At 43.3% G+C, this 144,179-nt stretch overlaps 1 pseudogene; it reads right to left on the reverse strand.

Annotated features, from left to right (window-relative positions):
* Positions 1–5,266: 5,266 nt before the first annotated feature.
* LOC126459034 (5S ribosomal RNA) lies at positions 5,267–5,383 on the reverse strand (annotated as a pseudogene).
* Between the last annotated feature and the right edge of the window lie 138,796 nt (positions 5,384–144,179).

The raw sequence follows: 144,179 nt of genomic DNA on the forward strand, positions 1-144,179 counted from the left end.
TTAACATCTGAGGTCATCAGTCCCCTAGAACGTAGAACTACTTAAACCTAACTAACCTAAGGACATCACACACATCCATGCCCGAGGCAGGATTCGAACCTGCGACCGTAGCAGTCGCGCGGTTCCGGACTGACGCGCCTAGAGCATCTCGGCCACCGCGGCCGGCCAAATGCACGAGGATCTGCAGCGGATAGGCACTTGGTGCAGGGTGTGGCAACTGACCCTTAACATAGACAAATGTAATGTATTGCGAATACACAGGAATAAGGATCCTTTATTGTATGATTATATGATAGCGGAACAAACACTGGTAGCAGTTACTACTGTAAAATATCTGGGAGTATGCATGCGAAACGATTTGAAGTGGAATCATCATATAAAATTAATTGTTGGTAAGGCGGGTGCCAAGTTGAGATTCATTGGGAGAGTCCTTAGAAAATGTAGTCCATCAACAAAGGAGGTGGCTTACAAAACACTTTTTCGACCTATACTTGAGTATTGCTCATCAGTGTGGGATCCGTACCAGATCGGGTTGACGGAGGAGATAGAGAAGATCCAAAGAAGAGCGGCGCGTTTGGTCATAGGGTTATTTGGTAACCGTGATACCGTTACGAAGATGTTTAGCAAACTCAAGTGGCAGACTCTGCAAGAGAGGCGCTCTGCATCGCGGTGTAGCTTGCTGTCCAGATTTCGAGAGGGTGCGTTTCTGGATGAGGTATCGAATACATTGCTTCCCCCTAATTATACCTCCCGAGGAGATCACGAACGTAGAATTAGAGAGACTCGAGCGCGCACGGAGGCTTCCTGGCAGTCGTTCTTCCCGCGAACCATACGCGACTGGAACGGGAAAGGGAGGTAATGAGAGTGGCACGTAAAGTGCCCTCCGCCACACTCCGTGGGTGGCTTGCGGAGTATAAATGTAGATGTAGAAGATCTCCTGTGATGTTTCCTCGGCCAAGTGTAGAAATGCAATCAAGGAGATCTATTGATATTTCGTCAGTGGGAGCGATGGATGGGAGTTACGACATCTTACAATTCCGGTGCAGATGGAAGTGTTTTGGAGCACACCGTTCAGAGTCAGTGTTGAACTGGGGGCTCTGAAGCAGACGACTTCTACAGTTCGTTACATTGGCCCAACTGTAAAGCCAATCACTCGGGGTCATCGAGGCTGGACCACAAACCCATGAAAAGTGTCGCTTGTTTAGAAAAATCATGTTTCTCGTTAACACCATGCCGATGGTCATGTGAAGACACATCATCCAGGCGGAAGACTGTTCGATACATGTGCCGTGCCAGGGCTGCAGGCTGTTCGGAGCGGAGTTACGCTAGGGAGGACTCTTACGTGGGCTTCCATGAGACCTGCGGTAATAGCTGAAGGTATCATGACAGCTAAGGACTACACGAACATTACTGCAGTTTCTCGTATCCTTAAGGGGTAATGTCTTACGCGATGAGGATGGCATCTTCCAGCAGGATAATTGCCCATGTCACAAGGTCAGAATCGCGCTACAGTGATTTGAGTAGCATGACAGGTAACTCACGCTGGCGCCTTGGCCACCGAATTCGCTCGATATGAAACCAAAAGAAAGAATCCGGAGTGTTATCGGGGGTCAACTCCGCACCGACAAACCAGCAGGCCATATTGTGGAGGAACTGCATGGTCTGGGCATTGACATATGTTACCACATACCTCCGTAAACCTACTACGGAGTTGTCGAATTCATGTCACGCAGGAGCGCTACTGTATTGCGTTCCAAAGGTGGACCAATACGCTATGGAAAAAGTGGTCATAACGTTACGAAGGGTACTGTGGCTACACTCATTTCAAAGCTACACTTCGGCTGGAGCACGTGGGGGAGGCCGTACTGGACTTCGTCAAGCTCGTGTTTGGTGTGTATTATGTTACAACCACTTTATAACTTGTTCCTATAAATGAATGCTTCTCCAAAACAGTAGCACATCGAGGGTCTCTCGACAAGGTACATTTTATTGATATTAAATGTCAGATAGAGGATTAGCGGCAGTTAAAAGTTTCAGGAGACGCATGAAGTTGGAAAAATTTACGAATTATGCCTTGTCACTGTGGTGCAGTCTGTAACGACTTCGGTAAGTGATGGAGAGTTGAAATCACGAATACAATAATTCTTGTTATCGTCATGTCATCAACGAAAATTCTGTTATTCATCTTAACGTTTCTGAGAGTTCCTGGAACTTGTCATTGTCAATGACTTGCAAACTAAGTGTGAAACACAGAAATGCGAGCGATTATGCACAACGAACTATCACTCAGAACAAAAAACAAATTAAACGTGACTTAAACTCACTGTCAGCCGCCTGTAAAGTACAAAAAGAATTTACAAGCTAGTTATTTTAGGAGACTTAGTTTCAAAACAAAAACGTCTTCACGTAAGGCACATATGCAGACGAAATGTATTCTGGTACTGGTACAGGCATATTCCTGTTGTTGCTTTTCTTATGGCTTCGTTTACTTTCAAGAGCAAATGCAGACTATTATTTTCCTAGCAGTGAATTGTAATACTCGTATTTTGTACAAATCAGATCACACTACACACAACCAGCACATTTATTTAGCATTAGGGGAGCTTCTTAAGTACTTTTCGTGCTACATACCGCGGTGCAAATGATGAGAATCAAGTGGGTAGGTTCTCACTTTCACAGAAAGAAAACATAGAAATAGTCTCCAAATTTGCCATGAATGAACGAGCTTAACATATAAAGAGCTGCTGCTTTAATGCGTTTGCTAGAATGGCTGCCACAGTTACGACGATACCTTGACAACAGAGACAAAATTGGTTCAAATGGCTTTTAGCACTATGGGACTTAACATATGAGGTCATCAGTCCAATGCACTTAGGACAACTTAAACCTAACTAACCTAAGGACATCATACACATCCACACCCGAGGCAGGATTCGAACTTGCGACCGCAGCAGCAGCGCGGTGCCGAACTCAAGCGCCTAGAACCGCTCGGCCACAACGACCGGCACAACAGAGACATCCACCGAGGTATAAGGTCTTGCTGCACGAAACTCTTTGTTCCTAACGATGCGTCCAGAACTGCGGTGGACATCTTCAGAGGAGTGGCTCCTCCACCGGCAATACTCAGCTGACAAAACGTCAGGAACAGAAGAGTTTCATGGATCACGACCTTACACCCCGAAACGTTTACCAGCAGTAGTGCCATCCGGTCGTGAGAGTCTTCGTTCTATCACCAGAGATATCTATGGATTCCTTTGAAAGAACTAAAGTATATCTTTGAAGGGCCTGCAGCGACAGTACCTCTCGTGAAGTACATGTGAAGAAAGGCTCTTGTCCCGCGTGGCCGCTTTTTGGCGGCAACAGTACCACGTAGCCAAGAACAAGATCGTTGATGTTGTGCCGAAACAAATAACGCTAAACGGTACTATAATGACTTCTTAGATTTACTTCTGGAGGAGGCAGAGTTGATGCTACAACGCATACAAAACATTAGAACACTTAACTGTAACTCGAACAAGATGAAATACGTAACTTCGAGACAGTCCATTGCCAAGGGAATGTCATGTACCGGGTGATCAAAAAGTCAGTATAAATTTGAAAACTTAATAAACCAGGAATAATGTAGAAAGAGAGGAAAACTGACACACATGCTTGGAATGACATGGGGTTTTATTAGAACAAAATAAAAATAAAAAGTTCACAATATGTCCGACAGATGGCGCTGGACAGCAAAACTGCTACCGTGACGGGTGAGAGGTACGCCGATATGTTACAGAATCGCATCATCTCCAGCCTGGCTGATAAACACCTGCTGGAACGTACCATGTTTATGCAGGATGGCGCTCCAACCCATATTGCTAGACGCGTGAAAGATCTCTTGTACGCGTCGTTTGGTGATGATCGTGTGCCCAGCCGCCACTTCCGTCATGCTTGGCCTCCCAGGTCCGCAGACCTCAGTCCGTGCGATTATTGGCTTTGGGGTTACCTGAAGTCGCAAGTGTATCGTGATCGACCGACATCTCTAGGGATGCTGAAAGACAACATCCGACGCCAATGCCTCACCATAATTCTGGACATGCTTTACAGTGCTGTTCACAACATTATTCCTCGACTACAGCTATTATTGAGGAATGATGGTGGATATATTGTGCATTTCCTGTAAAGAACATCATCTTTGCTTTGTCTTACTTTGTTATGATAATTATTGCTTTTCTGGTCAGATGAAGCGTATATCTGTTATTGTTACTGAACACGGACGTGTCACATGATACAGTGCAAAACAACAGTCTCTTCTCTCTAAGTATAACTGACTGTAAACTTAACTGAGTAGTCTGCCTAATACAGCTCTCGCGCTGTTGGCTGTAGAACCCCGGCGATGATTGCAGACTGGGGCTGAGCGGTCTACCGTAAGGGAGCCTGCTCCATCGGTGGCGTGGGGAACTATTGAGGCTGTGTCTGTCTGTACCAACGTCTCTCATTTGTCGTTGGTTCTGGAGGCGAATGTGCTTACCTGTGGTACCGTCGCAACGTACCAACTTTTTTAATATTTCTTCTCCAGGTCAGATTAAATCACTAAAAAGGTTTACTGACGATAATGACGAGAGCAGCAATTATTATAAGGAAAGACGAAACGTTCTGACGAATGAAATTAAGTGAATGAAGGTTTAACTTTAAAACAGGCATAGCTGGTTTCGTCGTTACTCATTAATATGATGGTACTAGACCGTCTGTCGGTAATAGAGCTCTGAATCATCAGTACTGGCGTGCATAAAAATGTGTACCAAGTTGTAATCGGACTTGGTAAATCATGAAAAGATAACGAAGGCAGATTCTATGACATCACACAAATTTAAATACTGGCTGCTACAATGGCAGCCGACCACCTTGTCAAGACGTCCATATCGTCTCGTCTCAGATTAATGCTGAAACGGATGCTGTAATTCATTTCAAATAAGAACATTTCAGAGTTTAAGTGATATATTCACATAAAATACGCAGACATTAAAAATGCTGCACCTCCTATCAAAGAGTGCGTCTACATTGGAAGCTAAGACAGATGAAGAACGCACTCCGTCGTCACACCACGAGTGGCCTATCGGGACCATCCGACCGCCATGTCATCCTCAGTGGACGATGCGGATAGGAGGTGCGTGGGGTCAGTACATCGCTCTCCCGGTCGTTATGACGGTATTCTTGACCGAAGCCGCTAATATTCGGTCGAGTAGCTCTTCAATTGGCATCACGAGGCTGAGTGCACCCCGAAAAATGGCAACAGCACATGGCGACTGGATGGTCACCCATCCAAGTGCCAACCACGCCCGACAGCGCTTAACTTCGATGATCTCACGGGAACCGGTGTATCCACTGCGGCGAGGCCGTTGCCTACAGAAGAAAAATGAGGAGACGAAATCCCTTGCCAAATAAACTAGGATCATTTGTTTGAACAGATATCAGTTCACATTTTATGAGTCACGGATAACTTTTACACAATTTTGATACTACTTCGTGTTGTTGAACCCGAGGCTTGGTCGGTTATCCAATTGATTTAGAATAAGCGGCATCACACCTTGCCTTATGACGTTCTTCTGACGACGCCACAGCTGGTACCGGGGAACATAGCTGTGCCATTCGACACAGCACGAAAGCAGGTGTTTACGGACTGAATTTTTTAGCGAGTGGTGAGCAACATTGATGGCATTGTTTAAGCATAGAAAAGGTCTAAGATTTCATTCTGAACAGAAATTGTGTCAATATGTTCGGCGTCTCTTAATTGTCAAATGTATTCATCTAGTAAGACTATCGACATGCATCTGAATAAACTAAAGTACTTTGAAACAGAGATCGATATATACATGGTGACCGTAATTAAAGCTACAGTTTCAAAACGCCCGAGAAACAGAACCATGCTCAGAATAACGTCAAATTTGAACAGCGTATTGCTGACAGAGGGGAAAACGTCGTGGACCAAAAAACAAAAAAACGTAAGCAACCAAAACTCTACCACTAGATGGCACTGTAAGCGTCTTAACGTAAATTGGGTCAACCACAACTGACAGATGAATGGCAGTACGAAGGGTAAGGTCTGAGTTCACATTACACCATTCGTACTGTTCATTGTGCGCACAAGTTCGCCACATCGCGGAGTAGCCGTGCGGTTTGGGGCGCCTTGTCACGGTTCGCGCGGCTCGCCCCGTCGGAGGTTAGAGTCCTCCTTCGGGCATGGGTGTGTGTTTGTTGTCCTTAGCTTAAGTTAGTTTAAGTTAGTTTAATTAGTGTGTAAGCCTAGAGACTGATGACCTCAGCTGTTTGGTCCCATAGTCCTTACCACAAATTTTCCACAAGTTCGCCAGTCAACATCTGTGCCACTGTTAGCTAGGTAAGCCCATCCACGACGGCAAGGTCTTACCACATAGGATGGTAAAAATCAGTTTTTAATTGCCCGATACCAAAAACTGCACAAGAAGCAAAATAGCACCTCTTTTTAATTGTCTTGGGGCCAAACATTGGATAAAAAGCAAAATGACACCGGTTTCTAATTTTCGTGAGACTGGTGCAAGACATGTTCAATATGGTGCCCACCGTTTCCTGACACAAGTTTAAATTGAGAAATAATGTGTTAAAGAGGTCGCAGTGTCTCGGGGAACGCCTTCAGAATGTGCTGCGCAGTGCGTGGCTTCAGTTCAGCCATTTTCGTAATTGGAGTTCTCGATACCACGTTTTTCAGATAACCCCACAGACAAAAGTCACTTGGGTTACGATAAGGTGATCTGTACGGTCAGTCTGTAGGGAAATGACGGCTGATAATCGTAGAATTTCGCTGGCTGTGCAAAGTACGGAGGAGCGTCATCTTGCATAAAAAATATCCTACCCACAATTTCACCCTGTTGCCGTTTTGGAAGGGCGCTGGGGCCCAAAAAACTGTCATAGCATTTACCAGTGACAGTACAGGTAACAGGATCCATAGGACGCATCTCCTCTAAAAAATACGGCTCTGCGATAAGTTATGCCGATGCAACACATACTCACTTTTGCCGAACGAAATAGTACCAGTTGATGTGCGAGCTGATTTTTCGTTGCTCACATTCTCCAATTCTGCTTACTGACATGATCTAGGAAATGGAAATGGGTTTCATCTGTCCACAGAATGTCCCATGCAAGCAACCGAAAGTTTGTCAGGTAGGTAGGAAGCAGCGCCTAAATATGAGAGATTCTGTACGGACACCAGTGCAGGACGTTTTGTAACATTTTATACACTGCGCTTGCAGCCTTTTCCAGCGTTCGGCCGATTCCTCGTGCATTGCACGTTTTCATGGCACTATTCGATCCCTCTTGCAATGCTGTGGCCACGTCTTCCACAGACGTCAGATCAACGGCTTTCCTCCGTCTGCCATGCTGCACTTTAAAAGAATCTGCCTTTTTTTAATTTTCTGAAAACCCTTAGCAGACACCCGACCAGTACCGTTTTTCATACCCTTAACTGTCCGGAGTATCTGGAGGGCTACTGGCGCACGGTCACCGTTCTTGTAAAAGAGCTCTACCAGTATCGCGCAATGCTTCACGGAGGCAGTGATTGTGGTCGTGTCGGACGCAGACTGAGTAACAGCCGTGTACCGCACGTCTGTTGGTGACCACATTCTAATGCTTACAGTGCCATCTATTGGTCAAAGTTTGGTTAATTTCTTTTGTTTTTCGTGACGTTTCCCCCTGCGTTAGTAATATGCTATTCAAATCTGATGTCATTCTGAGCAGTGGTTCTCTTTCGACAGCGTTTTGAAACTGGAACTTTCATTATGGTTACTGTGGATATTGATTGCCCAGATATACAATCTGTCAGTACTCTGAAAGACGTTCTGGAGTGGGTCAACCAAGAAGCAGCCCCTGTATGCCACTAAAGGACAGTTCCTATGTTTATGTGTGGGATAAAGAAACTATGTCGTAGATACGTTTACTGAAACACGAATTGAGAATGCCGCACATCCCGAAGACGATAACATTTGAGCTCAGCATGGGCAGGTTTTTCGTTCTGCAGCGTGACTTAGCATATACACTCCTGGAAATGGAAAAAAGAACACATTGACACCGGTGTGTCAGACCCACCATACTTGCTCTAGACACTGCGAGAGGGCTGTACAAACAATGATCACACGCACGGCACAGCGGACACACCAGGAACCGCGGTGTTGGCCGTCGAATGGCGCTAGCTGCGCAGCATTTGTGCACCGCCGCCGTCAGTGTCAGCCAGTTTGCCGTGGCATACGGAGCTCCATCGCAGTCTTTAACACTGGTACCATGCCGCGACAGCGTGGACGTGAACCGTATGTGCAGTTGACGGACTTTGAGTGAGGGCGTATAATGTGCATGCGGGAGGCCGGGTGGACGAACCGCCGAATTGCTCAACACGTAAGGCGTGAAGTCTCCACAGTACATCGATGTTGTCGCCAGTGGTTGGCGGAAGGTGCACGTGCCCGTCGACCTGGGACCGGACCGCAGCGACGCACGGATGCACGCCAAGACCGTAGGATCCTACGCAGTGCCGTAGGGGACCGCACCGCCACTTCCCAGCAAATTAGGGACACTGTTGCTCCTGGGGTATCGGCGAGGATCATTCGCAACCGTCTCCATGAAGCTGGGCTACGGTCCCGCACACCGTTAGGCCGTCTTCCGCTCACGCCCCAACATCGTGCAGCCCGCCTCCAGTGGTGTCGCGACAGGCGTGAATGGAGGGACGAATGGAGACGTATCATCTTCAGCGATGAGAGTCGCTTCTGCCTTGGTGCCAATGATGGTCGTATGCGTGTTTGGCGCCGTGCAGGTGAGCGCCACAATCAGGACTGCATACGACCGAGGCACACAGGGCCAACACCCGGCATCATGGTGTGGGGAGCGATCTACTACACTGGCCGTACTCCACTGGTGATCGTCGAGGGGACACTGAATAGTGCACGGTACATCCAAACCGTCATCGAACTCATCGTTCTACCATTCCTAGACCGGCAAGGGAACTTGCTGTTCCAACAGGACAATGCACGTCCGCATGTATCCCGTGCCACCCAACGTGCTCTAGAAGGTGTAAGTCACCTACCCTGGCCAGCAAGATCTCCGGATCTGTCCCCCATTGAGCATGTTTGGGACTGGATGAAGCGTCGTCTCACGCGGTCTGCACGTCCAGCACGAACGCTGGTCCAACTGAGGCGCCAGGTGGAAATGGCATGGCAAGCCGTTCCACAGGACTACATCCAGGATCTCTACGATCGTCTCCATGGGAGAATAGCAGCCTGCATTGCTGCGAAAGGTGGATATACACTGTACTAGTGCCGACATTGTGCATGCTCTGTTGCCTGTGTCTATGTGCCTGTGGTTCTGTCAGTGTGATCATGTGATGTATCTGACCCCAGGAATGTGTCAATAAAGTTTCCCCTTCCTGGGACAATGAATTCACGGTGTTCTTATTTCAATTTCCAGGAGTGTATTTACAAAACTGACCCTATTATACAGGGTGATCCGTTGACCGTGACAGGGTCAAATATCTCACGAAATAAGCGTCAAACGAAAAAACAACAAATGTCGAAACTTGTCTAGCTTGAAGGGGAAAACCAGATGGCGCAATGGTTGGCCCGCTAGATGACGCTGCTATAGGTCAAAGGGATATCAACTGCGTTTTTTTAAATAGGAACCCCTATTTTTTATTACATATTCGTGTAGTACGTAAAGAAATATGAATGTTTTAGCTGGTCAACTTTTTTCGCTCTGTGATAGATGGCGCTGTAATAGTCACAAACATATGGCTCATAATTTTAGACGAACAGTTAGTAACAGGTAGGTTTTTAAATTAAAATACAGAACGTAGGCACGTTTGAACATTTTATTTCGGTTGTTCCAATGTGATACATGTACCTTTGCGAACTTATGATTTCTGAGAATGCATGCTGTTACAGCGTGATTACCAGTAAATACCACATTAATGCAATAAATGCTCAAAATGATGTCCGTCAGCCTCAATGCATTTGGCAATACGTGTAACGATATTCCTCTCAACAGCGCGTAGTTCGCCTTCCGTAGTGTTCACACATGCATTTACAATGCACTGACGCATGTTGTCAGGCGTTGTAGTTGGATCACAATAGCAAATATCCTTCAACTTTCCCCACGGAAAGAAATCCGAGGACGTCAGATCCGGTAGACGTGCGGGCCATGGTATGGTGCTTCGACGACCAATCCACCTGTCATGAAATATGCTATTCAATACCGCTTCAACTCACGCGAGCTATGTGCCGGACATCCATCATGTTGGAAGTACATCGCCATTCCGTCATGCAGTGAAACATCTTGTAGTAACATCGGTAGAAAAGTACGTAGGAAATCAGCATACATTGCACTATTTAGATTGCCATCGATAAATTGGGGCCAATTATCCATCCTCCCATAATGCCGCACCATACATTAACCCGCCAAGATCGGTGATGTTCCACTTGTCGCAGCCATCGTGGATTTTCCGTTGCCCAATAGTGCATATTGTGCCGGTTTACGTTACCGCTGTTGGTGAATGACGCTTCGTCGCTAAATAGAACGCGTCCAAAAAATCTGTCATCGTCCTGTAATTTCTCTCGTGCCCAGTGGCAGAACTGTACACGACGTTCAAAGTCGTCGCCAAGCAATTTCTGGTGCACAGAAATATGGTAAGGGTGCAATCGATGTTGATGTAGGATTCGCAACACCAACATTTTTGAGATTCCCGATTCTCCCGCAGTTTGTCTGCTACTGATGTTTGTGACTATTACAGCGCCATCTATCACAAAGCGAAAAAAAAGTGGTCCAACTAAAACATTCATATTTCTTTACGTACTACACGAATATGTAATAAAAAATAGGGGTTCCTATCCAAAAAAAAAAAAAAGAAAAGAAAAACGCAGTTGGTATCCGTTTGACCTCATGGCAGCGCCATCTAGCGGGCCAACCATAGCGCCATCTGGTTTCCCTCTTCAAGCTAGACGAGTTTCCTTCTTTGTAGTTTTTTCGTTTGACGCTTATTTCGTGAGATATTTGACCCTGTCTGTAGTGTTAGCAGTTAGCCAACACTACGCACACTACTTGGTTGAGGATGCCGATATGCACGCGTCAACGCACGCAGGCTGGCGTGAGGTCTGAAACAGGATACGTAATGAATGCTATAAAGAAAAGTACGTAGCTGCTGGTATACTTAACTTTAATCCATCCTTGTTGTACATCGCTCTTGACGATACAAGTGAGACTCTGTAGATACATGCAATGTAATGCTAATGGTGCCTTGCTAGGTCGTAGCCATTGACTTAGCTGAAGGCTATTCTAACTATCTGCTCGGCCAAGGAGCGAGGCTTCGTCAGTGTGCATCGCTAGCAAAGTCGTCCGTACAACTGGGGCGAATGCTAGTCCGTCTCTCGAGACCTGCCGTGTGGTGGCGCTCCGTCTGCGATCACTAACAGTGGCGACACGCGGGTCCGACATGTACTAATGGACCGCGGCCGATTTAAAGCTACCACCTAGCAAGTGTGGTGGCTGGCGGTGACACCACACTGTCACCATCAGTGGACCACCCTGTATAACAACTCGCATGCACCTCACTTAAACAGCTAAAAATCCAGATTGGCATTAATCACAAAATGTTTATCTTTCACTACCTCAGAAGTGGATGAGATGGGAACATTAGTCTGAAAACTGTAATTTTCGAATAAACTTCTGATTTATTGAATATTTACTATGAAAGTCCTTCACGAGCCATCTGATTTGCTGCTCGATTCCTGAATTGGCAATTTTTGTTAGAAAGCGACACAGAATTATAATGAATCTGTTTGGTGATGAAAAACGACTTACGAATTCCCAATTGGTAATCAAAATGCTGGTTATCTATTCGGGTGGAGGGAGGAGCGATACGTGCTTTTCGTGGTCAGTTCGTAACATATAGCTCGCCCTCCGTTACATAATAGCGTAGCGACTCTCAAAAGCGTTCCTAGTATTACCCATGCTTTTCTGCGGCTGAGTGGCAGCGGAATCACCAGACCATAGCTTTCAAACGGCCCCTTCCTACTCAGTGCTGTGTGCCCGCAGAAACTCACAATAAGAGGTACTTCATACGTAAAACTACTCACAGCCGATTAACTCACAATAACGTGCGCAGCATTACGTGGCGAGACCACTTACGTCTGACCACTATAGACTGGCCGCCTCCGTACAACAGCCTCTCCTTTTCCCTTTCAGATTCTACGTGCTCACCTGGCACGGTCGCTCCCTACCCTTTTATTAGCCGAGCTACCCACCCCATACACCTTTTGAAATGTTGCTAGTTATGAGAGATAGTTTCCTTTCCTTTTCTTCCTTCTTTTCTTGTGTTTATTTTACTCTGTACACGTATCTTGGATGGTCTAGAATATCATTTTTTGCTTTCTTCTGTAATTTGAAATGAGACTATGTGTTGCTTTACTTACATTGCTACACGAATCTCCTTTTAGCTGAGTATGCAGAAGTTTCAATACTGGTTTCATTTCTTTTGTGGTGCTTTTGTGAAATGCCCTGTTTGGAACCAAATGTAATATGCAGCGCTGTTCTGTGAACTGTGATGAAAGAGCATATGTATAGTTGCAGTCCGACAGTTGAGACAGACAAAGGGATGCAGTGTCGTGGCGTACGTGCGGTCTATGTTGTATAATCGTGCTGGACAGTATCACACCAAAATTCATGACCGCGTTCCTATTTTCCAGTCATAGCTTAAGCTAACTCCAACTTGGACGTTATGGGATGAAATGTTAGACTATATGAGTGTTGTGAGTTTCGTAGAGTACTGTAAACAGTGGTGACAATACCTGCAGCCGGCCGGTGTGGCCGAGCGGTTCTAGGCGCTTCAGTCTGGAACCGCGCGACCGCTACGGTCGCAGGTTCGAATCCTGCCTCGGGCATGGATGTGTGTGGTGTCCTTAGGTTAGTTAGGTTTAAGTAGTTCTCAGTTCTAGGGGACTGATGACCTCAGATGTTAAGTCCCATAGTGCTCAGAGCCGTTTGAACAATACCTGCGCGAATGGACTTTGATTGTCGTTGTGAGAATTGTACTGTTTGCAGCTAACCGAACTGCACTAACTAATGTACTTTGAATTTATCATCTCGTGTGCAGTTTGACGAGCTGCCCCACGCTCGCTATAACATTAAGTGTCTGGCTGGAGATTTGCAAATTGACAGTGAAGTGTGTCACTGTTTTCGCCAGAACTGTAAATTCGCGATCGTGATTGCTAAAAGTGTACAGAATCTAATGTCACGAAAAGCGGGTTGAATTGAATGCTATACTTTTTCAAAATCATGTACGGAATGTAAGAAACAGAAACGTTGGCTTATGGAACTTTGTAATCAATCACATACAAAATTGGGTCCACACGACAACGATTACGTCAAACCAATCTGATACCACATAAACGCAAAGGAGGATAATATTACTCCAGTGTGGAGCCTATGCTAATCAAGAGGATGTATACATTATAATGAATTCTACTCTGTAAATGATGAAAGTCTATATGAATGCAGCTTGCCGCTAACTTGGTGTAATGTTTTGTCTGTACAGAAGTGTATCTGTCGCCTTTATCGCTCTTTCCCTCTCACACATAAATCGGTACAATAAAGTTAGGGCTTCGTGTTTTCTAGTTAGGCTGATCCGTGAAAAGACAGAGAAACAATTATGCTAATGGAGGATTCTCTCTCTCTCTCTCTCTGTCCTTTATCTGTGTGCAGTTTAAATATATTATTTACGTGAAATCAGCCTAGTAGAATCTCTGGTGGAGCCCTTCGTCTTAATATTCAGCGGCTGGCTTGCTAGAAAAGATCTTTACATTTGTTATTATTATTAAGCGATGCATTCAGCTGGGAAAATCGATCGTTTGAACAATTCGTTCAGTTTACGACAGATCTAAAATTTCAGATGTGGACGAAGCCTTTTTGGACGATTTCAAAAAACTCAGAGATTGCATGCTCTCTTCGTCACAGCTGAAACTTCCCAATTAATTACAGGGCCCAGACAATCATCAATGGTTCAGACAGAGAACTCGTTCGTCATTCACTCTAGAATAAAATGGTCACAAACCTTATTTCTGAGGAAAATTGTATATTGAATCCATTTCCGTACATGTTCCGTTTTCTGTTGGTTCCAAGTCTCATGTAATTTTCTTTTACAGGTTTTTCTTTCTCTTTATCTATCACGCTAGCGGCACAAACTTTCCTAGCTCGCTTTAGCGCGAAGAAGAGTAAATAAATCTCCTTTAGCAATCCGACAATCTTCCAACCGATACTTCCGAAGCTGTTCCTTTCTCCCACTATAATAACCATGGAGCATACATATCTGTACCTCTGTTGTTCCAAAGAATAAACGTACTAGAAAAATACCTTGGCGTCGACGAGCTGTCGGCGCATATATTACTAGAAAATCTGATCAGATGCTTTTCAAACGTAAATACATGTGGATGATTTGGTTGACCATTATTAATTATTGCGTGGTAGAGGATTTTTTTCCGTGGGGAGATTACAATGCCCCTCGCAGCGAGCAAAGTTTGTGAGCTCAATTTTGATTCACCGAACACACTTCGCGAGCTATCTATTAGCGTGGATAACCCGGAAGTGAGATTGTCAGTCCTCCGACTGAAAAAGAATATTATATTTGAGACAGACGAAGAAAAGAAATGGTGAAGACAGAAGAAATGAAGAGACCGGTACCGCTGCTGTATTGCTTTTACGTGCATCTAGGTGTTATATTTGCTGTGCACAACCAAGGAAGATGATCTTTCATGAACTGATGTCAGGGTCTACCCATTCGGGAACTTTCTTAAGCAGGGAAACCTTGGAAAACCTCTTAAGCCTAGACCCCCAGCCTACGGTACATAGAAGATAGGAAAGCCTATAGAAGAACAAAAATAATTTTGAAATTCATCTCTAAAGGAAAAACAGGGATCAATTTGTATCACGATTTGGAGAAGAGTGGTTTGTGCCTCTAGCAAAACAAAACGTTTTACAGTGAATAACGTGAATTCTCGTTTTACAATCTTGTTCCTAGTACAATATCTTGCGGTGGTAAACTCCCCCGGGTCTTGCATGTCCCCGACGTCCACATTTGTAGTCGGTCTTCTACGCGGCCCCCTTTGGAGTTGATCTTCTACGCGGCCCACAATGGGAGGAGTAGAAGGGACAGGGATACTCGAATTCACATGCAACATTCATTCCAAAAGAATTAGCAATGACCAAAAGGGAAACTCTTCCTGTAAGAGAACTGATTAGGTTACACCGTCCAAGATTCTCCTTTTTGAAAGCAAAATCCTTATGGCTTCATGGATCCTTTTTGTTACGACGTACTTCAAGGAATTCAACCATTACTTAATGATGTTGCCAAAAGCATCATCCGATTTACTCTCGTTTGAATACACCTTTTGACTTTGCCTCCCCACTTGTGCTTATAAGTCCAAAAGTTCTAACACATTTTCTATCACTGATTTGTTCTTCGTAATTTAAAGGATTCGTGTAACTTACTATAGATTTTGGATTCAAATCATCGAATAATGGAAAGTGTAGTTCATTTTATACCAAGACATCATCCATATTTCCTTGATAAGTCATATAATTTAGCTATACTCAAAACTTTTTATTCTAAGTACATATATTTTTACGCTTGAGTGCTGAAATGTAAAATTTATTAGCATTGAGGAATGCGGATTCACTTCTTTCATTTACTCTCTGATTCATACGGCGTTCATCCATGCTCATATATGGAAATGGATTTTTCACACAAAATTCCCAAACGAACACGAACCATTAAATTACTACTGAATCTATGAATATTGCTTTCTTTAATCATTCGTTAATAAATTAAAAACTCTTAACTTCTAATTATAACACCTATTCCTTTAAAAGTTCAACATGAATCAGTTTATCCTCGCGTTTGGTGCGAGTCTCTTACAAAGCATATCTGTGTCGTCTATATCGATTTTAATTCTCGCGCCGACGTCAACTGTTTTGCGCGGGGAATTATCTTTGCGGCGTTAACCGTCACTCACGATTCACTACCACAACACATCCCTTCACACGTTTACACATGTAAGCGTTCACATGAGATTATATATAAATATTCACTCGGAACCTCTTTTGATTATTCCGTGGCATTTGCGGGAAACATTTCATTCTTCTTGAAGGTCAATTAGATCCTTAATCATTCTTGATGACATTAGCAATGCTAAAGTTCTATGTTCACCCAAACCACAGGTGAAGCCTATCTCCACTATCTTCTTTACAACACTCGATAATAATAGTTAGTCACTATTTCTATACTCTATGTCACTGCTTAACTATTTCAATTTAAAGGTTTCTATCACTACACACACAGTTTATTGTTATGTTTTTTACGAGCGTTCATTTTGCTTTTGGCACGACCAACAATGGGGAGCAGTATGGGCTTGTGGAGGGTTCGATCAAACCCCATTTCAACATACGATCTATTTCTTTTTGAACTTGAGCCTTTAACCTCCAGGGAACAGGATAGAAAGTTCTACAATACGTTTCGTGCGGCTTAACGTAGAGATGGCATATGTATCCCTTAATCACTCCTGGCCTTTCGTCAAACACGTTTTCATACGCTAATAATAATTCTTTGAGCTGCTTCTTCTGATCTTCAGTAATGCAGTCGGATTCATTTAACTTCTCATACACTAATTGACCGAAATCTCCTTTGACTTGGAACTCATTATTTACGTGCTGTTTAGAATTTTGTGCAGTCCTAATTACTTGCACACTGATCCCACTATTATATTTTCTGGTAAGGCTTTCCTTTTTCAACAAGTCCAACTCAATTTCTTGTTTATTTACATTTAAGCAAATTTTTCCTGTTTTAAAATCTATTCTGCATCCGTATTGACGTAGGCTGTCGACTCCGATAATGCAGTCTACCACCAAATTTTTCACAACAAGGAATGTGCTTAATATTGCTACATTTCCGACTTCTACACTAAGTAGTGACTGCACTTTTACATTAGCCGATCTAGCCCCAACGGCGCCTATTATTCTGCAATTTTGAACTGGAAAAATTGGTACTCGTCTTATATTTCTGATCTTGTTGAATAGAGCCTCCGAAATAACATTTGTGGTTGCAGCTGTGTCTAAAACCGCCACTATCGGTACAGTCTCTAAAATGACTTGCACTTCGGCTACTGCCACCTGTTCCTTATCCTCATCTTGGGGTTCTAAGTCCTCGGTCAATTCATCTGCCAGTAATCGTCCATCATTATACGTTAGCATTGGTACACATATCCTGTTGCCCCTCAACCAATTGTTGACCGCTCCTCCGGGGCACGAGTGGGTCCTTACAAGTTTGTTGGATTTTGATTCGCCTGGTGGTTGACATCGTCCGTCACTTCGGTAATTACCGGTTGATTCGTAGATGTCCATCCCCACTGATGTTGGTTATTTGAGTTTATTCCCCCCGGTTGATTCCACTTTCTATTATCGTTATTGTTCCAGGCTTGCGGTCTGAAATTCCTTTCGTTCCCCCATACGGGATTGTATCTTTTCCCATTCCTGTTGTTCCTTGGATAGCCCCTCGCAAGACTATTGCCGGTGTTATTGTTGAAATTTTGAGGGGTTTCTCCACTGTTTATCGATCTCTGTGCGTTCCCTTGCCTACCATTTGGCGGAGGTTCTATCTCCCTATATTGGAATCTGTTGTTACGGGCTTTCTGGTTGCTCTCTTCTATAATGTCTATATGATCTAACGTCGTGAGGAACGACTCCAGGTCTTTATCGTTCCCGTAAATTAATTGATTCCGGATGTTAGTTGGTAATCTTGCCTTAAGTATGTTTATTATGTCTGGCAAAGGCATAGGTCTGTCCCAATATCTAGTTTTATTTATATATTTTTCAAAATACTTCCTAAGGCTTCCTTTTGAAAAAGAGAATGGCTCTGGGTAGAGCACCTCCTGCCTTAGGCGTTCCTGTACCCCTTCTGACCAGAACTTTGCTAAAAACGCTTTCTCAAAATCGTCATATGTCAAGCATACAGAAGTCATGTCCGAGGCCCAGATCGCCCCCGAACTTTGTATATACCCCGTAACGAAACTGATCTTCTGCCACTCCGACCAATTTCTGGGTAGCACTCCTCTAAAACTTCGAATAAAAACAATCGTATGAACCCCCCTTTTGTCAGTGTTAAAAATCTGAAATTGCCGATGCTTTATCATTTTTTCTTCAGCATGGCAAAGACTTTCGTAATCTCCGTCAGATAAAACTTCACGCGAACAACTAGCTCGTGGCAATTTAATATTCGAGTTACTCACACAAGTCGGTATTGTGTGCGAATGTGCAGTAACTGGCTCTATCGTCGCTGCCGACTTCTGCTGCTGACCTGTATTCATTTGTTCTGAGCCTTGTTGTGAAACGCGTATCGACTCTGCTATCGTTTGTTTCCAATGCTCAAAATCAGCCCCTAACTGCTGTCGCACTTCCTCAAGTCCTTTCGCAATCAAATTCTCTTCCTGTTTGCCACATAGACTCTGGAATGCTGCTTTAACATTTTGCTCAACGTTTTCACACATTAGCCTTTTGTTTTCTAATGTGATTTCGGATAATTTACCCGTTAATACATTAATCTGGTGATCTATAACGTCTTGACGTTCTGTCAGATGTTCCACACTTTCCTTTAGGTTCGTCTGCGTACGTGCCAATTCAGGAAGTTGCGCAATTGCACATGACATGGCATCTTGCTTTTGTACTAACTGCGGAACCATTTCCATCTGTTCGCGTACGGTATCTATCTTAATCGCCACATACTCCTTCATTCCTACACGTACGCGGTGAGTAGATTCCTCACATTGAGCCTTCACCAATTCTATTTGTGCAGTTACTTTTCGTTCCGTCTCTTCGGCCTGATCTTTAAGTTCCTTTGTCTTCGCCTCTATCCGCTGCTCTAATTCGGAAAAACTGTCGTGTAACTGCTGCTTAATCTCAGCTTTCAGATTTTGCTGCCCCTCATTAACTGAGGCGAACTTCGCGTTAATGTCAATTTTTAGATTTTCTTGCCCCTCAGTAACTGAGGCTAATTTCGTATTCATATTATTCATGGTCTCAGTTAACATCTGCATCTGCCTCATGATAATGACCAATGGATCTAATCCATGTTGCGTACTTGCTGTTACATCTCCAGCCGTGTCTACAGGGCGTTCTATCGCGCTATCTGTAGCGATCGGTTGCCCTAGTTAAAACCATATAAATGTTCTACAGTCAATATGTATATATCTCCCTTCACACAAAAATACTTCTGTGGCTACTTTCTTATAGTACTTATACAGGTAAATGCAGCTAGGGCAAGTCAATCAAACTACGTCTGGCATGAACACAATTAGTAAATGTTCAAATCTACGTCTACTTCCTCAATAGTAGCAAGCTTTAATAAAAAATTATTGATCTGGCCTGATTTACTACGCCCAGCGTGCTGGTTTCATTTGTAGATGGACTTAATTTGGCTGCGAGTATTTCTTCTCTTTTCCAAGTTAAGTTGTCTCGTCGTAGTTCACATGAAACAGAGAACAAAATTATTTTAACAACGTCCAAAAACGTGTCCTGTCACGTATTGGCCATTATAATGAATTCTACTCTGTAAATGATAAAAGTCTATATGAATGCAGCTTGCCACTAACTTGGTGTAATGTTTTGTCTGTACAGAAGTGTATCTGTCGCCTTTATCGCTCTTTCACCCTCACACATAAATCGGTACAATAAGGTCAGGGCATCGTGTTTTCTTATTAGGCTGATCCGTGAAAAGACAGAGAAACAATTATGCTAATGGAGGATTCTCTCACTCTCTCTCTCTCTCTCTCTCTCTCTCTCTCTCTCTCTCTCTCTGTCCTTTATCTGTGTACAGTTTAAATATATTATTTACGTGAAATCAGCCTAGTAGAATCTCTGGTGGAGCCCTTCGTCTTAATATTCAGCGGCTGGCTTGCTAGAAAAGATCTTTACATTTGTTATTATTATTAAGCGATGCATTCAGCTGGGAAAATCGATCGTTTGAACAATTCGTTCAGTTTACGACAGATCTAAAATTTCAGATGTGGACGAAGCCTTTTTGGACGATTTCAAAAAACTCAGAGATTGCATGCTCTCTTCGTCACAGCTGAAACTTCCCGATTAATTACAGGGCCCAGACAATCATCAATGGTTCAGACAGAGAACTCGTTCGTCATTCACTCTAGAATAAAATGGTCACAAACCTTATTTCTGAGGAAAATTGTATATTGAATCCATTTCCGTACATGTTCCGTTTTCTGTTGGTTCCAAGTCTCATGTAATTTTCTTTTACAGGTTTTTCTTTCTCTTTATCTATCACGCTAGCGGCACAAACTTTCCTAGCTCGCTTTAGCGCGAAGAAGAGTAAATAAATCTCCTTTAGCAATCCGACAATCTTCCAACCGATACTTCCGAAGCTGTTCCTTTCTCCCACTATAATAACCATGGAGCATACATATCTGTACCTCTGTTGTTCCAAAGAATAAACGTACTAGAAAAATACCCTGGCGTCGACGAGCTGTCGGCGCATATATTACTAGAAAATCTGATCAGATGCTTTTCAAACGTAAATACATGTGGATGATTTGGTTGACCATTATTAATTATTGCGTGGTAGAGGGTAATTTTCCGTGGGGAGATTACAACATGACAGTTTCATGAGTAATGGAGACACGATAATTACGCCGCTGACGTCACGACGCATCGTCTGCAAAAAGATAAGACCAAAAATGCATTTTTTTGCCGATGACATATCACAGAGAGGTCCAATACCTTTCAACATCTCAGCATTCACATGAGAATGGCTATAAAGCCGAAATCATCACTGTGTACAATAAAATGAACAATTAACAGTCGAACGGTGGAAATTTAAATAAAAAACTGAAGTGCTCTTTCCCTGTACGGTCTCAGAGAATTTCGTGTAGTTTCGAATGTAATTTCTATTTCTTCTGAGACAAACTTTTCTTCAACCCTGCTTTCTAAGAAATAAATGTAATTCCCATGAGGTGTATTTCACTCTTTGTTGACATTGTGCAACTACCATAAACAGTAGTTATGGCTACTTTCGACCTCTATGTTTTTCCTTTATCTTATATCAGCTGTAATTGCAAGCGTTCTTGCGAATTCGTTTGGGACGATGTATTTTCATACATGTGTGTAGTGTTATTATAGGACGCATTTACGTGTTCGTTGTGGTATGTGTTATCACGCGTAAGTTGTGGGGTCCGCCATTAACCCTCACACCCAAACCTCCAAATGTCAAACAGTCAGATCGATACCAAACTTTGTATACCGACTGAGTATCAACCAAAACTCCGATATAGTTTGGGCTTTGTGCTGTCGTCCAGGGGAACATGCGTAAACGGTAAGTTATATGCAACACCTGAACCGCGAACCACACGAGAACCGTAACTGTGTGCCTCTGTGGGCCGGCCGCTGTGGCCGAGCGGTTCTAGGCGCTTCAGTCCGGAACCGCTTTGCTGCTGCGGTCGCAGGTTCGAATCCTGCATCGGGCATGGATGTGTGTGTTGTTCATAGGTTTAAGTAGTTCTTAGTCTAGGGGACTGATGATCTCAGATGTTAAGTCTCATAGTGCTTAGAGTCATTTGAACCTATGTTTGCCAGCGTAGTTGAACGCTTAGAGCGGGAGTTTATTTTGCTTTTACAGCTATAATCAAACAAAACTGTAGTTAGCATGATGAGATTTCCACTCTGCAGCGGAGTGTGCGCTGATATGAAACTTCCTGGCAGATTTAAACTGTGTGCCGGACCGAGACTCGAACTCGGGACCTTTGCCTTTCGCGGGCAAGTGCTCTACCAACTGAGCTACCGAAGCACGACTCACGCCCGGTACTCACAGCTCTACTTCTGCCAGTACCTCGTCTCCTACCTTCCAAAGTTTACAGAAGCTCTCCTGCGAACCTTGCAGAACTAGCACTCCTGAAAGAAAGAATATTACGGAGACATGGCTTAGCCACAGCCTGCGGGATGCTTCCAGAATGAGATTTTCAATCTGCTAAGCCATGTCCCCACAACATCCTTTCTTTCAGGAGTGCTAGTTCTGCAAGGTTCGCAGCAGAGCTACTGTAAAGTTTCAGAAGGTAGGAGACGAGGTACTGACAGAAGTAAATCTGTGAGGGCGGGGCGTGAGTCGTGCTTGGGTAGCTTACTTGGTAGAGCACTTGCCCCCGAAAGGCGAAGTTCCCGAGTTCGAGTCTCGGTCCGGCACACAGTTGTAATCTGCAAGGAAGTTTCAAAACTGCAGTTGTTTTCTTAACTATTTACGAAGTTATACACGGAAGTTTTTGTGTTATATGTTCTTTTCGTGTGTGTTGCCGATCTCTAACGTTGTTTATTTCGTTACGTTTTTTTAAGTAAATCGGGCTTCTTTTGAGTTGAAATAATCGAAATTCACGGTCAAAATCACACAAAGTCGATCTCTGAGAACCTTTTCCACCACGTCAGGTACTTTCCACGTAGCAAAGAAAAATGTAGAAATCGATCAACACGCGACGGGAAAATAAAAGTGAAGAGCTGTCCCGTAACCGGTGGGAAAAGTAAGTGATAAAATGAAGGGTGGGTGAATCAAGAGACACCTTTCAATCGCCGCCTCGTAAAAGGCGCTGTTTCTTGCGCTGTGCTGAAGACGTCGAGGCTGAACCAGAGAAGGACGGCGGCCGGTGACAATGGGGAACTCGGCAGCGGCTGTGACGACACGGCGGCCTCGGGGAGGACGTGAGCGGCAATTAAAGAGCCGGCAGGCGGCGGCGCGCGGCCAATACCGGCAGGCCGTCCGTCATGAGGCGTGGCAGCCGGCGAGGGCCGGCCGCCGCCTGCAGCAGCTAACAGCGGACCCCACTCTCCCACCCGCTCTCCGTCGTGATCCAGGAATTCTACTGCCTGCTGACCGCTCTCCTATCTGCGCCAATGCATCACTCCATTCTCACGTTTACGCCTCACTCTTTCTCCGCGCAGCAGATTTTGCAGTGCACCGTGACCCGGAAACGTATAGACTGCGGTTGAGCTTTTACGGTCGTCATTGTTCCTATCTGTAACCGTTTTTCAGCACTTAGCGGCTGCGCTAATAGCCAGCCCGGTGCTAGGAAGCAGTCGCCATCTAAATGTATTACGGTTAAGGCGCGTCTCGTCTCTTGCCTTCAAGTACTGGGTACCACTCACATACTTGCTGCACTTGTTTAGCGGCCCCGTGAAGACTGCCAGTACAGTATTTAGGATATGCGGAACCCCAGGCTGAACCTGTCGTGAAGGCTCTAGCTGCGGAAATTTTGTGATAAATAGTCCGACGGAATTAAAGAGCAATTTTTTAGTAAAAGCCCGTAACGCATAGTTATATGGACAGTGGAATGAGTACACAGTATGTATTGAGAGTAAATCGAAGAAAGACAGAGCAGAAATGAGAACAGCGAGAAACTTAACATCAGGACTGATGGCAAGAAGTAGACTAAGTTAAGGAATTCTGCCACCTAGGCAGCATAATAACCAATGACGGACGGAGAAGGAGAACATCAAAAGCAGACTAGCGTTGGCAAAAAGGGTATTCCTGGCCAAGGGAATTCTACTAGTATCAAACATAGGCATTAATTTGTGGAAGAAATTTCTGAGAATGTACATTCGGAGCGCAGCATTGTATGTTAGTGAAACATGGACTGTGGGGAAACTGGAACAGAAGAGATTCGAAGCACTTGGGATGTGGTGCTACAAGCCAATGTTGAACATTCGATGCACTGATAAGGTAAGGAATGAGGAGAGGAAAGGAATATGTGGAGAACACTGACAAGGAGAGGGAACAGGACGATAGGACATCTGTTAAGACATCACGGGGAGACTTCCGTGGTACTAGAATGAGCTGTAGAGAGCAAAACCAGTAGAGGAAGACAGAGATTGGAACAAATCTAGCAGATAGTTAAGAACATACGTTGCAGGTGCTACTCTGATGTGAGGAGGTCGGCACACGAGAGAAATTCGTAGCGGGCCGCATCAAACCAGTTAGAAGACTGATGACTCAAAAACAATCATAGTTAAAGGTTAATTTTTACTTACAATAAAACTCTCGTCTTGGCCACAAGCAATTACTATACACAGTGATTCCGTAACGATATTAAAAACTTTTAGGGGTGAAAAGAATGGGTAAATGTATCAAATTGAGTTAAAGGGCCCCGATCCGGAATAAATTGAGTCTGTAATTATTATCGAAAATTGTTCTGATGCCTGTGACAATAGAATACATTTGCCTGTTCTTCCGTTTATGAGGTTGTAGGCTAGGCAAATTTCAAACACGGCAGTATGGACCAAAACTAGAAAAAATGTAAACATGGACTCTAAAATGCACACCTTGACAGCTATTGTAAGTAGGCTGTTTAGGTTTTTATGTTGGTAACGTCACGAAGCGCTCTGTATCAAAATCACTGACTGTGCTGTGTGCAGTCTGTGGCTGGTTGGCATTGATGGAATATTTTCTATTGTAGTGTTGGGCAGTTGGATGTGAACAGCGCGTAGCGTTGCGCAGTTGAAGGTGAGCCGCCAGCAGTGGTGGATGTGTGGAGAGAGATGGCAGAATTTTAAGAGCGGACGATCTGGACGTGTGTCCGCCAGAAAGAGTAAATTTGTAATGGTGAATATCATGAACTGATATATAAATTATGACTTTTGAGCACTATTAAGGTAAATACATTGTTTGTTCCTTATCAAAATCTTTCATTTGGTTGGTATGCCTATCTGTAGTTAGTGCCTTCAGTAGTTTGAATCTTTTATTTAGCTGGCAATAGTGGCGCTCGCTGTATTGCAGTAGTTCGAGTAACGAAGATTTTTGTGCGGTAAGCGATTTGTGAAAGGTATAGGTTAATGTTAGTCAGCGCCATTCTTTTGTAGGGATTATTGAAAGTCAGATTGCGTTGCGCGAAAAATATTGTGTGTCAGTTTCGTGTTGATCAGAATAGGTAAAGAGCGAAATGTCTGAGTACGTTCAGTTCTGCTCAGCTGTTTGAAAATCAAATAATGTAAGAGGTTTATCAGCACCGTAATTCATAAATTTACGTTTCACTATGATCACTTGTTCACGGTGTTTGCTGTTAATAACGGCCGGCCGGGGTGGCCGAGCGGTTCTAGGCACTACAGTCTGGAACCGCCCGACCACTACGGTCGTAGGTTCGAATCCTGCCTCGGGCATGGATGTGTGTGATGTCCATAGCTTAGTTAGGTTTAAGTAGTTCTAAGTTCTAGGGGACTGATGACCTTATAAGTTAAGTCCCATTGTGCTCAGAGCCATTTGAACCATTTTGTTAATAACGTTGCAGAGTGGGCAAGTTCCAGTTGTGGTAGTATCCTTCAAAACAAGAAAAAAAATTTATAGCAAACATGGACCCTGAAATACATACCTTAAGAGTGAAGAGCATTTGTCAAATTCGCTATTATGGAACACATTTCTTCGAATGAAAAAGTGCCCACAGCTCTTAAAGTACACATTTTAGACCCCATATATTCTGGACATTTTTTTTCTTGTTTTCGTCCATAGTGTCTCTTCGAAAACATGGAAAGCGAAGACCTTGCAGTACAAGAGATGTGTTTCACGTATCGAAGATAAACAAGTGATTATAGCTCTTAAGGTAAACATTTTAGAGCACATGTTTACTAGACACAGTTTTGGTCCATACCACCACCCCTTAGGGTCGCCTGCTCTACAATCTTAGCAACACAGTACCGGTACATGTATTCCACTGTCACAATTATCAGAAAGACTTTCGCTTATAACTTTCAACGAGGTCTTTTCTGGACCAGGGTTCCTTACCTCAAACTGATACACTGACACATCTCGATCATCCCTGGAAGTTTGTAACATCTTCACGAAATCACCCTGTATTTGTTTGATCCTCATAAACTCCAACATTAAGCCGTTTTCAAAGGAAGATAGCTATGTTTGTTTGGCGTATCATGTCAGAGGTAATCAAATCACAATTTGCATTTTGGTTTCTTTCGATTAACGTTGATGTGATACTGTATAAGAGTAGGATAATGTTGCTTTGAAAATAACTTAATCTTGAAACACTATAAATACGCTTTATGATCGTCATGTCTCATGAAGCTTTTGTGTATAACGTTAATTATTTAATTACGAGCGCTGTTCAATAAAGAATGATCATAATTTTTTTGACGACATACCTTTACTCATCCTCAAAATTTTGATGGCCCTTCTCAAAGTAGTCTCCCATGAATGAGATGCACTTGTCCCAGCGTTTCTCCAGTCTTCAAATACATGCTGGAAACCATTTTTTGAGAGGTCCTCCAAAACCGCCTCCGCAGCCTTCACCACTGCTTCTGATGATTACCAATGCCTCCCACGGAGGGGTTTCTTCATGTTAGGGTATAGAAAAAAAGTCACACGGGGCTAAATCCGGACTATAGGGAGAGTAAGGGATGCACTTCACGTTGATTGTTGCAAGATATTCAGCAACAACATTGGCAATATGCGACCGCGGATTATCGTGGTGAACCATCCAGCCCGCTTCACGGAAATGTGGTCCTTTACGCCTGATATGTACTTGCAATGTTTTCAGGACATCCCTGAAGTGTTGTCCAGTTACTGATGTGTGTGCAGATGCAACTAGCTGTTAAACTATTCCATGAATATCAAAGAATGAGATGACCACAACTTTCCCAGCAGAAGCAACCCCTTTTGGTTTTTTGGTGGTTGGTGATGAAGGAGATTTCCACATTGAGCTTTGCTGTTTGCTCTCAGGATCAAAATGATGTAGCCGAGCTTCATCAGCAGTGGTTACGTTTGAAAGAAACGCCGGATCTTACTCTAACATCAACTTTAAGTGCATTCTGATCTGCACGCGAATGTCCTTTTGTTCGAAAATTTCTTGGAACCCATCGCGCAGAAACACGGGACATGTGTAATTTTTCTGTCACAAAAGTGTGGGTGGCACCCAATGAAATGTTCAGTATTCCGGAAAGTTATCTTAAGGTAATTCGTGTCTATCCACTCTTACAATGACAGCAGCAGTGTTGGTGTTTTCTTCCGTGAGAGCAGTAACTGGAGCACCGGGTCCATCTTCCATTGAAATTGATTGCGTCCCCTCTTTAAACATTTTCAACCCCTTTCTAGCTGTGCTGTATTGAAGAAGAGACTTTCCGTAGGCCTCCTGTAACATTGTATAGGCCTTAGCTGAAGATTTGTTGAGACCTAAGCAGAATTTCAAAGCTGCATATTGTTCCTCGCATGTTACCTCCATTACTGCGGTAGGCGATACTAAACATGTCTGATCTTGCCTCCCTCTCACAGGCTGGATCCAGGAGTCCCAACAATGAAACTACTACAGCGTGTTTATTGTAAAGTCGTGCTCAAAAGCATCCGAAAGACCTGAATTGCATTTCGCCTGATTCGCATATAACCCTCATATCGCAGCTGTCCAGCAGGTCCTCTAATCGCTCATCGGTACAGTCGTTTGACTATTGAAAATGGTTCCAACAAATCACCACTAGAAAACACTACTCTGTATCGCAATAACTCAAGATGTAAAGTAATACCACGACACTACAAATATCAGGAAACACCTTATCACAGATACGACAGTCCTTAAGGCTTGTAAGCTCACATTTATTACAATAAATGACATACCTGAAATGTTACCACTCTCATTATTACGTCAGAGAAGTAATGCACGTGGTAAGTTCGTCGTATTAATGATTTCCTCTTCAAAGTAACATACCGTACTTATTATTTAACACAAAGTGTCATTAAAAATTAAAGTTTTTCGCGAGCTGCTAGTTCAGAATATGTATGAACTTCAAATGACACGACGAACCGTCTCGTTCTGCATATGGATTCAAACCCAGGTCATGCAGACCAAGCAAAGATTTCGTGACTGACGGAAACTAACAGTCATTCCTGACTAGGCGTACAGAGAGTGATATACGGCGATTTTAGACAGTATCAGTTAGGAAACATCAACTTTAAATTACATAACGTAAACATATTTAGCGGAAGCGAATTCCTACCCAGCATCTATTATTCCTGTTCACGAACTACGAGAGTTGTTAAATATTGATTCTTCACAAGTAACTTACTTGAGATGTCGTGATTTAAAGCCTTGTGTGATACAGCGACTCGAACCGAGAACAGAATCGGATTGTTATCGAGCTCAATCAACTGTGACAAATCGGATTTCCTCGCAGTAGCAGGACTCCAACCCGGCACCTATCGCTGTTACATTCTAGAGAAAACGAACGTTAAATGTGGGTTTGTTACACCAGAAGCGACATGTGAGCATGTTTGAACTAGAAATAATATGACGAAGAGTTCAGTCCTGACTGGTAATCGAACCCTACACATATAGTTGCTGACTACACACAAAGAGACGTCAGCTACCGAATTTCTCTCCACCAACAGCTCGGAATAACATCCTTGAACTTACAGTGATCTCGCAAATAGTTCTGTGTCTCTCTGGGAGTCAAAAACGTCAGATATCGTAATGCACGTAGTAAGTTCGTCGTATTCATGATTTCCTCTTCAAAGTAACATACCGTACTTAATATTTAACTCAAAGCGTCATTAAAAATTTAAGTTTTTCACGAGCTGCTAGTTGAGAATATGTATGAACTTCAAATGACACGACGAACCGTCTCGTTCTGCATATGGATTCAAACCCAGGTCATGCAGACCAAGCAAAGATTTCGTGACTGACGGAAACTAACAGTCATTCCTGACTAGGCGTACAGAGAGTGATATACCTCGATTTTAGACAGTATCAGTTAGGAAACATCAACTTTAAATTACATAACGTAAACATCTTTAACGGGGCCGGCCGAAGTGGCCGTGCGGTTAAAGGCGCTGCAGTCTGGAACCGCAAGACCGCTACGGTCGCAGGTTCGAATCCTGCCTCGGGCATGGATGTTTGTGATGTCCTTAGGTTAGTTAGATTTAACTAGTTCTAAGTTCTAGGGGACTAATGACCTCAGCAGTTGAGTCCCATAGTGCTCAGAGCCATTTGAACCATCTTTAACGGAAGCGAATTCCTACCCAGCATCTATTATTCCTGTTAACGAACTACGAGAGTTGTTGAATATTGATTCTTCACAAGTAACTTACTTGAGATGTCGTGAGTTAAAGCCTTGTGTGAGACAGGGACTCGAACCCAGAACAGAATCGGATTGTTATCGAAGCACAATCAACTGTGACATATCGGATTTTCTCGCAGTAGCAAGATGTTTTAACTGAAATGACGAGACGAAACATTAATTTTTTCCTTCCCAGGACTCCAACCCGGCACCTATCGCTGTTACATTGTAGAGGAAACGAACGTTAAATGTGGGTTTCTTACACCAGAAGCGACATGTGAGCATGATTGAACTAGAAATAATATGACGAAGAGTTCAGTGCTGACTGGCAATCGAACCCCACACATATCGTTGCTGACTACACACAAAGAGACGTCAGCTACCGAATTTTTCTCCACCAACAGCTCGGAATAACATCCTTGAACTTACAGTGATCTCGCAAATAGTTCTGTGTCTCACGGGGAGTCAAAAACGTCAGATATCGTTAGTGCTGACTGTGGTGTCACCGCCAGACACCACACTTGCTGGGTGGTAGCCTTTAAATCGACCGCGGTCCGTTAGTATACGTAGGACCCGCGTGTCGCCACTATCAGTGATTGCAGACCGAACGCCGCCACACGGCAGGTCTAGAGAGACTTACTAGCACTCGCCCCAGTTGTACAGCCGACTTTGCTAGCGATGATTCACTGACAAATTACGCTCTCATTTGCCGAGACGATAGTTAGCGTAGCCTTCAGCTACGTCATTTGCTACGACCTAGGAAGGCGCCATTATCATTTGCTATTTATCTTGTGATGCTTGTACCGTCAGACCGATGTTTACCAATTATGGATTAAAGTTAAGTATTCCAGAAGCTACGTACTTTTTTTACTAGACTCAACTCGTTTAACTGTTCCAGACCTCACGCCAGCCTGCGTGAGCTATAACGCGTGCCTTTCGGCTTCCTCCTAGTGGCTTGGCTGTCTTGCCAAGTCACAACATTGACGACGAATGAAAATACACTCCTGGAAATGGAAAAAAGAACACATTGACACCGGTGTGTCAGACCCACCATACTTGCTCCGGACACTGCGAGAGGGCTGTACAAGCAATGATCACACGCACGGCACAGCGGACACACCAGGAACCGCGGTGTTGGCCGTCGAATGGCGCTAGCTGCGCAGCATTTGTGCACCGCCGCCGTCAGTGTCAGCCAGTTTGCCGTGGCATACGGAGCTCCGTCGCAGTCTTTAACACTGGTAGCAAGCCGCGACAGCGTGGACGTGAACCGTATGTGCAGTTAACGGACTTTGAGCGAGGGCGTATAGTGGGCATGCGGGAGGCCGGGTGGACGTACCGCCGAATTGCTCAACACGTGGGGGGTGAGGTCTCCACAGTACATCGATGTTGTCGCCAGTGGTCGGCGGAAGGCGCACGTGCCCGTCGACCTGGGACCGGACCGCAGCGACGCACGGATGCACGCCAAGACCGTAGGATCCTACGCAGTGCCGTAGGGGACCGCACCGCCACTTCCCAGCAAATTAGGGACACTGTTGCTCCTGGGGTATCGGCGAGGACCATTCGCAACCGTCTCCATGAAGCTGGGCTACGGTCCCGCACACCGTTAGGCCGTCTTCCGCTCACGCCCCAACATCGTGCAGCCCGCCTCCAGTGGTGTCGCGACAAGCGTGAATGGAGGGACGAATGGAGACGTGTCGTCTTCAGCGATGAGAGTCGCTTCTGCCTTGGTGCCAATGATGTTCGTATGCGTGTTGGGCGTCGTGCAGGTGAGCGCCACAATCAGGACTGCATACGACCGAGGCACACAGGGCCAACACCCGGCATCATGGTGTGGGGAGCGATCTCCTACACTGGCCGTACACCACTGGTGATCGTCGAGGGGACACTGAATAGTGCACGGTACATCCAAACCGTCATCGAACCCATCGTTCTACCATTCCTAGACCGGCAAGGGAACTTGCTGTTCCAACAGGACAATGCACGTCCGCATGTATCCCGTGCAAGATCTCCGGATCTGTCCCCCACTGAGCATGTTTGGGACTGGATGAAGCGTCGTCTCACGCGATCTGCACGTCCAGCACGAACGCTGGTCCAACTGAGGCGCCAGGTGGAAATGGCATGGCAAGCCGTTCCACAGGACTACATCCAGCATCTCTACGATCGTCTCCATGGGAGAATAGCAGCCTGCATTGCTGCGAAAGGTGGATATACACTGTACTAGTGCCGACATTGTGCATGCTCTGTTGCCTGTGTCTATGTGCCTGTGGTTCTGTCAGTGTGATCATGTGATGTATCTGACCCCAGGAATGTGTCAATAAAGTTTCCCCTTCCTGGGACAATGAATTCACGGTGTTCTTATTTCAATTTCCAGGAGTGTACATTAAAAATCAAAATTATTATCCACCAGCATAAAGGTGTTCTCATGCTAGAGCTTGATAATACATAATGAAAACCTTACTGCCGGGCCGGGATTCGAACCCATTCACGCGCAATATGTGGAGATTTTGAGGAATCTGCAGTTATGAACAAACAACACATTGAGGTCGAGCTGTATTTTCACGAAGGGTTCAAATTCCGCGTTGAGGCGGTCTGAGTTGCATTCCCAGTTCAGAACCAATTTTATCGACATACAGAAGCGCAAATAAAAGATGGAATAAGTCTCCTGTGACCCTACATAGCGTTTGTTTCATCACTAGAAATAAATAACTAGTATAAGAAAGGTTACTGATGATAGAGTTTCTACATGTCACCACTCATGACTTTATTGTGGTTCAACCTAATGTCTACTTGCTAGAGAAGGAATATCATGTTTAATGTGAATTTCAGACCACAATGCCGTTATACCTTCTTCACTTGGCGTAGCCAGAAGAGAATAGAATCTGTCTCTCCCTATCAAAAATCATCGGCAGAAGTTGGAATCGAACCCTGAAAATGAGTATATGAATCTATCAGCAATCCAACAGACCACCAAATCCTCGTCGGTGTGGCTCATTTTTCTATTATAACGCGGTTGCGCCACACTGGATGAGAATACTGACACACAGGCTCCCTGTAGTGGTTTGCAGAATGTACAGTACATTCATTTACTTGTATGACCGAATCGCCATGAGCTAGCTGCCTCGGCTACCAAGTGCATACATTCGTCTCTATTTTGTGATCACCGAAATAAAATCACGTAACTGCCACCTACACAAAACTGCCAACAGTGTAGGATGCAGAAATTTAAATGGGAAGTGTTTCTTTCCATTTGAGCTACTCTGTTGCGCTATCTGTTTGTTGAAAACGTCGTGCAGTGCAAACGAAAAGTTGTAACTGTCTCTCAGAAGTCTACATCCGGCCATATCCATTATCTCACAACACTGTGGAATGCGGAAGTTCTGGAGGACTGGTTGTTCACTTCTGGAGCTGCTGCAGCGATGGTTCGGCTGGTAGTGTAACGGTAAGTGTAGTGCACTGTAGACAAGACATCCTGAGTTCAAATATATTCAGTGCTACATTTTTTAAAACGCAATTCTGCTGTCTGCTGAAGTTATCAATCTAATGGAACTTTGAACATAATTCCCTTCAGTTCTCAACCCAAAATAGTCGCATGTGGGATAAGGGCCAACTACTGCGACATTTTGTTCTTTTCAGGTCTAATAGACTGTCAGGTAGCAGATGCAGCTCGAAACTTTTGTATTATGTATGGGGAGAGCGCATCGTGCCAAAATACCTCAGAAAAATATTTTCTACATTGGCTGTCGTGTGGTAGTGGCATTTTCTCCTTCTTTAAACCTTGTGTGACAGCTGTAACTCAGAACAAGTTTTCTACATGCATGTAATAAATAAACTGCATGTTCATTGTCATACTGTTATAGATAACATCAGATAATTTGCATATATCGATGGTGATTAATTTCTCTCTCATGTTTACTATTGTTTAAACAACACTAAAAGAAACCCTACGAAATATGTACACTGTATTACAGGAAATGAAATAAAACTACCCTCGATAACCTAACGACGAACGTCTGTTTTAATAAAGCTGAGTGTCTGTACACAAGCGTGCCTCTATCGAACCGAATTAGGAAAATACTATTCGCTTAGATTTCGATTGGGTCTGTGTTTAATTTATATGCTGTGTCATACTCAAGAGGTATGCAAATGTAGCATTTCATAAGTATAGTTATGTATTCCCAGAAACCCAAAATTTGCTTGTCAGCAAAGGAAAGAGGCATTACCTATTGTGCAGCATTGTAAGTTTTTCACCATTGCACTATGAGCCGAAAGAATTTTCTTGCGTTTTCCTTATCCATGTTTGATCTGATTACCTGTAGCTCTTTCACAGACGGGATAAAAACGTCACAGTCAGCGAGATTGGAACCGCGAACCAGAACAGACGCTTTTCTGCAGGTCAGCATGTGATGACAGAGCTAGCGAAGAAGTATGTGTCTAGCATTCCTATTACGAGGCCAATAGGGACTAGAACTCCTAAACCGCTATTTAAAGCACAAGATTAGTTGCGATTTCCACGTGCAACGACTTTCCTCGGCTGAAAACGGTAAATTTACAAACTTTTGTTATACCTCAAGCGACAATAACCCAGATTATTCAATGGAAATGACAGGAAAAGTCAAGTGAACTTGGAGGCTAATTCCGTGCACACCAGGAAGTAACTCGTCGATCACAGAGTTGCCACACATACCTTGCCTTGTTGCCAAATCTCAGTTACAGTACCAGCAGGAAGAAGACGAACCGATGTGTTCCTGCAGAGATCTGGGAAGTGACCATAGCTGGCATCTCAAAGACGCGGCTGGCACGGCCTGGAATACGTAATGCGTCTGATTCGCATTTCTGTAACTAGGTTTAGGGACTGGAGCGTAGTTACTAATAATCCTCAGAACTGACTGTAAACTAAGCATCATTAATCAGTAAATCCCATAGTTGTTTTTATATTTCTTTCGTAAGTGTACTCAAAACTAAGAAACTCATTCATGGAAGTTTTCGTGCATGGCCGATAGTCGAGCACAACAAACAAATAAAAATAAAAATCAATGTTTGTGTGTGTGTGTGTGTTTGTGTGTGAGTGTGAGAGAGACAGAGACAGAGAGAGAGAGACAGAGAGAGAGAGAGTGGGGGGGGGGGGAGAGAGAGAGAGAGAGAGGGAGAGAGAGAGATAAATACAAAAAAGAATGAGAGAGAGAGTAAATAATTGTTAATTGTTGTAAAGAAATTGCATCATGTTATGTAAAGGAATCTTTCATTAAAATTGACACGTTCCACATCATTACGAAATGTCGTAATTATGATCTATGGAACAAATATTATTCGAATCTAATCTAATCTAATCATATTGCTGACTAGCCATTAAGAGTCATGATTTCCGAAGTGTTCGTCAGTATCAGTAACCAAATCTAAACTTGAAAATAAGAGACCACATTCTTTTTAATAAACCGAGACTCCTATCAAGACCCTTTCGTCTCTTTTAACTAACTACGAAAGATGTCTGATATACCTCCATTCAGAAGTAAAAAAGTGTGCATGCATTTAGAGATGAAGCGCACGATGTGAAGTTCTGTGACGGAGATAGGAACGAAACACGTAATCGGATTGTTAACTAAGTAAAATCAAATGTTATGTAATGGTTTCTCTTACCAGCTGCTAGGTGTTTGAATCTAATATAAGGATAGAAATTTTTGTGCCTTATCGATAATCGAACCGCACACCTACCGTCCTTCTTTATCATCCACGTATGTAGCTTAAGTATCAATTGGTTACTCACCAACAGTAAGAGGTGTGCGTGTCTGACCAGAAATAACGACACCTATTGCGAATGTTGGTTCCACATGAACAGACATTAAAAATGCATGTTAATTTTCACTAGCTGGCCGGTGTGCACGTGGTAGGGCTTGAAATGAAATTATGAATATTTCTCTACTGAATCAGTATTCTGACCCACAAACTTACCTCTGGAGGACACCTAGAGAAGAATGCAGTCTTGGGAAAAGGAACGAATTGACTGAAATATACTGTCCCGAGAGATTCAGATCCTCAGGAGAGGAGATACAAATTCAAATCACAGTCCAGCACCAAATTTTTCAACATCTGTATTTCAATCAAGTACAAATAAAATAAGAGCCCTGTTCCTTTAAATGGCTACCGGTTCATCAAGTAAAAGATTTTCCTAATGTCAGTAAGTTTACTGGCGACAGTATTTCTGTTTACCATGACTTCCGCCTATGTTATTTCCTAACGTGAACCGGGTAATGAAGGAACGTGATGTTTAATGCGGATTCTGAATTATAACGTCTTTCTCTTGAGGTTACCAGAGGTAAAGTAAATCTGTTTGTGCCTCTTAAAAGTAAATGCCTGAACCCACGCAGTGCACCTGTGACAGTTCGTTGCACCAGACCATTGTGGCCACATTTCCCAGCCCCAGGAGTGTGCTGTAACGGATCATATGCTTAGCTTTCAAAATTAGTCACGGTGGAAAAAATGCGAGTCTATTAAATGGTTAAGTAGAAGCAAGCTTCTGACGCGGAGATTATGCTATTCTCATTTCTGCAAGATATAAAGACTCTTCGAGGCATCATAGCCTCGATGTGAAGCCATTTTGAAATTTTCACTAATTCAGAAAATTTCTTAGTTCGAGAAAATCCACTGTGAAGTGTAAAGTTATCGGATAATTCGATTATTATCATAATTATTACTATCATTTTCTTCATACCACTATTAAGACTCACGTGCTTGAACATCATTTAATGGCTTTTGGTCATTATAGAAGTAGCTGCCAAAGAACAGGTTCTTTCCCTGTCTATGGAATTCTTTTCATGTTAATATCAAACATCAGCAATTACTAGTAGATTACATTTAAACTCAAGTAACTGATGAAGACGTCACTTGATAACAAAAACTCGCTGTCTTTCTTCATTTACTTGCGCCAAGAAATGGCTGTCGAATACTGCCAAACCAAATGCCAAGGGATCTTAACTGACTTGATATACGTCACTGTCAGTTCTTCTATAAGATTTGATAGACGTGACCTTTTTCACGTTTTGTATGACAGAAAATGTTTTAGAAATCAATTGTTTTCTTTTGCAATAAACAGAAAGATTTTCATTCTAAGCTATCAAAGTTCAAAATTTTCGCAATATTAGTTCAAATTTAATATTCGCTGCTGTAATGTGGGGAAGTATTTCACAGTTGAAAAACCCCTTTCTGACCCGTTGCCCTTACATTTTGTCGCTGTCCAGAGTGACAGTTTAAGTAACCTAATGTAGCGAAGACTGTTTGCCAGTGCTCTTTCTCGCCGGAAAATACTCAATTAACCCATTGGGCTCCATAAGTACACTGTAACAGTAATTTCTGTGTGTATGCAATGTAAATGGATTGTAGAATTTAGTGGTTCTCTCTCTTCCACTTCTGTATACAATATGCCTGATCTAAACGGATCCTTTATCATTACAGGCCCTGGGCAGTGGTACATCATACTGACAACAGTAATGTGCTTATACCGACAGCCTCACTGTTCGTTTTAGTTGATTTTGTAATCATTTAAATAAAACAACATTACCTTCCAGTGTACGTTTTTTCTCAAAGGGTTCAAATGGCTCTGAGCACTATGGGACTTAACTACTGTGGTCATCAGTCCCCTAGAACTTAGAACTACTTTAACCTAACTAACCTAAGGACATCACACACATCCATGCCCGAGGCAGGATTCGAACCTGCGACCATAGCAGTCGCGCGGTACCGGACTGCGCGCCTAGAACCGTTAGACCACCGCGGCTGGCCGTTTTTTCTCATTAGAAGCATAATAGTAATGAATATTGAGGCATCAAAGAGAGACCATTTATGTTGTTTAATTTTTCTCCTTTTCTGTTTACGCCAACTTGAAGGCATTACATTCAGTTCAGTTCTCTTTACTTTGGTGCAGGGACGCGCAAGTGCCAACGCAGGCACAAACAAGAGAGCCTTAATTTTAATGCCAAGCAGAAGCTGCAGTGTTTGGCTACATGGTGTCAAAGTGGTAGTACGTAGGTCCTGGCTTCGATTCCTGGTCACTCCCACGAATTTTATCTCCCATTTTGCGCTTATTTCCCCTCGAGCAGTGTTTGTTGATGTGAAAAATGCCAAGTTGCAATGTGGTCCGAAAGCCACGTTAAACTGTAGGTTCCCCTATTAACTGTCTAGGCAAGTCAACTCAAATGTCGGAGGAAAGCAACGTCATACCACCTCCAACAGGACCGTGCAAATTAAAGCACTGTGGTGTTCAAACCGATCTTCTAACTGATGACTGCTTTACTTTACTATGGTTTCCAAAGTTAATGATCTTCAGGTTATTAACATTTTTGTGTTTTCGTGCTGTAGCTTTGATACCAGTAAACGTAAGTAACCGGCCGAGCACTGTCACCGTTCGAGTTGCCAAGGTGGTAGACGACGATGCTGTCGACCCCAGTTGCAATCTTGGTGATGGCTATGTTTCAGTCGAATACCTCTTTGTGTCTTTCTGCGTATTTCAAGATATACTTTTATACACTTGGCATGCATCCACATTGATATCTGATAGAGCTGTATTTAGCAACATGAATCAGATATGTTTTCCGAGCAATATATCAGACAATACGTCAGTTCAGCGAGATTTCGTTTGTGTGTTGCGCATGGTGCAAGAAATATTTGTGTTTTGCTAGCTTCTGTGACAGGTTTCAACCCACTGAATGCGCACAAGCTCAGGAATGGACTTCCAAAAATTGTAGTTACGCAATAATGCACTTAAAAGGTGTATTTTTGCATTATATAACCCAATGAAAATAACTGTAAATAGATTATATACCTACTTACTCATTACTCCCGTTTTTTGGTGCTTTCCTCAAAAAGTTAAAAGAAAAATAAAAAGAAAAAGAAAAAGAAAAAGAGAGAAAGAGAGACAGAGAGAGAAAACAAAAATGTATTTCAAATATTAGTTCGCTGACGTCATGTTCGCCTCGTGATGTAAATCAAGGACAGTTGATAGGTAATATCTCGTTGTACTAGCGGTATGTACGGCTACAGGGTTCTTTCTTTTCCCTGTGCAAACAATCAGAACAGAATTCAGTAACAATGTGGTAAGAACACCTATGCAGTGCGCCAATTAAACACTCAGCCTTTCTTGGTTATTTTGTTAATCGTTAACAATTGTCTGTAATGCAGCAAACAACCTTGATTACTGATTTGTTAGTAGAATCTTTGTTATTGTTATTCGTCACTTCACAACAACTTTCTTATCACTCATTGTTGCTGATGCACGTAACGAATAGATCAGGATGAATGGAATGTGGGATGTTTCGTCACGGAGAATATACACATTTATCTCGGCGTCTTGTGTTCAGGGTAATATGAAAATCTCAGTATGAGAAGACAACAATGGGATGCCGGTGATGCAGGCAATAATACCCAACTATTTCTGTCGACCTAACACCATGACGACAGACAAATTGGCGTCTCAATGTATTTTGATTATACTTCGTTAGCCTTCTTGCGACCTCGTTCTAATACCTGGTGGGAGCAGGCATAACGTTTTGCTTTTTGAACACCGAGCAATAACACACAAAGATAGTAGATGGAAGGATACAAAGAAACAATCAGACTGATGTGTGTGGATCCAGTTCATCATTAGAAGACTAAACAAGAGGGAAACGTTACGAAAGCAATGAATACGATGGTTAGTATAAATTATTTGTACAGATCTGAAGATGAAAAAGCGCAGATCTGCACAGTGACAGCATCAGCACTTTAGTTTCTGTCTCAATGGGCATAATTTTTAGTTTCTTCTCTTTTGAATTTTCAAATGTATTGATTATTACTTGGCACAGAATAATTAGTTAACTGTGTTTCTTATAGCTTCCATTCCCACCAACATTTTTCTACATTCTCGTGCAATTCATGAAATTCTACTTCTATGATCACAAGACTGCACATAGATGCAATCGATTTCGAGGTGCAAAGTGTTCGTTATCTTACTTTTCGTGGCAGGTGGGTAAAGTTGATTGCCAAAGCCTTTTTATTGTACTGAAATAATCTTTTATCACAAAGTAACAGGGGAATTGTTTTATTCGTATATATTTTGTGGAAACTGTAATCGTGATGCCGCCCGACCGCTACGGTCGCAGGTTCAAATCCTGCCTCGGGCATGGATGTGTGTGATGTCCTTAGGTTAGTTAGGTTTAAGTAGTTCTAAGTTCAAGGGGACTGATGACCTCAGAAGTTGAGTCCCATAGTGCTCAGAACCGTTGTTTTTTTTTCTTTTTTTTTTTTGTAATAGTGATGGGAGTTTATACACCTGAATGTTTGACGCAACTGGTAGGAGAAAACGCTGCATATTAACCAAACCCTCCGCCTCCTATCCGTATCCTCCTATGACACGAGCACGGGATTGTTCTCGCATACCACTACAGAGCTGTCCCTAGCACAACTGGGAATTGGCAACATCGTCAAAAAAATTTGTCAACACTATGACAGTGCAGTCACTTCCACGTATGGTACTGAATTGACTCGCTAAATTCACTTCATATTCCCTTTCCATTTGCTCATGCTACATAGCCCCTAGACACTGAGACAGAAAATTCAATTTTTTCGCTAAAGAAATGCTATTCTTCTCGTAAGTGACAACTTCTATTATCGTTCACGATGCGTTATGAGGCTGAGCAACCAATGCCATGATGAGAGTGGCGTGCTGGCAGCAGTGTGTCCGTAGCCCCGTGCCCCCACCCGTATCAAGTGTCGCAACGGCTCAATGAGTCATCAGTTCTAATCGGGGCAGGGATCAGGGTGTGCGAGCTTTTTTTTTCTGATTTATATTATTGAGCTGCGAATTTCCAGAAAAAATTCTGTAACGAAATCGGAAGAAAACCTTTACACATCAAGTCCTCTTGGTAGCTCGACACAGCAAGTTGTGTTAATGGTCACATATGTCAGCTTTCTGACTGCCAAGCTGCTTCACAATACAAGTGTCTCTAAAGCAATTCAGATCGACTATCAACGATACGAATTTCAATATTGTTCTTCACTTAAGACTCACATGTCAGGGTGATAAGTATGAAGGAAATTAACCTCTTGATTACTATAGGGCATCTATGCTAAATTTCCACAGTAGCAATTAGGAACTCTCTGCAGACATCTACATCTACATCTATACTCCGCGAGCCACCTTACGGTGTGTGGCGGAGGGTACTTATTGTACCACTATCTGATCCCCCCTTCCCTGTTCCATTCACGAATTGTGCGTGGAAAGAACGACTGCTTGTAAGTCTCCGTATTTGCTCTAATTTCTCGGATCTTTTCGTTGTGATCATTACGCGAGATATATGTGGGCGGTAGTAATATGTTGCCCATCTCTTCCCGGAATGTGCTCTCTCGTAATTTCGATAATAAACCTCTCCGTATTGCGTAACGCCTTTCTTGAAGTGTCCGCCACTGGAGCTTGTTCAGCATCTCCGTAACGCTCTCGCGCTGACTAAATGTCCCCATGACGAATCGCGCTGCTTTTCGCTGGATCATGTCTATCTCTTCTATTAATCCAACCTGGTAAGGGTCCCATACTGATGAGCAATACTCAAGAATCGGACGAACAAGCGTTTTGTAAGCTACTTCTTTCGTCGATGAGTCACATTTTCTTAGAATTCTTCCTATGAATCTCAACCTGGCGCCTGCTTTTCCCACTATTTGTTTTATGTGATCATTCCACTTCAGATCGCTCCGGATAGTAACTCCTAAGTATTTTACGGTCGTTACCGCTTCCAATGATTTACCACCTATGGCATAATCGTACTGGAATGGATTTCTGCCCCTATGTATGCGCATTATATTACATTTATCTACGTTTAGGGAAAGCTGCCAGCTGTCGCACCATGCATTAATCCTCTGCAGGTCCTCCTGGAGTACGTACGAGTCTTCTGATGTTGCTACTTTCTTGTAGACAACCGTGTCATCTGCAAATAGCCTCACGGAGCTACCGATGTTGTCAACTAAGTCATTTATGTATATTGTAAACAATAAAGGTCCTATCACGCTTCCCTGCGGTACTCCCGAAATTATCTCTACATCTGCAGATTTTGAACCGTTAAGAATGACATGTTGTGTTCTTTCTTCTAGGAAATCCTGAATCCAATCACAAACCTGGTCCGATATTCCGTAAGCTCGTATTTTTTTCACTAAACGTAAGTGCGGAACCGTATCAAATGCCTTCCTGAAGTCCAGGAATACGGCATCAATCTGCTCGCCAGTGTCTACGGCACTGTGAATTTCTTGGGCAAATAGGGCGAGCTGAGTTTCACATGATCTCTGTTTGCGGAATCCATGTTGGTTATGATGAAGGAGATTTGTATTATCTAAGAACGTCATAATACGAGAACACAAAACATGTTCCATTATTCTACAACAGATTGACGTAAGCGAAATAGGCCTATAATTATTCGCATCTGATTTATGACCCTTCTTGAAAATGGGAACGACCTGCGCTTTCTTCCAGTCGCTAGGTACTTTACGTTCTTCCAGCGATCTACGATAAATTGCTGATAGAAAGGGGGCAAGTTCTTTAGCATAATCACTGTAGAATCTTAAGGGTATCTCGTCTGGTCCGGATGCTTTTCCGCTACTAAGTGATAGCAGTTGTTTTTCAATTCCGATATCGTTTATTTCAATATTTTCCATTTTGGCGTCCGTGCGACGGCTGAAGTCAGGGACCGTGTTACGATTTTCCGCAGTGAAACAGTTTCGGAACACTGAATTCAGTATTTCTGCCTTTCTTCGGTCGTCCTCTGTTTCGGTTCCATCGTGGTCAACGAGTGACTGAATAGGGGATTTAGATCCGCTTACCGATTTTACATATGACCAAAACTTTTTAGGGTTCTTGTTTAGATTGTTTGCCAATGTTTTATGTTCGAATTCGTTGAATGCTTCTCTCATTGCTCTCTTTACGCTCTTTTTCGCTTCGTTCAGCTTTTCCTTATCAGCTATGATTCGACTACTCTTAAACCTATGATGAAGCTTTCTTTGTTTCCGTAGTACCTTTCGTACATGATTGTTATACCACGGTGGATCTTTCCCCTCGCTTTGGACCTTAGTCGGTACGAACTTATCTAAGGCGTACTGGACGATGTTTCTGAATTTTTTCCATTTTTGTTCCACATCCTCTTCCTCAGAAATGAACGTTTGATGGTGGTCACTCAGATATTCTGCGATTTGTGCCCTATCACTCTTGTTAAGCAAATATATTTTCCTTCCTTTCTTGGCATTTCTTATTACACTTGTAGTCATTGACGCAACCACTGACTTATGATCACTGATACCCTCTTCTACATTCACGGAGTCGAAAAGTTCCGGTCTATTTGTTGCTATGAGGTCTAAAACGTTAGCTTCACGAGTTGGTTCTCTAACTATCTGCTCGAAGTAATTCTCGGACAAGGCAGTCAGGATAATGTCAAAAGAGTCTCTGTTCCTGGCTCCAGTTCTGATTGTGTGACTATCCCATTCTATACCTGGTAGATTGAAGTCTCCCCCTATTACAATAGTATGATCACGAAACTTCTTCACGACGTTCTGCAGGTTCTCTCTGAGGCGCTCAACTACTACGGTTGCTGATGCAGGTGGTCTATAGAAGCATCCGACTATCATATCTGACCCACCTTTGATACTTAACTTAACCCAGATTATTTCACATTCGCATTCGCTAATAACTTCACTGGATATTATTGAATTCTTTACTGCTATAAATACTCCTCCACCATTGGCGTTTATCCTATCCTTGCGGTATATATTCCATTCTGTGTCTAGGATTTCGTTACTGTTCACTTCCGGTTTTAACCAACTTTCCGTTCCTAATACTATATGCGCACTATTTCCTTCAATAAGAGATACTAATTCAGGAACCTTGCCCTGGATACTCCTGCAGTTTACCAATATTACGTTAACTTTTCCTGTTTTTGGTCTCTGAGGACGGACATTCTTTATCAACGATGATAATGTCCTCTCTGGTAAGCCGTCAGGTATTTTATCGTTTCGCCCAAGGGGGGGTCCCTCTAACCTAAAAAAACCCCGTGTGCACGCCACACGTACTCTGCTACCCTAGTAGCTGCTTCCGGTGTGTAGTGCACGCCTGACCTGGTAACAGTAGCTCTAGCAACTTACTTTTTCTCTGGGTAGCTTGAAATATGGTAAATTTTATTTCCTTAAATCCAATTGAATATTTTAAATATCATTTTTTAACAGCATTAACTTCTCCATTAATTAATGTATGGACCTCAAAACAAGCAGTTTGCCTGAATAGCTACAGAGCAGGTTCTGAAAGTTATTGACACAATGTTTTGCATCCATTTACCATAAGGAATCAAAGAAAGAAACCAAACACATTACCTTACATTTACTCTCTGTGCCTTGACTAACACATATGAAGCCATGACAAAAATAAATTATTTGAAGAATCTTCTGTGAAAGGAAAAAGAACAGGAAGTGATGCTTTAATTATAGCACACTCGATCAGGAACAATTAAATTAATTCTGTGCCACATTGATGTATTGAATACTAGCGTAATAAAATACTCATCAAATAGAAGCGGTTTTGTGCCTCCATTGCTATAGAGTGTGAAACACAAATCGTAGACAGATTTTAGGGCTCACCACTCAACAGCATTAAAGCATGCTACACCGTCGAGAGTGAACAGTGAAGCAAACATTGTCGGCAGAAGGCGGGGCAGCGCAGTGCCTCAGCCCCTGCCGGTAGGCAGCAAACGGGTCCAGAGAACTCCGACGGATGCGGTGTTCAGAGGCAGATGGCCGGCCAAGAAATCTCTCGCTATAATAGTGTTGAGCCTAACTGTTACTACCAATGTGACAGAAAGCGAAATATATTGTAGATTCGCATGAATTTTACTAATAGCGTCAGCACCGAGAGGAAAGGGGCGACAAAAGTTTTGTCGACCTTTGCTTTCTGTTGCCATATGTATTAGCTAGTCTCGTGTTTTACCTCCAGACTACGGTCATAGTCAAGACTGATGTGATCAGAGTGCAGACAGCACTTCCTCCGGGAAGTGCCGTAGTCTACAATGTTGCCATATCAAGCATATTGCCAGACATAGAATTCTGAGGGGAGCACGGCTGTATTGCCCACCTTACATGAACGACTCGTTGGTCAATTTTTTTGTCTAAGACTGTATCTAAAACACATATTGCACGATGAAGACACAGAAAAATTAAAAAAAAAAAAACAAAATTAGTTTACCAGAGCAACGTTATCTACAGCGTTCGACGTATTCATAGTATTGTATACGTGTGTCTAAATGCCTTCCAATGCCCACTCAAGGAAGACAAGGATATACAGTCTAACTTCAATATTATAAATATGCCAGAGTTTGTGAATGAACTCAGACTTAGATTGATAATGATTTTGAATATTTAGCAGTCCTATATCCATTGGTGATAAACTCCTTTTCAACCAATTATTCTCACAGTTACAGGAACACTACTTGTGATACCTCGGCCAAAATACTTACGATGTGCTATCAGACGAAAAGATCAACCTGACACAAATTGTTTGTTTTACAACCTTCGTACCTGGATAAAGAGCTTTTCATATTTGAGATATCTGTGAACGTTGTTCTGCACAAGAAGATTTAAGAAGAAACTAAATTCCTTCAGCTACGACAATATTTAAGGAAATCTTCTTAATGGCACTAAATCGTGGTTTATGAATCGTTTACCAGCCGTACTCTGCCGCATTTCGCTGGTTGCAAGGCAGAAAGCTTACTGACAAATTTCACAGAAGGAAAACGGAGACGAAATGTCTCCCAGTCAAAAGTCATGTTGTTTTATTTAAATGATTACAAAATCAGGTAAAAAGAACAGTGAGGTTGTCAGTAAAAGCACATTACTGTTGTCAGTATGATGTTGCACCGCCCATGGCCTGTAATAATAAAGGACCCGTTCAGATCAGGCATATTGTATACAGAAGTGGAAGACAGAGAACCACTAAATTCTACAATCCGTATGCATTGCATGCACACAGCAATTACTGTTACAGTGTACTTATGGAGCTCAATGGGTTAGTTGCGTATTTTCCGGTGAGAAAGAGCACTGGCAAACAGTCTTCGCTACCTTAGGTTACTTAAACTGGTGTCACTCTGAGCTAGAATTTATGGTCAGCGACTAAATGTAGCCGGCCGAAGTTGCCATGCGGTTCTAGGCGCTGCAGTCTGGAACTGCGAGACCGCTACGGTTGCAGGTTCGAATCCTGCCTCGGGCATGGATGTGTGTGGTGTTCTTAGGTTAGTTAGGTTTAACTAGTTATAAGTTCTAGGGGACTAATGATCACAGAAGTTGAGTCCCATAGTGCTCAGAGCCATTTAAACCATTTGACTAAATGTGAGGTCAATGGGTCGGACGCGGGTTTTGCAACTGTAAAACACTTTCCCACATTATAGAATCGAATGTTAAATTTGAACTAATATTGCGAAAATTTTTAACTTGGATAGCTTAGAATGAAAATCTTTCTGATTATTGCAAAGGAAAACAATGATTTTCTAAAACATTCTCTGTCATACAAAACTTGGAACAGGTCACGTCGACCAGATCATATTGATGAACCGACACCGACGTATATCGGAAGGCAGTTAAGATCCCTTAGCTTTTGGTTTGGCAGTATTCGACAGCCATTTCTTGGCGCAACTAAATGAAGAAAGACAGCGTGTTTTTGTTATCAAGTGACGTCTTCATCAGTTACTTGAGTTTAAATGTAATCTACTAGTAATTGCTGATGTTTGATATTAACATGAAAAGAATTCCATAGACAGGGAAAGAACCTGTTCTTTGGAAGCTACTTCTATAATGACCAAAAGCCATTAAATGATGTTCAAGCACATAAGTCCTAGTAGGAGTATGAAGAAAATGATAGTAATATTGACGATAATAATCGAACTGTCCGATAACTTCACACTTCACAGTGGATTTTCTCGAACTAAGAAATTTTCTGAATTAGTGAAAATTTCAAAATGGCTTCACATCGAGGCTATGATGCCTAGAAGAGTCTTTACATCATGCAGAAATGAGAATAGCATAATCTCCGCGTCAGAAGCTTGCTTCTACTTAACCATTTAATAGACTCGCATTTTTTCCACCGTGACTAATTTTGAAAGCTAAGCATATGATCCGTTACAGCACACTCCTGGGGCTGTGAAATGTGGCCACAATGGTCTGGTGCAACGAACTGTCACAGGTGCAATGAGTGGGTTCAGGCATTTACTTTTAAGAGGCACAAACAGATTTACTTTACCTCTGGTAACCTCAAGAGAAAGACATTATAATTCAGAATCCGCATTAAACATCACGTTCCTTCATTACCAACTGGGCAGAGCCGGTTTACGTTGCGAAATGACGTAGGCGGAAGTCATGGTAAACAGAAATACTGTCTCCAGCAAACTTGCTTACACTAGAATTTTTTTTTTTTTTTTTTTTTTTGTGAACAGATAGCCATTTAAAGGAAGTGGGCTCTTATTTTATTTGTACTTGATTGAACTACGGATGTTGAAAAATTTGGTGCTGGACTATGATTTGAATTCGTATCTCCTCCCTTGAGGAACTGAATCTCTCAGGACAGTATAGTTCAGTCATTTCGTTCTTCTTCGCAAGACTGCAATCTTCTCTAGGTCTCCTCCAAAGGTAAGTATGCGGGTCCCAATACTGATCCAGTACAGAAATATTCATAATTTCAATTCAAGCCCTACCACGTGCACACCGGCCAGCTAGTGAAAATTAACATGCATTTGTAATGTCTGTTCATGTGGAGCCAACATTCGCAATAGGTGTCGTTATTTCTGGTCAAACACGCATACCTCTTACTGTTGGTGAGTAACCAATTGATACTTAAGCTATATTCGTGGATGATAAAGAAGGACGGTAGGTCTGTGGTTCGATTATCGCCCAGGCACAAAAATTTCTATCCTTACATTAGATTCAAACACCTAGTAGCTGGTAAGAAAACCCAATACATAACATTTGATTTTACTTAGTTAACAATCCGATTAAGTGTTTCGTTCCTATCTCCGTCACAGAACTTCACATCGTTCGCTTCATCTTTAAATGCATGCACACTTTGTTACTTCTGAATGGGGGTATATCAGACATCTTTCGTGGTTAGTTAACAGAGAGGAAAGGGTCTCGATAGGAGTCTCCGTTTATTACAGAAAATGTGATCTCTTATTTTCAAGTTTAGATTTGGTTACTGATATTGACGAACATTTTGGAAATCATGACTCTTCATGGCTAGTCAGCAATATGATTAGATTACATTAGATTCGAATGATATTTGTTCCATAGTTCATGAATACGACATTTCGTAATGATGTGGAACGTGTCAGTTTTAATGAAAGATTCCTTTACATAACACGATGTAATTTCTTTACAACAATTATTTACTCTCTCTCTCATTCTTTTTTATATTTATCTCTCTCTCTCCCTCTCTCTCTCACCCCCCCCCCCCCCCCCTCGCCCTCTCTCTCTCTGTCTCTCACTCTCTCTCTCTCTCTCTCTCTCACTCACACACAAACAGACACACACACACGCACACAAACATTGGTTTTTATTTTTATTTGTTTGTTGTGCTCGACTATCGGCCAGGCACGAAAACGTCCATGAATGAGTTTCTTAGTTTTGAGTACACTTACGAAAGAAATATAAAAACAACTATGGGATTTACTGTTTAATGATGCTTAGTTTACCGTCAGTTCTGAGGATTATTAGTAACTACGCTCCAGTCCCTAAACCTAGTTACAGAAATGCGAATCAGACGCATTACGTATTCCAGGCCGTGCCAGCCGCGTCTTTGAGATGCCAGCTATGGCCACTTCCCAGATCTCTGTAGGAACACATCGGTTCGTCTTCTTCCTGCTGGTACTGTAACTGAGATTTGGCAACAAGGCAAGGTATATTTGGCAACTCTGTGATCGACGAGTTACTTCCTGGTGTGAACGGAATTGAGCCTCCAAGTTCACTTGACTTTTCCTGTTATTTCCGTTGAATAATCTGGGTTATTGTCGCTTGAGGTATAACATAAGTTTGTAAATTTACCGTTTTCAGCCCAGGAAAGTGGTTTCACGTGGAAATCGCTACTAATCTTGTGCTTTAAATAGCGATTTAGGAGTTCTAGTCCCTATTGGCCTCGTAATAGGAATGCTAGACACATACTTCTTCGCTAGCTCTGTCATCACATGCTGACCTGTAGAAAAGCGACTGTTCTGGTTCGCGGTTCCAATCTCGCTGACTGTGACGTTTTTATACCGTCTGTGAAAGAGCTACAAGCAATCAGATCAAACATGGATAAGGAAAACGCAAGAAAATTCTTTCGGCTCATAGTGCAAGGGTGAAAAACTTACAATGCTGCACAATAGGTAATGCCTCTTTCCGTTGCTGACAAGCAAATTTTGGGTTTTGAGGAATACGTACATTTATTTATGAAATACTGCATTTGCATACCTCTTGAGTATGACACAGCATATCAATTAAACACAGACGCAATCAAAATCGAAGTGAATTGTATTTTCCTAATTCGGTTCGATAGAGGCACGCTTGTGTACAGACACTCAGCTTTATAAAAACAGACGTTCGTCGTTAGGTTATCGTAGGTAGTTTTATTTCATTTCCTGTAATACAGTGTACAATTTTCGTAGAGGTTCTTTTAGTGTTGTTTAAACAACAGTAAACATGAGAGAGAAATTAATCACCAACGATATACGCAAATTATCTTATGTTATCTATAACAGTCTGACAATGCACATGCAGTTTATTGATTACCTGCATGTAGGAAACTTGTTCTGAGTTAAAGCTGTCAAACAAGGTTTAAAGAAGAACAAAATGCCACTACCACACGGCAGCCAATGTAGAAAATATTTTTCTGACGTATTTTGGCACGATGCGCTCTCCCCATACATAATACAAAAGTTTCGAGCTGCATCTGCTACCTGACAGTCTATTAAACCTCAAAAGAAGAAGATGTCGCAGTAGTTGGCCCTTTTCCCACATGCGACTATTTTGGGCTGAGAAGTGAAGCGAATTATGTTCAAAGTTCCATTAGATTGATAACTTCAGCAGACATCAAAATTGCGTTTTAAAAAATATAGCAGTGAATATATTTGAACTCAGGATGTCTTGTCTACAGTGAACTACACTTACCGTTATACTACCAGCTCAACCATATGGCCGGATGTAGACTTCTGAGAGACAGTTACAGCTTTTCTTTAGCACTGCACGACGTTTTCCACAAACAGATAGCGCAATGGAGTAGCTCAAGTGGAAAGAAACACTACCCTTTTAAATTTCTGCATCCTACACTGTTGGCAGTTCTGTGTAGGTGGCAGTTACGTGAATTTATTTCGGTGATCACAAAAGAGAGTCGAATGTATGCACTGGGTAGCCGAGGCACCTGGATCATGGCGATTCGGTCATACAAGTAAATGAATCTACTGAACACGCTGCAAACCACTACAGGGAGCCTGTGTGTCAGTATTCTCATCCAGTGTGGCGCAACCGCGTTATAATAGAAAAATGAGCCACACCAACGAGGATTTGGTGGTCTGTTGGATTGCTGATAGATTCATACACTCATTTTCTGGGTTCGATTCCAACTTCTGCCGATGATTTTTGATAGGGAGAGACAGATTCTATTCTCTTCTGGCCACGCCAAGTGAAGAAGGTATAACGGCATTGTGGTCTGAAATTCACATTAAACATGATATTCCTTCTCTAGCAAGTAGACATTAGGTTGAACCACAATAAAGTCATGAGTGGTGACATGTAGAATCTCTATTATCAGTAACCTTTCTTACACTAGTTATTTATTTCTAGTGATGAAACAAACGCTATGTAGGGTCACAGGAGACTTATTCCATCTTTTATTTGCGCTTCTGTATCTCTATAAAATTGGTTCTGAACTGGGAACGCAACTCAGACCGCCCTTAACGCGTAATTTGACAGTACAGCTCGACTACAATGTGTTGTTTGTTCAAAACTGCAGATTCCTCAACATCTCCACATATTGCGCGTGAATGGGTTTGAACCCTGGCCTGGCACTAAGGTTTTCATTATGTATTATCAAGCTCTAGCATGAGAACACCTACATGCTGGTGGATAATAATTTTGACATTTAATGTATTTTCATTTGTTGTCAACATTAACGATATCTGACGTTTTTGACACCCAGTGAGACACAGAACAATTTGCGAGATCACTGTAAGTTCAAGGATGTTATTCCGAGCTGTTGGTGGAGAAAAATTCGGTAGCTGACGTCTCTTTGTGTGTAGTCAGCAACGATATGTGTGGGGTTCGAGTACCAGTCAGCACTGAACTCTTCGTCATATTATTTCTAGTTCAAACATGCTCACATGCCGCTTCTGGTGTAATAAAGCCACATTTAACGTTCGTTTTCTCTAGAATGTAACAGCGGTAGGTCCCGGGTTGGAGTCCTGGGAAGGAAAAAATTAATTTTTCGTCTCGTCAGTTCAGTTAAAACATCTAGCTACTGCCGAGAACATCCGATATGTCACAGTTGATTGTGCTTCGATATCTATCTTATTAGGTTCTGGGTTCGAATCCCTGTCCAACACAAAGCTTTACCTCAAGGCATTTCAAGTAAGTTACTTGTGAAGAATCAATATTTAACAACTCTCGTAGTTCGTTAACAGGATTAATAGATGCTGGGTAGGAATTCGCTTCCGTTAAAAATGTTTACGTTATGTAATTTAAAGTTGATGTTTCCAAACTGATACTGCCTAAAATCGAGGTATATCACTCTCTGTACCCCTAGTCAGGAATGACTGTTAGTTTCCGTCAGTCACGAAATCTTTGCTTGGTCTGCATGACCTGGGTTTGAATCCATATGCAGAACGAGACGGTTCGTCGTGTCATTTGAAGTTCATACATATTCTCAACTAGCAGCTCGTGAAAAACTTAAATTTTTAGTGACACTTTGTGTTAAATAATAAGTACGGTATGTTACTTTGAAGAGGAAATCATGAATACGACGAACTTACTATGTGCATTACTTATCTGACATAATAATGAGAGTGGTAACATTTCAGGTATGTCATTTATTGTAATAAATGTGAGCTTACAAGCCTTAAGGACAGTCTTATCTGTGATAAGGTGTTTCCTGATATTTGTAGTATCGTGGTATTACTTTACATCTTAAGTTATTGCGAGCAAACCTTTGGAAAAAGCTGGAGTGTATAGGATCCCATGCAGCTGTGGTGATGTTTATGTGGGTACCACTAAAAGAACTGTTTCTAAACGTTTGGAAGAGCACAAGGGAAATTGTAGAAGAGGAGAAACGGAACGATCAGCTGTTGCGGAGCATGCTTTCCAGCCAGGGAACCACAATATTCGTTTCGAGGAGACGCAAGTACTAGCGGCCACAAGCGGATACTACGAAAGGCTCTACAGGGAGGCAATCGAAATCGCTAAACACCCAAATAATTTCAACCGAAAGGAGGAGGGCGTGAAATTAAACGGTATATGGATGCCGGTGTTAAAGAAGATGTGTACCATCAGTCCACTACTGGGTGATGGCAACGGCTATCGACGGCGACGGAAGGCGGCCAATTGCACTGGCGTTTTCAAAACACGTGACGTCACACCGCGGAGCGGGAGCGCGCGGACACGGAATTTAGCGGCAGTCAGTAGCGAGCCAGTGGGTGTGTTGGACCTTCCATCGAGCTACGGACCCCCTTGAAGATGTCTCCCGCAGTCGGAGACGAAACGTTGGGAATTAAGACAAAATTCGTCAACCGACCACGGCATAAGAGCCCGGATAATTATAATGGACACGATATTTCCGGCCGTGAAAGTCTACATTTTAGTATCACTTATAGATTCTGTAACGCCACTGTCCATATCTCGCTTAATATCAAGGCCTCTTCTTTTCTATTAAAATTATCTTCATGTTTATAAATTTCAATAGCCTCCCTATACAGTCGTGGATAATTTTAATAGAAAAGCAGAGGCCTTGATATTAAGCGGGATATGGACAGTGGCGTTACAGAATCGATAAGTGATTTTTATCTATGACGAACTATTATCGATAGTTACATTTTATCTTTGACTAGTTTTCTCTCTGCTACTATGTGCAAGCTAGACCACGCCCACTTTCCTCGGTATTTAGGCCGCTCTCCGACGCCCGACTCGTAAGCCGGCAGGACTCAACAGGACCAGCCATACCTCTGAGGATGTCCAACGTAGTATTGGACGAAACGTTAGCAATAGAAGAATTCCATGGACCACGGCCATATAACCCGGAAGAATTATCAACAACAGTACCATCCGGTCGTGAAAGCCTTCATTGTATGATTAAAAGTATTTTTCGTTGCGACAGGGTCTTTTCACGAAATTTCTATCAGCAAAGTTCTCCGCCAAATGCGAAAATAATTTGTTGGCGCTCACGTACATACGGAGAACTGATCATTGTAATAAAATATGTGGAATCAGAGCTCGCACGGATAGAATTAAGTGTTCGTTCCTCCCGAGCGCTGTTCGAGACTGAAATGATAGAGAAACAGCGGGAAGGTGGTCGGTGAACCGTCAACCATGTACAGAGTCATGTAGATGTAGTATATGGCAGAGAGTTAAGAAACGGAAAAAAACGCTAAGATTAATCAGTTAAACAATCGTGGTCTGGGGGAATTAAAAAACGGTCAGCAAAGGGACTCGATATTTAAGTGAAGAGTAAGATGGACATCAGTATACCAGCCTAAATAGTAGGGTTATTTGTGGAAGACATCCGGGAGTATGCCAATGTTCTCAGAGCAGTTTTATGGGCACATAACGAAAAGAGACGTGACGATGCAAGGAAAAGATTGAAGGAAGCATTACTAAAGAGGGACGATCACTAAGTTTAAGCAAAAAGAAAATGTAAAATGTGTGTGAGGTCGTTGAGGCTCAGCGTTTGGGAGCGAAGGAGAGATAAATATCGCAGAACTGCCCGTCTACTTCGGCAGACGCGTCTTTTCCTTTTTCTTGTGTCAACACGGTAAGAAACGCTAACGCCTGCGGAGCGGAAAAGAATGAAGAGTGCTAAGTGCGCGGTGCCCTGTTTATTAGCTGCCAGGACGCAGGTGTCCGTGCAGTTAAAATGATATGTTAACTAGGAGCGCGGGAAGCTCCCATTAGCGGCCGTCCGGGAGGCGAGATATATCTCGCGCGGCCGCCTCCCCGCCTCCAGGAAGCGGGCGCCGCGCCTACGGCCGGGGACCGCAGGATGGACGGCTCACTCCGGAGGCTAAGGGCCACGCCGTGTAGCGGTTCCTCCTCTGCCGGCCGGCCTTAATAAACAATTACAGACGCCTCGCTCTGGGCTCCTGCGTAGCCACAGCAGTGCTCATCTGGGTCTGCAATAAATCCTCCACTGCCCCGATAACAAGTGTGGGCGCAACTTCGGCGTCCTTCGTATAGGTAACACAGTGCACGTAAATCACGACTCTTTGTGGCAAGCGACAAGTGATTATTTGTTTTCCTTGCTAACGTCAATGAAAAAGACAATTAAACAAAATTTGTCTTCTTTCCTGCAGTCAATAGTCTTCTGACTGATTTGAGGCGGCCCGCCACGAAATCCTTTCCTGTGCCAACATCTTCATCTCAAGGTAACACTAGCAACCTTCGTCCTCAGATATTTGCTAGATGTATCCCGATCTCTGCCACCCTCTATAGTTTTTACCCTCTACAGGTCCCTCTACTTCACTACTGGCCATTAAAATTGCTACACCTCGAAGATGACGTGCTACAGACGTGAAATTTAACCGACAGGAAGAAGATGCTGTGCTATTCAAATGATTAGCTTTTAAGAGCATTCTCACAAGGCTGGCGCCAGTGGCGACACCTACAACGTGCTGACATGAGGAAAGTTTCCAACCGATTTCTCATACACAAACAGCAGTTGACCGGCGTTGCCTGGTGAAACATTGTTGTGATGCCTCGTGTAAGGATGAGAAATGCGTACCATCACGTTTCCGACTTCGATAAAGGTTGGATTGTAGCCTATCGCGATTGTCGTTTATCGTATCGTGACATTGGTGGTCGCGTTGGTCGAGATCCAATGACTGTTAGCAGAATATGGAATCGGGGGGTTCAGGAGAGGAATAAGGAACGGGGTGCTGGATCACCCACGGCCTCGTATCACTAGCAGTCGAGAGGACAGGCATCTTATCGGCATGACTGTAACGGACCGCGCTGCCACGTCTCGATCGCTGAGTCAACAGTTGGGGACGTTTGCAAGACAACAACAATCTGCACGAACAGTTCGACGAAGTTTGCAGGATCATGGACTATCAGCTCGGAGACCGTGGCTGCGGTTACCCTTGACGCAGCATCACAGACAGGAGCGCCTGAGATGGTGTACTCAACGACGAACCTGGGTGCACGAAAGCAAAACGTCATTTTTTCGGATGAATCCAGGTTCTGTTTACAGCATCATGACGGTCGCATTCGTGTTTGGCAACATCGCGGTGAACGCACATTGGAAGCGTGTATTCGTCATCGCCATACTGGCGTATCACCCGGTGTGATAGTACGGAGTGCCATCGGTTACACGTCTCGGTCACCTCTTCTTCACACTGAAGGCACTTTGAACAGTGGACGTTACATTTCAGATGTGTTACGACCCGTAGCTCCACCCTTCATTCGATCCCTGCGAAGCCCTACATTTCAGCAGGATAATGCAGGACCGCATGTTGCATGTCCTGTACGGGCCTTTCTGGATACAAAAAATGTTCGACTGCTGCCCTGGCCAGCACGTTCTCCAGATCTCTCAGCAATTGAAAACGCCTGGTCAATGGTGAGCAAGCAACTGGCTCGTCACGATACGCTCTTGATGAACTGTGGTATCGTGTTGAAGCTGCATGTGCAGCTGTACCTGTACGCGCCATCCAAGCTCTGTTTGACTCAATGCCCAGGCGTATCAAGACCGTTATTACCGCCAGAGGTGGTTGTTCTGGGTACTGATTTCTCAGGATCTATGCACCAACATTGCGTGAAAATATAATAACATATCAGTTCTAGTATAATATATTTGTTCAATGAATACCCGTTTATCATCTGCATTTCTTCTTGGTGTAGCAATTTCAATGGAGAGTAGTGTATCATGGAAGTTAGTCCCTTATGGCTTAACACATGTACCGTCATCCTTTCCCTTCTTCTTGACAGTGCGTTCCATATATTCTTTTCCTCGCCGATTCTGCGGGAAACTTCCTTGTTACTTACCTTAGCAGACCACCTAATTTTCTACGTTCTTTTGTAACACCACATCTCAAAGGCTTCAGTTCTCTTCTGTTCAGGTTTTCCCACAGTCCATGTCTCACTGCCATACAGTGCTCTGCCCAAAACGTGCATTCTCAAAACTTTCTTCCTCAAATTAAGACCAATGTTTGGTACTAGAAGACTTCTCTTGGGGAGGAATGCCCTTTTTGCCAGTGCTAGTCTGCTTTTTATGTCCTTGATCCGCCCGTCATGGGTTATTTCGCGGTCTACGTAGCAAAATTTCTTAACTTCGTCTACGTAGTGATCACCAATGATGATATTAATTTTGTCGCTGTTCTCATTTCTGCCACTTCCCATTAATTTCTTCTTTTTTTAATTCACTCTCAATCTATAATCCGTAATCATTAGTCTGTTCATTCCATTCAACACATCGTATAATTGTTCTACAGCTTCGCTGAGGATGGCAATGTCATTACCGCGTCTTAACATTGATATTCAGTCTGGAACCGCGTGACCGGTACGGTCACAGGTTCGAATCCTGCCTCGGGCATGGAAATGTGTGATCTCTTTAGGTTGGTTAGGTTTAAGTAGTCCTAAGTTCTAGGGGACTGATGACGTCAGATGTTAAGTCCCATAGTGCTCAGAGCCATTTTTGCTTAACACTGATATCCTTTCACCTAGAAGCTTAATCCCACGAACCTTTCTTTTATTACAGCCATTGCTTCTTCGACGTATAAATCTTATACCAGGGGATTCGACGTATAGATTGTACAGCAGAGGAGAATGGCTACATCGCTACCTTACACCCTTTTCATGTGAGCACTTCGTCCTTGGTCCTATTGTTCCCTCTTGGTTCTTACATAGTGAAAAAAGTATCCAGCCACTGTTAATGTTGTTATTTATTAACCACAAATAGCACCGTTATCGATTTCTACAGAGAGGTTGATCATATTGTGGCCGTTCACAATTAATTATAGCTTATTATTTATGCTGATCTACGATACTGGTTACTTTGCTTTGGGATCAAAGATGCTTGCAATGGTGACGACCTACAGCAAGGAAATATGTAAGAAAATTGACTACTGTAAGTGGACCTAACAATGCAATAAAAAATACGTAAAAAAAGCGTAGTAAAGCACTCTCACCCCGAGGAATTTGTGCTGCAACGTAGATCAATCAGCATCCTATGTACATCAAAAGATTTATGAAATTTTAAACGCGAACACCCGTCCGATGGTGAGCTCGTTGGTTCGAAACTGGTAACAGCGCTGTTTGTTGTTATTAGCTAACATGAGTAGTAGTGGGTGGTTGCTGTTTTAAATTCATGGTAAAAAGTTACCTGTAATTTTACGCTGTAGGGCCCAGGAGCAGGGAGAGCAGTGTGTTGACCACATGCCACGAGATGCGCGCCACTTCTGTTATACACTTATATTATTAATTTGGAATGAATGGAGATTGTCTCTCAGGAAGGCGTCAAGTGAATTTTTATCTGTTTTTTTTTTTTTTAATATGGAAAATTTTAGCTTATTTTTGGAGGATTTAGGGATTACAATGTCCAGTCTCTCTATGACAACCCTGTGTGCACTAATCCCTGTATCGGTTTTGATGGTCGTTATCGACTCAGGAGGTCAAGTGTGCTTTCACAACCGTTTACTATTCACGTAGGCTCATGAACTAACTGCTCGAAATAATTTTCAGAGAATGCGTTTAGCACAATTGCGGATGATATTTTATGCGTACCTCCGGAATTAAACATCTATTTTCGCCAACATATCGAGGGTAAATTAGGGAGGTCGGTAAAATGATTTGTTGGGTGTATCACAATCTCTGACTCCTCCTACAGTTTTCATATTCTAAGATCTCTACTAGCATGGCAGTTATATCCTGATTTTTAACTAATATCCTAACATCTTGTGTCTTCTTCTTGCCGGTGTTTTTCACACCATTGTCTTCTTGTCGATTCTGCGGAGAACCTCCTCATTTCTTATCCTATCACTTCATTTACTTTTCAACATCATATCTCAAACGCTGCGATTGTCTTCTTTTCCGATGTTCCGACGGTCAATGATTCACTGTTATACATTCCCAGAGATGTCTTCCTCAAATTAAGGTCTATGTTCGGTAATAGAATAGTTCTTTGGGCAAGATTGCCCTCATCCTCTGTGCTAGTCTGCTTTTTCATGTTCTCCTTCCTTCACCCTTCATGTGTTTTTTTGCTTCCAAGTTAGCAGAATTCCTTCACTTTGTCTACTTGAGACGAAGCAAGTTGAGTATCCAGTCTGATCTGCTATGTCAGATTCATAATTACGCTTAGTCCCAGTGAATCTCATTGCTCATGATATAATACTTGGTAATATAGTTACAGTGATCTAAGTACTTTGTTAAGTGTGAAATATTGTTAATTGAAGAAGTTAATACAGTACGGCCTTACATATTTAATGTGCGGTAGGAAACATATTTCGGCATATTAACGCTTATCATTTGAAAGCGCATATCTCCAACTTTTCCGGAATGTGTCTAAAACTGCCTGAAACTAATTATCTTCCGAACTAATTAATATTAAAGCTTTGGACCATTGCTAACTTCAGTTATAAATTCTGTCAAAATTACTACTTGATTCTGAACTTTGGCATTATAATATAGTTTTTATATTTTTTACGTTTCGTTTGACCAGCAGCATTTATTAATTAAGTCACAAATTAGAAAGTTCATTTTTTTGAGAGCCGTAAAATATTTTATTTAAGATGTCTGCTGTCAATAACGAGTAGTGCAAAACATACTGTTCATAGGCGAAACTGTATATACCCCTAGCACATCTGAGGTCAGGCAGTCTGCAGCTGGGGATAAAGGGAGCAACCTCCACAGTAGGTCTCTTGTCGCGGGAATTGTTCCGTAGTCCGATAATCAACGTTCTGAAACATTCGTATATATTTCGTACAGTTCGTTTCTTCACTTGCGGATTTAATTCATGACTTCTGAGATAATAATTACTAACGAATTGCGAGTCAGAATTTATTAGACGGACCTAGTGATTACTGACTCCTACGAACAATGACTAGTTAGAAGGACAGTGTTGACGAACTTACTGATTATTTTTGTGCACTATCGTAATTGTTTCTAGTCCCCTAAAGATGTATGAGGACAACGGTGTGGCGAACTGATATGTCAAATTTTTGCCACATGTGAACCATTTTGAACCACTGGACTGTGTCGGGTGATTACTGAACGAGAACAATTTAACAGTCTATTAACTAGTGTAGTAGCTTTTGATCTGCTTTCCTGTGATTCGAGCTATACGTGCGACCCGCAACTGGCCATATCAGTGAAAATTTTACAGCAAGAGTGTAATTAAAGTGCTTTACATCCACCTCTGGTGTCGAACATAATATTGCTATGGACTGTTGGTGGAACTGAAACCTTCCAGTCAGTTCTGGAGCCAGCCGAGAAGAACAGAAGAGGCTTATGCGGAAGGTTAGCAGGTTTGTGCCATCCTTCGTGATCCATAATCGCTAATCTCAGTTCTGCTACGCTTATAACTTTCTTCTTTTTCGGTTTACTCTCACTCCATGTTTTATATTCGTAGGATGTTCAATCCATTTAAAAGGTCCTGCAATTCTTCTTCACTTTCACGGTCAATGGTTCTGTCAGCAGCGAATTCTTGAACCTTTCTTTTATCTCTGTCTTTTCTTTGTCGATGAACAGTAGCGGCGAAGTACTACATCCTAGTAGTATATCCATTTTAAACCGAGCACTTCGTTCTTGGTCTTTTACGTACTAAACTTGGTTAGAAATGCCTCGTATGTTTCAGAATTATGCTTATTTTTCAATGTCACACCTTCGTATTTTCGGATGAACTCGTAGGACTGCCGGCGGTTGTCAACATAAATTGGTACAAACGCCTCAGACTTCCCAAACGCACTCTCAACCCTAGAGCAGTACGAAATCAGAGGAGACAGAAGTCCCCTCCCCCCCCCCCCCCATCTCTCCCTACCCTAAAATACAGGCTGTGTACTGTACTGGTAAGTACTGGTGATACTGAAAGTAGAAGACCAGCATAGCTTGCAGTACAACCGCACTCTTACAGTGCTAAATCATCTCACATTGGTCATGAAGATGCTTCAGAATACTTTGAGGCAAACAGCATATATTCGCGTGCACACAAAAGTACGACATAATAATCAATCTCGTTTTCACGTGTGTTTCGACAACTTAATACTAATTGCTACGAAAATACAAATGTGTTCATTAGCGATCGAGGGGTTTTACTGCGACAACGAAAAAGAGTTGAAATTTCAATACAAATGCATGAAAATAGTTTCCAAGACGCTGAAACACATTGGAATATCCTCCTTTGTTTGGTAAATTAGTTGTTAATTAAGAAGTGCTAAATTTTGCTTTACCATTTTCTGACGATAGTGTGCAGGAAATTTGTTAGGTCCACTATTATTTTTGGATTATTTTAATTTTGATGTAAATCCTTTTAATATAGAGGGTGGCCAGAAACAGTCTGAAAAGCTTGTAAGGGTGTTGCAGGGTGGCCTGCGCTGAGAAGTAGTTGTTCAGGCAAAAATTCGATACGCTCTTCCGGCTCCGAGTTAACTGCGATTGAAGTTTGTCAGTGAGACCGTTGCAAGCACAAACTGGAGAGGCCCGTGAGGCACAGTTGGTTTCCTTTGGACTCATAGCGCAGATGATCACGCACGGGAGTGCTCAGCCTTTGGTTTGGGTTCGATCTTTACTTGCGTCCCATGTCCAATTTTTGACCGCTTTCTTGTTTGGTTTTACGAAACCAAACGTAAAACACGTTTGAGGACACCGTCTCTGGCGAGCCCCTTGAATGTCTGTGCAAAACAGCTGGACTGACAATCTTCATTGCTAATTAAGTCAGAAACGGCACAACGTATGCAGTTTTTTCCTCGACAGTTATTTCTCAGCCCAACCTACTCTGCAACAAACTTGCAAGTTTTTCAAACAGTTTCTGAGCAACCTGTATAATTATGCATTCCATGGGAACGTCCATGTTGTTGTTTTCTTGCTCACACCGAGTCCTCAAATTGGACCCATCAGAATAACGCATGCAGACCTTTGTTTGCTTTCTTGAGCAACCAACGCGTAATAATCGCTTTGTACAGTCAGCATCTGCCACAGTGCTAAATCATGCGAGGCGCAATGAGAGAGATGGCCCAATGTTCAGCACACTGGATTCTCATCTGGGAGAAAGGCCGTTCACACCTCCATCCGAACATCCGCAGGAAGTTTCCCGAGGTTTTCCTAAATGAGTAATGCGAATGATGTGACATCCGAAACCGATCTAGTGTTCCGTCTATAAAAATGTCGTCGTCGGCGAGGCGTTAAGCAGTACTTACCTTCCTTCATTTTCGTTAGACGCCATGTTGGTGAATGTCTTACACCGAGAGTTCTTGCAGCAGTGAACCCTCGCATATCGATCGTGGCGTTCACCGTTCACGAAAGGTAAACTGCCTTCGTTATTTATGTATTCGGAAGATGAACAGCCAGATCAAAGACTGCCGTTACTCTTGAAGGTGCAACCACCTACAGGCTAGGTAACGCGAGGTAATAGTGCACGTTCTATTCGCAATGTTCACAGTTCTCTCTCTCGCTTGTCTCGACGCCGTAATTTCTTTTGAAACATTAGATTACACTGATGTATGTTTCTAGAATTATGTCTCTGTCAACTCGTGAAAGCTGGTGATAAAGATTAGTACTCACTTGTACCCTGATCTAGGTACAAAATATGTATTTGCCAGTCGTGTTAGTAACACTAAATCCATTTCGCACGATATACTTAAATTATTGATTAAAATTTGGTTCTTGTACGGCCTTTCCAGTTCACCCGAAACCCCGTGGTTCACTTTGATTGAGGAGTGCAAGAATTCAGTGCTTGCTTGCTCCTGTAAGGAGAATGTTGAAAAGAATTGCAGGTTGCTAAGGCAGTAAATACTCTGATGAGTAGAGAATATGGGTTGAGAGCAAATCGGAGAAAGATGAAAGCAATGAGAAGTAGGAGAAATGACATTAGCGATTACTTAACAATTCAGCTGGAGTACGCCTGGAGCATAGCATTGTATGTGAGCGAATCATGGACTGAGACGGATCTGACAAGGAAACGAACAGAAGGGCTCGTAATGTGGTGCTACGGAAGGATGTCGAAAATTAGATGGGCTGATAAGGAATGAGATGATTCTCAACATATGTGTGATAGATTGAAAGATAGAAGGGAGAGTATAATTGGGCATTTGTTAAGACATCAGTTATTAAAGAGAGGGTATTGGGTAATAACTGTAGGGGAAGCCAGAGGTGTGGTGTGCTGCATCAAACCAGTCTGAGGACTGATGTTGTGTACATCATCAGTCCTGTGATGCACCGCACCCTGACTTCCGTCCTTTGCCAAACTCTTCCTCTCAGAGTAGCATCCAAGCTCAACGTTCTCTATTATCTGTTGGGTTTGCTTGTATACGAGGGTTGTAACTTAAATAGTGGCAACTATTTATTTAAAGCTCGTACAAAATAGATGTTTTACCGTTCATTTTTGGCCTACGACCAGCTTAGAGACAGAAGTGATGACACTTTCTACAGAACCAGACCATCATTTTGCAGGACAACGCTCAAGCACATACAATGCAAGCTGTTACTGATTTCATTGACTGATGGGGCTGCTAACTGCTACACCACCTACTGCACTCCCCTGACTTAAGCCCTCGTGAGTTCAACTCGATTTTTAAACTGAAAGAAATGCGAGGGTAATCCCAAAAGTAAGGTCTCCTATTTTTTATAAGTATATACACCTGATTATTTCTACAGTTGTTTACACCATTTTACAGCTTGAACATTTAGCTATTTTTCGACATAATCATCATTTCTGTCGATGCATCTTTGTAGACGCTGTGGCAGTTTTTGTATGCCCATGTCATACCAGCTCGACGCCATGCTGTTCAGAAAGTCATGAACCTCTTCTTTCACCCTCGTACTTCACAGTATTCGCTTCAGAACTGCTACAAATTCGTCGGGAAGTAGACCGCGCCCTTCGAAATGTCAACACAACTGGCACTGCTAACAGTATCCTACTACTTCTACATCGCTGGCAATGGGTTATACACAATGCTGGTGACTACACTGAAGGTCAGTAAAACTTTTAAACAGGTATCTATTTTGTACGAGCTGCAAATAAATAGTTGCCACTATTAAAGTTTCAACCCTCGTATAAACGTTAAGACATAGAAACGAAATGAAATTTCCGAGACTCAGATGGCTTGTGATGTCATTTCAGTGATTACTGAATCGATACAAATTTACAAGAAACCCACTTGTCAAAATAAAATTCCATCTCCTCTGGCCTAGATGCATGCACTGATGCAGTTGTGAGGCTGGACCACAACTCTTGCAACTGGGCGTTGATTTCCTGGATACTAGCATTGGAACTGACGTCCGGTCTGTTCCCACACATGTCCTGCCTGGAACGGGTCTGGAGCTCTCACTGGGCGCTCGAGTAAACGTCAGGGAGTTCACAGACAAATATGCCACGTGTGGACGAAAAATGGCACCGAGAAGCTGCCGCATGAGAGGAAACACACGCAGACACGCGGTCTCCGTGATGTCCCTTTGTGCTGCCAGAGATCCGATGACCTCCAGCACCATCACTGCTGCGCCTCTCCAAACCACTGGAAGAATGGGACCTCTGCTCATCACCGTCACACTAGCTGACGATGTTCTTCTGAGTTATGTTTATCACAGAACACAATGTGACGCCATTCGTCAGTAGTCCATACTCCCTGATCACGACACCGCTGCAAATGCAACCTTTTGTGTTATGACGTTAACGGCAGCCTATGCGTGGCGATTCCCAGCCACTTGCTGCTAATCTCTGACCTACGGTGAGGAATGACACAAAAGTTCCAGGGAATCCATTACTTGTTCTCTGATGTCAGGTGTAGATGTGAAGGTGGTTACTACATGCTTGGTGCGTAATCAGGCGCCACTATCTTTTAGTGTTCAGACGTAGTCGACGAGAGCCTTGAAGATGAGTATGCTGCCCTCACACTTCTTTCACGTCCAACATTGAGCCACTGTACTCCACAGATCCAGCTGGCCAAATGAGGCCAATGAGGCCTCTTCCCAACTCGGCCAGATGCTGATAATGTTATCTCACACGTGTACATATCATTTCCATGGCCGTCCCAGTGATCACTCAGCATCTCACGCTGTTCACACCACTTACATATCCTTCGAAGCCTGACAGAATCACTAAACATGATAACCAGTGATGGACTCTGGAGCCCATTTTACCTGTGACAGAAATTTAGAACCCTAATCATTTACATACCTGCCGATTGTGTGTACATGTATGGAGCTATGTTGACATCCAATCGTGCCATTTGGTGCTTCAGATTTTTACTTTCTGGCGTTTTATGAAGCTGTTCACAAGCTAGTATACTTCACTCATTATAGTCTGAATAATTTGGTAACTAAGAGGGTTTCTGTCTCATACGTCATACTAAACGAAAGACGTCCTCAATCAGAATGCTGGTGTGAAACTGATAGTACTTTATTGGACAAAGTCCTATTAGGGATGGAGTTCCCTTGCTTAATCCGATCTTTGAGCTGGTGTATCCATTCAGTTGTAGGAGGACCTAGAGGTTAACAAGCACATCGAAGGCGTCCTCAGCTGCAGGAAGCGACAAGTAACGGAGTAAAATGTATAACTGGTAAGTAGTAAACTGCGCATGTTAGCTTTTGTGGATTGTCAAGTACCCATTTAGTCACTAGGACACAGACCTAACGCGAGTTTCATATTAATAAATGTTATCATCTATAGATATTTTCATTATTTCAAATGGTATTACGCTGAAGCGTCAAAAAACCTGGTATAGCCATGCGTATTCAAATACAGAGATATATAAACAAGCAGAATACGGAGCTGCTGTTGGAAATGCCTATATAAGACAACAAGTGTCTGGCACAGTTGTTAGAATGGTTTCTGCTGCTACAATGGCAGGTTTTCAAGATTGAAGTGAGTTTGAACGGCGTGTTATAGTCGGCACACGAGCGATGGGACACAGCATCTCCGAGGTAGCGATAAAGTGGGGATTTTCGCGTACGACCATTTCACGAGTGTGGCGTGAATATCAGGAATTTGGTAAAACATCAGTCTCCGACATGGCTGCGGCAGCAAAAAGATCCTGCGTGAATGGGACCAACGACGGCTGAAGAGAATCGTTCAGCACGACAAAAGTGCAACGCTTCCTCAAACTGCTGCGGATTTCAGTGCTGAGCCATCAACGAGTGTCAGCGCTGGAACCATTCAAAGAAACATCATCGATATGGGCTAGAGGGGACGAATGCCCACTAGTGCACCCTTCGTAACTGCACGACACATAGCTTTACGCCTCACCTGGACGACATTGGGCTGTTAATGATTGGAAACATGCCTGGTAGGACGAGTCTCGCTCAAATTGTATCGGGGGATGGACGTGTACGGGTATGGAGACAACCACATGAATCTATGGACCCTGCATGTCAGCAGGGCACTGTTCAAGCTGGTGGAGGCTCTATAATGGCATGCTACGTGTTCTGTTGGTGTGATATGGAACCCCTGATATGTCAAGTTACGGCTCTGACAGGTGACACGTACGTAAGCATCCTATCTGATCACCTGCATCCATTCGTGTCCATTATGCATTCCGACGGACTTTGGCAATTCCATTAGGACAATGCGGCACCCTACACGTCTAGAATTGCTACAGACTGGGTCCAGGAACACTCTTCTGAGTTTAAACACTTCCGTTGCCCACCAAACCCCCCCCCCCCAGACATGAACGTTATTGAGTATATCTGGGGCTCCTTGCAACGTGCTGTTCAGAAGAGGTCTCAAACCCCTCCTACTCTTAAGGATTTGTGGACAGCCTTGCAGGATCTGTGGTGTCCGTTCCCTCCAGCACTAGTTCAGACATTAGTCGAGTCCATGTCACGTCGTGGTGCAGCACTTCCGCGTGCTCCCGGGGGCCCTACATCATATTAGGCAGGTGTACCAGTTTGTCTGGCTCTTAGTGTATTTCAGCACATGAAGACATCAGAGTGTAGTGTCTGAAAAAGTTTTTACAGTAGTTAAATACATGAATATATTTTAAGTTACAGTAAAATAGAAGGTAGTGTTTCAACATACTTGAGACAGACAAAAATATGGAAACACAGTGTGAAATTAATGTTAACATAAATGCAGGTGGAAGCCAAGCCTGTAGTTTGCGCTGTTGAATTTGACCGCGAACGCGAGCTGTTCAGTGTCCTCAGTATGTTGCAAGTGTCAGTCGTGGGCAAAAAATGGTGTAGTTGTCAGTGCATTACGTCAGTACTACGTGAATTTGAACGCTGTCGAACTGTTGATGCTCGTATGCTGCTCGTATACAGCGAAAACAGAAAATATCATCTACTAAGTTACAATGCAGAAGAACGTTTGTGTTGATCCATCGTGACAGACGGTCATTGAAGAGAAAACTGACGAAAAATGAGTGGGTGGCTCCTGCAAAAGTGACTGTAAAAGTGGAAGTCGCACACGCGGATGCTTTCTGCACCAGACCGACGAGAAGGGAACTCCATAAGCAGGAACTTTCATGGCGAGCTGTAATTACAAAACCACTCAACAGTAATGCAAAATACACTACTGGCCATTAAAATTGCTACACCATGATGATGACGTGCTACAGACGCGAAATTTAACCGACACGAAGAAGATGCTGTGATACGCAAAAGATTAACTTTTCAGAGCGTTCACACAAGGTTGGCGCCGGTGGCGACACATACAACGTGCTGACATGAGGAAAGTTCCCAACCGATTTCCCATACACAAACAGCAGTTGACCGGCGTTGCCTGGTGAAACGTTGTTGTGATGCCTCGTGTAAGGAGGAGAAATGCGTACCATAACGTCGGTCGGATTGTAACCTATCGCGATTGCGGTTTATCGTATCGCGACATTGCTGCTCGCGTTGGTCGAGAACCAGTGACTGTTAGCAGAATATGAAATTGCAGCAGTATGGACTATCAGCTCGGAGACCATGGCTGCGGTTATCCATGACGCTGCATCACAGACAGGAGCGCCTGCGATGGTGTACTCAACCACGAACATGGGTGCAGGAATGGCAAAACGTCATTTATTTCGGATGAATCAAGGTTCTGTTTACAGCATCATGATGGGCGCATCCGTGTTTGGCAACATCGCGGTGAACGCACATTGGAAGCGTATATTCGTCATCGCCATACTGGCGTATCACCCGGCGTGATGGTATCGGGTGCCATTGGTTACACGTCTCGGTCACCTCTTGTTCGCATTGACGGCGCTTTGAACAGTGGACGTTACATTTCAGATGTGTTACGACCCGCGGCTCGACCCTTCATTCGATCCCTGCGAAATCCTACATTTCAGCAAGATAATGCAGGACCGCATGTTGCAGGACCTGTACGGGCCTTTCTGGATACAGAAAATGTTCGACTGCTGACCTGGCCAGCACATTCTCTAGATGTCTCACCAACTGAAAACGTCTGGTCAATGGTGGCCGAGCAACTGGCTCGTCACGATACGCCAGTCACTACTCTTGATGAACTGTGGTATTGTGTTGAAGCTGCATGGGCAGCTGTCCCCGTACTCGCCATCCAAGCTCTGTTTGACCCAAGGCCCAGGCGTATCAAGGCCGTTTTTCGGCTAGAGGTGGTTGTTCTGGGTAGTGATTTCTCAGGATCTATGCATCCAAATTGCGTGAAAATGTAATCACATGTCAGTTCTAGTATAATATATTTGTCCAATGAATACCCGTTTTTCATCTGCATTTCATCTTGGTGTAGCAATTTAATGACCAGTAGTGTAATGCTCGTAACAGGAAAATCTGCTGCCGAAGTCAGAAAAACCTGGTCTATGAAACTGGGGAACAATGTCATTTGGTCAGATGAGTCTTGTAAAATTAAAAATTTTCCGGTGAATCAACTGTTCAAAGAGATTTCGTGGTTGCAGCCGATCGTCATAGACTTCATTCCAGGATATTTCGGCTGGACAACTGGTGAGCCGAACGTGGAGGCGAGCCGTGATGTCGTGAAGGAGAGAGATGCCATCTCAGAAGAATTGTTCCACCTACACTTGGAAATTGCAGCAGTTCTTTCTCCTATATCATGGGACTGGGCGGATGGAGTGGCTTCAGTCAAGTTCGATTGGGTATATAAGGCTGCTAGTTCCCGGCAGACGTCGAAATTTGATCGTTTGGCACCACAACAGCCGACTCCACAGGAAATAACGGCACGACGTTAATTTCACGGAGAAGATTTTAGACGATGCGACGCTGTCACTTTTGGGCAAAAGTCTTAATTTGGCGCCTGAACCAAGTGCAGCACCTCTTATAAGTTTCTTAAGTGGTGTTGAACAAGTTGTACGTCGCCTTCCTATGGACGCTGCCGAAGAAATAAGAAAGGAAACTGGTCGGGTTCTCCTGGAAGCTCCTCTCCAACGCAGTAATATAACCGCTGAAGAAAGGGCTGCAGTACGGAACCTTCGAGAAGATTCGGAAATAGTGGTTCTGAAGGCTGATAAAGGTAATCGTACCGTTTTGTTACCTCGTATTTGGAGAAGATGTATAGTCTTCTTAGAGATACTATGTACAGGAGGATTGATCAACACGCAACAGCACGTGTGCAACGGAAGACGTGTGCGCTTTTGAACTCTCCCTTGTCAGCTCCAGAGACCATCAAGCTGTTAAGACCACATGGCAGCGTACCACCGAGACTGTATGGTCTTCCTAAAGTACATAAAGAAGGTCTCCCTTTACGGCCTATAGTGAGTAATACTGATGCACCCACATATGATTTAGCCAAACATCTAGCTTCTTTGCTGAGACCATTGGTTGGTAAATGCTCACACCATATACGGAGCTGTGCTGATTTTATCAACAGACTGGAGGCTCTCCACTTAAGTAGTTCGGATGTTCTAGTGAGTTTTGATGTAGTTTCCCTTTTCACAGAAGTACCTCTTGCGGATTCCTTGATTCTAATTGGTCAGCAGTTTGAATGGGACATCACTGCTTTGTTTCGACATGCTCTTTCCTCAACCTATTTTATGTTCAACCAGAAATATTTTGAACAGTCTGACGGTGTCTCCCTGGGCAGCCAGCTGTCTCCTTTGGTGGCTAACTTTTCTATGGAGGGTTTTGAGGAAAGAGCACTTGAATCAGCAGTTTGTAAACCAACTGTTTCTTGGAGATACGTCGATGATACTTTCATAGTGTGACTCCACGGGGAAGAAAAGTTAATGGGGTTTTTTCATCATCTTAACTCCATTCATGAGAATATTCGATTTACCATGGGACTAGAGAAAGATGGTTGCCATCCATTCCTGGATGTTTTGGTTAAACGCAAGAGTGACGGCTCGGTGGGATATTCTGTTTATCGTAAGCCCACTTACACTGATTTGTACTTGCGTTCTTCAAGTTGTCATCAACCAACCTAAACCATGAGTGTGCTTAAAACCCTTGTGCACACGGCGTATACGGTGTCGGAGGCAGATCATTTGCCTAAGGAACTTACGCATTTAAGGACGGTATTCAGAGACAATGGATACTCGACCCGGCAAATCAATAGGGCCTTCTCAACCAAAGCCAGGAACCGGGAAGTGGATAAAGAGGGGAACGCACCAACCAAGCCTCCAGCTTTTCTTCCCTTCCTTGGAAATATCTCCTTCAAAATAGCGAGGATTCATAATAATTTTCATGTTAAAGTGGTTTTACGTCTACCTCCTAGAATTTCGGATTTGCTGGGATCGGTGAAGGATGATTTGTTACTGCGGAAGGCGGGAATTTACAATATACCGTGTCAGTGTGGTATGGCCTGTATAGGACAGAGAACGCGTACAGTGGAAGAGAGTTGTACAGAACATCAACGTTGCACTCGCCTGCTGCAACCCAGTAAGTCTGCAGCTGCGGAACATTGTATTTCTAACGGACACTCAACGGAGTATGACAAAACTTCAATTTTGGCCACAGCAACAACCTTTTGGGACTCCATTATAAAAGAATCCGTTGAAATACGCATTCCGGAAAATCTAATAAACCGTGACAGTGGTTACCAACTGAATAACGCGTGGAATCCCGTCATCTCCGAACTTTGCTCGAGACGAAGACGCCAGAAGACTTGGATAGCTGCGGCCAACGACAGTACCGACGGCAGCTGAGTCTTGCAGTTCCACCAGGGAGGGCGCTGCCGCTGGGCGGTGTGGTCCTTCCGTCTCCGCGACTTCAACGCGCGGCAGTACCATATATGAGACGGAGCAGAGAACGTCTTCTCCAGTCCTCGTTCGGCTCACCTGAAGATGGCTGGCAGCTGTCCAGCCGAAATATCGTCGAATGAAGTCTACAACGACCGGCTCCAATCCAGAAATCTCTTTGAACAGATGAATCTTGTTTTACGCACTGACCAACTTTTGTCCGAGTTTACCTCCCAAGAATCAAACATGCGGGGGCTTGGCGATGATTTGGGTTGCCATATTGTGATATTCCATGAGCACCATGGTTATTCTGCAAGGTCGCTGAAGTGTCTGGTGTTTCAACAGTCACCGTATCTAAGATTTATACCATACACAGGGAAAGCGGAAGAAACATTACTTCCAAAGATTATCTGGCTATTTTGATTGGTTAGGTTCATCCCATGGTATAATGGTTATTCCCCCAAAGAGCATGCTGTGTTCAAGGGAGTAGGGTTTCTGATCGCACAGCTCGGATCGTCCGGGACTGGTTTTGTGAGCACGAGGGTGGCCTGTCACCTCTGCCTGAGGACCGCAGTAACTACTGTAGATCTCGATATTATTGAGACTCTGTGGTCTGATTTGGAGAGCAGCAGCGTACGTGATCGTTATCCCCCCCCCCCCCCCCCCCCCCCGTCATTGCAACATGAACTTGCGACTTTTTTGCTGGAACAATAGAATGCGACTCCTTTAAAAACCATAGAGCACCTGTATTTATCCATTCAGAGGTTTTTTTATGTCAATATTTTTTATAATGTGTTGCTCAGGGACAGCTCCTGCGTAGGTCTTTCGGGTTTGCGTTATCCCTAGAAGGATTCTTTTCAATTGTGTTTGGTTTTTGAGCTTTCTGTATAAATGTAGTAACAGCGCGCCATTTACCTATTTTCAACTGCACGATCTCTAGCTCTAAGCGTCGAACGCAGCCGAATTGGACGGAAATGTGCCGACGGCTACTTGGGGCTACAGTGCGCGGGCAAACTCGGACTACTGGGTCACAGAAGGGGGAGGGCGGGGGGTGCGGGGTTCGGAGCCAACGCTTGGCGACGCTGTCCCCTTCTACGAGCCTTGTGTGTGTAACACCTCAAATCAGTCACCCTGTCTTCCGCAGAAACATGGTCCGAACTCTTCCGAAGAGAACCGGAACTGTCAGATCTTTGAAATAAGCGGGATTCTCGCACGCAGGTGTAGCTATTTTCTGTGTGTTGTGTTCGTTATTTCAGCGAATGCTATGGGAAATTTATGAGGCTCAAGTAACAAGTGAGTCCGCAGCTCGTGGTCGTGCGGTAGCGTTCTCGCTTCCCGCGCCCGGGTTCCCGGGTTCGATTCCTGGCGGGGTCAGGGATTTTCTCTGCCTCGTGATGACTGGGTGTTGTGTGCTGTCCTTCGGTTAGTTAGGTTCAAGTAGTTCTAAGTTCTAGGGGACTGATGGGCATAGCTGTTAAGTCCCATAGTGCTCAAAGCCATTTGAACCATTTGAACTAACAAGTGAGTATGTAAAATAATGAAGCAGGTAATGAATGTCCTTGCTCTGTGAGCGCCTAAATTTAAGCAAGATTCATGATAAATTAAAATAGAGATAATAGGTAGGCTGACTCCTATTTCGACAGTTCCGCAGACAACTATAACGAAAAGTCGTCAACTTAATAGAAATTTTAGCAGTGAACTGTACTGCAAGCATGAATGCCTGTGTGACTACGTTTTTAAAAACGCTCTGTTTTGTCTTCATTGATTATTATTTGGAGTAGAGTATTCGAGGACTAAACATGGAGTCTTTGACATTCAACAACTCCATGACAAATTTAGGAAACGCGAATTTTCTTCTCTCGAACCTGGCTAGTATAGTCAATGTAACTAAAGCTACTCAATTGCAGAGAGGGTACAGAAGATCCGTGGGTTGGACAACCAAAAATTTACCGATTGCAGGTACGTACTAAACCTAATATTAACTGTACATGTTTCTGCGGTACATTGAAACTTGCACTAAAAAGGACATGATGAGTCCGAATCATCTTCAAATCCAAGCGTTTTTTGTACCTTGTTTATTTTTAGTGCAATATTAGGCTATGTACACACAACAAAAAAGTTTTGCATCACCTCGGTTCTGACTGTTCCGGAACCTCTAAAGAAAACTGGAATAGAGCAACATAAACATGCTTTTTGCTGCTCATCTAAACCAGACGTTGCATGTTGTACCATCCTACAGAGAGACCAGAGGTGTTGGTCCAGATTGCTGTACACACCGGTCCCCTAATAACCAGCCACACGTCCTCTTGCACAGATTCATGCCTGCATTCGTCGTCGCATACTATCTACAAGTTCATCAAGACACTGTTGGTCCAGATTGTCCCACTCCTCAAAGGCGATTCGGCGTAGATCCCTCAGAATGGTTGGTGTGTCACATCGTCAATAAACAGCCCTTTTCGATCTAATCCGGACATGTTCGGTAGGGTTCACGTCTGGAGAACATGCTGGCCACTCTACTCGAGCGATGTCCTTATCCTGAAGGAAGTCATTCACAAGATGTGTTCGATGAGGGCGCGAATTGTCGTACATGAAAAGGAATGTCTCGCAAATATGCTGCCGATATGGTTGCACTGTCTGTCGGAGGATGGGATTCACGTATCACACAGCCGTTATGGCACCTTTCATGACCACCAGCGGCTTACGTCGCCCCACATAATGCCACTCCAAAACAGCAGGAAACCTCCACGTTGCTGCACTCGCTGGACAGTGTGTCTAAGGCGTTAAGCCCGACCGGGTTGCCCCAAACACGTCTCCGACGATTGTCTGGTCGACGGCATATGCAACACTCATCGGTGAAGAGAACGTGATGCCAATCCTGAGCGGTCCATTCGGCGTGTTGTTGGGCCCATCTGTACCGCGCTGCATGGTGTCGTGGTTGCAAAGATAGTTTCTCGCCATGGACGTCGGGAGTGAAGTTGAGCATCATGCAGCCTATTGCGCACAGTTTGAGTCGTAGCACGACGTCCTGTGGCTGCACGAAAAGTGTTTATTAACAAGGTGGCCGTTGCTGTCAGGGTTCCTCCGAGCCATAATCCGTAGGTAGCGGTCATCCACTGCAGTAGCAGCCCCCGGGCGGTCTGAGCGAGGCATGTCATCGACAGTTCCTGTCTCTCTGTATCTCCTCCATGTCCGAACAACATCGCTGTGGTTCACTCTGAGACGCCTGGACACTTCTCTTGTTGAGAGCCCTTCTTTGCAGTAAGTACCAATGTAAACGCTATCGAACCGCGGTATTGAACGTCTAGGCACGGTTGAACTACAGAGAACACGAGCCGTGTGCCTCCTTCCTGGTGGAATGACTGTCGGACCCCCTCCGTCCAATAGGTGCTCCTCACGCAAGGTTGTTAATATATTTAGCAAGGTTTTCTGACATCTGTGAACACTCAAAGGGACTGTGTCTGTGATACAATATTCACAGTCAACGTCTATCTTCTGGACTCCTGGGAACCAGAGTGATACAAAACATTTTTTGATGTGTGTATTAAAATCGCATTTAGAAAAAGCAACGGTTTTTATAAGTGATTCTGAACCATCCAGAATGAACTCCTTCAATGCTTGTTTCAAGTCTACCAACAGGTAATTAGAAAGGAAAATAAAGAAGTGAGGTTTTTGGCTGTAGTAGCTGAAACCGCTGATGTAGCCTGCATTTACAAATGATTATAGAATATAGGCACATCATTAATGGAAGACCAGTTGAAAGAGTCTTGGACTTCATAGCACCAGAAAAGCGTGATGCCCAGTCTTTCGCAATGTACATCATAGAACAGATAAATCTCCACTTGAAGAATTCTCCACAAAATAGCATAAGCATATTATGGTGCAGTGGTCATGACTGGCTCGTCACATGGATTGCAGCCCTGTTAAGGAAAAGTTTTCCAATCGTTCACACATTCGCTGCTAAGCCCACCAACTGGATCTCATTACGCTTAAAATCGCTTCGATTAATAAAAATGTGGGAATATTTCTCACTAAACCTCAAGGACTTGGCAACTTCTTTTCAACATGTCCACAAAGAACAGGCGTTCTCGATGAAGTGGGCCGTTGTGGCAAAGCGGTTCTAGGCGCTTCAGTCCGGAACCGCGCTGCTGCTACGGTCGCAGGTTCTAATCCTGCCTCGGTCATGGATGTGTGTGTTGTCCTTATGTTTGTTAGGTTTAAGTAGTTCTAAGTCTAGGGGACTGATGACCTCAGATGTTAAGTCCCATATTGCTCAGAGCCATTTGAACCATTTCTCGATGAAATAATACGAAAACGATTACCACATTTAGTGCCTGCTTGATGGAACTCATTCAAGAAATGCCAGTGCCGTTTTGAAATATATTAAAGATTTTACCAAATCTATGAATGAAATGATGAACGGCAAAAAACTGTGTTATGAAAACACAAGCCTACAATCCTGTGATTTAGTGACGATTTTAAGGGCGAAAGGTTAATAATCTGGCTATTGCTTTTTCATAAAATAACAGTTCATGTGCAATTGTCCGCCGCTTGTGGTCTCGCGGTAGTGTCCTCGCTTTCACAGCACGGGGTGCCGGGTTCGATTCTCGGTGGGGTTAGGGATTTTCACCTGCCTCGAGATGACTGGGTGTTGTTGTGTCGTCTTCATCATCATCATTCATACCCATTACGGTCGGAGGAAGGCAACGGCAAACCACCTCCATTAGGAGCTTGCCTAGTACGGCGTTGCGGGTTTCCCGTATCGTTCTCCTACACTCTGTCAAGAAGCATGGGACTTCATTTCCATTTTCCATGTGAATAATTTGTATAAATAGCTGCAGAAAAGGGATATCAATCCAACTTATGTACATCAGCTGATAGTTTTTGAGCGTGAAATTACAAAAATTAAAGAAGGAGTGAACTAAAATTTAACAGATTTGCACGAGTATCGCAAAAGAGGGAGAACTGAAGACGGGACAGTAACGTGCAGTTTACTGCGAGAGGCAAAAGAAACATGTGATGTTATACGTTGCAAGGTGAAAGGAAGATTCCAGTCCACTGGACACCTAGCTGCAGCCTCTCTTTTTCTACGAAAGAAACACACCACTTATTCTTCCAGTTTTTCAGCAACTTCCTGCAGATATGTAGAATGCTATTGTTTTTTGGAAGCAAAGGAACTTCTAACAGAGGTCTCTGTTATTTATCCAAGAGACCAGTTTAGAAGCACGTGTGGAGCTTTGATCTTGCTGGACAACATAACTGATAATAATCTTTGTGATATACTGAGGGAATCCGTGAAACACTTGAAACCGATAGTCACAATCTAAATGACCTCATCAGAAGCTTGAAACGTCTCTGTGAAGTCGTTTCATAAGACGCTTTTCGAAATCGGTACAACTTATTCCCTTTACTACCTGATTTTAGCTTAATTCATGATCTCTTCCAGAAAGACTGAGCTCTCAAATAAGGCCTATTGAATATTATATGTGGGTTTTAATGTGGAGTTTCGGTTTTGTTTTGTGGGAAACGCTGAGGTGGTAATCATATGCTGGGAGCAGAAGATGTTGCATTTCGTTTGAAGGACAGCACAGGATGACCAACTTAGTTTTCCAGTACCTGAACAGAGAGGTTTACCCATCTTAGTCGAAGGCGATTTTGCTGTGTGAGGTTGGTGATGGAGGGCTACCCCTCCGGTAGCTTCCGCTGCACGGGGAGCTAGGTAATATCGAAAGAGGAAGAGGCACTCTTCGGTGAACGCTTGGTGAGTACGGATCGTAGCTCTTAAGGGGGCTTTCAGGTGATAGAAAGCAGACTGAGTTAGGACTTCGTTATGTTTAACTATTGAAATACTTAAGATCTTCAGCTGAAGTGAAACGTGTAAATCGAGGTATTTTTCCGAATGTTCCATAATTATGTTGCTTTAAATAGGCGATTTTTGGGTGTTTGAGGTAAAAGTGTGTAAGTTACTTTGTTCATTTTGAACAACGATGAAGTTGAATTTCAAACGCTAAATCTGATTAGGAAAAGGTGGTTAGGATCACTTCAACCGTACGTGAGTGTATACTGTGTCGAAGCGAGTATGATTTTTAATGATTTTTAGTCTTATATTCTGTGGAAGTTGCTTTTGTCTTTGTGTGTCGATTTTGTGTCACGTGTTTGGTAATCAATGACCCTTCTGGTCCATCACGGAACTTCAATAGGTTTTATTTTAACAGTTTGCTTGTTTAATGCAAGAATATCTGTTCTTTCGTGCGCTTTCTACAAAGCAGCATAACATTTTGAATGAGAATGTACCACGTGCTCTAGTTCGGCCGTTTGCAAGCAGCAGACGCAGTTAGTATGTTAAATAATTATCGCACATCGTCGTGTGTTGGTTAAACCTCTGTCCAGAATAGTGCATGCGTAGAATCGTAATGCAAATCTCACTGAGATATTTTTATGGTATTAATGCAAAGGAGGTGACAGTATAAATGTCTCCCATCCCCGTCTTCTGTGTTTCTTCTTGCTGTAGTTAAATTGTGCTCTGTTTCACTCTCACGTAATTATTACTTAAATATTTTGAGTCAGGCACCAGTTATGTGTAGTAAGAATGAGCAACCAAACACTGGGTTACAATAAATAATCTACGCGAAAGATAAATTCTTTGGTGTCGATCTTACCATTACTCCGATTTCCAATCCTGAAATAATCAAGTTGCTTCATGCACGACAAGGAGTGCTATTTATCTGGCTGCTTAAAGAAATTTGCGTACTTGTAATGAAATTATTAAAGTAATTAAACTAATAATTTTACAGCTCCGTTTTTTTCTGAATGGTTAGGGAGGGCTTGGGCTGTTGGCGACCCTAAATTTCTGAATTTTTGCCATTAATTGTGTGAGAGAAGCAGCTAGAAATGCGAGATAACGTATATAGCTCGATGAGCAACGTCCTAAACTTAGTAACACGTTGCTAGCTCAACGTGTTCTTCATCACTGAAACGGATGAGAACAACCTTACAGAATACTATGGATCATGGAAGACTATCAGCTATCGCAATGCTCTCTATTTAACGAGACCTCATTTTAGGAATTTCCGTCTTCAGTCAAAGAGTGATTGAAAAACTTGAAAATGTGAAAGAAATAAGAATGGAGTTCATGTATAAGTGATCATCACTACATCAAATGCAGACATACAGTGGAACTGCGTTAACGTCGGTCCTGCTGAAAAAGGCTAGTGAGGCAGGTCTATTACTTTTTGCGTACAGAGAGCTACAATTCGTCTTAATTTCTGTTTTTCTATAAAGTAGTAATTTATTTCGTGTACAGGTTTTAGGTTTATTAGGAGTAGATGGTGCAATGACATGAGATTGTAATCTGATTATATCATGCACTACAAAAACATGAGCAGTGCGCTCTCTCCCATTTGTCAAGATATTTATTGGTGTCCAAAATGCACTTCTATCATTTTTACTCACGAGACCCTACTGGTGTTGTGTTTTTGGTGTTTCCATATATTCGTCCATCCCTGTGAGACCTACAATACAAGGGCTGACTCTCGCCATTTCAGCCTTTCACTCTGAGACTAGAATTACTAAAGGAAAAACAGACGGAAACATATCAAGACGTGTAGTTAATGGGCAGGTGCACCGTCGGCAGCGCTGGAGACGTGTAACGGGGCTACCTGAGGAGGCGGAACTGCAGCGTCCAGTGGGCAGTATGCCCAGGCGGAAACCCTCGGGAGATTTCTGCGAAGCTCGCTCGTGAATGTCCTAAGAGTGGCGTCGGCTTAGGCTCTGCTGTTGCGGCGTGACACGCCCCTCCACATCGACTTTTCTGCCAACAGTGCTCTCTCTCTGACCTTGATACCCGTTAACTGCACATCCTACTGGGCTGCATTCAGTGTTTTCTGCTGTCGGAAGACCTAGCGGACCTTCTTCCTACGCAGAAAAACCAAATGAACACGAGCTGCGTGGAGTCAGATCTTGTGAGCGTTGCAGTGTAGGAACGTCACTTCAGCTTCAGGAGAAACTCGATTCAGGTTCCTTTGGAAAACGTTTAAGGAAGACATGTTTAACGTTGCTTAAGCACAAAGGGTATCCAGGAGGTTGGCTAGTCTAGCCCCTTTAAAGAATACGTAACGAAACTGAAGTACATAATCGTAAACTGAAGCACGTGTTTGAGTACCTTCTTGTGATACACGCAACAACAAGACACATTTCGAACTGCAGTGCCATCTGTAATGAAAAGCAAGTGATAACAGCGTCTTTGAAATCATAGTGACGATGGAATCTACTCAACTGATCTTATGATGAGTAAATGAACTGCTTTCCTGCGTCGATTACTGATCTCCAATACCTTCCTTAAGAACGCAGAGGTCGGCCGCATCGTAATTTTCCGCTAAGATACTTAGCCAACAGACTATGTAACTTAGATACATTCAGGTATTCTGACCTCGCATTAATGATATTACTATATACTACAACCATTTGTAAAATGCAGGTTATATCGGTGTCAAGAACCTCATATCTTTATTTTTCCTTTCTAATTCCCTATTGGCAGACTTGAAGCATGCATTGGAGCGTGACAACATGCCTTAAACCACCAGCTGTATCCTGCCTTACTTTATTCATGACTACCTACGGTCCAAATGCTTCTCTCTTCATCTATGATGATAATGTTTGGTTTGTGGGGCTCTCAACTGCGCGGTCATAAGCGCCTGTAAAAAGTCCCAATTTTTACACTGTCCAATTTTTCAAACAATCCAATTTAGAGACTGTCACAAATGTTGATGATGATGAAATGATGAGGACAAGCACAAACACCCAGCCCCGGGCAGAGAAAATCCCTAACCCGGGCGGGAATCGAACCCGAGACCCCTGATCCAGAGGCAGCAACGCTAGCCACTAGACCGCGAGCTTACAATATTTCTTGCCCAGTTAACTTAACCACAAAACTGTTATTTGTCTATTTTACTAATAATTCAGAACGTAGCTGCTGATGTTCTTCTATGATATCTTTAGTTGCATCATCTGGTATCGACGACCTGTGCAACCGCTGGGTTGCACATGTGGTGCAGCGTTTTTTGTCATGTTCGATAATATAGTAATCTATCTCTCGAACCTCTGCAACAGCATGACCTAAATATTTTATTTTCTTATGTCATTTACCATCACAGTACCGTTGTATGTAGATAGGCGATCGGTTTACAGTATTCACGCATTACGTCTAAACGATGTATCTGGAAACTTAAACAGTCTCTGTTATCTACGTTAATTGGTTAAATAAGCAAAATGGCATCGTTTCTGATGAACCATCCATCCAATGAAGCACATTTTCCACTCAGGTCTCAAGATGATTTTGTCAGTGGTTCTTTATCTTCACTACACAGCTAAAATCTCTAAAATTTCGCTTCTTGTCTACGTATTTGGAAACACGTCGACACTGCCTCCTTCTGCGTTCATTCCACCCATCATTGATACTAGTGGTCAAAATATTCATGTTCTGCTCCATCTGTTGATATACATGCGTTAAACCCGTAAAATGTTCCAACCCCACCTGTAGAAATATAGGTAAGATAGAAAATAAGACGGACTTCTTCTCCTCACAACTTATATTATCCCCTTCTAATATTTATGAGACATTCACTCTGCCTCTCTTTCCACTTGTTTCCTGTAATTGCTCCTTACTTTCTCATACCTTTCCAGTCATCTTCACCTCTGCTTGATCTTCTGTAAACTCGAATTGCGTTGTATGCCCAATCTTCGAGAAAACTGACCTGTTAAAGCACCTACATCAGTACATCCCAATCTCCAACGGCTGTTTTAAGCACCTCGCAACATGAAATAATAGTTCGGATCTATCCATTCTAACATCTGTAATCTACACCAGCTGCCTCAGTCCAAATGAAGAATATAGTTCACCCTTTAACCGGCTGCCTGTACTTCTACTCATTTCCTCATATCTGCATTCCATCTATTAATTTCTGTCATCCCCACATTTGACATCCTCTGCATTACCTTCCACGTACCAATTCCTAACATTTAGTTGCAAGGTACGCCCATCACAGCTATCGTCAAACAGCAGAAGAATATAGGTGACCAATATCGTCGTAACTACGTAGTAACATATGGTCACGACACACTACAGATACGTAGAAAAACTCATAAAGTTTTGTTCGGCTGAAGCCGCACTTCAGGCTTCTGCCGCCAGAGCGCTCGAGAGCGCAATGAGGCAAAATGGCGACAGGAGCCGAGAAAGCGTATGTCGCGCTTGAAATGCACTCACATCAGTCAGTCATAACAGTGCAACGACAATTCAGGATGAAGTTCAACAAAGATCCACCAACTGCTAACTCCATTCGGCGATGGTATGCGCAGTTTAAAGCTTCTGGATGCCTCTGTAAGGGGAAATCAACGGGTCGGCCTGCAGTGAGCGAAGAAACGGTTGAACGCGTGCGGGCAAGTTTCACGCGCAGCCCGCGGAAGTCGACGAATAAAGCAAGCAGGGAGCTAAACGTACCACAGCCGACTGTTTGGAAAATCTTACGGAAAAGGCTAAAGCAGAAGCCTTACCGTTTACAATTGCTGCAAGGCCTGACACCCGATGACAAAGTCAAACGCTTTGAATTTTCGGTGCGGTTGCAACAGCTCATGGAAGAGGATGCGTTCAGTGCGAAACTTGTTTTCAGTGATGTAGCAACATTTTTTCTTAATGGTGAAGTGAACAGACACAATGTGCGAATCTGGGCGGTAGAGGATCCTCACGCATTCGTGCAGGAAATTCGCAATTCACCAAAAGTTAACGTGTTTTGTGCAATCTCACGGTTTAAAGTTTACGGCCCCTTTTTCTTCTGCGAAAAAAACGTTACTGGACACGTGTATCTGGACATGCTGAAAAATTGGCTCATGCCACAACTGGTGACCGACAGCGCCGACTTCATCTTTCAACAGGATGGTGCTCCACCGCACTTCCATCACGATGTTCGGCATTTCTTAAACAGGAGATTGGAAAACCGATGGATCGGTCGTGGTGGAGATCATGATCAGCAATTCATGTCATGGCCTCCACGCTCTCCCGACTTAACCCCATGCGATTTCTTTCTGTGGGGTTATGTGAAAGATTCAGTGTTTAAACCTTCTCTACCAAGAAACGTGCCAGAACTGCGAGCTCACATCAACGATGCTTTCGAACTCATTGATGGGGACATGCTGCGGTGAGTGTGGGAGGAACTTGATTATCGGCTTGATGTCTGCCGAATCACTAAAGGGGCGCATATCGAACATTTGTGAATGCCTAAAAACACTTTTTGAGTTTTTGTATTTGTGTGCAAAGCATTGTGAGAATATCTCAAATAATAAAGTTATTGTAGAGCTGTGAAATCGCTCCAATCATTTGCAATAACCCTGTATAATATAATTTAATTATAAACATGAAACCAACGTTTAGACCGTGTTACGATGGCTTTCCTTAGGGCAAGAATTGCAACAAGAATTGTAACACTGTCAAAATTTTGCTTTTATGTTGTAATCGTTCTAATCATCATCAACCAACATCGTGCTATGAATATCATTTTTGTTGTACCGTATTTAAATTTTTTGTATAATACTTAACTTTTAAATTACATTATTAGTGGACACATTTATCTGTGATCGTTTCGTCGTAGTAACACTTAGAACATTTAATGCTAACAGTACATCATCTCTCGTCATTCGACAATGGTAGAGTGCCCAAATTCCGTCAACTTAGTACGTCAGGACACATATAATGCCTGACAGATTATGGAAGAGGCTACAAGTTGTTATATATATTTCCGAATTTAATCTCCACTTATAGTTACGATTACATTGCCGTAACATATTAAACCTAGTATTTGATACAAACATTACCACTACAAAAGCACATACGCAAAAACAGTGTCGTAATTTCGTCCCCCATAAAATATTCCAACAGTACAATTTATTGAAAAATACACTGAAGTGCCAAAGAAACTGGTATAGGCATGCGTATTCAAATAGAGAGGTATGTAAACGGGCAGAATACGGCGCTGCGATCGGCAACGGCTATGTAAGACAACAAGTGTCTGGCGCAGTTGTTAGATCGGTTGCTGCTGCTATAATGGCAGGTTATTAAGATTAAAGTGTGTTTGAACTTAGTGTTACAGTCGGCGTACGAGCGATGGCACACAGCATATCCGAGGTAGCGATGAACAGGGGATTTTACCGTACGACCATTTCACGAGTGTGCCGCAAATATCAGGAATCCAGTAAAACATCAAATCTCCGACATCGCATCGGCCGGAAAAAGTTCTTGCAGGAACGGGACCAACGACGAGCGAAGAGAGTCGTTCAACGTGACAGATGTGTACCTCTTCCGCAAATTTTTGCAGATTTCAATGCTGGGCCTTCAACAAGTGTCAGCGTGCGAAACATTCAACGAAACATGATCGATATGGACTTTCGGAGCCGAAGGCGCACTCGTGTACCCTTAATGACTGCAAAACTCAAAGCTTTACGCCTCACCTGGGCCCGTCAACACCGACATTGGACTGCTGATGACTAGAAACATGTTTCAAGTTGTACGGATATGGAGACAACCTCATGAATCCATGGACCCTGCATGTCAGCAGGGGACTTTTCAAATCGACGGAGGCTGTGTAATGGTGTGGGGCGTATGCAGTTGCTGTGACATGGAATCCCTAATACATCTAGACGCGACTCAGACAGGTGATACGTACGTAAGCATCCTGTCTGATCATCTGCATCCATTCGTGTCCATTGTGCTTTCCGACAGGCGTGTTCAATTCCAGAAGGACGATGCGACACCCCACGCGCCGAGAATTGCTACAGAGTGGCTAGAGGAACCCTATTCGGAGTTTAAACACTTCCGCTGGCCACAAAATCCCCAGACACGAACATTGTTGAGCATATCTTTGATGCCTTGTAACATGCTGTTCAGAAGAGATCCCCACCCACTCGTGCTCCTACGGATTTATGGACAGCCCTGAAGGGTTTGTTTAGTTATTTCCCTCCAGCACTACTTCAGAAGTTAATCGAGTCCATGGCACATAGTTTTGCGGCATTTCTGCAAGCATGCGGAGGGCCTACACGATATTAGGCACGCGTACCAGTTTTTTTGGCTCTTCAGAGTATTGTTCCGTTGAAGAGTTGTTAGACACTTTCAGTGTAGTAAATCACTTGAAAGGCCGAGAATGAACAAATTTGCAAGTTATTTCCAGCCTTCTAAAGATATTTTAGTTTCCAGAATGAGACTTTCACTCTGCAGTGGAGTGTGCACTAATATGAAACTTCCTGGCAGATTAAAACTGTGTGCCGGAGCGAGACTCGAACTGGGACCTTTGCCTTTCGCGGGCAAGTGCTCTACCAACTGAGCTACCCAAGCACGACTCACGCCCCGTCCTCACAGCTTTACTTCCGCCAAGTACTTTACTCCGCTGCAGAGTGAAAATCGCATTCTGGAAACATCCCCTAGGCTGTAGCTAAGCCATGTCTCCGCAATATCCTTTCTTCCAGGAGTGCTAGTCCTGCATGGTTCGCAGGAGAGCTTCTGTAAAGTTTGGAAGGTAGGAGACGAGGTACTGGCAGAAGTAAAGCTGTGAGGACGGGGCGTGAGCCTTGCTTGGGTAGCTCAGTTGGTAGAGCACTTGCCCGCGAAAGGCAAAGGTCCCGAGTTCGAGTCTCGGTCTGGCACACAGTTTTAATCTGCCAGGAAATTTCATATTTCAGTTTGTATGTCAATGTAGATGATGGGATTACTTCGTGATACGAAACCAAGCATTACGCACAACGAATCCCTTTCTCTCTGCTTTTGTTTTCCCATATGAAAAAACAAAAGTAAAATAATCTTTACAAATAGCAAGAAAAAGCAGTTTTTAGCAACAGATCGAAAATTTCGTCCCCGAGACGAAACTAGGAATTGCACGCAGGACAAAATTACAAACATCCCCTGATTTATTACAATGTCCACTACGGCAGCGTAGACCATAATCTTGACCACAGAGATTACACACGCACGACTGAAATACAGCCCAATAGTAGAACACAAATTACTGCTCTCACTAGGAATTGACAGCTGCAGCTGCACACTCACCTCGGTATAAAATATTTCATTCCTCGTGTACGCAAGCTACATGTGCTGCACACAACAGACTCTCTCAACAAAACAGTGGACCGAGGTCACGCATGAACGCGAGTTCAAACATTTGTTACCAACTGTGGGCAGCCGGCCCCTGTGGTCGAACGGTTATAGGTGCTTCAGTCCGGAACCGCGCTTCTGCTCCGGTCGTAGGTTGAATCCTGCTCCGGCATGGATATGTGTGATATCCTTAGCTTGGATACGTTTAAGTAGTTCTAAGTCGAGGGGACTGATGACTTCAGATTTTAAGTCCCATAGTGCTCATAGCCATTTGAACCATCTGAACTGTCGGCACAGAAAATCCCTAGGGAGACGAATTTGGGAACACTGGCGATATAAGGGCCCCTTGCCTTATTATTTGTAGCAGTAACAAAGCTGAAGAGCGACAGTTGGACCTCTTCAAGGCCGCCTATTTTGGGAACAATGGAAATACTGTGTAAAGTAAAAAGCAAAAACATCTAACTACATGTAGTTGGTGCTATCCCATCGTCTACTGGTAGTATCTCCGGAAAGTAATGAAAACATCCCTGGCCCTGGGTTCAAATCATATCACTGATTAATTTTTAGACAAAAGTGATCAGAAATTAACAGCATTATCAAAGAGGGTGGAAGAGTGAACGTACTGGCTTAAGGTCATTACCAGGAGGAGCAGCAACCATCGCTCTAACAGCAAAAAATGCCGAAAATGTTAAAGAGCAACCTAATGAAGCGAAAACACACAACAGAATGAAATAAATCTATCACTATTACAAAAGTGCTATTTCATTGCGTACTGACAAGGACTAAGATTAGTGAAAAGAAGCTTCTAGATATGTTAAGTATCAGACTGATTGTAAATTGTGCATTCCAAGATTTCGTGGATTTTTATGTGAAATACGTTGCTCGTTAGCGTAGCCCAGTGAATGAATAAAGAATTATTCTATTCCGCTGCTGTTTCCGGTTTTGTGTGGACAGTCTATGGGATTTCCAAAGACCCTACGGCTTGCTTGAGAAGCTTGAAACAATATGTAGTCTGCAACGCTTTCAAGTCTATAGATGCATCTTCGTGCATATTCAATCTTAACTTTTTTTGTTGAGAGAGATGGTTCTTGTCCAGTGCTCACGATACAATATCGATATTTCACTTTTCTATCTATGAAGTTAGTGAGCTGGCTTTGTTACGTACCCATTGATTTAATATTGCTTAAAGTGTCCTGGCCTGTGTATGGTTATCTTTGGTTCTGATTTTCATTTATCATGGTCTTGTATACCCTGTAGTCCACCATGGAATGAGTGTAATCTATTATCTTTTATTAATTGTTGAAGTGCGTGCTAATAATCATGAATTTTACTGAAACACCAACGATTTTATTTTCCTTTCCCAACCATTTATGAGATAATTGCTACTCTGGTGTGCATATGTGCTTTTATGTTCAATCTCGTGTCTGTACATAATTTGAGCACGAACTTTACTGTGTATTCTGTCTTCAGCGGGGTTATTAGTCAAAGAAAATCCAAACTGCCACCAGCAGAAGCAGTCTGATTTCCTTGCATCCCTTTACAGCTTGCAGGTTGGTGCTGGTAGACTTCAAAGCTGCAGGCTGTTTTCAGATTATGTCTTTCGTACTTCATTTTCTTGTGTGGACAAGCGATAGATTTTTAGTGTGAGGTTTATATCCTCATTGTAAATGGTGTGCCTACAAGACGGATTAGATATTGTAAGTCGCCTGTTTATATGTTTGTATGTTGGCAACGCTATAGACTGTATTAACATCGCTGACAGCGCTCTGCGCCCTCGGTAAGAGACTCTCTGGTTGGACGGACTAGCAGTTAGCGAGTGGACGGCTTGGACATGTGTCCTTCATGGAGACTCAGTGGTGGTAGGACATGCATTGTAAAATGAGGATGGATGTAGCTGGTAATGTTTGAATAGTGGAATTATTGACAACTATATAATTTTTGTGACGGGATGTCATATGAATAAGGTACAATCTGCTAAATACATTGTTTGCTCTTCAACAAAATCTTCCTGTTGCTAACCATATGCCTCCTAGCAGTTAGAGCTTATAGTGGTTAGAATAATTTTATTTAGCTGGCTGTAGCTGGTGCTTGCTGTAATTGCTGTAGTTCATATTATGAAGATTTTCTGTGAAGTAAGTGACTTATGAAAAGTATGGGATATTGCTAGAATTTCTTCCAATTCGGAGCCATTCTTTTGTGTTAATTATTTCAAGCCATGTTGTCATTGTATATCAGTTAGATTGCGTTGCGCTTGTATATTGTCGGTAATAAATGAATAGGTGAAGTTTGAGTTGTCTTTATCAGTGAAAATTCTGTAGGTAAGTGTTGAAATGATAAAAATAAGTTAAGAGACAGTACGTTCAGTTTCACTCAGCACTTTAAGTAAACACAAAGATGTTTCAATATATGCTCATGAACCAAGTTCAGAAATTAGTAGAAGTAATCGCGACCTTAGATTGATCGAGATATTTGTTTATGTCCACAGTTCTTTCCATTCCACATTGCAAACATCTCCTACTCTTTAACATGTTTTGCAAATAATTGTCACATAGCATTAACAGTTTTTCTGAAATCAAAATTTTGTATAAAAGGGGTACTCAAACTGACTAGCTTTTAAATAGTGTGATATTCTGTACATGCATTTGAATACTGTTTGTGTACTGAAATTAACTAGCTTTTAAACAATATGATACTCTGTGGATATTTACACACTATATGTATACTCAGAGGATCCTCAATAATAGGATAACATTCTGTAGATGTTTTCGCCGACTACGTATGTAGTCAAAGAAACTGGTTGTTAAACTGAATGATTTTCACTAGGTATTATGCTTGAATTACATGAGTCATATGCTGTAGGTATTAGACTTCGTATGTTATGTCCTTTTGCTGTTGCTACTTCCAAGTCAACTTTGTTTTCCTTTTGTTATTAATATGTATGAGCTACTAAGCTCTATGGCTTTTTAACACACAATGTTCTCCAGAAGGCAAACGTACCTGTGATATTCTGTACATGCATTTGAATACTGTTTGTGTACTCAAATTAACTAGCTGTTAAACAGTATGATATTCTGTAGATATTTACACACTGTATGTATACTCAGAGGACCCTCAATAACAGGGTAACATTCTATAGATGTTTTCTCTCTCTACGTGTGTAATCAAACGAACTGGATGTTAAACTGAATGATTTTCACCAGATATTATGCATGAGTGACATGAGTCATATACTGCAGCTATTTGGCTTTGTATGTTATGTCCTTTTCCTGTTGCTAGTTCCAAGTCAACTTTGTTTTCCTTTTGTTATTAAAAATGTATGAGCTACTAAGCTCTGTAGCTTTCTAACAACACAATTTTCTACTAACGAAATTGATTATCATCTATGTACTTATGCAAACACGTGGGAATATTTGTCATGTAAAATAAAACGTTTGACAACAACTAAAAAAAAAAAATGCCCGGATATGTATGAACTCCTAAGTGATAAGTCTCACTAACACATAATTTTCTGTAAAAGAAGGATAATGTTGTAATTGTTCTGTTTTGCTTTTTATTATAAATGCACTGAGGTGACAGAAGTCACAGGATACCAGCTAATGTGTCGGACCTCCTTTCGCCTGGCATACTTCAGCAATTCGATGTGTCACGGATTCAAGGACTTGATGGAAGTCCCCTGCAGAAATATTGAGCCATGCTGGCTCTACAGCCGTACATAATTGCGGAAGTATTGCTGGTACAGTATTCAGCACGTGAACGGACCATTTCAGAAACATTTTTACGTGAATCACATGAGTACAAGTGACAACTGCGCCAATGCATTGCCCTTTTATACTTCGCGCGAGCGCTACTTCCGCCATCTGTATATGTGCATATCCTTATCCCATGACATTATCGCCACATTGTGTGTACTGCTTCTATCTTCTGTAAAAGAAGAATGAAGGCTTATGTGGGTCTGGGATTATTTCTCACGTAACTATTCAGAGTAAAATACAGTATCACGTATTTGCTTTCTTTTTGTAATTTGTATGAGTCTATACAAACAGTGGAAACTATGTGTAATGGATAGACAAAAGGTAATTTATTACCATTTATCCTTGTTATTATTTACAAGTCATGTCCTGAAGACCAAGACCTTGCATGACAACTTATAGGCAGGAGCATTTATGTGTTATTATTTCTTGGAAGGTTATGTGATTATTTCGCCACACATACCCATACAGATGTATACGATGTGGAGTGCTGAAACGTACAGGCTTATCACTAACAGCAGTATTTTTCCTCATTTCTTCAGCTAAAAGATAGCTCACACATGCATTTATCAGACTGTAACTTCTAATATTACGAGGGACTGTTTTGGAAAGGTATTTATGTGAGAACTGAATGTTTGACTTCGCAGTTTGTGGCCATGGTGTGGCTCGGTCATATGAGTCAGGCTTGGTCTTGAGTACAGACTGCCAGGCAGCGAAAATCGACAGCAACAGGAGGCAGTCAGCTCTGACCAGCAGGCAGCAACGAGGCAGTGATCGGGGAAAATCCCAAGTGGGCGAAAAGTTGGGATGAATTGAGGTGGCAGGCCCAATAATTTAGAATACAGAAGCAGATACATCACATTTATTGAAATTACATAAAATGTTTTAAAGACATACTATGAATGGTGGTGGTGAGACAGGTCGCTGAAAATTAACTCTTGCTTGTGAATATACTATTCATATTGTTATTAAGACATATAGTTATAATAGTTTGTAAAATTCATAACTACTGAAGCAGACACACGAAGTACACATATGAAACATTGTTTAAAATTCCTTGATGCCAGCAGTGAACAGAAAAATCCACATTAATAGTAACAAACAATTGATTAGGTAATGTGATAAATGTTCCTAAACTATGTCTCCCTATGAACACACTTCATAATGCCAGCATGAGAATCCCAATTTATGCTCTAACCTATTCCTATCTTTCGTTAAGTGTACCTCAATATTATGTGTAAAGTTGGTGTTTCGGCTAAAGTCGAGCCACAGCACTGACGTATGTAAAGTTGATGTCTTGACTAGAGTTAGGCTCTAGTGTCGCGTGTAGCAAGCAGCTCATGAAGTTATTTGTTACTGTAAAGTTTAAATGTAAATCAAAGAAGAAAATGGTGGTCGATTTGCAAATTATTATGTTGAATAGCGTTTTGCCATTATGATCAGGTCTTTAAAAAAACATGCAGAGCAGAGCTAAGAGTTTTTTGTCACGTTCTGTTCGGTTGGTAACGTCTAATGCATGGTCTCGTGCCCAGAGTAACATTGGAGCGAAGAATTATTTTGAGACGGTAAACTCGGTTTGGACTCACGAGTTTGAAGTCACTTTCAGTGAATGTTTCATTGCGAACACTATCACTGTGAACTTTAGTGAGCTTGCTGCACAATAATTTTGTTTTAGTTGCGTGACGAACTTGTTTTATGGTATCTGTCTCTTTGAATGTTAATAAGACCTTGCGATGTTTAACTCTGAAGATCCTGCTGCTGCTTCTTTGTGAATTAATGTGTGGCCGTATACACTTATTCTGCACTCAGCAGTCTGTAAAAGTTCTGGCTGCACTATCTAAAAGTACTCCGTTTTGCTACTTTTGGTACTGTTGAGTTGTTTCATTAATTTGTTTTTGAAAGCTTAAAAAAATAACCTTTTGTTTAAAATATTAAATAGCTCATTATATACCACATTATTATGCTATGGGATCTTTTTCGTGTGGTTACACTTCATTCCAATTACGTATAGATTATTTCTTGTTTTGCGTCTGTATTGTCAATACTAGTAACTGAGCTACTGAATTCAGTTTGTACAACAACTTGGGCTTAAAAGGTGAGCCATGCTGGAAAATTAGGTTTTACCTTATCTGTTTGTGCAGACAAAAGTGAGTTCGGAGTTCGTTACATGTAAAGGCTTCAGCCAGTAGCATTGCATGCTCATTACTAAATGGTGTGGGACAGTGGTATATATATATATATATATATATATATATATATATATATATATATATATATATATATATCAACCCCTCCAGCTCAGGGGTTGTAATATATTAGAACGACCGAGAAGTATGGTTTGGGAGAGAGGGGTGACTCACATCAGATGTGCAGAGAAACACCAGCATGTGTAGCATTGACCTTTTTGCATCAAAGGTACACAGCGCCGGTGCTGGAATCTGTTGTGTTGGCATCCGATCGGCCAGCCTTGCAGACAGAGAGCTCCTATCCACACCATGGGTAAGCGGCCGCCTCGTGTATTGGCTGCACCTGTAACTGGCGAGAAGGCTTGCTGCTCCCTCAAGCGCAACTCGTGGATCCCATGTAGAGCACTGAAGGGAATCAGCCGTCTGCCGTCGCTGTAGTGAGCCTCAGCCCAGGGAGATCAATCAGTGGCCGCAGACAGCCCTGCTCCTGGTAGGCCGCCAGGTGGACCTTGTTGTGGACAGCAGCTTGCAGCTGTCACACAGACAGTGGATACCACCAGCCCTGTCGCTCCTCGCGTTGGTGCAGCTGTAAGATGCAGCCCGATGGCTCATCCGTGCAGCAGAGGTTGGAGGGACTTTGGGCACGCTGGTTGTCTGCTGATGTCAATCACCAGAAGGTCGTCGTCGTTGGCCTGCACCTTAAACAATCGTCTTTCTCTCAGATTCTAGATGCGGGCAGAATGGCGGCACGAGCGACTGATATGATCCTCCGGGCTCGAATATTTATACTTTTCCACATGTCTGTCATGTAGTTCCCCTGTACGGGACAAGTGAAGGACACTTTAATAATTACAACGTAGGCTTTCCACAGTCCGTTGTGGACCCTACATACACAAGTCTCTAGGCGCTGTTGTAAAGTATGCGGTCTTCACAGCACGTCAGTGCCCTGTGGTGCCCTGATTACTTCACAACTGTACACAATATCCGCCAGGCCGTGCCCTCTCGCCTGTGAGTGATGTAAACCTGCCTCTCAGAATTCTTTGCTAAATATCAACATCGACCGCGCCTGCCATCCGATGTGCCAATTGGTCCCTTGACTACTACCTTGCAGCCATAGCTGCACGAAATTTATAAGAAATACCCAGGTCCAAACTTCAGTTATTTGTGGCGCACCATACTTTCTCCCTTCCAAGAAGTTCCGTCCTGAATCTTTAACATACTGCTCCACTCAACTACTTTAGCCCTAACCGTTTACATATTGAGGACAATGTCCCAGTTTCACCGCACAGGACTTCCATTCACACTTCAGTTCTACCACGTATCCCTTATCATACCCCTACACCGTAATAACACTGATACATTGAAACAAAGGAAATTAGAATTACACAAGTAACGTACGCGAACTTAGCCTATACAGCACATCATACATCATATGCTGCTCGCCAATTCCAGGTTCGTTCTTTTTACCCTTTGTAAATTTCACCCCTTGGTGGGCTGCCGATAACTGTGGTACCCCTTCTACCATCCCTTGAAAGGGTTTTATGCGACTGACGACTGTAGGAGAGGTTTTTGGGGAAACTATGTCTTCATATTGACCGCTGAGGTCAGTTCCATGACTTGGTATGGTCCCTCGTATTTCGTTAAAATTTCTTCTTTTCCCCCTAGTGATCATTACCCAGTTCCCCACGTGGTTTTGAGGCAATTTCTCATGTGTCTGTTCAGCACCTTCATGATTCCATTTTGCACGTTCCTCCAAAATTCCCTAATTCTTCTGGAAAACTTCCTCACCGACCCACCATCCAGCCCTAATTTAGGAAACAAAAGGTCAAAGTGAGAATGCATTTTCCTGCCGTACATCACTTAAAATGTTTACAAGCCCTTTGCAGTATGAACCTTCGAATTATAGGCACACTATGCATACATTAAATAGGTGTCACAGTCGTTGTGTCTGGAACCTAAGTAATTTATTTATCGTATCCAAGACATCACTATTTTACAAAAAAAATTTATATTACAATGCAAGAGAAGCAGTTATAATACAATAATACATGGTTATAAGGTAAATTAACTACAATAATATAGAAAAGTATGTAACATATAATGATAAGCGCTAAGTATGCGAAACAGAGCGATTTTCATATCCCACGTGAAGCCCAATACACTGCAGCTTGAAGAGCCTTGTCATTTGCTTCAAATAGGTCTTGAGTCGAACACGGGTTGTTTAGTTTCCTGCAGACCAGTAGGTGTTGTGGGTCTCGCTGTTCTCCACACTCGCAGGGCTCGGCTGCACTGATGTAGCCCCATTTTTCCAAGTTTGCTCTGCATCTTGATACGCCTGTTCGTAGTCTATTCAGGGCTTTCCAGGTCGTATATGGGAGTTCAGAGCCAGCTGTGGGTTCTTCCCTGGGGCTATTCCCTGGTCTTCCTGGGCCCACATTGTACCACAGCTCTTCTCGTCGTGCTCTAGGCGATAAAAGAGTTGCTTCAGTTGTTCGTAGGAAACTCTTCCTTGATTTAAGTCGGCGAGGTTGAAGATTGTATCCGAACACTGGATGCCTGGAATCTGTCTCCTGTTTATGTTTCTCGATTTCTGCGGCAGTCCTTCTTCTGATGTGTGGCGGGGCTATGCCCATGAGGTGGTACAGCTGCTTTGTGGGAGTTTGGCGGAGGCATCCTGTCACGATGCGTCCAGTCTCATTCAGTGCTATATTTACTTGTTCAGCATGGGCGGAATTTTGCCAAACGGGTGCCGAGTACTCCGCAGTGGAGAAACATAAAGCTAAAGCTGACGTGCGGAGAACTGTAGGTTGCGATTCCCATCTGCTATTTGTTAGCTTGCGGATGATGTTGTTCCTGGCACTCACTTTCATCTTTGTGGCCAAACAGTGTTCCTTGTAGGTGAGAACACGGTCAAGTTTAATCCCAAGATATTTTGGTGTGTCGCAGTGAGATAGATGTTGTCCCTTCCAGCTTATGTTGAGTTTCCTCCTTGCTTCCTTATTACGTAGGTGAAAAGCACAGACCTGGGTTTTTGCTGGGTTTGGCTTGAGGTGGTTATTATCATAATAGTCACCCAGCTTTTCAATCACTAAAGTTAATTTACTTTCTACCTCTTCAAAGGTTTTTCACTGGGTGGCAACGACTGTATCGTCTGCATAGATGAAGGAGCGAGCGTCCATGCTGATCGGTTGGTCATTGGTATAAATATTATACAGCAATGGGGCGAGGACGCTACCTTGAGGTAGGCCGTTTTTCTGGGTCCGCCATCGGCTCTTCTTCGACTGCAGCGTGACAAAATACCGTCTATTCTGCAAAGGGCACTAGATGAATTGCGCCAGTCGGTAGTCTTTTGTGGTGTTATATATTTTTGATATTAACTTACTGTGGTTTATGGTGTCGTAAGCTGCTGTAAGGTCCATAAAGGCTGCACCTGTAATTTGTTTCCGCTCGTATCCATCTTCTATGTACTGTGTAAGGTTGAGGATTTGTCCACAGCATGACCTTCCTGGGTGGAATCCTGCTTGCTCTTTAATTATATTCTTGTCTACATGTTCTGAGATGCGGTTAAGGATCATTCTTTCTAAGACTTTATAGAGCTGGCAAAGCAGGGAGATAGGCCGAAAATTTTTAGGGTCTGTGGGGTTTTTTCCAGGTTTTGGTATAGGTACTATATTTGCCTTCCGCCAAGTCCTGGGGAGTTTCATTTCAAGAACACATTTGTTCATCATATCTAGTAACCACCGTCTGGTAACAGGTCCGAACATTTTTATTTTTTCTGGGCGTAGATCATCTAGGCCAGCGGCTTTATTAATTTTCATTATGGAGATGGAATCTTCTAATTCTTTCAGAGTAAACGGGGTGCCTAGGTGGTCTTTTTCTTGAGTGCCTCTCTGTAGTTTCTTTCTTGGGTGCTTCCTGTTGGTTTTACCATTAAGTAGAAGTTGATTTACTATTTGATTTGGTGTGACCTTATAAAAATTTTGTGTATTAGATGAGGGGTCATTATTGATGTTTTTAAGAAGTTGCCAGGCCTTTCGGCTATTCTGTTTCATGTCTAGGTTTGTGATTAGATTACACAATTTCATTGTTCTTGAGGCTGATATGGCCTGGAGGAGTTCTTCTCCCGCCGTAGTTGTTTCCTCTGAAAAAGGGTTTTCCTCGAAGAGCTGTTGGTAATGTTCCAGAAGAACCTTTGAGTTTCCGTCAAGTCCAGGGATATAACTAGTCCTGCAGCCTCGGGGGATATTTCTTCGGGAGACAGTTTTAAGTAATTCAATGAAAGTGTCATATTTTTCCGGGCTAGCACCAAGGTTCTGCACCTCTTTGTCAAGTTCTTCAGAGAATTTGTCCCATAGGGGACGTTTAAAATTAAAACGTCTTTGGAAATGGGTGGTTGCTGGTTTAACAAGTGCTTCAACTAGACATAATATAGCTCGGTGCTGTGTATGTGGGAGGGGTTCTCCCACATCCTTCCTGGTTTGATGTGCTACGTTTTCGCTGACAAAGATGTTATCTGGATTGTATCCACGGTTCCACCTGCTGCTGTTGAAGAAATATGGAAGTTTGGGGTCGTGTATTAATTTAAGGCCAGTTGAGTCTGCCCAGGTTTCTAGGTCGTCCCCACTTTTGTCTGTGTGCCTGTACCCCCAGGCTGATCCATGACAGTTGAAGTCGCCCATTACTATTTTCGTTGGTTGTGAGTTGAAGTTGGTTGGCTCACTGAATCTGAACTCCCTGCTCGGTGGCTTATATATAGACGTCACAGTGCAGGACTGTAACTCTACAGTCAAGATTTCCATGTCTTCTTGAGATGTCAGTTCTGCAGATATAATACCTAAACCCATTTTGGCGAAGATTGCGCTGCCATATTGCTCGTGTGGTCTTTCAATTACTAGTTTCATTCCGTGGATCTTTGGTCTTCTATTTGTGGGGCCAATGTGGGTCTCTTGGATTAGTAAGAGATCACAGTTGTGAGTTTTACATGCTACAGCAAGTAGCACTTCTTTCTCATGAGAAAGCCCTTCAGTGTTTATGGACATTATGTTTAGCGCTGGCTTTGATAAGAGCCTTTTTGTGGTGTCTTGGTGTTGAAAGGATTGGCCGTTAGGCACAGGCCTAACGTTGCCCAGGGTACGCCCGATCGTTGTCATGATCTTCGGGGAGGCTCCTTTCGTGTACCTAAGTAATAGCTTAACGTCTTCGTAATTGTCTTATGTGCACGTTCCGTTCTCCCATTGGTCTGCACATGAAACAGACTGGTCTGTAACTTCTGTATACCCAAAAATGACATACTTGTTTCATTACGTACGAGACAAATTACGTTTCCTGGTCCACAATTACTGCCTTACGCACCCCACGCTTTTATATCCAGTTGTTTACTGACGCCTGAATACAGTACCAGCCCACAGGTCCGTCATCACTACCGTTAGCAAAAATCGATGATCATGAAAATGTACCTGTTTCCTGCAGGTGTTTTATTAAATGATATCAGGACATCTAACCCTGACATAGAAAGTGGACTGGACGCTTCTGGTAACCTGTGCAACAGCACTGTCATGCATAATGTCAGCCCTGTGCGCGCACAGCACACGGTTCTTAACATACTGCTGCAAGCCACACATCCTGTTCCTCCACGAAAACTGCTCTCCTACACTTCAGTCAATCACATGTCGCCCACCATGACCTGACTACTTATGGTCATGAGTTTGTTGCAAAACCTCCGTCCAGAAACCCTCTAGAACCACGACACATGGTCCTCGTCTCGTCGTTCTACACAACAAAGCTTCATGCATAACCAAATATATCTGTGTTTTAAATGCCTGGCACTCTGTATCCCTTGCCTGTGCCCACTGCCACGCTTCCACACTCTTCGCTAGCGTACTTAACGTAGCTACACCGTGTTAATCTACTAGACAGATCTTTCAAATCAAGCATCAAGTAACAATTCCAAAGTGGCAACCAGTTCAATGAGTCAAGGTTTGTCACGACCTTAAACTTCCTACCATACAGGTAACACAGAAAATATGTAAGTTACTTGTGACCACCAACATTTCTTACTCTGTAGTGAAATTGCTATTCCCTGCCTTGTTTAACTGCCTTGAACCATAAGCTACCAGATTTTCCTGACTGTCTAACGTGTGTCCCAAAATACAGCCGACTGCCTCATTTGATGCATCACACGAAAGGATAAACTCTTTCTCGAAATCCAGAAAAACCAGTACTGGATCTGAAACTAATATTTCTTTCACTTTTTCAAGTGCCTCCTGAAATTCCTGAGACTAATGGAGTTTCGTCCCATTCGTGAGTAGCTTGTTCAAGGGTCTGGCTATTTTTGTAAATTTCTTCACGAACCGTCTATAATAATTACATATGCCACTGAACGACTGTACCGGTTTAGTTGTTTGTTGTATCCGATAATTCTTAATTGCGTCTGTAAGACGATGGTCGGTCTGAATCACACACTCACTTATCATTTTCCCCAGATAACTTATGTGAGTTTACGCAAAATGACACTTGGCCACACTTGACATCAAATGTGCCGATCATAATATACTAAAGACAACCTCCAAACGTCTCACATGCTCCAGTAAATTCTGTGAATATACAGTTAAGTCATCAAGCTAGACCAAACACGTTTTCCGCTTCAATCCTCTCTGTATCCCATCCAACAACCGCTGAAAAGTTACCGGTGCTTTCTTTAGTCAAATGGCATCTGTTCGTAGTGAAAATGTCCCGCTGAGACCGTAAATGTTGTTCTCGCTATCTTCAGGCGTCACCTCCGATTGATGATAAGCGCTGCTGTGGCCCAAAGCTGTAAAGAACCAATATTTACCCAGATTATCCAGAGTTTCCGCCATGTTTGAAATTAGATAAGCATCCAGAATGTTTCATGTGTTTAGATATCTGCATAGCAAAATCTGTATTTCCATGTTCCGTCTGGGATTTCTTTGGCACGACTACAATATTTGCACTCCAGGGACTATTACTCGATTCTACGATCCCATCCCGTAGCTGTTTTATTTATTTATTTATTGTTCCATGGGACCAAATTAAGGAGAAGTCTCCATGGTCATGGAACGAGTCAATACATGAAATTATAACACGATACTAGAAACAGATAAAGTGAAATGCAAGGAACATATTGAGGCGACAAGTCCTAAGTTTAAATAAAGAAAATCAACAATGTAACATTGGAATCTGCTTAATTTTTCAGCTCTTCCAGGAGCTCCTCGACTGAATAGGAGTGAGCCATTAGGAAACTCTTCAGTTTAGCCTTAAAGGTGTTTGGGCTACTGCTAAGATTTTTGAGTTCTTGTGGTAGCTTATTGAAAATGGATGCAGCAGAGTACTGCACTCCTTGCTGCACAAGAGTCAAGGAAGTGCTTTCCACGTGCAGATTTGATTTCTGCGTAGTATTAACTGAGTGAAAGCTGCTAACTCTTGGAAATAAGCCAATATTGTTAACAACAAACGACATTAAAGAAAACAAGTACTGAGAGGGCAATGTCAGAATTCCCAGACTATTGAATAGGGGTCGACAAGAGGTTCTCGAACTTACACCACATATAGCTCAACAGCCCGTTTTTGAGCCAAAAATAACCTTTTTGAATCAGAAGAATTACCCCAAAAAATAATACCATACGACATAAGCGTTTTTAAATATGCGAAGTAGACTACTTTTCGTGTTGAACTGTCACTTATTTCAGATACTGTTCTAAAGGTAAATAAAGCAGCATTTAGTTTCTGAACAAGATCCTGAACATGGGCTTTCCACAACAGCTTACTATCTATCCGAACGCCTAGGAACTTGAACTGTTCCGTCTCGCTTATAATATGCCCTTTCTGTCTGATCAAAATATCGGTTCTTGTTCAATTGTGATGGTTCAGATGGCTCTGAGCACTATGGGACTTAACAGCAGTGGTCATCAGTCCCCTAGAACTTAGAACTACTTAAACCTAACTAACCTAAGGACATCACACAACACCCAGTCATTACGAGGCAGAGAAAATCCCTGACCCCGCCGGGAATCGAACCCGGGAACCCGGGCGTGGGAAGCGAGAACGCTACCTCACGACCACGAGCTGCGGACGTTCAATTGTGAGTTAGAAACTGTAAAAACTGAGTGTTATTGTGATTTAGCATCAAATTAGTTTCCACAAACCAGGAACTTATTTCATGAACTACATTATTTGATACTGTTTCAATATTACACAGAAGATCCTTCACTACCATTGTTCAATAAATTCTTCTACCGGTTGCGGCTTCTTTGCAATACAGTATGGCTTCCCATAAATTGGTGTGCCATCCCCTGTGGGTATGTGATGATGTATCAGTGGCGTTGCCAGTAATCTTCCGTTCGTACAAAGTAAATCACTTAATTTCAACAACAGGTTCTCCATAGCCATTCGCTCACTGCCCTTCGAATGACCTATTTTCACTTGCAACACTTCTGTATCGATGGTTTGCTTATGGCATTCCTCGAGGCTCGATCCATCGAAGTCCTCATCTTCCAAGCCTTCCAGAATGGCTGTTACTGCACTCTTTGACAGAATCTCCTTCCCTCCGCCAAAGTGATCCACAGTAAGCGGAATCATGAGTTCCCCATTAACGTCCCACACACGCACTAAACTCCTGCATACAATACAATGCGAACCATCCAAGTCTTCATTGCTTAAGAATGATTCGAACACATGTAATTATTCGCTCGGAATATCGGTATCCACTGAGACACACATTATCTTTCCCGTACCTGCTTGTATTTTATGCTGCTGATCGATCTTTACTGAAAACGTACGTAGTTTAGTTGGTCTCACTCTCATGATATGTAAACGTTGTGTCATTGTCTCAGTTGCCACTGTTTTCCCCAACAGATACAAAAGTCCCACTGAGTTCCACTGTGTGTTACAAAAGATCAGTGTTAGCGTCATCTTTGTCGCGAAATTCTATCCTGAGAATCACTGAATAACCTTCGCATGCACATGGTAACAACTCCATGCGTTCGCTGAACTTGGTTTTCTCGACTGAAAACTCAAGTACTGCCGTACCTAATCATTCCACCCTACTATAGCCAACCCCACCCCCAACCTGTACTGTCGTGGTCCAAGTCTCGTCCTTCCCACGAGGCCCAGATCGATAACGCACACATTCGCACCCGTGTCCAACAAAAATCTCTCTTTCCTGCCACCCACTAAGCCCAGAAAGCTACATTACTTCACAAGGACCGTTGACCTAAGCAGTTTGGTCCCTTAGGAATTCACACGCCTTTGAACATCCTACCTCTACACTCAAATGCCCAGTGGCCAATTATGCCACACCCGTAGCACTCTGGTTGCTTACACAGCTTCCTTACATGTCCATCCCGACCACATCTATAACATTTCACTTCAGTGGCGTACACGAAGTGGTCCACTCTCTGCTCTGTGGCCGTATCCACCTCCTATATAAGTGTTGGGAGCCTAAGCGTTGACTCATAAGTCCTCTGGGTTCTCCATCCGTACTCCCCATGACATTTCAGCGGTTATACCAGGTAAAACTCATCCATCATTTTATTTTCTACAACCTGTAACTACTCTATTAGTTTATGCATTCCGGGACTTTACTTGTGTCTTTGAATTAAGCTTACGGATTCTGTCTGAAAACTATTCCACAGGCTCGTTGCACTCCATCGACAAAGTACTTAATTTCTCCAGAAAAAGTGGCGCTCTGTTCTGCTTTTGGTACCACTCGCACAACCCAGTGCCTATTTCTGGAACTACACTCATGCTCATAATTAAGGATAATTGCAGAATGTGGTGCCACACAACGTGGCACTACATAAAACTGGCGCTAATAGTATAGGCACATAGGGAACACACACGACACAGATCCACGGTATTGGTGATAAGTAGGGAAAACCGTTCCGAAATACAAGTGCTGCAAAACGCCACTGCTTCCTGCACATGTACCCCAACATCAGTAAGGAATATGATCACCATGCACACGTTCACAGGCCGCGCAAAGGGTTGGCATATTCTGGATCAGGTGGTCGAGTAGCTGCTGGGGTATAGCCTCCCATTCTTGCACGAGTGCATGTCAGAGCTCCTGAAGTGTCCTAGGGGTTTGACGACGTGCAGCGATACGTCGGCTGAGAGCATCCCAGACGTGCTCGATGGGATCTAGGTCTGGAGAATAGGCAGGCCACTCCATTCGCCTGATATCCTCTGTTCCAAAGTACTCCTCCACGATGGCAGCTCGGTGGGGCCGTGCGTTATCATCTATCAGGAGGATAGAAAAAGCGGACATACTGGTGCAAAATGATGTCGCGCGAAACCTGACCTGTTACAGTTCCTCTGTCAAAGACATGCAGGGTTGTACATGCACGAGTCATAATTCCATCCCACACCATCAGATCACGACCTCCATACAGGTCCGTTTCAAGGACATTAAGGGGTTGGTATCTGGTTCCTGGTTCACGCCAGATGAAAACTCGGCGCGAATCCCTGTTCAGACTATACTTGGACTCGTCCCTGAACATAACGTGGGACCACTGTTCCAATCACCATGTACTGTATTCTTGACACCAGGCTTTATGGGCTCTCCTGTGACCAAGGGTCAGTGGAATGCACCTTGCAGGTCTCCGGGTGAATAAACCATGTCTGTTCAGTCGTCTGTAGACTGTGTGTCTGGAGACAACTGTTCCAGTGGCTGCGGTAAGGTCCCGAGCGAGGCTACCTGCAGTACTCCGTGGCCGTCTGCGGGGACTGATGGTGAGATATCGGTCTTCTTGTGGTGTTGTACACTGTGGACATCTCGTACTGTAGCGCCTGGACACGTTTCCTGTCTGCTGGAATCGTTGCCACGATCTTGAGATCACACTTTGTGGCACACAGAGGGCCCGTGCTATGACCTGCTGTGTTTGATCCGCCTCCAGTCGGCCTAGTATTCTACCTCTCATAACGTCATCAATATGTGTTCTTTGAGCCATTCTCGACACACAGTCACCATTAGCACGTCTGAAAACGTCTGCACAGTAACTCGCTGCACCGTACTCTGACGTGCACCAACACACCTCTGCGTATGTGGACTGCTGCCAGCGCCACCGTGCAACGATCGCAGGCCAAATGCACCGCATGATCATAGCCCGAGATGATTTAAACCCGCAAACCGCCCACCACAGCGTTGTTTCACCATGTATCAGCATTATCCTTAATTTTTGAGCATAAGTGTATGTACTTTACCTAATGTCTCGTGTCAGACAACATATGGCTTGGCATCCCCCGCCAAACGCATATTGACAATATACAGGTTTACTTCATCTGACCATCCATGTTATTCTGCAGTGTCCCTAAGATCATTAACGAAAATTGCCGCGACCTCTGTTGCCTTGCTCGAGAAGGGATTAATTAGTGCGACCACTGCCGGGTCATACAGAACAGAAGGCGCTCTCTGTCCAGACTTTCTCTCTCATTGCGACAGATCATGACTCTCTTAACGAGCCTCTGAGTCATGATTAAGTTCAAAATTCCTGTTTCTTGCCCTCAAACTCCTCTGTTAATGCTTGCACTTGCTGATTTAAAGCAGAAACTGCATGTGCTGTAGTAGCACGTGTTTTACGCAGTTTCACATACTCTTCTTCGACTTTAATCCAACTGATTTTTAAAAAAAGCAGAAACTACCATTTAACCCTATAACAAATGTAATTACACGCCAATTCGTCGCCAGAGAAATTGCAAAATGAACATCTCACTGGCACTAAATTTTCACGTTCACCATTACTTCTAAACAAAAATAAGTCCATGCATTCCTATGGCTTCACCAAAGTAACTCTAAACATCATACATCCTAGCTCGCACAACTAGCTCCAACAACGACAGCAAAGATAAAAAATAACATAAACAAAACTCCGACTCACAGCGCCAAATTACGCTGAGCTGGTACCACCCAACCTATATCAGGCGCCATGACATCAAAATGTTGCAACCCAACGAGCTCGGGTGTTATAAAACTGTATGTCAGAAAGACCCAGAGGTATCGTTTTGGAGAGATATGTGACACGCCGAAGCATGCAGAGAAACACTGGTAGCTTGCGACTGCAGGCTTTCTCGGCGTATTTCAGTCGTGAAATCTTCACGGGTTATCAGCCGAGTAGCGTCGTCTTCTAGTCGCAACGTTTCAATGCATTGCGTATCCATCATCTTCGCCTGAAGATGATGGATGCGCAATCCATTGAAACGTTGCGACTAGAAGACGACGCCACTCGGCTGATAACCCGTGAAGATTTCATGACACTGGTAACTGTGTCACTGACTTACTTGCATCAAAAGCACACAGCCGGTCTTCCACTGATCCTGGTGGAGGTGCCACGTGTGAGCGAGCAAGGGTCGTCGCGAGTGGCAATGCCGGAATGTACAGCATCGGCGTTTGGTCACCCAGCCTTGCACACGTACGCTTGTACTCCGGCTACGGCTAAGTGGCCACCGTGTGTGTTGGCTGCACTGGTAGCCAGCGACACGGCTGCCTGCTCCCTGAAGTGCTACTTGTGGACCCCATATAGAGCGCCGCAGGAAACAGCTGTCCAACGTCGTTGTAGAGAATCTTAGCATCTCCGGCCATCCGCCCAGAGCAGCTCGGTCGGCGGCGCCAGCAGATAGCTCTGCACCAACCAGGCTGTAGGTTGCGCCCTGCCCCCCCCCCCCCCCCCCCCCCCCTAGCGGACGGCAGCCCTCTGTCCGCCGGACCATGTTACCCAGAGAGTGGAGTCCAGCAGCCCTCTTGCTCCTCATGCCGGTGCAGCTGCAAGGTCCGGTCCGCCCTGCCACAGCTATTGCGCGTCTGTGCAGCGGACATTGGAGGTAGTTTCAATGAGCCAGTTAGCCACGAATGTCCATCACCAGAAGGTCTTCGGGGTTGCCATGCAAGTTAAACAAACATCATTCTCTCCGGTTCTAGACGAAGACAGGTTGGTGCCACAACCATCTGATTTGAGCCCCTGTGCGCGAATACTTATATCTATTTTCTCTATGCCTCTGTCGCATTTCCCCTGGAGAAGACAAGTGGAGTGCTCTTTAGTAATTACCTCAGCTTCCCTCAGCCCACTGTAGCCCCTACACACAGGTCACTAGGTGCTGGTGTGACTGCAATAGGTGGGTTCTTCATAGCACGTCAGTGCCCTGTGTTGCCCTGCCGAGTCATACCTTCTTGCCTGCGAGAAGTGTCGTGAACCTGCGTCGCAGAATCGTTTGCTAAAATCAACACTGCCAGCGTCTGCCATCTGGTGTGCCAATTGGTCCCTTAACTATTACCTTCCCGCCATAGCTAAGCGAAATTTGCAAGAATTGCCCAAATCCACACCTGTGTTTATTCGTGGCATGGAAACATATATATGGGGGGTTGGGGGGGGGGGGGGGGGGGGGTGCGGGGGAGGAAGTTGCAGATGAAATGCAAGGAAAACGAACATGATGGGACCGAATGCACGTTGTTCTAATTATACTTACGCTATTCCATTCAAACTACACAACCAGACTCTCATGACACTGATGCAGACAGATCATTCATTATTACTGCAATAATTCACTCAATCAGTTTTAAAATGTTGGGGATCAACCCACAAGTCTCCGGCTTCAAAGCTCTGTCCTAGAGAGGAGACGAGGGGGGATAGGTAAAAGTCGGGAGCGGAGGGGCAATTAAGGATTATTAGGGATAAACCGAGGGTGACCTGGAATAGCGATGACTCTTTCCGTGCCCCTGTACTAACGATGGATGCAAGTGCTATTCTGAGATAAGGAGGTTGGCTCAAGGAGAAATTCGTGGTGGGCTTCATCAAACTACTCGGAAGACTGATGATTCAAGAAAAAAAAAAAGGAGTGGCCAATCGCGTTCGTTTCGATCTGGTCATGAAATAACGCTCGAAAGCGATTGTCTACCAGTAATATTACATCGTTTGTGGAGAAAAAAGGATTTACAACTGTATCAAAAATGTAATTGCTGCAGTAAATAGAACGCATTTTCCTTCTTTTTTTTTTTTTTTTTTTTTTTTTTTTTTTGATTGGTTTACTCTGTGTCTCATGAGGTTTGGTATTTTTATTGAAATCATATATAATGATCACTAAACAAAATCAGGAAAATAAGAGCAATATGAAGAAAAATGAAAAATTTGTACTATACCCTTGTGGGGAAGGGGTGGTTTGGGATTTGGGGGGGGGGGGGGGAGGGATACAACACTTGTCTTGTGCTAGCAAATCGTGCCCCTGTCTCTGGTTTTAACAGAGGATCTGGACACGTGACGGGTTCATTGGAAATGTGCAGCTTTGTCACATCTCGCGACTGTTCTGTGTGAATCACTCGCCTTCATTCTTCTACAGATGTCCCTTCGCTGGAGTAGTAATGCTTGGTCGCGACATCGTATAGTAACGGCTTTCTAATTGTGATGATTGGATGAAATCTTTAGCTACTTAGCAGCAAGGAGCACACAGTGGTTGTTTCGCAAGGGATGCCTGTTATTAATTCCCGGGGTTTCTGAGCTCAGTACAGTCAACACTACGGTCGGTATGTTGCACAACATATCATTCACTCTTAAAGTTCAGACATCAATCTCAGATTGAATATATAATTAGTTCTGGCTCACGAATGCGACCGCCCGTTATCAAGCCTTTTTAATGCGATCATTAACACATTTTAGTTGACAACTGGTGAGAGCCGCCACCGATTCAAGCGTCTACGTGCGCCCGCTTCCGAACTAACACTACCAGCAAAGAAATCGGAGGTCCTGCTGACGAAAGTGGACCTCAGGCCAGAGTGTTTCAGGCAGTCACGGCAAAGGAATTTACATGCTATTACATAGAGTGGAGCTTCACTTTTCCAGTAGCAAGGGAGGACGTTGCTTCTAGTTGAGCAACTTCTTGCAACGCCAACAAAGTGCCACGCTGGAACCTGATCTGAGAGTAGGTTTTGCTACATAATGCACAAGGTTGTGAATGTTCGGCACTCATTTTAACGTAAATCTTATACAGGGGGAGGCAACGGCCTTGCCGCATTGGGTATACCGGTTCCCGTGAGATCACTGAAGTTAAGCGCTGTCGGGCGTGGTCGGCACTTGAATGGGTGACCGTCCACGCCGCCATGCGCTGTTGGCATTTTTCGGGGTGCACTCAGCCTCGTGATGCCAATTGAGGAGCTGCTCGACCGATTAGTGGCGGCTTCGGTGAAGAATACCATCATAACGACCGGGAGAGCAGTGTGCTGACCCCACGCCCCTCCTATCCGCATCCTCCCCTGAGGATGACACGGCGGTCGGATGGTCCCGGTAGGCCACTCGTGGCCTGAAGACGGAGTGCTTTTTTTATACAGGGGGAGGGGGGGGGGAGATTTTGATTGAACAAGATACCTCGTCTCTCATAATTTATTTAACTTAGTTTGATATCGTATCTCAGTAGCACAAGCAAAAAGTATGCAAAATTGCTTGTTAGATTTCTTCTAAACGAGAGAAATGAACTTTTGTTACACATATACGAGATACATGGTGTTAGTTCTAAAATTAAATAATGAAAGATTTCTTCTAATAAGTGACATCACTCTTCAATCGAAGAGTGTTAGATGATAATGCTAAAGAATTTTCTCTCATTTACGAGTAACGATTTCATGTTTAAAGGCTGTTTTGATTCCGTTTTCAGGAGGAGAAAGATTAAAATGCCAACGTGGTATTTGTATTTGGGTATTCCACAGTTTTCCTAAACCACTGAAAGGGAGGACTGGAAAGATTCCTTCAAACACTCCTCATCAACCCTGGAAGCTCAGACGAGAGGGAAGTGCGCAGTCTGCAAACAATGAGGCCTCGAGTGCATCTAATGGTCAGCGTACCACCTAAGACAGGATAGTCCGGTGGTGGAAACAGCTTACGAATAAATAGCCTAGAAGCAACAACCGAAGACTGAAAGCAGGTTGTAAATTACACCAGCGTTTCGAAGGTGGTGAGTAGTCACCTAGGGGAAAGCCTTCATTAAATGTTCTTTGATGGAAACTGTTTGATTGAGGGTAGTTTGACAAGCAATTACGGAATACGAAAACTGATGTTGCCTAACGTGACAACTGTTTTAACGAATAATTTGACCGGTAGGTGGCAGTAGTCTTAAGCCTGGTTCGACAAGTCATGTAGATCTGCAAAAAATTACGGGTTTTTGCGACGGACTGCTGCCCTTCTTCAAATTTCAATGAAAATAAATTAACATGTCATTAAGTGACTTGATGTGATCAATCCGGATAGCCGCGTGCGTTTGCACGCCGCATCCGGGATTCGGGTAAGCTGTCCGGCCCCGGATCGTATCCAGCCGGGAGGTTCAAGACGGATGTCCGTGTGCTGGGCACCTTGGATGTGCTTTTCAGTCCGTTTCCCACATCACATTAGATGAATACGCATCAAAAATTGGCCAGGGGTGTGTAGGACTCTCACACTGAGGCTTCGGTACAAACATAATAGACAGTTCGTCTGTTCCAGGAATCGAGGATTTCTAGATTTTTGCCTTTTATCGACGCTGATACGTTCAAGATATCGACCGCATGGATTCCTACTCTTTCGTGTGTTCCTAGTTCGAAATCGTATAGCAGATGATAAAAGAAAAATGCTTTCGTGTGATACACTTGCTAATTAGCAATTTTCAAATTCTTCTCCTTTACTTGTAATTTGAAACTTTTTTCCTTGTCGAATTTCATTACTCTGTGTCAAGAGGAAGGTTTTAATGAGTGAGTTAGCGATTATAAAAATATTTGACATAAATGGCGTATCTTTTGATTGCACTGACTTAGAATCTAACGTTCATTATGTGACACAAATTTCAGCTTGATATGTCTACTCGTTCATGGGGAAAGAGCGTCTGAACAGATGACTTCCGATTTTTCCTTTTGGTGGTAGTGTGAATCCCTGCTTCTTGCTAAATTGCATGATTTTAGGTCAACAACTCTGTAGGTTTTGAAAACTGAGTTTTGGAGTATCAAGTATGGGACATAAATGGTCGTGTATCTCTTGACTGTATTAACGTACAACTTAACGTTTACAACACCGCCAAGGAACCGTAGACCTTAATGTGTAACATAAATTTCAACTTGAAACCTCGAACCGTTCCTGAGAAAAAGTGTTTTGAACAGTCAGATAGGCAGACTGAGAGGCGGATGCAGAACAAAATGATCCTCAAAGGGTTCTGCTTTTACCAAATGAGACAAGCAACTTGAAAACGTTCTCACACTTTCACACTAACACTAGACGCAGGCAGGTGGGATGACCACATTTCGTATCGCAGGGGACGGCGTGGTCGCCCTCTACCACTGACACTGCCAAATCAATATTAACAAGCGAATCCCGTGATGAAATGAGATAACGGCCAGGAGAAAGAAAAGAAGAAGATGAAGTGATCTGACATAGTTCAAAAATGGTTCAAATGGCTCTGAGCACCATGGGACTTAACATCTGTGGTCATCACTCCCCTGTCCGCAGCTCGTGGTCGTGCGGTAGCGTTCTCGCTTCCCACGCCCGGGTTCCCGGGTTCGATTCCCGGCGGGGTCAGGGATTTTCTCTGCCTCGTGATGACTGGGTGTTGTGTGATGTCCTTAGGGTAGTTAGGTTTAAGTAGTTCTGAGTTCTAGGGGACTGATGACCATAGATGTTAAGTCCCATAGTGCTCAGAGCCATTTGAACCATTTTCATCAGTCCCCTAGAACTACTTAAACCTAACTAACCTAAGGACATCACACACATCCATGCCCGAGGCAGGATTCGAACCTGCGACCGTAGCAGTCGCGCGGTTCCGAAATGAGCGCCTAGAACCGCTAGACCACCGCGGCCGGCTACCTGATGTAGTTATCTGTAGTAATTAGAACTACTTTAATATGCCTTCACAGCGTTCAAAAACAGCCACAATTATTCAGCCTGCTGCTGTTTATTTGTATTACTGGTTCTCAAAAAGTAATGTTTAGTGGCTTAAGTTCTGTAAGTGATGCTCTTTGTTGGGTTTCTTCCTGTTTTGTTGACTTCCACCGGAGCTCTCGTTTTAGTGTCGGTGTGTGCGTTGGCGATCACTGCCGTGGACAGCCTCAGGCTCAAGTTTACGCCAGAATTGTCGATAGCAAACAAGCTATGCCACTCTTCCGTGAGCCCTCGAATATTTACAATCAGTTTGAAGGTGCTAAAGCGTGCTTTGCTCCCAAAACTGACATTTTAAGGTCGGTTCCCACCCAGTGGTGTCCCAGAACCGCAAAGGGTTCTTTGCTGGTTTGTACGCAAACACTGTACAGAGCTGATGTCTGCTATGGACTGTTCCGCCTGCTGGCTCGCAACACCTCACCAAGCCGCGACTCACTTAGCTCCGGTAAGGCAGCGAGATAGCAACCGATAGCGGCGTGATTTATGCGGTCCAAACGGTGATTTAGGTGGTGGGTCACGTTTCCAGGCTGCACCCTCGCCGGACATGCGGACGCTGAAAATATCGTTTGTTTTCGCAGCTGTCGATTAGTTTCGCCGCTCGGTTTGTTGCGGCGCCGCTGCGGCAGGCGAACTGACGGCAATTTGTCAGCGAGCCAATGAGATTAATGGCCCAGAAGTTATTAATGGACTGCCCCAGCGGAATAGGAGCGCCTTGGGTGCCGGATAGTGCAAAGAGTGAGAAGCGGATGCTAAGCGGAAAATGGCCACCGTACTTACCGCACCTGTTGCCCCATTGTTTATCCTTCGACTGTCTTGTCTAATCGCAAATATCCAGTAATTCAGATCTGTTTTTTACGTTCACGCCCATACTTAGCAGCAACGTTCAGCTCACTTTCTGATGGCCTCGTATTGTGTGGATGGAGTATTGCACCTGCCTACACAAGTCCTTCTCAAGGACTGTGGTAAAGAGCGGTGGGAAATTGGTTTCCCCAGCGCTTCGAATAATGGTGGCAGAAAAAAAAAAATCTCACGCAAAATGGTGATCACTCCTTATTTTAACACAGCATTTATTGACCGTCAATATTACAGTACAGACTATTCATCTCTGCCTGATTACGAGTTACGGTTTATTTAGCATGCTATCTTCAATCCACGTGTCAAAAGTAACTAAAATAAAACAGCATTGTATTCTATGTTAAGACTAGGATACAGGCCACTAAAAGCACCCCACTTCCTTTAATATTTTCGAAGTTCTGTTGCACTATTCGGTCTTTCCATTGATCATGTTTGCATAAGCGACTGCGACATTCAGACGGCACCCACACTGCCATACGTGATGCGGCGTTGCGTCAGCCATCGATTTCCCAGTTCAGTTACCCTTGCTCAAATGATGCAAATAGTGAACAACATAATGTCGCAGGAAAGAAAGTGTTCTGATGATTGCACTCAACTCCACTTCCCAGATTGCCTCAGCTTTTCTTAAAAACTCTTAAGCAGAAATTCCGCTACTGGCCATTAAAATTGCTACACCACGAAGATGACGTGCTACAGACGAGAAATTTAACCGACAGGAAGAAGATGCTGTGATATGCAAATGATTACCTTTTCAGAGCATTCACACAAGGTTGGCGCCGGTGGCGACACCTACAACTGGCTGACATGAGGAAACTTTCCAACCGAGTTCTCATACGCAAACAGCAGTTGACCGGCGTTGACTGGTGAAACGTTGTTGTGATGTTTCGTGTAAGGAGGAGATATGCGTGCCATCATGTTTCCGACTTAGACAAACGTCGGATTGTAGCCTATCGCTATTGCGGTTTATCGTATCGCGACATTGCTGCTCGCCTTGGTCGAGATCCAATGTCTGTTAGCAGAATATGGAGGCGGTGGGTTCAGGAGGGTAATACAGAGCGCCGTGCTGGATTCCAACGGCCTCGTATCACTAGCAATCGAGATGACAGTCATCTGATCCGCATGGCTGTAACGGATTGTGCAGCCACGTCTCTATCCCTGTGTCAACAGATGGGGACGTTTGCAAGACAACAACTATCTGCACGAACGGTTCGACGACGTTTGCAGCAGCATGGACTATCAGCTCGGAGACCATGGCTGCGGTTACCCTTGACGCTGCATCACAGACAGGAGCGCCTGTGTTGGTGGACTCAATAAAGAACCTGCGTGCACGAAAGGCAAAACGTCATTCTTTCGGATGAATCCAGATTCTATTTACAGCATCATGATGATCGCATCCGTGTTTGGCGACATCGCGGTGAACGCACATTGGAAGCGTGTATTCGTCACCGCCATACTGGCGTATCACCCGGCGTGATGGTATGGGGTGCCATTGGTTACACGTCTCGGTCACCTCTTGTTCACATTGACGGCACTTTGAACAATGGACGTTACATTTCAGATGTGTTACGACCCGTGGCTCTACCCTTCATTCGATCCCTGCGAATCCCTACATTTCAGCAGGATAATGCACGACCGCATGTTGCTTGTTCTGGGTACAGAAAATGTTCGAATGCTGCCCTGGCCAGCGGTCTGGTCAACGGTGGCCAAGCAACTGGCTCGTCACAATACGCCAGTCACTATTCTTGATGATGTGGTATCGTGTTGAAGCTGCATGGGCAGCTGTACCTGTACACGCCATCCAAGCACTGTTTGACTCAATGCCTAGGCTTATCAAGGCCGTTATTGGGGCCAGAGGTGGTTTTTCTGGGAACTGATTTCTCAGGATCTATGCACCCAAATTGCGTGAAAATGTAATGACATGTCAGTTCTAGCATGATATATTTGTCCAATGAATACACGTTTATCATCTGCATTTCTTTCTTGGTGTAGCAATTTTAATGGCCAGTAGTGTAGATATTGACAATTTTCTTTTTAAATGTCATTCGCACAGAGAGTTATCTTGATTAAGATAAGATATGACTAGACGAGATTTTGTTCCACCCAGATGTATGTAACAATCTTAATCATGCGCTACATCTTCCTCTTCTTCTTCATTTCAAGGAGTATCCGTACAACCTGTTGCGTCTTCACAGAAATTACCTTTTCTTTGATGTTCCTATATCTCTACTTCCTAAAGGTCTAGAGTTTATTACGTGTCTGACTATTCTTTCTCTCCCCATACTTTAAATAAGCTTCTTCCATTTCGTTATCTCGTTTTCTGTTCTTTCCTTAGTGCAAAATATATGTAATTCTTTCCTTATTTCAGAGTTCTTTGTTTGATCCCTGTGAGTGTATCACTTTACTTTCCTCAAAAATTACATTTCATATGACTCTACGCTTCTCTGGTCTTTCATAGTTACGGTGCAGGTCTCACTGCCGTACTGAGCGTAGGTTTTACCATTACGATGTAGGGTTCTGTCTTCGTGTCTTTCTTAGTTTTATTGGGTAATATTCTATGTATAGTGCCAAATATATTTCGAAACTTATTTACATTATTGTAGATGTTATTTTCATAGTCATAATTTACGTCATAATTTAATGGCTGAAAGTGAGATACTGTTCAACTGATTTTCCGTTTAGCTTTATTTTGAAATTTTCTGGGTGTTTTCCTTTAAAAGCCGTAACTTTGGTTTTATTTTCCGGTATTTTTAAGCTATAGAGTTTATCTACTGAGTCCTAACGATATAGAGCAAACCGTAAATCGTCCTCCGTTTTTTGTTCAAAATGGTTCAAATGGCTCTGAGCACTATGAGACTTAACATCTGTGGTCATCAGTTCCCTAGAACTTAGAACTACTTAAACCTAACTAACCTAAGGACATCACACATCCATGCCCGAGGCAGGATTCAAACCTGCGACCGTAGCGGTTCCTCTAGTAAGAGGGCGTCAGCTATTCTCTTCAGTCTGTTGTTAATTACCCGTGCTTTTAATTTATATCCACTGTTCAATAGACTTGCTGCTCTGTAGTTTTCAGAAGAACTTCTAATCCTTTTCTTATAGAGTGATATTTCTTCCGCCACTCGCTAAGAGTCGGGTATCATTTACAATTTGCAAAACCCATTTAATAAATGCGAAAGATTCAGTTCTAACATTAAACCCCCACAGTTCATAAGTTCTGCATTAATATGAACGGGTCCTCCAGCTTCTCTATGCCTCATTTGCCTTAATGCCTCTTGTATCTTCTCCAATGTAATAGTGTCTCGTTGTTAAATTTCATCATCGTGTTCAGTGTGGTCGTCTGTTTCTGTTAGTTCTTTATTTTGTAATTTTTCGCTAAGCGTAAACCATGGTAGTAAAACTTTTATTCATTATGGATGAGGATCACTGCGACTGTAATGAATAAACGTTTCCTGAAATTACTGCAACCAGTCGCCTTTTGTTTTGTTCTTAAATTTTATTATCCCGTTACTGGTAGCAATTCATCATCAGATGGTACAGACAATCAGTAAATATGTACCATCTGATGATGAATCGCTAGGCAGATCTAAACCGGTAATGGGATAACAAAATTGAAAAAGAAAGCAAACGGCGATTGGTTACAGTAATTTCAAGAAACCTTTATCCCTGATGGTGTCTTATGCAAGCTACTTTGTCTGTTACGTGTAATCGTGCAGAATCTTTCTCCTGTTTGTTGTTTCAGGATTTTATAACCTTCTCTTGTCCACCATGAAGATTATTTTCAGTATTTGATATCATTCTATCCAATGATTCGTGATGAGCTTCTCTATTTTACATTGTTCTTAATACTGCGCTGCCGTTTCTTCTGTACTGTGCTGTAAATCTGTAACGTAAGCCTCTTTCTTCCCATAATTTCACTTGCTATATCTTCATTCCATATGTTGACAACTTTTCTCCTCCTAAATTTCTTTTTCTTCCCTATTGCCTCCGTCGACGCTTGGATCATACGTTTTGCCGTTCTGTATTTGTACTATTTCCCGTAGATTTATTTTGAAAATACTGGGTCCGTCACTTTTGGAATAGACCTTTTATACTGTCTTGTTGCAGAAGTCAGATTTCGAAAACTTCATCCTCCAGTTTACTCTTCGTAAAGGTTTGTATCCTCCAAATAGGAACCAGGTTTACCTTGACAGTCACCAGTACATGATCTGACTCGATGTCTCTACCTCTATATACTCTTACATCTTAACTATGACTATGTTAGAGCGAACAGAAAGCTCGGAGTAGTAGTCTTTCGTTTCTTCATATAATATACATAATTTAGGTACGTATAACAGATCAAGGGTACTGAGGCCCTTTGGTACTCTCGCAACACTATGGGAGTGTGTGTCTTCCATGATCAACTGCTTGTTAACGACTGCGAATGTATAGATAGAAACGATTGTTGACATGCTACTTCGGTCCTTTTTATTTTAACACCACTACGTGTCTCGATGATCATTCCATAATCTTCAGGCGGATTATAGTATTCTTGCATGGTTGAATGTATTTATCACTAACACATATGTCGTCTGTTTGGCAGACAGCTCTATGGCAGGGAAGTCATGTTTAGTCTGGCTCTGGTGAAAGAACATTAGTGTTATTTCAAGAACTGAAACGATTTATACACATTTTTATATGCATATTTGTAGAACTCGTCCTAATTGTCTGACTGGGCGAATATGATTGTTGTATGCTAGCGTAACAAACACCAAGTATTTGTCACCGAACATTTTTCAGTGTTAAAATTCTACGATATGTGCTTCATCAGACAGTTTTGTCATATGGAAAGAGTTACTTCAAATATGTGGAGATATATTAACATTATGGACTCTTAGCCTTCCACAATAGTACAGTAATGTGAAGTTAATAAATTTAATTAAAAATGCTGAATATTTGTACTTTTGATTTACCGACTGTGGCAAATTTACAATATTACATCATGAGCTTAATCTATTTACAAACGTTATTCCGTGAAAATTACGATGTGGTGTGGGCTATATAACTATTTTTTACATTTTGCTGGCCTCACTTTTGGGTTGGATTTGAATTTTTCATTTAATATTTCTGACAGATCTACTTCCTGTGTATAAAACTCTCAAGTTCTTGAAACAGTTCCATCTACTGGCTTTCCTGTTATTAATGTAGTACCTTAAGATCACTGTTTGTTGTTGTGATCTTCAGTCCAGAGAAAGCTTTGATGCAGCTGGCCACGTTTCTGTTTTGTGCAAGCTTCATCGTCTCTGAGTAACTGCTACAACCTATGTCCTTTCGAACTGGCTCGCTGTATTCATGCCTAGGGCTCCTCCTACATTTCTTACCCCCCACCCTCCCCTCCACTACCAACTAATAATTCCTTGATGCTTTGGGACGTCTCCTATCAATCGAATTACGAGGGTTATCCCAAAAGTAAGGTCTCCTACTTTTTACAAGTGCAGAACTTTGTTTGTGTGGCAGTTGGTCACACTGTTATGAAGAGTGCTTCACGACGAGCTGTGTGTAAACATGCGCACGCCGCGCTGAGGCGCTCAGTCTTGGCTTGGCAGCCGTTGAGAATGGAGCTCCCGTCGGATGTTACCGCAAAGTGCGAATTGCGCGCAGTTATTCGGTTGTTGAACGCAAAGGGCACTGCGCCGGTTGAAATCCATTGCCAACTGACGGAAGTGTATGGTGTGTCGTGCATGGACCCCATAAATATTCGTAAGTGGTGTAGAGAGTTTGCAGCTGGTAGCACATAAATTCACGACGAACAAAGGAGCGGGAAACCGTCAATTTCTGAGAAGACAGTGTTGAATGTTGAGCAAAGCATGCGTGAAGATGGGCGGATGACCCTGGATGATCTCTGCACGTTGGTACCTGAGGTTTCCCGATGCACTGCTCACAGAATTTTAACGGAAATATTGAACTACCGGAAGGTGTGCGCAAGACGGGTGACACGGATGCTGACTGAGAACCACATGCGGCAATGAGTTGAGGGTCCCGCGCATTTCTACACCGTCTTGCAGCCGAAGAGGACAACTTTCTGGACTCAATTGTCACGGGTGACGAAATCTGGGCATACCACTTTACACCTGAGACCAGGCAACAATCACGCCAGTGGCGGCATCCTTCTTCGTCAAAGCCGCGGAAATTCAAACAAACACAGTCTGCCGGTAAAGTCATGACAACCGTTTTTTGGGATCGGAAAGGAGTATTGTTGGTTGACTTTATGTCCACTGGGACCACAATTAACACTGACAGGAACAGCGAGACTCTGAAAAAACTCAAACGGGCAATTCAGAACCGGAGAAGAGGAATGTTGAGCAGGGGCGTACACATTCTCCAAGACAACTCTCGCCCACACATCGCTCGGCAAACCGTTGATCTCCTGCAACAGTTTCAGTGGAGCATAATCACCCACACACCCTATAGTCCTGACTTGGCGCCCAGTGACTATCACCTGTTGCCTAGGTTAAAAGAACATTTGACCGGAAAGCGATTCAGCTCCGACGACGAGGTGAAAGAAAAGGTTCATAACTTTCTGAACAGCAAGGCGGTGAGCTGGTATGACGTGGACATACAAAAACTGCCGCAGCGTCTACAAAAAAGCATGGACTGAAATGATGATTATGTTGAAAAATAGCTAAATGTTCAAGCTGCTAACTGATGTAAACTATTGTAGAAATAAACAGGTCTATGTAAGTATAAAAAAATGGGAGACCTTACTTTTGGGATTACCCTCGTAGATTCAGTTCTGTACCTCCCCATTAGTTATTCGATCTACCCTCCTAATCTTAAGCATTCTGATGTACCACAACATTTCAGAATCTCCTGTTCTCTAATTGTATCATCTGTTTATCTGTCACATTTTACTTCCAAACAAAACTACAGTCCAGACAAGCACATTCAGAAACAATTTCCTAATCAATAAATTTGTATTACATATTAAAAAATCCCCCTTTTTCACAAATGCATGCCTTGCTACTGTCAATCTGTATTTTATATACATCTACTTCTTCCATTAACAGTTATTGTGTTGCCCAAATACTGCTACTACTTTTAGTATCTAATTTCCTAATCTAATTCCCTCAGCATCGCCTCGTTTCATTCGACTACATTCCATGCAGTTTTAGTTTTTTTTGGTTTTTATCTTATATCTTTTCAAAAAATTACCCAATCCATTCAATTACTGCTATTCCAAGCTTTTTCCCATCGCTAACAAAACCACAATGTCATCAACAAACCTAGAAGTTTTTCTTCCTTCGTCCTGAACTTTAACTCACTTTCCAAATTTTTCTTTATATTCCTTTACTGCTTACCCAGTGTACAGTTTGAATGATAGTAGGGATAGGCTACAACCCTGTGTCACTTCCTTCTCAATTACTGATTCACTTTCATACCCTTAGATTCTTATAACTGCAGTCGGGTTTGTGTAGTTTATACTTTAAAATTTATTTATATGGGACACATGCAGTTGGGATATAATTTTCCTGATTATTATCTTACTATTTCCCTCTATTTTCTTTCTTATTTTGATTTGTATACTGACATACGTAGTAGCTGATTTCCTGTAAATTTTTGAAGATTGTTTATCATTTTGCTTGAAGACTGTTATATTCGGAAAACTGATTGTGTTGTTCTTTCATGTTCAAATGGAAACTGTATTTTCTTGTGCGGTGTTGTTAAACATCTGAAGGATGGCGTGGATATCATCTTTTTGTCACCATCAGAGGTAAAGAATGTGTAATCCACATACATACTGTGAAACAGAATTTTTTTGTTTTCTCGATATTTTTTCTAAGGTGATAAAGAAATATATCAGATATTATTCTTCATGTTCTGGAAGCCATTTCCAGCCCACATACCTCCTCATTACTTCTTTTTACAGAAGAAGACGTAATTATACTTTAGAGTTGGCTCTAGAAAAACTATAAATTCAACTATTTCTGCTGAGGTAAGTTTCTAGAGTTCGACTAAGCTATATTTCATAATGACTATTGCTTCATCAGAAAGTATATAGGTTGTTAACATTTAAGAATAACATCTGAAATTTTTAGGGAATTAACCTTCCATAGCAAAGCCATTTTCTCGCTCTTTGTAAAGACATAATTATGCTGCAGTATCTGATTAAGTTTGTTCATTAATTTAAATCCTGGTCTGTGAACTGTATTAACAGTTGCCCTTATGAGAGTGTCCTGTTTATGACGTTTTAATTGGGATCTTAGGTTAAAAGCTTTAGGATACATGAAAAACAGTAATATTTCTCTCTGTCAATAAATAAGAAATTAGTTACTTTGAAGAAGGTCTTCATTTCAGTCTCAGATTTATATGTGGTTCTTTTTCTATAGGCATGATGCTGTTTTTCTCACAAAAAATTAGAAACTGGAAGTATGAATTATAAAACTCCTTCATTCACAAATTTTCGAGTTTTATTAAGCACATGATGCATTTCGGATCCTTCATCAGGTGTAAATCATCTTAACCAGATTTATTTTTACGCTTGATTTATCGAAGTTATTGCGGAACTTATGTTGGAAATCATCAACAGTCTAGAAAACAGTTTGGTATAACTGCACAATGAAGCCCATGGTAAGACCCTAAATCTGTTAGACCAACTGGAGACGTACCTCCATAAAATCAACATCAGTTTTCAATGAACAACAGATTTCGCTAACCACAGTTGCGCTAGTAATTTTAAAGACATATCTAAAGTTATTCCTTACATATGTCAGTTGTTTAATAACTGGATCTATGGCATTACAAATAAATTCATCCTTGATCACATCATGCTGAACAACATCTGTGAAGTGTTTACAAGAATGTGTATACAGTGTGCATCCTGAGTGAAATGATACACGTGAGCAGCATGGCGCAATTGTGCAATACCATTAAAAGTTAAAAATGCTTTTCTTGGATTCTGTGGTAAGTTTTCACTGTTCATTTTTCCAGAGTTTCCCAAATATTTTTCGCATTTGACTTAAGAAATTCATAACATAGTATCCACCCTTTTCATGACAGGAATATGCATTTCACTTCTTTCAAGAGCAAAAATAAATCATGTATTAAGACGGTTTACAACTGATGATGGACCCACAAGGTCAGAAATGATTCAGTTATTTAATAAAACACGAGATTTATTGCTAAGGGTGTTTGTTAATTCATACATCCAGTATATTGAATACAGTCACATTCACAGCTGCAAAATATGGATAAAATTAAGAAATTTAAAGTGTTTTTGATGTATTTTAATACTTTTAATATATATATATATATATATATATATATATATATATATATATATATATATGAGCTTTAATATGTATCAAAAAACTATACTACTTTCCCCATGTATAACTGAAGAAGGGATATTAGGAGAAAAATGAAGCTGATAATGTACAAAAATTTTTATTGTTATCCTTGCAGTTTAGAAATACTCTGTCTTTTGAAATATGAAATTAATATATCATTAAATTTTTAGAAACAAAACAGTTAAAACTCATAAAGATATGGCATAAAACCGAACATGTATGTAGCAGAAATAGAGATGGAGTAAAGCTAGTGAATGGTACATTCACCAAAGAAGAGCACTAGAGTCTTCTGCTGGGCTTGGGTAGCTCACTCACAGTTGGATTTGGGGGAAAGTAATAACGTCAGATGGATAACATCAATCTAGGTGTATATGATACATGAAACTGTTGACATGGATGTGTGTACCTTTACCGGAATAGTTTTATTGGTCTGTGCACAACAGTGCATGGTACCAATATGTTCCAAAAAGCCCTGCTTGAAAATGGGATTTTTCAGGGGATCGTATGTAGAGTTCTATTGCTCACAGAGGCAAGGGGTCAAGTGCTTCGAATAGCTCTCGGCCTAGTGATCATTCGTATACATGTTAGAGGAAAGGTCATACTGTAGGTACCTCACGGGATAGGGTCAAAATTTAGACATTACACACTTCCTCCAGCGAAGGGCTATTGAGCAAATCGGTAGAATTTTTTGAATTAGTTGTCGTTTAGGAGGATCTTAGGCGGCTTGTAAAACATCATCTGTTCATGAGCGATTTCTGAGGAAACCCCGAAAAACCATGATTTTTGGGTACCAAAATTGTCAGTTGCAGGGTTGACCAATTCTATAGCTTCTATTCGTGCTGCTTTATCGAAATATTTGCCACACGTTCTTAAGGTGATGTCCTTGGGAACCTTGAAACTTATCTGGATGTCGTTCTCTGTTAACAAGATCCAGAGGCTCAATATACTGTACTTATGTTCATAAAAATATGCACGTAACATCAGGTATGAGGAGCAAATATAGTTCTTACTGATGTACTGAACACATGATAAGGGTTCTGGGGTCATCACAAGGGTTCTGAGGTCACCAAACAATGTTTTACGCCACCTTTTTTCACCAACAATGTTTTAGTGGCCGTTTTTTCATCAACAAATCTTTATGACGCATTGTCTCTGTACAACGGCCACTCGCGCCGGTACACGTAGTCTTCACCAAGAAATTATTCGGTGGTTGCACTTGGCAGCCTAAACATCTTACAAGAAATAATTTTGCTATACGAAATTTTTGTACTTGTAATTCAAATCCCGCCGTTCTCTGGTCACTGTAGATGCAACCTAAAAAGTTCATGCATTTGTATGTAACGTAGTGTTAAGTGAACTTGCTTTGGATGGGAAACAATTTTGTGTTAATCTCGTATTAAGTGTACTTATTTGTCTCAAAGCACGTAAATGTGTCGAAGAATGTAAATGAACTGTCAGAACATTACTGACCTACAGAATTCGTTTAAATGAGAAGTGCATCTCGCTGTAATTGGGAAAAGAAGGGAACCAGCTGAAAATCGAACCTGTAGGAGCACAGGAAAGTTGAATTTGCTCCGTTTTCAAAGACTCTGGCAGAAATGTGGGGAGACACCTGTCTTAATCCTCATTCTGCCTTCCTCGCCAAAAAATTTGGCGTGAGTACATATTCACACTTTTTGTGCTGAAAGGGAGCACCGATAACACAGAGAGGGTGACGATGGAAGAAAGCGGAGATAGTGGCTGTGGGGCGGTGGGGGGCGAGAAAGGTAACACTGATGGTGGGAGAGACAAAGTGGCAGTGAAAGTGGGGTGTCTGAAGACGACAGCAGTGGGAGCCACAGGGAGAGTGGACAGTGGTGACCAATGAGAGTGGCAGTAAAAGAGAAAGGGAGATGGATGAAGACAGTAACAGTGGGAGCAAAAGAGGAATTAGACAGAGAAAGTCAAAAAGAGAGATGAGTGAAGACTGCACATAAGCTTGGGTGGTCTGCCACCCCCCGCCTCCTCCATTCCCAACAATGGTCAAAATTAACAAAAAAATATTTGCCCACTTTGCCCAATCCCATGTACTCACCTGTTAAAGTTTCCCATTCTAGCGACCAAAACCCCAAAGAATTATCCCCAAGGAAATGTGTGGAGAGGAGGCAATGAGGGAAGGAGACAGTGGTAAGGCAGAGAAGGAGAAACGAATGAAGACAGTAACAATGGGAGAGACAGAAAGCCCGCATCTCGTGGTCGTGCGGTAACGTTCTTGCTTCCCACGCCAGGGTTCCCGGGTTCGATTCCCGGCGGGGTCAGGGATTTTCTCTGCCTCGTGATGGCTGGGTGTTGTGTGATGTCCTTAGGTTAGTTAGGTTTAAGTAGTTCTAAGTTCTAGGGGACTGATGGCCTCGGATGTCAAGTCCCATAGTGCTCAGTGCCATTGGAACCATTTGAACCAAGAGACAGAAACGAGAAAATGCCAGTGGGAGAGAACGCCATCAACAGGAGAGAGATATATTCAGACAGCGGCAGTGACAGCGAGATGCCGAGTATGAAGGCTTTACTGCACGATGATGAGGAGGAACTGATGTGGAATGTTGTGTGTTAAAACAACACGAATACATCCACATGCCAGAATGTTTGGTGAGGAATGTGGAGTGAGGGCTGAGGCAACCGGTTGTCCATTTTTCTAGCAGAGTCTTTTAAAGATAAGCATATTCGCCTTTTTCATTTATTTTTCAGTTCATTCTATCATGTTGTTGTTGTTGTTGTTGTGGTCTTCAGTCCTGAGACTGGTTTGATGCAGCTCTCCATGCTACTCTATCCTGTGCAAGCTTCTTCATCTCCCAGTACCTACTGCAATCTACATCCTTCTGAATCTGCTTAGTGTATTCATCTCTTGGTCTCCCTCTACGATTTTTACCCTCCACACTGCCCTCCAATACTAAATTGGTGATCCCTTCATGCCTCAGAACATGTCCTACCAACAGATCCCGTCTTCTGGTCAAGTTGTGCCACAAACTTCTCTTCTCCCCAATCCTATTCAATACTTCCTTATTAGTTACGTGATCTACCCATCTAATCTTCAGAATTCTTCTGTAGCACCACATTTCGAATGCTTCTATTCTCTTCTTGTCCAAACTATTTATCGTCCATGTTTCACTTCCATACATGGCTACACTCCATACAAAGGCTTTCAGAAATGACTTATATACCCCAAAATCTAGATTTTTTTCTTGCCTTCGGAGCGAGAAGTAAGGACTAGCCACTAGCCAACGGAAGTTCATACCCAAGTGACACGTGCTTCCTGTGTGGCCTGTTTTGTAGGTAAGTGCAGAGCCTGTCCAAGTGTGTTAACTACTACCATTCATATCGTTAATTCACTTTCAGTAAGGGCCTATCTAGAGCCTTTGGGAGAGGCGACTGTACACCCAAAGCATTGTTCAAACAAATTGGATTTGAAGAGTCACAAGTGATCTAATGATGGCCACAGTGCTCATAGATTTACATTCTACTCGTCCTGCCTCTGCTACAGACTCTATATCTACCTCTGTATGATTATTCTACAATTCGCATTTGTTTCAAAAATGGCTCTGAGCACTATGGGACTTAACATCTGAGGTCATCAGTCCCCTGGAACTTAGAACTACGTAAACCTAACTAACCTAAGGACATCACACACATACATGCCCGAGGCAGGATTCGAACCTCCGACTGTAGCGGTCTCACGGTTCCGGACTGAAGCGCCTAGAACCGCTCGGCCAAATCGGCCGGCCACATTTGTTTGGCGGAGTGTTCATGCAAGCAATTTCAGATTATTTCACAACCGTTCTATTGTCGAATAGTACGTGGAAAATATGAACACTAAATCTTCCTATGTGGGTTTTAAAGCCGTCGTTGAATTTTGGGCGTTGTTTAATTGCATGCAGCTTCACTGGAGTAGTATGTGAACCAATCAGGGAAACATAGAGGCACTGACATGTAATTTCACAAGGAGCATGCGTGTACACCACAAGGCAGCTTGACCAAGCTACACGGTAGAGGTAACGTCGCAAAAAGGTCAACAAACTACGAGTGGCCTGTGAAGTAGTTTCACGTGTTTGAGACACAGAAGTGTTACTCTGTACATGCCTGGGAGTAATGTAACGGCACACCAAGTGTGCTATTAATCGCTACAAATACCCTCCGTAGCACAGCTATGCACAGTCTGGCAGCAACCTCCGTGACAACTGATCCGTGCAAGACTCCATCACACAATGGGCGAGCCAGCACATGACCCCGGTGTGAGCAGCCAGCTCCACCAGAGCACGTCATGGCTCCCAGTCCGCACCCATGGATTTGAGACAAGACTACGGACGAGATGTGTCCCTGGCTGCACCACAGCACCGAACTTCTGCCTTGGAAGGCAGCGGTTTGCAGCCATTGCGGTACTGCGCTCACCCTTCCACACCAGGGCGAGCTTCTAACCCGGTAGCAGTGGCCGCCAACGAGAATTCAGCGGACACACACGTCGTTGACGCCTTTCGCACAGGGCCGCGTTGTGTTAATAAAGCCACGGGCTGCAGAGTGAGGAAAACAGTGTCAGAAAAGTAGGACGCAGACGTTAAACGGTCATCTCATCGCCATGACCTACCAAGGTCCCCAGCACTGCCGCTGAACCACGCACTACAGAGTGGAAATCCAGGTAGATTGCAGCACTTGTAGCTCAAGACTAAATAAAATACGTCAAACCTTGCACCGGAGTATTCGTAGCAATCCCTGGCCAGCATCATCGCCTCCATAGCCCGCCACTCCAATATCTCTACACGATAGAAGCCCCACACACCCTAGATCGCCATAGAGGCTGTCATCAGAAGTACTTGTAGACTTCGTCTGGCAACTGGCGACTGCAAAGTCGACCTCCATGCAGCACGGCTTCGCAACCGCAGCAAACAGTTTCGTTGAACAATTGGGTGAATGCGCAGACTATTGTTTTTTGTAGTTGTTTTTCCGGTTTTATGTGTAGAGGGCATGGAATCTAAGCGCGTGAGACACAGTAATTTGAAAGTTATGTTTGTACAGCCAGTATTATTTACGACCTGTGAGCTGTGGTCCGTGTTAACTGACAGGACATTCTGCACCTTGTACGGAGTCAGTGCCAGTAATTTCTGTTAAGTGGCCCTTGGTATGGGCACTTGTGTAATCGGTGCCCAGAGTAAATATGGGTGATGATAAGACGGAAGCTATAACTGAGTACTGTTTCATACAGCATGTTGTGGGCATGTTTTGAATTCCTTAGAATTTATTCGATATTAAGATCCCGCAATGACAGAGTCTCAAACGCAGGTGTCGCTAGTCGGTAGGTAATTCAAGTACTGGTTAACGAAATGAAGCATATGAAAGTAGATAATTCAGACTTGCGTAATTGGCTTTCAGCTATGAAGGCAGAGTTAAGAGATGGAATTATTCGACCAACGTATTCATTTATTAGATCCAGCCACATCCAGCTTGATCACGCCCTTCACTGGAAAGTTGACTGTTCTAAGGAATAAACCATGTTGTCCACAGCACACTTGCACGTTGTGAACAGCACACGCTTACAGCAGAAAGACGACGTACAGTATAGCGCACCCACAGACTGCGTTGTCTTCTATATCTTTCACATCACTTGCAGCGCCATCTGTTGTTGAAAATTGTAGCTACTGTAATTTCGAAAGTTTGTCTGCCTGAAAATGTACTGTTGTCCCAAGCATATTGCCACAAACGGTGTATTTCTATCGCTGCTCGTTTAGTTTGTATTGCCGTTTCAAGTACACCGGTCATTTTTGAAACACCCTGTATATAGTTATGGCTCACCGGCCACTTGACCATCTTCTTCTTCTGTGCAGATGCACAAACAGTGACCGAACTCTTACGGGAATCGGCAACGCACCGCGAGTAATGAGTATAATGGGCGGGGGCACTACGAATGTAGTGCGGGACAATACTTTGAGAATGTGGGTTTCGCGGGATGCGTGCCAGAGACAAGTCCCTGCAGTCGCACTATCCTCTGTGTCCTCGGTGGCTCAGATGGATAGAGCGTCTGCCATGTAACCAGGAGATTCCGGGCTCGAGTCCCTGCCGGAGCACACATTTTCATCTGTCCCCGTTGACGTACGTCAACGTCTGTAAGCAGCTAAGGCTTTTCATTTCATTGTAATTTCATTATAACGAGCTGCTTGGTCACCGATGGTATCTGTACTTTCGGACATGTCCGAAAGAACAGATACCACTTTAGTATATGTAAAGTTACGGTTAACATGGGAAACCAAGAGACATGTCAGATCTACAGACAAACTAAGAGCTACACAAACATTTGCTGAACTGAAAAAAGGCCTACTACAAAGGTGTAAATAGGGTATAAATAGCGAAACAATGCGAAGTTTCTCTGTGAGCAGTTGGGAAGGCTGTCAAAGAAGCATAATGAGTTTTTAGAGAATATGACGGACCACTTATCAAAACAAAATGTGACTGATGCCAAGCCTTACTACAATTGCCTTCCACATGCCGACTTTGTTGCTCCCGGAAAGGAATAGGTCCATCAAGAATGGTCACAGACGTGGGAAATCTCACAACACTCCAAAGGAACACATTATGCCGAAATACAGCTGAGTATTCTGCGAAAAACCTGTTTTTGCCAAGTCGTGCTAACCAGAGGTCATACCACTACTAAAACGAGCATCGGGCTGGGTCACAGCTGTTATGCTTCACACTTTTATGGGATGAAAGTTCATCTATTTCCATACTGCGACGTCCACCCAACTGACATTGCAGACCTCAAACTTCATCCATTTCTATACTGCGAAATCCACTCAACTGACACTGCAGACCTCAACCATGTGATACTAAGGTGTTTATGCTATGACAGACAACGCCGCATGTTTCTTAAGGCCTTGACCAGAGCAGAAATTCCCCAGTCTACATCTGTGACGGACCTCTATCGACAGCTGCCTACAATGGACTACGTCAGCCTTGCCAGGTTTCTGCAAGGAGGGAACATCCTGTTCTAAGTCAGAAGCAAAGATTCCACTGTAAGATATTTTAATATATGCACTGTATTGAGTGCGTTAATGTAATTTCTAAGGCCTGCACTGCAGATAAACTGAAGCGCCAAAGAAGCTGGTATAGCAATGCGTATCCGAATACAGAGATATGTAAACAGGCACAATACGGCGATGCGGTTGGCAACGCCTATATAACACAAGTGTCTGACGCAGTTGTTCGATCGGTTACTGCTCCTACAATGCCAGATTATCAAGATTTACGTGAGTTCGAAAGTGATGTTACAGTCGGCTCAGGAGCGATGGGACACAGCATCTCCGAGGTAGCAATGAAGTGGGGATTTTCCCGTACGACCATTTCACGAATGTACCGTTTAGTATCAGGAATGCAGTAAAACATCAAATCTCCGACATCACTGCGACCGGAAAAAAGTCCTGCAAGAACGGGACCCACGACGACTGAAGACAATCGTTCAACGTGACAGAAGTGCATCCTTCCGCAGATTGCTGCAGATTTCAATGCTCGGCCATCAACAAGTGTCAGGTGCGAATCATTCAACCAAACATCGTAGATATGGGCTTTCGGAGCCGAAGGCCGACTCGTGTACCCTGGATGAGTGCACGACACAAAGCTTTACGCCTCGCCCTGGCCCGTCAACACCGTCATTGGACTGTTGATGACTATAAACATGCTGCCTGGTCGGACGAGTCCCGTATGAAATGGTATGGAGCGGATGTACCTGTACCGGTGTGGAGACAACATCATGAATCCATGGACCCTGTATGTCGGTAGAGTACTGTTCAAGCTGGTGGTGGCTCTGCAATGATGTGGGGCGTGTGCAGTTGGAGTTATATAGGACCCCTGAGACGTCTAGATACGACTCTGACAGGTAACACGTAACCATTGTGTCTGATCACCTGCATCAATTCATGTCCATTGTCCATTCCGACGTACCTGGGAAATTCCAGCAGGACAATGCGACACCCCACACGTCCATAATTGCTATATAGTGGCTCCAGGAACATTCTTCTGTGTTTAAACATTTCTGCTGGCCACCAACCCCCCCCCCCCCCCCCCCCCAGACATGAACATTACTGAGCATGTCTGGGATGCCTTGCAACATGCTATTCAAAAGAGTACTCCTACGGATTTATGGACAGCCTTGCCGGATCCATGCTTTCAGTTCCCTCCAGCACTACGTTAGACATTATTCGAGTCCATGTTATGTCTTGTTGCGGAACTTCTGCCTGCTCGAGGGGGTCCTACACGATATTAGGCAGGTGTACCAGCTTCCGTGTACGATATTGTATACCAGATTTGTAGTTATTCACTACTACGGCTAAATGGTTAATCTCAAAGGCTAATAAATTTTAAAAAGGAAAGAAGAAACGACTACACAGACACTGTTAGTGATCTCGACTGACACTTCCAACGTACTGAAGTTATCGCTCAGGGGCCGTATGTGGTCAAATACAACAGCGCAGCCTGCTGGCTTGGCTAGCATCAGCATTCGTGTTCAAGTACGCATTTCTGGCGGAGTTCCTATATTCGTGTCCGACCCCTGCAACGCTGTGTATACAGGGAATCTCACAGTATCTATTACATACCTGTAGAAGCGATTCAGTAGATAACGTTTTGATAAGAAACCCATGTCGGAAAAGCACCGTTATCGTATCAAATGTCTCAAAATCGGTTCACCTTCTATTCTTCCCATTCACCGTACGCACACAGCGGAGACCTTGAGCTCCCATCTCTGTATGCAACAGGAACTGCTCCAAGTGACGACCCTGCTTTTCGTTCCACAACGTGCGTGCTTTGATACATGTGGTCAGCAAAACTTCGCGTGTGTCCGGGGAGCACCATAATCAAACATCCCACTCGCGAACGTACCAGTTTCTGGCAGCCGTTGTTTCAGCAGGACGACAATGATTTACAATGGACGGGAAACATTCTGCGTATGTGTGCTGTGCAACTCTACCACTACGCACAAGGGTTCCTCGTCAAAGCCTTATCTACTAAGGCACCTCTGCAACCCCTAGAAGTCTGTAATACGAATTGTGAAACACGTTGTGTATATTTGCACCGTGTTCTTACGCCGACTTCCCTCTAGTATTGGGTTGAGTTGAGGTTAAAAGCCTGCCGCGGTGGTCTAGCGGTTCTGGCGCTGCAGTCCGGAATCGCGGGACTGCTACGGTCGCAGGTTCGAATCCTGCCTCGGGCATGGATGTGTGTGATGTCCTTAGGTTAGTTAGGTTTAAGTAGTTTTAAGTTCTAGGGGACTTATGACCTAAAATGTTGAGTCCCATAGTGCTCAGAGCCATTTGAACCATTTTTTTGAGGTTAAAATCTTACGAGTAGTGCTCATCTTCTACCTTTGTGATTTCAATGAAATACCAATGTAATCTGCAATAAAAAAAAATTACGCCCGCTTTCTTCCATGACCTCGTGAACTACTACTGTCTCTAGTGACCTAAAAGACGACGCAACAGTAACCCCCAACTTTCCTCCTACGCCTTTCACTACGGGCGTGTTGGTTATTGTCAAGCTACGTGCAGCGGCAGTAATTTATTGCAGCCCATCCGTGTAAACATGCTGGTCTCTGCTAAAGGAGGAACTGAAGCAGGTGTTTAACGGGGCGGCTTCGCCCCGCCTGCTCTGGGGTCTGTGCGGACAGGGCGAGGGGAGTGGCCGCCGATGCTCGTGTCAGATCCCGGACGCGCCCCAGGTCTGCCAACCGAAGCCGGAAATAATTACCTGCCACAACACGGCGCGGCGCCGCGGTGCACGGCGGGACACGAGCCGGCGTCCCCGATGGGCGGCGGACCGCGACCCCCCACCGGCGCCGGCAGGCACGCGCCGGCCAGCGCGCTGGCGACCCGCACGTCGACGCGCCCTCCGCAGCACCGAGACCTGTCCAGAGGTCAGCCTGCTGCTCCCCGTCGACCGAGCGGCGCGCTTACAAGCGTTCCGTCTCGACAAACGTGAGTAAACGGCTCAGTTTATCAGCAGTTCAATCTGTCAGCTGGAGGAGTCCGCAGTAATGTCGGGACACATGGTATATTTTTGAAAGTGCCAACTCAGTTCACATCCTTGTTGCTCCTCTGTTGGTAAGGCACTCGATGTTGATTTCAAACTACTTGCTTAGGAGGCAGTCTAGGGTGCACCGTTTGAACTTCAGATGGCTTTCTCTTCATAATTACGGGATGCTGTCAAAGTCATTTCACGCTAACGCAAACTGGAATGTAGTACGTAGAAAATACACTACTGTCCATTAAAATTGCTGCACCAAGATGAAATGCAGATGATAAACGGGTATTCATTAGACAAATGTATTATTATAGAACTGACATGTGATCAAATTTTCACGCAATTTGGGTGCATAGATCCTGAGAAATCAGTACCCACAACAACCACCTCTGGCCGTAATAACGGCCTTGATACGCCTGGGCATTGAGTCAAGCAGAGCTTGGATGGCGTGTACAGGTACAGCTACCCATGCAACTTCAACACGATACCACAGTTCATCAAGAGTAGTGGCTGGCGTGTTGTGACGAGCCAGTTGGTGAGATATCTGGAGAATGTGCTGGCCAGGGCAGAAGTCGAACATTTTTTTTTATATCCAGAAAGGCCCGTACAGCACCTGCAACATGCGGTCGTGCATTATCATGCTGAAATGTAGGGTTTCGCAGGGATCGAATGAAGGGTAGAGCCACGGGTCGTAACACATCTGAAATGTAACGTCCACTGTTCAAAGTGCCGTCAATGCGAACAAGACGTGACCGAGACGTGTAACCAATGGCACCCCATACCATCAATCCGGGTGATACGCCAGTATGGCGATGACGAATACACGCTTCCAATGTGCGTTCAACACAATGTCGCCAAACTCGGATGCGACCATCATGATGCTGTAAACAGAACCTGGATTCATCCGAAAAGGTGACGTTTTGCCATTCGTGAAACCAGGTTCGTCGATGAGTACACCATCGCAGGGGCTCCTTTCTGTGATGCAGCGTCAAGGGTAACCGCAGCCACGGTCGCCGAGCTGATAGTCCATGCTGCTGCAAATGTCGTCGACCTGTTCGTGCAGATGGTTGTTGTCTTGCAAACGTCCCCATCTGGTGACTCAGGGATCGAGACGTGGCTGCACAATCCGTTACAGCCATGCGGATAAGATGCCTGCCATCTCGACTGCTAGTGATACGAGGCCATTGGGATCCAGCACGGCGTTCCGTAATACACTCCTGAATCCAACGATTCCATATTCTGCTAACAGTCATTGGATCTCGACCAAGGCGATCAGCAATGTCGCGATACGATAAACCGCAATGGCGATAGGCTACGATCCGATCTTTATCAAAGTCGGAAACGTGATGGTACGCATATCCCCTCCTTACACGAGGCACCACAACAACGTTTCACCAGGCAACGTCGGTCAACTGCTGTTTGTGTTTGAGAATCGGTTGGAAACTTTCCTCATGTCAGCACGTCGTACGTGTCGCCACCGGCGCCAACCTTGTGTGAATGCTCTGAAAAGCTAATCATTTGCATATCACAGCATCTTCTTCCTGTCGGTTAAATTTCGCGTCTGTAGCACGTCATCTTCGTGGTGTAGCAATATTAATGGCCAGTAGTGTAATTGTGCTACTGCTGATAATAATAGCACACACTGAAGAGCCAAATAAACTGGTACAAATGCCTAATATCGTGTAGAGCCCGCCCAGCACGGAGAAGTGCCGCAACACACGTGATATGGATTCGACTAATGTCTGAAGTAGTGTTGCAGGAAACTGACACCATGTATTCAGCATGGTTGTCCATAAATTCGTAAGAGTACGAGGAGGTGGAGATCGCTTCTGGACAGGACCTTACAATGCACCCCAGATATGCTCAGTAATGTACATGTCTGGGAAGTCTGGTGGCCAGCGGAAATGTTTAAACTCAGAAGACTGTTCCTGAAGCCACTCTGTAGCAGTTCTGCAAGTGTGGGATGTCGCATTGTCCTGCTGGAATTGCCCTAGTTTGAGAAATTCACAAGGGACATCAATTAATGCAGGTGATCAGACAGGATGTTTACGTACGTGTCACCTGTCAGAGTCGTATCTAGACGTATCAGGGATCCTATATCTTTCCAACTGCACACACCCCATACCACTCAGAGCCTCCACAAGCTTGAACAGTATCCTGTTGACATGCAGGGTCCACGGATTCATGAGGATGTCTCCACACCGGTACCGTTACATCCGCTCCACAGAATTTCACTCGGGACTCGTGCGATCAGGGAACATGTTTCCAGTCATTAATAGTCCAATGACGGTGTTAACGGCCCCAGGTGAGGCGTAAAGCTTTGTGTTCTGCAGTCATCAAGGGTACACGAGTTGGCCGTCGGCTCCGAAAGCCCATATCGAAGATGTTTGGTTGAATGATTCGCACCTGACACTTGTTGATAATAATCCACTCCTTGATCACGGAGCCTTTCGAGAACCCCTGCGAGGACGTCCTCACCACCGCAGCATCTCCTTCCCCACAGATGTTCTTCTTCGACTCCCTGAACATTGTTGCCTGTGGTCGATATCGATGGCGTCCATCCACGATCAGCGTCATTCACTTCTATCTTTATGCTGTTCATTTTTGGAACGCAACCTACGACTAGTCTAGAGACAGAAGTGATGACACTTTCTGCAGGACCTGACCATCATTTTGCAGGACAATGTTCGACCACGTACAGTGCAAGCTGTTACTGATTTGGTTGACTGATGGGGCTGCTAATTGCTATACCACCTAATGCAATCCCCTGACGTAAATCTTCGAGAGTTCAACTCGATTTCTAAACTGAAAGAAACGCTTCACGGCATTCGCTTCAGAACTGCTACAAATTCGTCAGGCGATAGAAAGCACCGCTCGAACTGTCAACACAACTGGCACTGCTAAGAACATCCTACGACTCCCACATCGCTGGCAACGGGTTATACACAATGCTGGTGACTACTTTGAAGGTCAGTAAAACTTTGAAACACGTATCTATTTTGTACGAACAGTAAAAAAGAAGTTGCCACTATTAAAGTTCCAACCCTCGTACTTTTTTGTGCCCCAATTATGTGTGGTTTTTGACAGATGTATCGACGCTTCTGTATTCATCTTCGGGACGGACTGAGGTGGCTCAGTGGTTAGCACGCTGGACTCGCATTCGGGACGACGACGCTTCAAACCTGCGACTGGCCATCCTGATTTAGATTTCCCGTGGTTTCAATAAGTCGCTTCAGGCACATGCCGGGATATTTCCTTTCAAAGGGCACGGCCGATTTCCTTCACCATCCTTCCTTTCCTCCTTCGTTCTCGGTACGCCATTGTAACCAAACCACCTAAGTGTAAAATTCGTGCAGTTTGCTCGTTCATTTGCTTGTATTTACATATACAAGAGGACTCCCATATTTCCTTTGTGCCCGGGTAAAATCAAGTGTGTAAGATAAATTCGTCAGGAAAACTTGGGTTTAAAAATTTCACGAAAAATTTAAACGTTTTGTTTGAATCAAAACCGGTGCGTGTGTTGTTACATGTTGTGTAATTTTTTACGTAGTGTGTCACGCAAAACTTATTTTGATGTGTAGCATCAGCCGTAATGAACATAACTGCTTCATATAGTTCAGCAGTAGTGTCCTCGTTCAAAGATTGTTACGCCCGAATCTCAGCGTGTAATAACGTTTCTAAAAAACATTTTTGATACCTTTAAGAAGTTATGAGTGTAGGTCATAACCAGTCCCTTAGCCAATCGACACCCAGTAAAAATGGTTTCACGACCTTTTTTGTTGCCTTTGGAATGGATCATTTTGTTTGAGTCTTTATGATACCTTATAATTTGGAAGATTAATTAATTTATACGAAATGAGCCAATTCAGTGTCTGCATCATAAGGACTCCAGACTTCGGAACTACGCCGGCCGCGGTGGTCTCACGGTTCTAGGCGCACAGTCCGGAACCGAGCGACTGCTACGGTCGCAGGTTCGAATCCTGCCTCGGGCATGGATGTGTGTGATGTCCTTAGGTTAGCTAGGTTTAAGTAGTTCTAAGTTCTAGGGGACTAATGACCACAGCAGTTGAGTCCCATAGTGCTCAGAGCCATTTGAACCTTCGGAACTACACTATCTAGAATTAGTAACCCTAGCGTTTTGTAGGTTACTTGCTTTATAGGTTTCAACCCCACCTGAGAAGATAAAAGTAGAAAATTTAACTGTTTCATAACCTAAACTGTTGTGCATGGCATGGGTTTATGTTGGCAATTGATCTGCTCCCTTACATTTCATGCTTACTTCAAAACACACCCACCCAGCCACACACACACACACACACACACACACACACACACACACACACACACACACACATACCCTAATCTATATACACAAATTAAAGTCACTCGCTGCATTTTCTGACCGGGTTTGGAAAGCTAATCTCAGCAACTACAGTAGGAACCTTGATATGGTTTTCGTTAATAGACAGACTGATTAACGAGGAAGGTTTGTGTATATAATTTACAGTTTTAGTAAGGATGAGTGTGTAATACACACTATGTCATCAAAAGTATCCGGACACCCCCAAAAATATGCGTTTTTCGTATTAGGTGCATTGTGCCACTTACTGCCAGGTACTCCATATCAGCGACCTCAGTAGTCATTAGACATCGTTAGAGAGCAGAATGGGGCGCTCCGCCGAACTCGAGGACTTGGAACGTGGTCAGGTGGTTGGGTGTTAGTTGTGTCATACGTCTGTACAAGAGATTTCCTCACTCCTAAACATCCCTAGGTCCACTGTTTCCGATGTGACAGTGAAGTGCAAACGTGAAGGGACACGTACAGAACAAAAGCGTACAGGCCGACCTCCTCTATTGGCTGACAGAGACTGCTGACAGCTGAAGAGGGTCGTAATGTGTAATAGCCAGACATCTATCCAGACCATCACACCGGAATTCCAAAGTGCATCAGGATACACTGCAAGTACTATGACAGTCAGGCGGGAGGTGAGAAAACTTGGATTTCATGGTCGAGTGGCTGCTCATAAGCCACAGATCACGTCAGTAAATGCCAAACGACGCCTCGCTTGGTCTAAGGAGCGTAAACATTGGACGATTGAACAGTGCAAAATCGTTGTGTGGAGTTGTGAATCACGGTACACAATGTGGCGATCCGATGACAGGGTGTGGGTACAGCGAATGCCCGGTGAACGTCATCTGCCAGCTTGTGTAGAGCCAATAGTAAAATTCGGAGGTGGTGGCGTTATGGTGTGGTCATGTACTTCATGGAGGGGGCTTGCAGTCCTTGTTGTTTTGCGTGCCATTATCACAGCACAGGACTACACTGATGTTTTAAGCACTTTCTTGCTTCCCACTGTTGAAGAGCAATTCGAGGATGGCGATTGCGTCTTTCAACACGATCGAGCACCTGTTCATAATGCACGGCCTGTGACGGGGTAGTTACATGACAATAACGTCCCTGTAATGGACTGGCCTGCACACAGTCCTGATCTGAATCCTACAGAACACCTTTAGGATGTTTTGGAACGCCGACTTCGTGCCAGGCCTCACCGACCGACATCATTACCTCTCCTCAGTGCAGCACTCCGTGAAGAATGGGCTGCCATTCCCCAAGAAGCCTTCCAGCACCTGACTGAACGTATGCCTACGAGAGTGAAAAATGGTTAAAATGGCTCTGAGCACTATGGGACTTAACTACTGTGATAATCAGCCCCCTAGAACTTAGAACTACTTAAACCTAACTAACCTAAGGACATCACACACATCCATGCCCGAGGCAGGATTCGAACCTGCGACCGTAGCAGTCGCGCGGTTCCGGACTGCGCGCCTAGAACCGCTAGACCACCGCGGCCGGCCTACGAGAGTGAAAGCTGTCATCAAGCCTAAGGCTGGGCCAACATCATATTGAATTCCAGCATTACTGATGGAGGTTGCCTCGAACTTTTAAATCATTTTCAGCCAGATGGACAGCTACAGAGCATTACATGAAGCTGCCAGAGATTGCGTCGATGTCTGCGAGCTCTCGATGCTGAGGAGACACAGATGAACGCGCCGAATTGTTTACGCTCCTACAAGGCCCCTGGCACCACGTGGACAGAAGGACAGGCCGTGGCACGTACGTCACACCACGTCACACTGTTGGTCATATTTGTGTGCGCACTCGTCTTCGGCAGGAAGCAGTAATTATTTCAGACGATTTTAATAACTCTTGACTGCGAGTTTAAGTGCATGCCAGCTCTCGATAGCAGACCACCTTTAGCGGGTACTTATTCTATTACACATTGGTTTCTTGTGGGCCCTGCACTGCGCCGAGCGTTTGCGAAGAGTGGCGGACAAGCCGACAAGTGTGACCTCACAAGTTCATTCCAGCCCCTATATTTCTCGTGGATCCTCTTTGTGGCAGCATGAAGTAATGATGACGTAAGAGGATCAGTCAAAAGCTGTGCACCGCCTATAAATTGTTACCTCAACAGCAGTCACAACAGACAGCTGCTCTTAGACAAAGACAATGGAGCATTTCATTCCAAGCTTGGAACCTCGCTCAGATTTGACGCGACAACCATTTGACATCACAGCAGCTGAGAAGAGTGCTCCACCTACCATCTGCGAAGGATGCCATGGGTCTGATGATGGTCATGTGATATGACCGAAACCGGTCACCTGTGTTCTTGTAGCATACGCGGTGTGATCAAGACTGAATTTTAAAAAGAAAAATTTTTCAAAAAATTTTTGATCGCTCTTCCAAAAATGTATATTAAAATTTTTCACAGATATTAATAATTGTCAACTAGTTCCACTATTTACCTTCCCGAAGGTAGTGTTCAAATGGTTCAAATGGCTCTGAGCACTATGCGACTTAACTTCTGAGGTCATCAGTCGCCTAGAACTTAGAACTAATTAAACCTAACTAACCTAAGGACATCACACACATCCATGCCCGAGGCAGGATTCGAACCTGCGACCGTAGCTGTCCCGCGGTTCCAGACTGAAGCGCCTAGAACCGCTAGACCACCGCAGCCGGCGAAGGTAGTGTAAAAGATTATGTAGGCAAGTACTATAACACACCTCCCTGAAAATAAAATACTTAGTCGGTCTCAGTTTGGATTTCAGAAGGCACTGTCCACAGTTTTTCAATTGACTAATCAGATGAATAGGTTTTATACTGAATAAATAAAAGAATGCATAGAATTGAATTAAGAAAAGCAGGAGTGTACACATTGAAAGAGAATCTTCAAAATAGCGAATAATATCTACAGATGTGGCACAGGGATCTATAGTAGGTGGGTTCACTCTTGTTATTCATACTTGATCTGTCATCATACATCCAAGAGGCAGATATACGTTGCTTAACAGAAAAAATTAAGCACTCAGAACTCATTTCACCAATTTTCTGTTAGAAATGAAAATAAAAATTGAAGTGTGTTTGTAGTTTAATTCCAGTATTCGTGGAAGCACCTTTCATGTTATGAAACAGCCGTACAAAGAAACATGTGTATTGTACAAATATATGAATACAGATTCCTAAGGCTGGACGCAGCTTCTTCGAATAAACACAACGCGACTTTGTAAATGTCTGTGTGGTAACGCCTCTTCATACATTTGTAGATCGCTATTATTTTCACCTACAGCCGTTTGCGCTTCGCAGTTGAAAGCTGTCAAAATCGCTGCCAGTTGTCAGCGATTTCCCGTTAGTTGATTCGACTACAGGAGTGTCTTCTAATACGGAATCAATGTATAAAAACTTTATGCATGACGCAGAATTTTTTCACGCAACTCACTGTTTATGACGTCATATCTCCTGAACTAATTGTGATACTGTGATTATTTAGTTGCATTTAGCGGCGTATATGGATACCCTCTCCCAAGTTTATTGCGAACTGAGTTTGTAGTACAGAAGTCATAAATTTAAACGTCATACAATGATGCCTTAGTTTCTAACGCATCTTATTTTTTAAGACGTCGTATCTCCTGAACTATGATAGGTACATGGCTATATATATATATATATATATATATATATATATCAACAAAAACATTCATTCCTAGGTTGCCAGCTATCTCGTAATAACAGACAGATTTCAATATTATTTACAGGCAACTGCAAACATTGATTTTCATGTACAAAACATTTGAGTGAGCTGAATAATGTGCTTTGAATAACAGTCGCTTGGTTGCTCTAGTGAATAATTTATTTCACTGTTATTATTCAAGATGTCTGTTTGTGGCTGAGGTTTTCCCTCGTACAAGATAGAAAATAATAAACAGGGTGGTCCATTGATAGTGACAGGGCCAAATATCTCACGAAACAGGCATCAAACGAAAAAACTACATAGAACGAAAGTCGCCTAGCTTGAAGGGGTAAACCAAATGGCTCTATGGTTGCCCCGCTAGATGGCGCTGCCATGGGTCAAACGGATATCAACTGCGGTTTTTTTAATAGGAACCCCCATTTTTTATTACATATTCGTGTAGTAGGTAAAGAAATATGAATGTTTTAGTTGGACCACTTTTTTCTCTATGTGATAGATGGCGCTGTAATAGTCACAAACATATGGCTCACAATTTTAGACGAACAGCTGGTAACAGGTAGGTTTTTTAAATTAAAATACAGAGCCTAGGTACGTTTGAACATTTTATTTCGGTTGTTCCAATGTTATACATGTACCTCTCTGAACTTATCATTTCTGAGAACGCATGCTGTTACAGTGTGATTACCTGTAAGTACCACATTAATGCAATAAATGCTCAAAATGATGTCCGGCAACCTCAGTGCATTTGGCAATACGTGTAACGACATTCCTCTCAACATCGAATTGTTCGCCTTCCGTAATGTTCGCACATGCATTGACAACGGGCTGACGCATATTGTCAGGCGTTGTCGGTGGATCACGATAGCAAATATCCTTCAACTATCCCCACAGAAAGAAATCCGGGCACGTTAGATGCGGTGAAGTGCGGGCCGTGGTATGGTGCTTCGACGACCAATCCACCTGTCATGAAATATGCTATTCAATACCGCTTCAACCGCACGCGAGCTATGTGCCAGAGATCCATCATGCTGGAACTACATTGCCATTCTGTCATGCAGTGAAACATTTTGTAGTAACATCCGTAAAACATTACGCAGCAAATCAGCATACATTGCACCATTTAGATTGTCATTGATACAATGGGGGCCAATTATCCTTCCTCCCATAATGCCACACCATACATTAACCCGCCAAGGTTGCTGATGTTCCACTTGTCGCAGCCATCATGGATTTTCCGTTGCCCAATAGTGCATATTATGCCAGTTTACGTTACCGCTGTTGATGAATGACGCTTCGTCGCTAAATAGAACGCGTGCAAAAAATCTGTCATCGTCCCATAATTTCTCTTGTGCCCAGTGGCAGAACTGTACACGACGTTCAAAGTCGTCGCCATGCAGTTCCTGGTGCTTAGAGATATGGTACGGGTGCAATCGATGTTGATGTAGCATTCTCAACACCGACGTTTTTGAGATTCACGATTCTCGCGCAATTTGTCTGCTACTGATGTGCGGATTAGCCTCGACAGCAGCTGAAACATCTCCTTGGGCATCATCATTTGTTGCAGGTCGTGCTTGACGTTTCACATGTGGCTGAACATTTCCTGTTTCCTTATATAACCTAACGGAGCGGTCCGGACACTTGGATGATGTCGTCCAGGATACCGAGCAGTATACATAGCATACACCCGTTAGGTATTTTGATCACAGTAGCCATACATCAACACGATATCGACCTTTTCCGCAATTGCTAAACGGTCCATTTTAACACGGGTAACGTATCACGAAGCAAATACCCTCCGCACTGGCGGAATGTTACGTGATACCACGTACTTATACGTCTGTGACTATTACAGCGCCATCTATCACAAAGCGAAAAAGTGGTCCAACTAAAACATTCATATTTCTTTACGTACTACACGAATATGTAATAAAAAATGGGAGTTCCTATAAAAAGGCGCAGTTGATATCCGTTTGACCTATGGCAGCGCCATCTAGCGGGGCAACCATAGAGCCATTTGGTTTACCCCTTCAAGCTAGGCGACTTTCGTTCTATGTAGTTTTTTCGTTTGATGCCTGTTTCGTGAGATATTTGGCCCTGTCACTATCAATGGACCACCCTGTTTATTATTTTCTATCTTGTACGAGGGAAAACCTCAGCCACAAACAGACATCTTGAATAATAACAGTGAAATAAATTATTCACTAGAGCAACCAAGCGACTGTTATTCAAAGCACATTATTCCGCTCACTCAAATGTTTTGTACATGAAAATCAATGTTTGCAGCTGCCTGTAAATAATATTGAAATCTGTCTGTTATTACGAGATAGCTGGCAACCTAGGAATGAATGTTTTTGTTGATATATATATATATATATATATATATATATATATATATATATATATATATATATATAGCCATGTACCTATCATAGTTCAGGAGATACGACGTCTTAAAAAATAAGATGCGTTAGAAACTAAGGCATCATTGTATGACGTTTAAATTTATGACTTCTGTACTACAAACTCAGTTCGCAATAAACTTGGGAGAGGGTATCCATATACGCCGCTAAATGCAACTAAATAATCACAGTATCGCAATTAGTTCAGGAGATATGACGTCATAAACAGTGAGTTGCGTGAAAAAATTCTGCGTCATGCATAAAGTTTTTATACAACCATAGCGCCATCTGGTTTCCCTCTTCAAGCTAGACAAGTTTCGTTCTTTGTAGTTTTTTCGTTTGAGGCTTATTTCGTGAGATATTTGGCCGAGTCACCATCAATGGACCACCCTGTATAGTGAAACGCTCTCGCACATTTCTCTTGACGTTGAGGTCTGTTTGGGATTTCAGGGACTTACATTAGAATCAAGGAAAATTTGCGCTAAATTGGAGAACTAATTTTGTTCGTTGCTGTGACAACTGTACCTCCTCCCTCCCCCCCCCCCCCTAAAAAAGGAAAAAGTTGGCCTCTTGTTAGCTATTCAGTTATTAGCAAATTCCGGGGGTCATAACAAAGAACTCTCGCTATGTTGCGGAACGAGTCAATTATATATTGTACTACACTTTCTCACTCAAAAGTGTGTCGATATGCTAACCATTTACTCCATTGTATTAAGATATGTTTAATTTTTTATTATTTTGTATTCATTCTCTCTCCCAAGTACTATATAGTTTTTTCAAGTATTTTACCTGTTTTTCGTTCATCAGCTATATAAGGGTCAGTTAAAGGAAAACGAGAAAATTGGAAAAAAAAGTAAACTGGTTATTCTTTCAAAAGTAATATCCATAACTCTTTGTGAGACAAGACCGTATGGTTAATGCCTTTATGCACAACTGTTTGAGATAGATTGCAGAGCAGTGATTGTGCCAAAGCGTTCACCTATTTGTCCGTAGCAAATATACAACCACGAATGTCCTTCTTCAGGGCTCCAAAAGTACAGAAATAGCATGGGAAGAGTTCGGGACTCTATCGGGAATGTGCAAGGCTTTCGCAGCGATTTTTGTGTACCGTAGTCAAAACAAGTTTGGCAACGTGCGGGCAGTATTAACCTGGGACAGAATTTTGTCGCCCATCAATATTCCTGGGCATCTGGACTTGATGGTACTCTTTGATTTTTGCAATGTGACCACGTAGACCTGTGCAATAATTGTGACACAGTGTTCCACAAAGCCAATGAGTAGCGGGCCCTTGCACTCAAACAAAAAGATCATCATGACTTTTCCGGAGCTGGCGGGAACGGATTTGAGTAATTTCGATATAGTTGGATCCATGTGCTTCCACTGTTGACTCAGACGCTTGCACTCCGGCTCAGAATTATGACACCATTTTCATCTCCCGCGACAATACAGGACAGGGGACGATATTGTTCACCGTGATGCCGTCCCAGGTGCTGCAGGGATGGCGACTCGGTGTTCAACATCTGCTCCTCCGTCAGACTGGAGCACCCACTATGCGCAGTTTTGCGGAACTTCAGATGTTGTGTCGTAATGACACCAGCGGTACCGTGCCTGATGCTCAAAATGGACGGAATGTCTTCCACGGTCCACTGTCGGTAATTTGTTACGACAGCACCAACCGCAGGAGTGAAAGAACGGGTAATAACACGATGAGCCTGTCTTGGCCGATTGCTGTCTTTCAGTGACATAAACCTTCTGAAAGTAGTGTGTTCGCACAGCAGACATTCGGGCGTAAATTTCACTACCTCACACTTACTCCGCACTCAAAAACCGCACTACTCGCAGCTGTTCCTCCTTCCCGATCTCCATAGTTGAAGTCGAACATACACACCACTCGCTGACCCCTCGCCGATCACGTGTAACGCAAATGGCAGACCGGCGAACGTTTCCGCTGCTTCTTCCTCAACCACAATAGAGGGCACTTCTATGGACATATCTACCTGTGTTACGCCGTGCTCTTTAGATAGCCTGTGTCGTTTTCGTTTGACAGCCCTTTACACGTGACGTGCCTAGACCCGTCAATAACGTCCGACAAATTCAGATCTTAGTCCAAGTACGGTGCCTTTCTTGTAGCTTCCGAAAAAATGGTTCAAATGGCTCTGAGCACTATGGGACTCAACTGCTGAGGTCATTAGTCCCCTAGAACTTAGAACTAGTTAAACCTAACTAACCTAAGGACATCACAAACATCCATGCCCGAGGCAGGATTCGAACCTGCGACCGTAGCGGTCTTGCGGTTCCAGACTGCAGCGCCTTTAACCGCACGGCCACTTCGGCCGGCGTAGCTTCCGACTTGAAAGTATTTAGCACGTTTGTGATATACTGTTAGTGGATGTGAACCCAGTCATGATATGTTCATTTCGCCTTTGGCACCGTTGTGATGTGCTGTTCGTGAATTTTAAACCTAGTCACGAAATGTTAATTTCTCCCGTACTGTCATTTCAGTAACGTACTTGGGTACGAGGGCGAGAAATTCCGTGCTCTGTTTACTTTGTCAGGAAATTATGCTTTTCTAAAAGGAGGGAACGAAGATTATAGTTTAACGTCCCGTCGACAGAATTGTCGTTGGAGACGAACAACAAGTTCGCATTAGTAAAGAATGGGGAAGGAAATCGGCCATGCTCATTGTAAAGGAACCACCCAACATTTGCAGGGAGCGATTTAGGGAAATCGCGGGAAACCTATCTGCAAGACGGGACGGGAGTTTGAGCCGTCGTCTGCTCTACTTTTCTCAAATTCTACCAGTATACTGGACCTATAGATTCACTTATGCTTCATGTGCGTACATCTTTGTCAGTATCATTCCATATGCCTACTACAAGGTCGCAAAGCCAGGGCGGTGTTGTCTCATGTATGTTAATAGCAGATAATTCTTTTTTTTTCACCTTGTTACCCGCCTTACTTTCCATTTCGTTGTGTTCAGAGTTTTGTGCTGACCTCAGTAACGAACACTGTGAAATTCCATTCATTAAAACTTCGAACGATTATTACAGTGTCGCTGACAAAGGTAATTATCTCTTCCTAGCACTGCAATAGAGCAGTATAATACCTGTGCGAATGACGTTTCATTTTTGTATTCAATGTCAGCTCTACTCACATCGCCACGTGGCTCAGGTTTCAAATATTGTTGGAATAAATGTAACATGTTGGAAAAATTTTACCAAGTTTGCGAAGTAAATGGACTTCTAGAACGAAAATTTCGCTCTGCAACGGAATGTGCGCTAATATAAAAGTTCGTGGCACATTGAAACTGTGTGCCGGAACGAGATTCGAGCTCGGGATCTTTGCCTTTCGCGTGCATGTTCTCTACCGGTAGATCACTTGCCCATGAAAGGCAAAGGTCCCAACTTCGAGTCTCAGTCCTGCACAGAGTTTTAATCTGCCAGGAAGGTTCATAAATAGACTTCTACTCTCACAGATTAAACTCAGTGCATTTACATGTCTTTCGGGCAGAAATGCACTGATCCGTAACATTATGCTTGTTTCTTCATTGATCGAGTCCTCAGTTAAGATACAAGCTACTGAACTGTCACCAGTATATGTCTGAGCACCTACTGATATGTCCCGTGTGGTCTAACAAACACGTCTCGTCATTAACAGTAATGTGATTAACAATGAAGTCTGGAAAGAAATACATTTTTTCGAATATTGTTTTTTCCAGAGACATACTTTAATATAGCACTTAAATTCACACTCTGGTTAACTCATTAATGATACAAGCTATCTAAATAAGGTAATATGTAGCGAAATCTTTCTATATTCTCACTGGTACAATTTTACCCACCGAAATATTGAAGCAACTTCGGTTCTTTTTTGAGCGTGATGATTTTGATATACATATCTAAGATAATGATATCGGGTAACACTGCGTTTGTCGTCTAAATTTTTGCAGAAGCATCGATGAGATGGGTGTTACATGTAGAGTGTCTTCAAGTATGATGTTGGCTGTAATTATAGAGACTACTTTTTACATGGTGGAGAAAAGTCTGTTATGTCTTACTTGTTGAGTAGAGCAATTACAACCTCATTTCAGTTTTGTGGTACTGTCCAGCTTTAATAACCTCCTTTACTCTTCTTACATCGTAAATGTTTTGGTACCCCTAATCAGCCTTTAATTCAGCATATCGCTACGATCGCCTCTTGAACAAGTAAATACTTAAATAACTATCTAAATCCTTTTAACAGTTGTCACCGTTGTTAGTTACTGTCTCCTATTCTTCTAAAAGAACTCGTTATTATTACCATACATAAACAAGCAGAATAAACATTTATCATTAGTACTGTTCCCCAATTTTCCATAAAAATTCCACTATTATCATATTGTAGTGAGATTTTCTGTCATTTATCAGTCAGGATATTTCTCTTTGCATGATTACTAGTTCTTCATGAGAATGTGAGTCTGTTAATGGTTAGGCTTAAGTTAAGTCTTCGGATTTACTTTTGTTTACTACTAAAATTAGTACACCCTCAATATTAATGATTATTAATTCTCTTGTTTATTATAAAACCCACACTTGAATGCCTTCCTTGCTGTGTCTCTCTGTCGTGAAATACACTCAAATTTTAAGAAATCGATAGAACACGAAGGAATTATCCGAATAGGACGAAAATCGGCATATGTGATGTATGTGTACTGACAAACAAATTTTTAAGATTGCACAGAACTTTGGTGGTATGCTCAAGAGAAAGAGCTTCACAAATTGAGCAAGTCAGTGACGCGTCGGTCCACCTATGGCCTTTATGCAAGCAGTTATTCGGATTGGCATTGATTGACAGAATTGTTGGATGTCCTCATGAGGGATATCGTGCCAAATTCCGTCTAACTAGCACGTTAGATAGTCGAAATCCTGAGCTGGTTGGAGGGCTCTGCCCAAAATTCTCCAAACCTTCTCAACTGACGAGAGATCCAACGACTTTGCTGGCCAAGGTAGGGTCTGTCAAGCAAGAAGAAAAGCAGTAGAAACTCTCTCCCTGCGCGTGTTCGCATTGTCTTGCTGAAATGTAAGCCCAGGCTTGCCTGCTTGTCGCCCGCATCTCGTGGTCGTGCGGTAGCGTTCTCGCTTCCCACGCCCGGGTTCCCGGGTTCGATTCCCGGCGGGGTCAGGGATTTTCTCTGCCTCGTGATGGCTGGGTGTTGTGTGCTGTCCTTAGGTTAGTTAGGTTTAAGTAGTTCTAAGTTCTAGGGGACTTATGACCATAGCAGTTGAGTCCCATAGTGCTCAGAGCCATTTGAACCATTTGCCTGCTTGTCGGCGTCTCTGTCTTACTCTCACAATAGTTAGCTAAAGAAAACACAACTGTAACTGATGACTTCAATGTTTTCAGTATCCGTTCCTAGTCTAAACTGATATTAATTTAATACCGATCACATACGAACATCGCAGTTGCAGAAAGACATGGTACACTAGTTAAGCCATCATAAAATCGCATTCGGAGTCAGAGAGGATGAAATCTCCATCCTAAAATTGAAATTTAGTTTCATGTGTTTCCCTTGCTCAATGCGAAGCGAGTTCGATGCTTATGATAAGGACACGGCCAATTCTATCCTCCACCCTGGTTCTGTGCGACTTTGTCGCCATTTTCTTACCATGTTGTTGTCTATTGGTCTTTAAACCATTTTATTCCTGCTTCTTTTCCTTTAGCTCAGATAAGTCTGTGTCCAGTCTCTTCCGAAAATTAACTACAATACCAAGTGTCCAGTCTCTTCCGTAAATGAGCTACAATATCACGTATTTTGCCAATGATCAAGTACTTCATTTTATAAATGCTTTACGCCCAGCTAGCGTTGTATCTGTCCCGTCAGCCTTCTAATTACTGACGTGACTCGGCATCGTCCAGTTTATTTTGCCTCAAATATCTTTTAATGACGGCCATTACAAGTGTCCATGCCAGATCGGTGTTTTCCAGCTTGCAGCTGATTA

The sequence above is a fragment of the Schistocerca serialis genome, chromosome 2 (assembly GCF_023864345.2).
Source record: "Schistocerca serialis cubense isolate TAMUIC-IGC-003099 chromosome 2, iqSchSeri2.2, whole genome shotgun sequence".
Taxonomy (NCBI): Eukaryota; Metazoa; Arthropoda; class Insecta; order Orthoptera; family Acrididae; genus Schistocerca; species Schistocerca serialis.